Source organism: Acomys russatus, chromosome 28 (genome assembly GCF_903995435.1).
Source record: "Acomys russatus chromosome 28, mAcoRus1.1, whole genome shotgun sequence".
Taxonomy (NCBI): domain Eukaryota; kingdom Metazoa; phylum Chordata; class Mammalia; order Rodentia; family Muridae; genus Acomys; species Acomys russatus.
This window is the reverse complement of record NC_067164.1, coordinates 14,510,285-14,654,463: the sequence shown is the minus strand read 5'-3', so window position 1 is coordinate 14,654,463 and position 144,179 is coordinate 14,510,285. Positions and strand designations below refer to the sequence as shown.

General features: G+C 44.0%; 3 protein-coding genes and 2 pseudogenes across 8 annotated transcripts; 2 read left to right on the top strand and 3 right to left on the bottom strand.

Annotated features, from left to right (window-relative positions):
• Nucleotides 1-925: 925 nt before the first annotated feature.
• Nucleotides 926-1,135, bottom strand: LOC127210987 (40S ribosomal protein S28-like; annotated as a pseudogene).
• A 24,279-nt stretch (nt 1,136-25,414) lies between these two features.
• Grsf1 (G-rich RNA sequence binding factor 1) lies at nt 25,415-36,198 on the top strand. 2 transcript variants are annotated; one of them, XM_051170431.1, is made up of 8 exons: nt 25,415-25,824; nt 27,692-27,848; nt 29,254-29,409; nt 30,285-30,428; nt 31,132-31,267; nt 32,852-33,033; nt 34,743-34,864; nt 35,965-36,198. In XM_051170431.1, the coding sequence occupies exons 1-8, from the start codon at nt 25,468-25,470 to the stop codon at nt 36,181-36,183; spliced, it is 1,473 nt and encodes a 490-aa protein (XP_051026388.1). In that variant the 5' UTR covers nt 25,415-25,467; the 3' UTR covers nt 36,184-36,198. The 2 variants fall into 2 exon arrangements, with proteins under 2 accessions (XP_051026388.1, XP_051026387.1); XM_051170430.1 differs by lacking the exon at nt 25,415-25,824 and adding an exon at nt 25,869-26,066.
• Nucleotides 36,199-50,786: 14,588 nt separating this feature from the next.
• Nucleotides 50,787-131,206, bottom strand: Rufy3 (RUN and FYVE domain containing 3). 5 transcript variants are annotated; one of them, XM_051170809.1, is made up of 18 exons: nt 130,743-131,206; nt 84,606-84,779; nt 82,883-83,000; nt 82,020-82,121; nt 80,606-80,729; nt 77,803-77,864; nt 76,571-76,636; nt 74,033-74,102; nt 72,055-72,147; nt 70,416-70,499; nt 68,334-68,501; nt 65,915-66,012; nt 61,425-61,544; nt 59,503-59,569; nt 57,939-58,003; nt 55,167-55,194; nt 53,745-53,813; nt 50,787-51,334 (listed from the first exon to the last, which is right to left on the bottom strand). In XM_051170809.1, exons 1-18 carry the CDS (start codon nt 131,071-131,073, stop codon nt 51,191-51,193), a joined length of 1,983 nt encoding a protein of 660 aa, XP_051026766.1. In that variant the 5' UTR covers nt 131,074-131,206; the 3' UTR covers nt 50,787-51,190. The 5 variants fall into 5 exon arrangements, with proteins under 5 accessions (XP_051026766.1, XP_051026767.1, XP_051026763.1 ...); XM_051170810.1 differs by lacking the exon at nt 130,743-131,206 and adding an exon at nt 115,037-115,408 and having other exon boundaries at nt 50,788-51,334; XM_051170806.1 differs by lacking the exons at nt 50,787-51,334; nt 53,745-53,813; nt 55,167-55,194; ... (2 more) ...; nt 61,425-61,544; nt 130,743-131,206 and adding exons at nt 63,649-63,939; nt 96,238-96,291; nt 115,037-115,408.
• On the top strand, nt 105,492-106,565 carry LOC127210995 (glyceraldehyde-3-phosphate dehydrogenase-like; annotated as a pseudogene).
• An 8,351-nt stretch (nt 131,207-139,557) lies between the features above and the next one.
• Utp3 (UTP3 small subunit processome component) lies at nt 139,558-141,091 on the bottom strand. Its single transcript, XM_051170349.1, has one exon. The coding sequence runs from the start codon at nt 141,061-141,063 to the stop codon at nt 139,621-139,623; it is 1,443 nt and encodes a 480-aa protein (XP_051026306.1). The 5' UTR covers nt 141,064-141,091; the 3' UTR covers nt 139,558-139,620.
• Nucleotides 141,092-144,179: the final 3,088 nt, after the last annotated feature.

Sequence of the window (144,179 nt, the reverse complement as noted above, 5' to 3'; positions counted from 1 at the left end):
AGATGCTGAGTCATGCTGAGTCATCCCAACACTACGAACAGCAATAGATTCTCCCCAGAACAGGAAAGAGGCAAGAGGCAGTGGACAATGACCAGGCATGACACAAAGCAACCAACACAGCACTTTAAATAGGCAGTGAGAAAGCGTAGCACAGCGTTGGACAGGTGAAACTGGTGATATCATTTCTCCCATCTGAAATAAGAGAGGAATAACAGTCCCTAGCACATGGTAGAAAGAATCAAACTAGATATGGCAAGACTTCTTGGTGCACAGAAGATGGCTATAAAATTGCCAAAATGATATCAGAATTCATTGGAAAAGAATTAACCTAAATTCTTACATTTTCCTTGCTGCAAAATAATTCTCCTGCTTTCTTGCATAACAGAGAATAGACATACTAGTTAGTATTTAGTGCTGTGGTAATAAATGAATGGTATACTGCTTATTTATTTATTTATTTATTGTGTAGCTTTGGCTGTCCTAGACTCACTTTGTAGACCAGGGCTGGCCTCGAACTCACAGCGATCCACCTGCCCCTGCGTCCCGAGTGCTGGGATTACAGGCGTGCGCCACCATGCCCGGCCTTTTTTTTGTTTTTCGAGACAGGGTTTCCTCTGTGTAACAGCCCTGGCTGTACTGGAACTCGCTCTGTAGTCCAGGCTGGCCTCGAACTCATGGAGATCCACCTGCCTCCGCTTCCCAAGTGCTGGGATTGAAGGCGTGTGCCACCGCCCGGCTAAATTAAAATTTTAACTTAACATTGGAGACACACACACACACACACACACACACACACACACGTTTTCTCATTCACCTGATCCCCCACTGTGGTACCGCTTTTTTTTTTTTTTTAAATACAAACGCTTTAACAGTTGCCGGTCATTCCATGGGTTAAGTGGTGGATACCCAGGACCCAGGAGCAGGGTCAGCGCAACCTCTGACCCTCTCTTTCCGACTCCAATAGGATGAGCACATCACCCTCTCAAACGGGGCCTCTGACGTTTCGGATGATAGAGCGGCCGGTGTCATCCATAAATTACACACGCACCTGCGTACACTGTCCCTGCGAACCGGTCCCGCCCAGCACTTTGGTTACCCCAGCCAGCTTTATGGGCTGCTTGCGGCTCGTGCCCATGATGGCGGCAATCTGGTGGAGAGCTACCTCTTTAACCTACAACCATGCCCTCCTTGTTGCTCCCTTCCCTCTCACTAAAACACTCTCCCTTCAAGCCGGACGTGGTGGCACACGCCTTTAATCCCAGCACTCGGGAGGCAGAGGCAGGTGGATCGCTGTGAGTTCGAGGCCAGCCTGGTCTACAAAGTGAGTCCAGGATGGCCAAGGCTACACAGAGTAACCCTGTCTCAAAAAACAAAACAAAACAAAAACAACAACAACAAAAACCACTCTCCCTTCTATTTTCATGGCACATGTCCTTTTTCTCTCCCTTCCCTATTCTTTCAGATCTTTTTATCCTTTTCTCTCCTTCCTTCCTTTCAGGGAAAAAAAAAAAGATTTATGGAAAACAGAACAAGGGGCAGTGGGGGTGGGCAATAACTAGAGTGCCACCTGTCACCCCTTTCTACTTTCATGACCCTTACACACAGAGATGTGTACATATGTGTTAAAATATAGGGTCTACATGTGAGGAAACAGCTGCTGTTTGTTGTCCCAAGTTGGGTTTACGTTGCTTTTTACAGTGATCTCTAGTTTCGGCCACGTTTTTACAAATGTCAACATTTCATTTTCCTTTATCCCTCCATAAAGCTAGTTGTGTCTGAGGCCCACATGTTCTTTTTCTTTTTCTTTTTCTTTTTCTTTTTTTGATTTATTTATTTATCTATTTATTTATTTTGGTTTTTTGAGACAGGGTTTCTCTGTGTAGCCTTGGCCATCCTGGACTCACTTTGTAGACCAGGCTGGCCTCGAACTCACAGCGATCCACCTGCCCCTGCCTCCCGAGTGCTGGGATTAAAGGCGTGCGCCACCACGCCCGGCTGAGGCCCACATTTTCTTTATCCACCCATTTGTTGATGTGCATCTAGGTTGCCTCCGTTTCCCAGCTACTATCATCAGTGCAGCAGGAAGCATCAAGTCGTACATATCTCTGTGGTGTGTTCACTTGGGCCCTAAGCATCTACACAGGAACAGTACAGTTAGGTCATCGAGTAAGTTATATTTTGTTTTGTTTTTTATAAACATTCACACCAATTGCCATAGAGGCTGTAACAGTTTACTTTTCCACCAGTAGTGTATGAGTTCCTTTTTCTCACATCCTTACCAGCATTCTCTTCCTTTAAAAAAAAAAAAAAAAAAAGCCAGACAGTGGTGGCGCATGCCTTTTATCCCAGTACTCAGGAGGCAGAGGCAGGTGGATCTCTGTGAGTTCAAGGTCAGCTTGTTCTACAAAGCAAGACCAGGACATCCAAGGCTACATTAGAGAAACCATGTCTCAAAAAAGAAAAAAAAAATTAGAGGTGAGTTTCATGCATTTATCCACCCTGCAGTTTTAAAGTTTGAATATTTTAGTTTTGATAAGAAACTTTGAGTATATTAATAACCATATACAGAGAGTAAATTCTTAATTTTAGAGTTACTTTTCAAATAACATCTACTTAGAACAAGTTTTCCAGCTTCACATTTTCTCATAATACTTTTTAGGTGTTTATCTTCTCAAAGTAGAATTTTCAGTTAAAATTTTCCTTTAAGTAAGTAGTTCTCCAAATAAGGTGATTTTTTTTTTTCCTCTTAGAGACATTAAAAATATCTAAGAAAATGGGCTGGAGAGATGGCGCAGAGGTTAACAGTACTGGCTGCTCTTCCGAAGGTCCTGAGCTCAATTCCCAGCAACCACATGGTGCCTCACAGCCATCTATAAAGAGATCTGGTGCCCTCTTCTGCCCAGCAGGTGAACATGCAGACAGAGCACTGTATACATAATAAATAATCTTTTAAAAAAACACCTAGGAATACCTTTGTTTTTTAATAGCTGAGGGGTGAGAAAGACATATGCACTAGTTGGATGGAGATCAGAGATGCTGCCAATTAAACCCTTTCTCCTCTAAGTTGCCTTGGTCATGGTATTTTATCACAGTAACTGATAACCTCCCTATCCATGGGCTCAGACTTTCTTTCTACAACCTCTTCTGTGATGGTCCCTGAACCTTGGGGGTGGGGCTGATAAACAGAATCCCCCCTTTTTTTGTTTTGTTTTTAGAGACAGGGTTTCTCTGTGTAGCCTTGGCTGTCCTGGACTCACATTGGCTGGCCTCGAATTCACAGAAATCCACTTGCCTCTGCCTCCCGAGTGCTAGGATTAAAGGCGTGCGCCACCACCACTGCCCATCCCCAGAATCCCATTTAACAAGAACTTTCTTGATATATGACTTATTGTTATATGATACTATTTTTTCCACTTAAAATCCAAATTATTCAATAATAAGACACACTGGGATAGGTATATTCTAAACAGACCTAGACAAACTCTACATCTGCTACTTATCAGATTATACATCAGATATGATTAAATTTTCTTATCATAAAACGGAGACAATATCATCTGAGTCACAAGGTTGTGGTGGGAATTAAATGAGACATAGACAGAGCCTTGTCAGAGTATTGGCAGAAATCACATGCAGAGCAGAAAAACAAATATGAAAATTATTAATCCCTTTCGTTCCCTGATGAATCCGAGGGTTTCTTTCCAATCTTGGCCCATAGTCTCATGTGCTTCCATGATTATGTAAGCTCTCTTTGAGCAGCTGTGGCTAAACAGCCGCAGTTGACCCCAGGATATCACAGGGAACAAAGGGCTACATTCAGCCCTATCCAGAAGAATCACACAGTCCTCCTGGGAGGAACCAGCCTGTGGCCCCAAGAGGGATGTGGAAGATCCAGGGAAGACGTAGGCAAATCACAAGGTGTAACTGTGACCGAGGACACATGTCCCTGGAGGTTGCCAGATAGAATAAAGGGACAGGAAGAATGGGAAAGTAGAATTTCTACCCACGGGCCCCTCCTTTGATTTTAGGCCTGCCATTTGTGCGTGCATTGAGTTTACAACTATCCTTTGGACCCCCTACAGGATTTGGCTGTGTGGTTCTGTGTTATCATTTAAAGATGCATTTACTTTTATTCTACATGTATGAGTATTTGCTTGCATGTATGTATATACATGTGCCACATGCGTACCTGGTGCCAACAGAAGATGGTATCATTCCCCTGGGGAGCTACAGATGATTGGAAGTGGCCATGTGGTTGCTGGGAATTGAACCTAGGTCCTCTGGAAGAGAAGCCAATGCTCCTAACTGCTGAGACTTTTTACAACTAAGACTCAAATTTCCATTTCATAATTGAAGATAATTAAAACGCAAACACATTTAGAAAGTTAAGATATTGTTTAGATTATTAAAAATCTCACTACTAGGGCTCGAGGGATGACTCACAGGTTAAAAGGACTGTCTGTTCTTCCAAAGATCCTGAGTTCAATTCCCAGCAACCACATGGTGGCTCACAACCATCTATAATGCGATCTGGTGCCCTCTTCTGGCGTGCAGGCACATATGTCAGCAGAATACTATGTAAATAAATAAATAAATAAATCTTTAAAAAAAAAATCTTCCTACTAGAACATAAATTTTGCTGGGGACACTTTATTTATACTCTATATCTCCACTGTTTACCTAAGTAACTGTCATATAGTTAATCTTTTAAGAACTATTTCCCAGCACTAAGGAATCAGAGGCAGGCAGAGCTCTCTGAATTTGAGGCCAGCCTGTTTTACACAGTGATATCCAACCCAGCTAGACCTACATAGTGAGAGACCCTCTTGGAGAAAGGGGATGTAAGACAGATTAAATATTTGCTGAGATATGCTTATGAATGCAACACTGCCAATAATGTTATGGGGGTGGGTAACAGCCACTTTTTTTTAAATTTAAGATTTATTTATTATTTATACAGTGCTCTGCCTGCAGATGTAAAGGGCATTAGATCTCATTATAGATGGTTGAGCCAGCATGTGGTTTCTGGTAATCAAACTCAGGACCTCTGGAAGGGCAGTCAGTGCTCTTAACCTCTGAGCCATCTCTCCAGCCCAACAGCCACTTTCTGATTGGACTTTTGGCCCACAACATAGGAACCACATGGGCCAGTACTGTAAATCTGACCTAGAGCCCATGTTTGGGGAGTTCATAGCCTTCAGGAGTTAAACTATTACTACTTCTCTGCTAAGTGAACACAGTATCAAACTGCCTTCTTTTTTGTTGTTGTTGTTGTTTTGTTTTTCGAGACAGGGTTTCTCTGTGTAGCCTTGGCCATCCTGGACTCACTTTGTAGACCAGGCTGGCCTTGAACTCACAGAGATCTGCCTGACTCTCCCTAAAGATGGAATTAAAAGCATGAATCACAACTGCCCTGCTTTAACTTTTCTTAAAAGATGCAGACATACTTTTGTATCAATAAGCCAGGCGTGGTGGTGCACACCTTTAATCCCAGCACTTGGGAGGCAGAGGCAGGCGGATCGCTGTGAGTTCGAGGCCAGCCTGGTCTACAAAGTGAGTCCAGGATGGCCAAGGCTACACAGAAAAATCCTGTCTCGAAAAACCAAAAAAATAAATAAATAAATAAATAAAGGCGTGTGCCACCACGCCCAGTTCAAACTGCCTTCTAAACGTGTATCTCTGTACCCATCCATTAGTGCCGCTCTCAGATGTTATCAGAGAAGTTTCCTTGTGTGTGGATGGTGGCTAATATGGAAACTCACAGCTAGTCAAAGTATAGAGGATGAGTGTCAGTGGAATGCTCAGCCATAAATGTGACATATATACCAACACACACACACACACAGACACACACACACACACACACACAGACACACAGAGACAGAGCTCAGGGGCCATTACAGAGAAGGGAGCAGAAAAATTGTAAGAGCGAGATGATGGGGAGATTGAGCAAAACAGTTTCTTCTGGGCATAGCAGGGCCTCTACGCTTATGATCTCACAAGTGTAGTTGCCGCACAAGACCTGCACAAGATAAAGCCAGTGCTCACTCTGTCCTGGAGGGGAATGGGCTCATGAGCCCTCACCTCTAACTGAGACTCTACTGACAGTTGATGGCTTCCCAGGGAGGAAAAGTTAGTTTTCTTTAAGGTTGTGGCTCTGGAAGGTGAACCACGCTTCTACAGATACTCCCACATTGATGAGTCTATCGGCAGCACAAATTGGATCCAGTGAGTTGTTAAATTTGAAGAGAGGAAGGAAAAGGACACAAACTTAGAAGGTAGTGAGGAAGTGACTAGTGGGTCTGAGAAGAGATAGAAAAAGCACTGGACAATGAATGTGATCAAAATATATTGTATACAATTCTCAAGGAGTTAATAAACATATTGTATTATTGAAAGTTAAAAAGGGGGGTGGACAGCTGGAGAGATGGCTCAGATGTTAAGAGCACTGTCTGCTCTTCCAAAGGTCCTGAGTTCAATCCCCAGCAACCACATGGTGGCTCACAACCATCTTTAATGTGATATGATGCCCTACTCTGGCCTGCAGGTGTACATGTAAGCAGCGTACTGTATACATAATAATAACTAAATAAATCTTTGTTTAAAAAAGGCACTGAAGAGATGGCTCAGCTTTTGTTTTGTTTTTTGTTATTTTGAGATTAGAGTCTCTCTTTGTAGCCTTGGCTATCCCAGACTCGCTTGGTAGACCAGGCTGGCTTTGAACTCATAGAGATCCACCTGCCTCTGCCTCCCAAGTGCTGGAATTAAAGGCATGTGCCACCATGCCCGGTGAGATGGCTCAGCTTTTATGAACACTTGCTGCTCTTCCAGAGGACCTGGGTTCAATTGCCGGAATCCATGTCAGACAACTCAAAAACTGCTTGTCAATCTAGCTCCAAGGCTTCCAATGCCTTTGTAGGCACCTGGTCCGTCGGTCTGTCTGTCTGTCTGTCTGTCTCTCTCATACACACACACACACACACACACACACACACACACACACACACACACACACACACACACACTTTAGGTATCCAAATAAAGTAAAAAGTTTTATTTTAAAATAAGTATCGCCGCCGGGCGTGGTGGCACACGCCTTTAATCCCAGCACTCGGGAGGCAGAGGCAGGCAGATGGATCGCTGTGAGTTCGAGGCCAGCCTGGTCTACAAAGTGAGTCCAGGATGGCCAAGGCTACACAGAGAAACCCTGTCTCGAAAAAACAAAAAAACAAAAACAAAAAAAAGTATGGCCATCTTATGATTTTATGTGTGAAAATATTGCAACACAGAAGTGGCTTACCCTCTACTGAAAAAAGTTTACCACCACAATCAAGCCCAACTATAGTTATGTTTGTGGTGTGTGTGTGTGTGTGTGTGTGTGTGTGTGTGTGTGTAAATAGCTCAATATGGGGCTTGAGAGATGAATCAGTGGCTAAGAGGACTGGCTACTCTTCCAGCACCCATATGGTGCTTCAGAGCTGCTTGTAGGTCCAATTCTAGGGGACCTGATGTCATTTTCTGGCAAAACACCCAAAAGACAAAATAATAAAATAAAATCACCCAATATGCTTTTTTGGATGTAAATAACAAAGTATAAGCAGAACAGTAGTACTAAATTTATTTTCATTTCTGACAAAACTCTCATCAAATTATACATTGAAGGGAGAAAAGCAAATATTTTTGTTTTGTTTTGTTTTTTCAAGACAGGGTTTCTCTTATAGTCCTGGATGTCCTGGACTCACTTTGTAGACCAGGCTGTCCTCAAACTCGCAGAGACCCTCCTGTCTCTGCCTCCCGGGTGCTGGGATTAAAGGCATGTGCCACCACGCCTGGCAGTTTTGTTTTTTTTAATATTTAAAAAAACTTACAAAGTTGGACTGGAGAGATGGCTCAGAGATTAAGCACAGTGTGCTCTTGGTAGAAGTCCTGAGTTCAAGTCTCAGCAACCACATGGTGGCTCATGACCATCTACAGTGAGATCTGGTGCCCTCTTCTGGTAGACAAGCATGCAGGCAGGCAGAACATTGTATATATAATAAATAAATCTTGAAAAATAAAACTTTAAAGCTGGGCATGGTGCCACATGCCTTTAATCCCAGCATTTGGGAAACAGAGGCAGGTAGATTGCTGTGAGTTTGAGCCCAGCCTGGTCTACAAAGCGAATCCAGGACAGCTAAGGCTACATAGAGAAACCCTGTCTCGAAAAACCAAAATCAAACCAAACCAAACCAAACCAAAATCAAACAACAACACGTTAATGTTATGTGTATATATGTGTTTGGGTACCTAAAGTGTGTGTATATGCGTGTGTGTTTGTAGTTGCAGGTGACTATAAGCTACCTGACATGGGTGCTCAGACTTGAACTTGGGTCCTCTGGAAGACCAGCACAGGCTCTTGACCCTGAGCCATCTCCAGTACTATGAAGACTGCTAAAATTGGGCTGAATGTATTATGTATTACAAGATTGCCAAGAGTCTTTAGGGATAGGGTGTGATGTTATGTTTAGAATCTAGAATGTTCCTTGAATGTATATCCTTCTCAACTGGGGAGCTGTTTGGGGAGGCTGCAGGACCTTTCAGAGGTGGAGTCTGGGTGCTGGAAGGAGAGCTTTTGGATGTTAGGCCTAATCCCTGGTTCTGGTACCATTCTTTCTGTCCACAGCCATGTGAAGAATCTTCATCGCATACTCTCATTGCCATGAACGGCACCACGCCTTCCATACTATGAGTCATCGAGACGTTGAAATTTTAGGGTGTAAATGTAATTAATACACAAGATAACTTGAATTACATGTGTGTGTGTGTGCGCGTGTGTGTGCGTGTGTGTGCGTGTGTGTGTGTGTGTGTGTGTGTGTGTGTGTGTGTACGCACGTGCGAGTGCATGCTGGAGCCCAAACCCAGGGCCTTATATAAGCTGATCAAATACTCTCCCTCTGAACTCTCCCTACACCTCTTCCTAGCTCTGATGGACTCTTCTGTGCACATCTAAATTTCTCAAGCACAGGCTTATGGTAATTATATCATCGTTTCATAACAGCATGGGAATTTTTGCTGTGCCACCTAACCAGACTGTTACAGGTATCTGGGGCCATGTGTCTTAAGTTCTGGCCAGTGGAATAAAAGCAGAAATGATCTCTGTCACCATTAGATATTTTCCTTAAAGAAATTAGCATTTATCATGGACTACATAATGAGACTCTGTCTCAAAAAACAAAACAACAAAAACCCCAAACTAACAAACCAAAAACAAACAAAAAATAACAAGACAAAATAAGACATTTTCATTTACTTTTTCTTTCCTTTGCTCTGGCTAGGATGCAAAAGCAAATGAACCCTCAGCCCAGAGACAAGAACTGTATGTTGAAATATGGCGGCATGCTCTTACTAGCTCAGAATTGTGTATCTCTGGCCTATTCAGTGAACTGTCTCTCCTGTTTAAATTACTGTATTTTTCAAAAGATCTTGCTATGACAATTTTACACTGTAAAATAATTAACATATACACAAATGTTAAGAGCGAACCCAAATGATTGGGTGATTTTCTTTGCCTTATTTGCTTTTTCTTTTTCTTCTTATTTTTGTTTTTATTTTGAGACAGGGTTTCTCTGTATAGCCTTGGCTGTCCTAGACTCACTTTGTAGACCAGGCTGGCCTTGAACTCACATTGATCTGCCTGCCTCTGCCTTCCAAAGCATGTACCACCATGCCTGGCCTTATTTGCTTTTTCCAAGAATTTTTATTTACATATGAAGATCTATGATGTCTGAGATCTGCCAGGCCAGAGTTTATACCTGATCATCTCTGGATCACAGAGGATCACAGAAGCAGCCACACATCAAGGGAGTGTTGAGCCTAAATTTCCTGTTCAAAACATTTCATTAGTTTTGTAACTCGGACTCACCCCATGCATACATTATCTCAGAGAGTTGGAGATGGAGATTCCAGTTTCCCAAAGATCCCTTACAAAGAGAGCACCATCCCAAGAAAAACATCTGCTCTGCTACTCATTCCTTTACCATCCACCTGAAAGCCAATGTTTGGAAATTAAAGCTAGCATCACTATCTATCTGGTCATAGGATGCACAGGGAACCATAGTATCTGCCACTCTGTCCCAATGCCTGGTTCCACTCGTCCTTCTGTGTCTTTGTGGCTGCTGAGTTGGTATTGTTAGAAAGGTTATATTTTCTATTTGAAATTTAGTTTTGGCCGCGTGTGGTGATGCACGCCTTTAATCCCAGCACTTGGGAGGCAGAGGTAGGCAGGTTGCTGAGAGTTCAAGGCCACCCTGGTCTACAAAGTGAGTCTAGGACAGTCAAAGCTACACAGAGAAATCATGTCTTGAAAAACCAAATAAATAAATAAAAAAGACCAAGTCATAGTGAGACCTAAGCCCAGCAGGGCAAACCCTGAATTCTGAAGCTCCACATCATGCACCAGATGTGCCTGATGTCATACTGTGCACGTTTGATGGACTTACCCATCCCCCACCCCCAGCACTTACCACCTCTCCCATTTAGTGTCAGTAGCTTTTCTTGGCACACACTCGTGGTCTCTTCAGCTCACCATGGTCCTCTTTACAAGTTAGGCCTCACTTTGCAACTTTACACGTAGGCTGTTCAGGGACTCCTTCAAGGGAAGCTGTGCCCCTAACAGTCTGGCTTCTCGGTTTTTCTTTAAAATCTTCTTGAAAGCCTCAATGATCCTGTTTCCTTCAAAACCAGTGCAACGTGGACAATGTCAGGTTGTGCTGCAGGCCCAGGGTTTAGTGGGCAGCTTTGCACCACGACTGCAGCAGTCTCCCAGTGCTGACACAGCTGAAGCAGGAAAACCTTTTTCCTTAGGTGGCGTTGTTCAAACACGTCATCCCTCTGCTCTCTTTATTTAGAGAAAAATTTTCCACTGAGTTTAGTTTTCCAACTCAGAGCCTTCAGTACATGATGTCTCACCCTCCTGGATACCTTTTCTATTTGTGCCAATGCAAAGAGCAGAGCTTAAAGCTAATGTGTACACACTACTTTTTTTACCACAGGTGACTGATTGCTTGTTCCTCTGGGGCCATCTTCTGGGAGGTTGGATGAATGAACGTTTTAAGGAAACTAGGATGGGAACAAGAAGGAATTTATCTGCTGGTTATTTCCTATTGACCACAGGTTTTTGCCACGAGCAACACTATTTTCTGGGTTTCAAACACATGGGCACCCAGCACCTCATTGCTCCAGGAAAGCCCTGGACAGCCGACAGTCTCAAAAAAACAAAACAAAACAAAACAAACAAACAAACCAAACAAAAACAAAGCACACGCATAAAATGAACTGCTAGATGGTGGCGCACGCCTTTAATCCCTGCACTCAGGAGGCAGAGGCAGGCGGATTGCTGTGAGTTCGAGGCCAGCCTGGTCTACAAAGTGATTCTAGGACAGCCAGTGCTACACAGAGAAACCCTGACTCGAAAAACAAAAACAAAACAACCAATGAACTGCGGGAGGATGGGGCCCATGTGAGACAGTGTTGATGGCTGCTCACTGTTTTCAGTGAGCTTTGCCCTGGTCTGTTCCAGGTGAGAACACGTGGCCTTGGCATTCTCCCAATCTAGACTGCCCACCTCCTACTTCCACTCTTCTCTCCTAACACGGACCCACTGAAGAGTTCAAATACTCTACACCATGTACCCATTCAGACTTTGTCCCGGGCCATCTTCATTAAGTCAGTCAGTTTGCTCTCCTACCCCTATGTTTCCCATAACATAAAGGCTTATAACTAGGTGCCAATGAGAAGGCTTAGTGGCCAAAGGCCGGTATACCCAAGCCTGATGGCCTGAGTTCAACCTTTAGGACAAACACAGTGGAAGGAGAGAAGAAATGCCCACAAATTGTCCTCTTAATCTCTCTCTCTCTCTGTCTCTCTCTCTCTCTCTCTGTCTCTCTCTCTCTCTCTCACAAACACAAATATAAAGAGACTTAAAAGGCTTGCATTGATTTAAGATACACAATCTATCTAGAATACTACTGATAGTCTAAGTTATCTTGTATACAATAGGACGTACATTATCTTGTTCTTTTACTGATGACAAAATTGGGGACTTGATTTTTAATCCTAACCATAAACATACAACATGCTTCTTGTTGTTGGTGGTGGTGGTTAGTTTTTGAGACAGGGTTTCTCTGTGTAGCTCTAGCTTTTCTGGAACTCACTCTGTAGACCGGGCTGGCCTTGAACTCAGAGACTTACCTACCCCTGACTACTCCCAAGTGTTGAAATTCAAGATATATGCCCCCACCGCCTGGCTCATGCAGCATGCTTTAATATAAACTATGAAAAGAATGACTAATTGTAGCAAAGGGCTGCAGCTAAAGCGCTGCAGCGCTGACTTTGAAGACTTAGGCCTCCCTGACCAGAAGAAACTACATGATGCTACACACCTGGCTAGTTGGGACCTTGGGGAAAGGTGGCAGGGATATGACTTGATCATCTTCTTGAATTCATATTTGAACTCTTACATTAAGCATTTTGTAAATTGTGTAATACGGGGGGCTGGAGAGATGGCTCAGTGGTTAAGAGCACTGACTGCTCTTCCAGAGGTCCTGAGTTCAGTTCTCAGCAACCACATGGTGGCTCTCAACCATCTATAATGTGATATAATGTGCACTGTATACATAATAAATAAATAAATTTTAAAAATTATGTAATACTGAAAAGGCAGAAGATGATAGATAGTATTTTATATAAGCAGCAAATTCTACAGCCACTGAATTATTAACAAGCATTTAGTATTTAATTAAAAAATAATTTGATGGTCAGGTGTGGTGGCACACGCCTTTAATCCCAGCAGGCAGGAGGCAGAGGCAGGCTGATCGATGTGAGTTCAAGGCCAGCCTGGTATACAAACCCTGTCTCAAAAAAAAATAATTTTTGGATGGGCATGGTGGCCCACACCATTTGGGGGCCAGCTTGATATGTGTAGGGAACTCTCAGCCAGCCAATGCTATATAGTGAAACCCAGTTTCCAGACAAAACAGCTAAATAAAAAAAAAAAAATCTTACCTTATATGAATGGATGTTTTGCTTGCATGTATGCCTGTGCACCATGTGTGTGCCTGGTGACCTTGGAGGCCACAAAGGACATTGAGTCCCCTGGAACTAGAGGCCATCGTGTGGGTGCTGGGACTTTAACTCAGGTCCCCTTCATGAGCAGACATTGCTCGTAGTCACTGAGCCATCTCTCTAGCCCCTAAAGGTCTTCTATTCACTTAGTTTTCACTTTTATCCCTTGAATTCATCCTGAGTATTTTGAACATTGAACCATCAGGCAACAGAGTCAAGAGCCCCTTCCTAACCCTCAGACTTACTTAAGGATATTCACAAATATCAGCTCCCCTGCAGTTGACTGCTAGACCTGTATATACACACTAAAAAGTACATACACTACATTACACACACACACACACACACACACACACACACACACACACACACTACTGAAGTGTACAAGTGTACTCAGAAACTTTGAATGTCAGCAACACATCTCATCAGGCATCTAATATGTCTTTTTTTGGAGACAGGATTTCTCTGTGTAGCCTTGGCTGCCCTGGACTCACTTGTAGACCAGGCTGGCCTCGAACTCACAAAGATCCACCTGCCTCTGCCTCCTGAGTGCTGGGATTAAAGTTGTGCACCACCACGCCCGGCTCACCTTTTTTTTTTTTAATCATAACATCTCCCTTTAGAGACTTAGCATGAGATTGTTTGGTAATGAACAAAGATGGCTGTGTGCAGCCTGAAGACACTAACTTCCTGTGTGTTTGTGTGAAGTGGGAGTCTTGGTGGTGTTTGTTGATAAGGCATCACAGTTAACAGTTCCTAATATTTAGCTACATGTCAAAAATCTCTCAGTGATCCACTCTGGATTTCCTGAGACAAAATAACACAAGACATCCTGGAAATAGTATTCTGAACAAACTTTGGGTCTTAACGGATTTAGCTAAGGCCCGCTGTGCCAATCACTAGGCATCTGGGTGCTCTGTCTTTTAGGGACCCTTTGCTGGCTGCTAGAGTCCCCTGGGCCAGGATGAAGGCTATCTGAAGGGTCATTAACACCTGAATGTGACTTAATGTGCCATTTCTTCAGAAATGCTAATGGTGGATTTGAGACCCTGTGACAGGCTAGAGCAGGGAGGTGCTGAAGAGAGAAAGGCCTTGCTCCCGGCCAGGCAAACGCCTTAGGGAATAGCTTCCTTTTTCCTATCGTAAAAATCCGTCCTGCATTTACAATCACGCTTCACTATGCAGGCACGAATTTGACGATGAGAGTGAGAATGACATCAATGAAAAAATCTAGGCAGCACCTGAGAGCTGCACCTGCAAGACTTAACGAACTGCTCTCTGTCCTCCCTGCCCCCTCCTCTCCCTCTCCTTCCTTACAGCAAAACTCGAGAATTTTTCTTAAGGAATACAGGTTTGCTCCTATTGATTTTTTTTTTTTTTTTTTTTTTTTTTTTTTTTGGTGGCTGGAGAGACAGCCGTCGGTGCTGGGAACCGAACTCTTACATTTTTGGTTGTGAGGCTAGCCCTTCACGGCTGAGCTATCTCTCCAGCCCTCCTATTGGTTTTGGTCCACATAGACTGGGTCACTATCGGGCAGGGATACTGTACAGGGGGATTAAGCTGGATTAGAATCTTTCAATAATCTTTAATGCTTTTTCCTTTCCAAAGACTTTATTATCCTCTGACTTTGCCAAAAGAACCTTTTTGTTTCTCCCGTTTGTGACATGAAGAATTAAAGCTTTTCCCACTAACACCTCGCCTGGCTGCCTCTGGCAGGTTGCCCAAGGATTTAGAGAAAGCCCTCTTCTCCCGTGGAAGTATGTGTGTGTGTGTGTGAAGTATGTGTGTGTGTGTGTGGGAGGACAGAAGGACATGGCGGGGACAAGAATGCGACAAGACAGAAGCACCAACCAAAGAGCATGCATGGACTGGACCTAGCCCCCAACCCCCATACATACGCAACCAAGAGCAGCTTGATCGTCATGTGGGTCCCCTAGTAAATTGAGCTGTCTATGACATGCCTGCTTTGAGATCACTTCCCCCAGCAGGGCTGCCTTGCCAGGCCACGGTGGATGAGGACGAGCTCAGTCCTGATGGGACTTGATATGCTGGGGTGGCTTGGGAGGGGGTCTCTCCTTTTCTGAGGAGAAGGGAAGGAAAGAAGGTGGGACTGGAAGGAGAGGAGGGAGGGGGCTACAACTGGCATATATAAAGTGAATATATAAATTAAAAATAGGCCAGGTGGTGGTGGTGGCACACACTTTTAATCCCAGCACTCGGGAGGCAGAGGCAGGTGGATTGCTGTGAGTTCGAGGCCAGCCTGGTCTACAAAGCGAGTCTAGGACAGCCAAGGCTACACAGAGAAACACTGTCTTGAAAATAAACAAACAAATTTTTAAACAGAGCTCTATTCAGGGTGCTGATTTTTCAGAGATAGCCCATACAGCTTTTGAAATCCCTCTCCTAGTCCAGCGTCTGCTTTCTCCCTGAGTTATTGCTCAGCCTTCAGCCTTCTAACACCTCTTACAGTAGCTCGTTCCTTCCTTCCTTTTTTTTTTTTTTTTTTTTTTTTTTTTTTTCTTTTGAGACAGGGTTTCTCTTTGCAGTCTTGACTGCCCTGGACTCACTTTGTAGACCAGGCTGGCCTCGAACTCACAGCGATCCGCCTGCCTCTGCCTCCCAAGTGCTGGGATTAAAAGCCTGTGTCACCACCACCGCCCTGCTAGTCCTTCCCTTCTAAAGATATGTTTGTTTCACCTTCTACTTCAATAGGTTGCCCATCTTCTTCTTCCAGATAGAGTTCAAGTGCTTCAAACAGTGAGGCTGAAGATGGCCTTTGTGGCACATCACCCACCCAGTGGGAACAAGGCCCTGGGTGTGATGCCCAAACACCACAAGGAAAACAAACACAGGCCCATGCGTGAGGCCCTTTAATTTTCCTACCTCCTCCAGTCAGCCCCAAGTCCCTGCTATAAACCATTTGAGATTCGTTGGATTTCTCAGGTTCTCTTTCATGGAGGGGAGAAAAAAAAAGAAAAGAAAAGAAAAATCCCGAACTTTGAATAGCCCAGGTCTCGCCTTTATTTTGTTAATTTTTATTTCTTTACAATCCAACTTTGAAGTCAGCCCCTTGTCATCTTCCACTCCATAAGCATGTGGAGTGCCCTGTCTTTAAAGTCCAACGGCATCCCAAGGAAACTTTATTACAGCAGCTGGTTACTAATCGAATTCTTCTGCAGTTGACTTCCTAGCTGATTTCCATACTAGACTGGAAGTCATTGGGAAAGAGAAAAAAAAAGGGGGCTATTTTCATTTACAAGTTTCTCTGGTACAGCGGTTCTCACCCATCCTACACCTGTGACCCTTTAATACGGCTCCTCATGGCGGGGTGACCCCAACCATAAAATTACTTTTGTCGCTGCTTCATAACTGTAGATTTGCTACTGTTATGAACCATAATGTAAATATCCGTGTTTTCCAATGGTCTTAGGTGACCCCTGCGAAAGGGGTCATTCGTCCCTCAAAGGGATGGCGACCCACAGGTTGAGAACTGCTGCTCTAGCACAAAAGGTGTGTGCATTATCATTTGTGTAAGGAATTATCACAGAATAGATAACCCCTGACTCCATATCCTTAAAAAGGATGAGGTCAGATCCACCATCTGTAAAAGGACTTCAGTGACAAGACAACAAAACCCTGAGTTTACTACATGAGGCCAGCTCATATCTCCTCAGGATACACTATTGGCATACTCAGTTAATGGAGAGAGACCTCGCTTCACGTGATATCCACAAAATATAAAAAGGAATGTCACGGTTGGCCATAATGCTGGGGAACACAATTAACTTTCTTGAAAACTTCTGGGGAGAGTTCTTAGGATAACTTAAGCTCCCCACTATTTTATGCTCATAAAAGTAAAACAAACAGGGCTGGAGAGATGGCTCAGTGGTTAAGAGCACTGCCTGCTCTTCCAAAGGACCCAGGTTCAATTCCCAGCACCCACATGGCAGCTCACAAGTGTCTGTAACTCCAAGATCTGACACCAGCACACATAAATTAAATAAAATATTTAAAAGTAAAAACAAAGAAAGACCTAGTCAGGTGTGGTGGCACACCCAGGTTCAATTCCCAGCACCCACATGGCAGCTAACAAGTGTCTGTAACTCCAAGATCTGACACCAGCACATACAAATTAAACAAAAAATATATATATATATTTTAAAGTAAAAACAAACAAAGACCGACCTAGTCAGGTGTGGTGGCACATGTCTCTAATCCCAGCACTCAGAACGCAGAGGCAGGTGGGTCTCTGTGACATCAGGGCCAGCCTGATGGACACAGAGCTAGTTTCAGGCCAGCCAGGGCTACAGAGTTAGACCCTGTCCCAAACCAATCAACTAAACCCATGTAGAAACAATAAACAAACAAAGGACAAAAGCTACAAGTTAGGCCTGTGAATTCCAGTCGACTCCATCCCCAAATCTAGATCAAAGTTATTGTTATTGTAGTAGGTAGGAGGGCTACAGGTGTAGCTCTGTAGTGGAGCATGTGCCTTGTATCTGCCTGAGGTCGGATACCCACATTAGCACCAGCGGCAGCAGCTCCCCTCTCCCTAACGAAGCAGATAGAGTAATGAAGTAGTGTGAAAACAAGCACAACTGAGCAGCATGGAGTTATACACTAGTTGAGTCATTTCACATGCTATCCTATTAAGTAAAGGTATGGCTTTTGTTAAAAGGACAGCATAAATTGTTGTAATTGTACTTCTTCCTGCTTCTAGTTTTTTTTTTTTTTTTTTTTTTTAAATAAAAGGAACTTATGAACACAGTTAAAACTACATGGGGCCAGGACTGGTGGTGAACACCTTGAATCTCAGCACTTGGGAGGCAGAGGCAGGTGGATCTCGGTGGGTTCGAGGCCAGCCTGGTCTAAAAAGTGAGTCCAGGTCAGCCAGGGCTCTTGCTACACAGAGAAAGCCTGTCTCAACAAAACAAAACAAAACAAAACAAAACAACAAAAACTACATGGGAAAATTATTTCACGGCATAGCATAGGTGTTTAGGCTGAAAAGATATTCAGTGGTCAAAAGTTCGGTTTCTTGCACCCATGTCAGATAGTTCACAGCTGTCTGTAATGCCAGCTCCAAGAGATATACAATGCTTTCTTCTGACCTCTGAGAACATTGGCACACACTCACACAGATACACCCATGCAAATGAATAAAAAAATTAGTGTGTATTATGTTTCCATATTCATTAGAAAAATGTCCTATCTATAACCTGTTTTCCCATTGGCAGTTTGCATTTTTTGGCTAGAGATATTATAAATAAACCATCATTCTACTAAGTATGTTGGTGCAGCTCTGTAGTCACAGCACTCAGGAAGCCGAAGTGGGTGGGCAAGAGTGAAATCCTGTCTCAAAAAACCAGATTCAAACCAATTCAACCCTAAAGCCTGCATCCCTCCTATGTCCTGCTGCCCCGTTGGATGTGCTAAACAGGCCTCTTGAAGCATAACTTAAGCCTGACAGTTCCTTTTTCCATAGAATTCGTTTCAAAGATTCCTTTGACGACAGCTGCCTCATACTCCTTCAGAATCAAGATAGAGTATCAATAAGTAAACATGAAAGTACTACCATTATCATTTGGCAGAGGATAAGAACATCCTGAAAGTTATCACTTACAAGGTCTCCCTATGTGTGAGGCACCTCATCACCTTGTGAGGTAGTTAACGCCATCTCAGCTTTTTAATCTAGGAAAACAAAGTTGAGAGAAAGCAATGACTTGATCAAAGTCACAAAGCCAGATGTGACAGCCTTATCATATCTCATATGATATAAAATGTCTGATTTTAAAGTCTTGTGCTTTGTTTTTATGTTTCTTCTTTACAGCTTTGCTGTAATATTCATTTATAATTTAGCTTGGCATAAAAGGATTCATGGTAGCCCCTTTCCTAAAGAATTAAAATTTCCCTTGGAAGCAAATTATTTGGAAAAAGAAAACACAAACCTTAAGGTTAGGTTCTAGGCTATGTTGCTGATGAGGGAGGTCATTCTTCCAGACGTGTTCACAGATTTACTGTGGGCTTTGTTGGAGGTTGGTCTGGTGTATTCTGCTTGCTGTCTCTGCCCCACCTGTACCTTGCCTAACAGCCTAACTTGTTTGACCAATAAAAGGCCATCACACTTGGGCAGGGCAAATGGGACAGGCATGGCTAAGGTTCCAGGTCTTGAGAAGACAGAGAAACTTGGAAGGAAGAGAGACCAGAGGAGAGAGGAAGAGAAGCACCTGGCCGGCGTGGATGAAGACTTGGCCCAGATGATGATAATTAGCAAGTATTTGGGATTATGGATGGGAGGTATCTTGATAGAAATTATTAGAAGCAGATGGCATGGAATTGGGGCAGGTATCCCATACCTGCCCTACTATGGGAAGTAATTTAGGGGATTAATATCTGCCCCAGGCTAACTAAGGCTATTTTAAAAAATAACAGGTGTCTGTGTCTTGATTGACTGCTAGCAGGTTAGAAAATACTGCCACAATCATAATTATAGGCTTAATAATAAACATTGTTAGGCCATACTGATAAATTAAATGCAACAGGTTTTTTTTTTTTTTTTTTTCAGATTTCATCTCTACTTTTTCCTCAGTGACCTCTGTTCCTTATAACACAAGATTCTCTCACTCACCTATTTTGTTTCCCTTTCATTTTCCTCTCAGTTTAGGAGCACAACAGTTTTAGCATGCCCTTCCATATGGTAGGTGCAAAACTTGTCCAAATCTTACTTAGAGGAATCGCCAAGTCTACACCTGAAGAAAAACTGCAAGCCGTTCTGAGAGGGATGCACAGACAGCGGGAACAGCATCTATGGAGGACTGGACAACACCAGCGTTAAGCTGAGGGTAGGCATGAACAGTGTGCGCAAACACTAGCCTGTGTGCAGATGCACTTTGCACAGTTTCACTGTTGTTGTTTGCTTTTTACTGTTTATGTCTTATTAGCGATGATTATTGGTAACGGTGCCCATTGAGCAAGAGTTCACAGTTCTGCTACATTTTGTAACTGGGAGTAGAAGGTTATAAACTACTGTTTGCCATTCTAGAAGCACGAGACATCAGTGCTCAGAAGTGGCACAGCAAACACCTCTCCCTCTGCCTCCATGAACTCGGCTAGATGTCATACCTCATTGCTCTGTTTTCTAAGTATGCACTTCACATAGTAGCAGTGGCCCAGCATTTGCATGATTTTCAGTTTTGGCGACTGCGTAACACGGCAAGTCTCGGTCTCAAGAAGAAAAAAAAAAAAATATGGGGCAGGTGAGATGCCTCCATAGGAAATTGTCTGCTGCCAAGACAGACAACTTGACCCCTGAGATCCACACAGTACAGAAAAGGACCTGACTCTGGCAAGTTGTCTCTCACCTCCACACGCTCCCACGCCTAACCCGGCAATATAAATAGAATGTAAATTGAAAAAATAAACACAAAATATTTTTACTGATATTATTTTTTCTTGACAGAACACTTCATTCAAATAAGTCATCACTTGCTGTTTTTTTCCCAGAGGCCAGGTTCAATTTTAACAAGTAGAGATGTGGCAATATTTGGTTTTGTTTTGGTTTTTTTGTTTTTGTTTTTCGAGACAGGGTTTCTCTGTGTAGCCTTGGCCATCCTGGGCTCACTTTGTAGACCAGGCTGGCCTCGAACTCACAGCTATCCATCTGCCTCTGCCTCCTGAGTGCTGGGATTAAAGGCATGCGCCACCACGTTCAGCCTGATGTGGCAATATTTGGAAATTTATTAGTTTGTCAGAAATCAGTCATTAGTACATTTTATTCCTTCACTGAAAGAATCTGAGAGGCAAAGCGTTTAAGGTAGATTTGTTAATAGTGAATATAACCCGTCTGATGAAGCTGACGTAAGGCACGCCACTGCAACAGAGATGAATCAGGGTTTGTGACTCAAGAGCAGCAGCTCTCAACCTTCCTAATGCTGCGACCGCTGTAACAGTTCCTCCTCGTGTTGTGGTGACCCCTGGCCATAAAATTATTTTCATTGCTACTCCATAACTGTAATTGGCTACTGTTATGAACGGTAATGTAAGTATCTGTTTTCTGGTGGCTTTAGATGACCTCTGTGAAATGGTTGCTCCACCCCCTAAAGGGGTCAAGTCCCACCCGTTGAGAAATGCTGCTCTAGAGGCTCAGGTTTTCTCTCAGATAAAAGAGACCGGGTGGGGTGGGGGCAGTGATAGTAGTGACAAAGACGTTTCTTTATCTTTTCTTGGAAATAACTGGTAGCATCAATTGTCAATTCTTAAAGCTTTCTTGCATCCATTCGACATAATAAACCTCCTTTAATCTTGGCCGTTGACTAGCACCTCCACCCAAGGCTACACAGATGGGCACCATTTCTTTATAGTGCTTGACTTCAACCCTTTTCCTTTTGCCACCCTAGGCTTGTTGACATGTGTGGCTTGGGTATTTTTTTTTAGGTCCTTTCAAATGCAAAGAGAGTTGTGTGTGTGTGTGTGGGGGGGGAGGTCCCTTTGAGCTGAACTCAGCTTCATTACACTTCAGAGGGAAAGCATGCTCACCTCTCGGGGAATGGAAGGGCACAGATAATAAAGTGAACTGTCCCTTAATTAGCAACCAGAGCAATTATCCCCTTCTAGCAGCACCCCCTTTGCCCCCAAGCTCATAATAATGCATTCTACCAAGCTGTGAGGGGCTTGATTGGTTTTCCTTACTCTCCCACAACCAGTGTTTCCATCAACTTAGACTAGCTTTACCTGCAAAGGGGTCAAGGAAGTGGGATGACTACCCGCCAGTGCTAAGCCTACGAGAATGCTACCACAGAGGCAGAAAACAGTGGTGCTCTCTGTTTAAAGATTATCTCTGTGCCCGGAGCTTTGATGCCTGCCTGCCTTATCACCTTCCTAGGGACTCAGCTGACACCAAGCCTACGCAGCTTCTCCAGGTTACTTAGTGTGCATCAGTTAAACCCTTCTCAACCTCACTTCAATAGGATCAAATGTAATCCAAACAGAACTCAAGCCTTTGACCTGTCCTTCCTGGATCGCCTTATCCTGGTCTGTACCTGTAAAGCACCTGTAGGGGGCTTTGATCCTTATTTCTTCATCTCAGCTTTGTTCTGATCTCTGTCATACAAGGAACAATTATGAAAAAAAGAGTACAATGGGCTGGATTAAGAGTGTTTGCTGCACGGATGCACCATTTATAGTGGAGGGTTTTTTTTTTGTTTTGTTTTTTGTTTTGGGTTTCTTTTTTGTTTTGTTTTTGGTTTTTTGAGACAGGGTTTCTCTGTGTTGCCTTGGTTGGTCTGGACTCTCTTTGTAGACCAGGCTGGCATTGAACTCAAGAGAGATCCACCTACCTCTGTCTCCCAAGTGTTGTGCATACACCACCATGCCCAGTCCTATAGTGGAGTTTAAAAAGAACGTATTTCCTTGTTTTCAACACAGCATAGCTCTGTGGTAGTCCAGGCTGGTCTTCAACTCATGAGGATTTCTTGCTTCTGCCCCCGCCCCCCAAAGTGCTAGGATTAAAAGCACGTGCCACAATTTTTAGAGTCTGGTGTTTGAAAACATTATTAATTTCAATTTACAAACTTGCTATTTTCTGTGTGAATCTAGACATAAGCTCATGTAGACATCACTTTGTATTTCACCTGTAAGCCTGTGACATCTCTGAATGTACAAGGCACACAAAGCAGTATACGTGGAACTACCGAGTGAGTTCCAGCACAGCCAGGGCTACATAGTGAGACCCTGTCTGAAAAACAAACATAGAAAATGAATTAAAAAAAAAAAGTTGGCTGGGCGTGGTGGCGCACGCCTTTGATCCCAGCACTCGGGAGGCAGAGGCTGGTGGATCGCTGTGAGTTCGAGGCCAGCCTGATCTACAAAGTGAGGCCAGGAAGCCAAGACTACACAGAGAAACCCTGTCTTGAGGGAAAAAAAAAAGTTGTCTTTCCATGTATTTTTACTAATTTTGATTTATATATTTTGAGTGATTATTACAATTATTTTTTAAAAGAAGGAGTTGGTGTGATAGGTCAGTGGGTAAAATTGCCATGTAAAAATGATGACCTGGGTTCAGATCTCTAGCTCCAGTGTAAAAGCCAGGTATATTAGCATGCATTTATAACTGCAGCGCTGCAAAGGTAGTGACACATCTGGGGAGTCTCGCTGGAGGAAGCTCTAGGGTCAGGAGAGACTCTGTCCAGAGGGAGCCACCTGATGTTGACCTCTAGCCTCCACAGGTGCAAATGTTCGTAGGTACAGAGAGGAGAAAGCACTAGAAACGGAATCCTCAATGACTCTACAGGTCTGTGCTTTGGGATGCTAATCTGCGTGGTGGAAGGATAAGGCATTTTCTCTCTTGAAAGAGAAGTGTAATGGAGGGGTGGCTGTTGAGATGACTCAGTGTATAAAGCACTTGCTGCTAAGCCTGACCACAGAGCTGCACCCTGATGGTCCACATGGAAGAAGGGAACCAACGCCTGAGTTATCGCCCGACTGCCACAGGTGTCATGGCACCTGCCGCCCTTCCCAGGAAGAATTCTTACAAAGGGTTAGGGAGGCATCTCTAGTCTCCTGTCTGACAAATGGAGAAGGAAAGAGAAATAAATAAATAAATAAATAAAAGGCAGACAACCCTCTAGAACAGTGGTTCTCAACCTGTGGGTCAAATGACCTTTTTCACAGGGGTCAACTAAGACCATCAGAAAACACACGTACATTACGATTTATAGCATTAGCAACATAACAATAATGAAGCAGCAATGAAACAATTTTATGGTGTGAGGGTCACCATGACCCCAGGAACTGTGGTTAAGGTGGCGGCATTAGAAGGCTGAGGACCACTGCTCTAGGATTTCTGTCTCACAGATGATACGCGGAGAAGCCTCTTGCCTTCAGAGTTCAGGTACAAAAGGAACAAAGCAATTGGGTTTTCTATTCTTTCCTTCCTGGGCAGAAACATGCTTTCAGCTTTTCTTATCTAAAAGTAGTGTAGGGCAAACAAGCCAAAGTTTCAACACAAAAATCTTAAACATCTCACAGGTAACTTATCAGAATGTTAGCTTTAAAAAGTCTGTACTCAGGGGGCTGGAGAGATGGCTCAGTGGTTAACAGCACTGCCTGCTTTTCCAAAGGTCCTGAGTTCAATTCCCAGCAACCACATGGTGGCTCACAACCATCTATAATGTAACCTGATGCCCTCTTCTGGCCTACAAGCAGACAACACTGTATACATAATAAATAAATCTTAAAAAAAGAAAAGAAAAAGTCTGGCTGGAGAGAGTACTGGCAGCTCTTTCAGAGGACCCAGGTTCGACTCCCAGCACCTGAATGGTGGTTTACAACTAACTGTCTTGAACTCCAGTGCCAGGGGACCGGTGGTGCCCTTGTCTGGTCTCCATGGGCACACATATGCATTTAAATACGAAAAATAAAAAGCCTGTATTGTTTTTAGATGAACACTATAGAATGACTGGCATTACATATTTCACTTTAAAAGAGAATGTTTTAGAGTTGGCACTGGGGCAAAAATCAAACACTGCAAAACGCAGACAAGTCTTTACTTCTGGAAAATGAACAAGAGTTGAATTTTGAAAACAATGTGAAATATGTTAAAATTTTCCATGAGACAGCCCTTTACTGGTCTCTCTACCCTCACAAGGAGATTGGGGTAATCTAGGTGATTACCATGCCACCAAGCTACACGCCAGTCATAGAGATTCTTCCCTATCCCCTCCCCCTGCCGCACCCCGCCACTATCAGCCTCTCTCTCTCTTTTTTTTTTTACTCTAAGAACGCCCATTTGTCTTTATCTTTTTTTGCCTCTGACAGGTCCTGGCCACAGGAGGAAAATCGCACAACCATTCATTATTTATTTATTTGCCAATCTCTGCACGTCCACTTGTGACTATACTGTCTTATTAAGTACAGCTTTATAATATATATACATAATATATAAGCATAATATATTATACATAATATATAATATAAATTTGTGCTTCGGTTCAAGACAAAGTTGGCCTTCCGCACTTATTTCGAGGTTGAGGGTACCAATGTCCCCTGGGCATCGTCCCAACACGTTCTGCGGTTAGGTACCATATCCCTTCCAGAAGCATCCTCCCGCCCCCATGGCCCACAAACTGTGAGCCGCAGGGCCTGGAAGGGCGGGCTTCCACTGCGGAGCCTCTCAGGTCGCACCGTCTACCGGCAAGGCAGCCCCGCCCCCGGGGCGGAGCCGCTCGCTCTCCTCCGCCTCCAAGACTCGTCTCAGCCTCCGGTGCGCGCGGCGCATGTGCTCGGTGCCCCTCCCCCGCCCTGGATTCCACTTCCCCTCGACTCGCGCCACAGCGGCAACCTCCGGGCCCCGCGCCGCCACCGGAGCCCATGGCCGGGACGCGCTGGGTGCTAGGGGCGTTGCTCCGGGGCTGCGGCTGCAACTGCAGCAGCTGTCGGCGTACCGGCGCCGCCTGCCTGCCCTTCTACTCGGCCGCCGGCACCTTCCCGTCGGGCGTCTCTGGTCGCCGCCGCCTGCTGCTGCTCCTCGGGGCCGCCGCGGCCGCCGCTTCCCAGACGCGGGGCCTGCAGCTCGGGTCCCCGGCCGCCGGGAGGCTGGCGGGTCCCATTCCGGCCCGGCCCTCCGCCGCCGCGGCCGCAGCCGCGTCCTACTCGGCCCCGCGCGCCCCGCTGCTGCCGCGATCGCTGGCCGCCGCCGCCGCGGCCCCGGCGCGAGGTTACTGCCAGGTACGTGGCGGCCGCGCGCCCGCGTCCGTCCGCGTGCGCCTCGCGGGCGCGCCCGGGGATCCGCGGCACGCGCCGCACCCCCGCCTCCCTCCCGCTCCGTCCTCCTATTGGGCACGGGAACAAGGGACGCTCTCCCGGGCCCCGGCTTTTCTCCTTGTTTTGTTCCCTCCGAGTCTGGGCGGTTGGGCAGTGTAAGTGTGGCTGGGGTGAATGTTGAGGCCTTGCTTCCCGCCGGGCCCATGGTAGGTTTTGGGGGCCCGCCGAAGTCCCCCACCTCGCATCCCCCCCCAGCTTCTCTGCCCGCTGGAGGTGAAGCCGAGAGGCCCGAGCCCGCGGAGGGTCCCGGCCGGCCCTGCGGTGGGAGCGATAGGCCGGGCGGCTCGGGCCTCCTTGGCTGGCCACCGACGTGCAGCCCCGCTCGCGCGCGGGAGCGTGGGCTAGCCTGGGAACGGACCCCGCGCGCCCCTCTCTCGCATCCGCGGGAAGAGGCGGGCGTCCACCTGACTGAAGGTCACCTCTGCATGTCCACTCGCCTTGACCGAAGGGACCTTTCGGCTGGCGGGTCTCTGCGGACGCGGAGAGCTGTGGGGAGACCGTGGGAAATTGGAAGAGAACATGTGTGGGGCGGGGGCGTCCGTGGGTGAGGATTTGGGGGCCTCAGTTGTGAATCAATGATAATTTTCTCTTCGTTTTTTAAAGAAAGACATGATAAGGTTTCGTATTGCAAATATTGTGCCCTCTGTATGTGAAGCATTTGTCTTTTGGCGTCTTACGTGGAAAAGTGCACGCTTCTGGTCTGTCTACCTGTCCCCTAATGCCACGGGCCGTGTTTTATCTTAATTCAGTTTTGTGCCTCCTTGAATTAGTGCTATCTGGGTGGTTCATCTGCATGGCTGATGTCTGCCAGTAGCTGAGCTAATTGATTTGAATCCCGGCCCAATACTTTTCTGCTGTCCTGTTTTGTAAACGCCTGAGATGTTTATGGGATTCTGGGAAAATAGGGACAGTAGCAGTGTTTGAGGCCCCTGGCGCTCTCACCTTTGCCTTTTATGTTCTTTTCCTAGTCACCTGTTCTTTATTTACGTTGATCTTTTTCATAGGCATTTACCCAGATCCCAATGTCTTTATTCACTTCCTTTGCCTACTAAGTGAAATATCCTTCACTGATCCCAACATACAAAGCCATCGGCTAGTGTGTGGTACCGACTTCCTTTGGCCAGCTGGTGGTTGGCTCTAAATGTTTACTGTCCAGTGTAGACAAATGGGATTGCCACTTTTCAGGTGCCATTACTTCCCCTCACCTCTCATAGTGAAATGTCCTATCTTTTATATCTCCCACAAGGCCACCTCATATCTCTAGTTTTTTTCTGTAGTTTTTAAGATTTACAGTATTTTGATTATAACACTTAAGGCTTCTTGTTCAGGATTTTGCCTTGTTCCAGATCGTCAGTGCTTTGAGATAATGTTTGATGTGGTGTTTTGTGTGTTTGGGGCCCTTAGGTATTGCCAGTTGACAATACTCAATTAATCGATATAATTGTCATTGTATGGCTTTTAATGAAAGCATTCTTACTCCCAGGGCTGCCTTTAGTGCTTTTACTACCACCAGAATATACTGGCATATTGCCTTAGGATAGACACTATAAGCTTGTAGCTAGCACTGGGAGGCTGGGGCAGGAGGATGATGGTGAGTTTGGGGCAGCCTGGGCCATGTGGAGAGACACTCTCAAACCTAAACAAAACCAGAGGTTGGAGAAGTGTGTTTCTCACCCCTGAAATAATATAATACCCATCTGTTTATAGACAGATGTTCATCATTTTCTAAGCAGGCTGTCAAGTGTTTTTACAATTCTTTTTTTCTTGAAAGGAGTCCAAAACTACCTACCTGGAAGACCTCCCACCGCTCCCTGAGTACGAACTGGGCCGGTCCAAGTTAGGAGAGGAGGTGGATGATGTTTATCTCATCCGAGCTCAGGGACTGCCTTGGTCCTGCACTGTGGAAGATGTGCTTAACTTTTTCTCAGGTATAGCTTACATGTGTTTTAGATAAGCAGTGTGGTTGGAGGCAGCTTGGGGTAGGGGGGTGGGGGATTAGGAGGATGGAAGTGAGGAGGGTGGGGGTGAGGAGGGTGGGGTGTTAGGAGGGTAGGGCGTTAGGAGGGTGGGGGGTGAGGAGGGTGGGGTGTTAGGAGGGTGGGGGGTTAGGAGGGTAGGGATGAGGAGGGTGGGGCGTTAGGAGGGTAGGGGTGAGGAGGGTGGGGCATTAGGAGGGTAGAGGGTTAGGAGGGTAGGGGTGACGAGTAATCCCATTCTGGTTGATTATATTTTCATACCATGCGCCATTGTGGGTGCCACATGTAGTGTATATAGATTTAAAGACTGAATATAGCAATATAACAAAGGTAAGGAATGCTAAAATTACAGAGTGTGAAATCACTTGACACTCAAGTTTCACTGCGTGCGTAACTAAAGGTCAGACCTGTCTGTGGGAATTTGTAGAGGAGTAGCTGTTCATGCCATACATTTTGGAGACCAGCTACACTTTCTCTTAATACGCTTGGGAGATTTCCCAGTGTGCGGTCAGTTTTCATTGCCACTGTCTGGTTGTGATTCTAACTCGTCGTCTTAAAACTGAATGTATCAACTACTGTAGGCATGATGGTGCCACGTGAGTCAGACATGCTGGAAAGCACTCACCGCTTTCTCCATGGGTTTGCATGATAGACATGGTCAGTATAGCCGGATGCCTTTAATCCCAGCATTCAAGAGGCAGAGGCAGGCAGATAGTCCAAGTGAGTCCAGGACAGCCAAGGCTACATAAAGAAAAACCAAAAATAGAGTAAAAATAAAAGAAATAAAAATAAAAGAAATGGGCAATATAAAATTGTCTTTTGGTGTAAGGAAAGGGGGCAGAGTTAATTATTGTAAAGATTATTTTTTCAGAAAGTACTTTGGATATATTTTTAAAGGAAGATGATTGAGAATAAACCCGAGTTGCTGTTTGATGGTTGGGAAACACTGAGCCTCTGTGCTTGCTTTGCTTTTCTTCCTTCCTTCCTTCTTTTTTAAAAAATGTGCTCCTCTTTTCCCTGACACAAGATAGAACTTGTGTAACCCTGGCTGTCTTGAAACTCACTATGTAGACCAGGCTGGCCTCAAACTCAGAGATCTGCCTGGCTCTGCTTCCTGAGTGCTGGGATTAAGGACACATGCCACTTTTCTCCTTGGAACATTTTAGATTCCGCCACCTTCATTAGCATTTGGATGATTTCAGTGACAGGGTTTATGTAAAGAAGCTGGGAGGCATTGGGGGAGGGGAAAGAGCATGCTAAAAATGTTTGAGAATATTAGGAATTGCATTGTTGTGTGACGTGTAAAATTGGGTCAAAACCTTGACTTGTTTTTAAGTGACTTTAATCGTGTTTTTAGACTGCAGAATCCGAAACAGTGAAAATGGAATACATTTCCTCTTAAATAGAGATGGGAAACGGAGGGGCGATGCCTTAATTGAGATGGAGTCCGAGCAGGATGTTCAGAAGGCCTTAGAGAAGCACCGCATGTACATGGGGCAGCGGTATGTGGAAGGTGTGTGAGCTCGGGGTCTGACTTCTGGGGGAGGAGGTGGGCTCTTTAGATTTTTTTTAAACTTTCAAGGCAGTTGTCACCTAATCTCTTTACATTGATAGCAATTAAATGTTATACATCTTAAAGACCTTACTAGCTTACTTGTAGAATTAGGTTTCATGGTAGCATTTTTTTTTTTTTTTTCCAAACAAAACGTTAGACATTATTTTACAGGTTGCATGTGTGGAATGTGCATGTGAGTGCAGGTGTCCTGAGGGTGACAGAAAGTGTCACATCCCTTGCAGCTGGAGTTAGTACAAGGCTGTGAGCTACCTCATGTGGTTGCCGGGAACCAAACTTGGGTCCTCTTGGAAGGAGAGTATGAGCCCTTAGCTGGTGAGGCGTCTCTTCAGCTATGCTTTGTTTCTTTTTTCTAAAAAGAAAGGTTTTTCAGTGTGTGTGTGTGTGTGTGTGTGTGTGTGTGTGTGTGTGTTTACATATAATATATAATATATGCTATATGTGGTAAGGTCCACCTGGGGGCACCAGAGGACAACTCTAGGAGGTTGAGTCGCTCCTTCCATTGTGGGTTCCAGAACACTTGGAACTGCTGAACCACCTCCCCGGCTCAGTCTCAGTTTTCACATCTATAGAAGGAAAGTACTGCCCAAGTCTGTCTTAAAGTTGTGAGGATTAAATAGGTTATGCCTGGGGCACTGTAAATATTCAGAAAAGTGTTAGTTGCTACAGTCTTGGCAGAAATTCATAAGGATTAAAACTGTTAATGCTTGAATTCAAGTAGCAGTATTTATTTGATGTTTTTTGTTTTTGTTTTTTTACAGTTGCTTTCCTTTGTGAAATTTTGAGTCCGTTTTTTTTGTGCTTTTTCTTTGTAGTGTATGAGATAAACAATGAAGATGTGGATGCCTTAATGAAGAGCCTACAGGTCAAGTCTTCGCCTGTGGTCAATGACGGCGTGGTGCGTCTGAGGGGACTTCCTTACAGCTGCAATGAAAAGGACATTGTAGACTTCTTTGCAGGTGGTTGGCAGTTATATCGTGTTTGGACTCACAGTCTCTTTTCCATCACACTTTCTTTTGAAGTGTTTGGGACTTACAGGCAGCTCTTCAGGGGATGTCAACTTTCAGAATAGTTTCATGACATCTGTTTAACTGTGAAGAAACTGCTTTCTTAAAATAGTGGTCTCATTTGTCCAAGACAGTAATAATTTACATGACTTAGTCATCTGGGCTGGGGTGTAGTTCAGTTGGTGGAATGCTTGCCCTGTATTAGACCCAGTACCACATAAACTGTGTGTGGTGGTACACACCTATAATCCCAGCACCAGGAGGAAGGAAGAGGAAGACAAAGCATAATCTGTCTTCCAGCTGCAAAGTATGCCTGTGAGTAACTTTGTTTAAATAGTGTCTCCTAAAATATAACCAATGGCTCCACCGCCTGTCAAAAAAAAGACTAAAGAAACACTTAGAGAGCTACAGGTGCATACATTCTCCAGGCTTCACACATACTGTGCACTGACTTTGTGTGTATTTGTGTCTTCCTGCCTTTGTCTGACAGGTGCTGGGATTTTTGCTTACATAATGATAGTTTGTCTTTGAGCATGTACAGCTTTGAAGTTGGCAAACGGTATCTTTAAATTTTATGGTGCACGAGTAAACTTGTTAACTCCAGTGAAGAAAGCTCTTGTTGGCAGCACCAATTTGTAAATGTCTTGTATTCTAGGACTGAACATAGTAGACATCACTTTTGTGATGGACTACAGAGGGAGAAGAAAAACAGGGGAAGCCTACGTACAGTTCGAAGAACCGGAAATGGCCAACCAAGCGCTTTTAAAGCATAGGGAAGAAATTGGCAACCGGTGAGTGAGCAGCGGTTGGTAGTTTTGATTTTGGGTCGTTTTGATGAGTACAGTGTACTGTGGCTGTCAGATTATTCAAATGTAGATGACTCGGGACGTCACAATGAGCCATTAAATGCTCAGTACTCTGTTATTTTTTGTCATATGTTGAGTGAGTTCTAAGTGAAAAGTAGTCGTGTAAAATCCAAGTCTAGCTGTGTTCCTTTTAGTATGTTCTTTAAAGAAATTTTCTTTCATAATCACAGTATTGTCACATCTAACAAAATTAGCACTATTTTATTGTCTAAGAACTGCCCCAATCACGTTTTCCAGCCCGTCACAATAGTATCTCTACTATTGATTTGTGTGAACAGGACCTAAGGGACTCATATGGTCCCTTTGATATGTCTTGTTCAGTCCCTCTGTGTGTTACGTGTATTTGTGGGTGGTGTGTTCATGACACCAAAAGTTAACATTGTGTCTCTCAGTCTCTCCCCACCTTATTTGAGATGGCTCTCAATGACAGGAGCTTGCTGGTTGGCTAGACTGATGGCCATCAAGCCCTTGGGGTTCACGTGCCTCTTTCCGTTCCAGCTCTGAGGTTAAAGATAGGTCACCACCTCTGGCTTTTACATGGATGCTGGGGATCCGAACTCAGACCCTCATACATGTGCAGCGAGCACTTACCCATCTGAACCTTCTCCCTAGCCCCACCCCTCTTCTTTTAATAAAGAAATTAGGTCAATTGTCTTGTTAAGAGTTTCATGTTCATATCATATTAGAGTGTATGGAGTGAGGAAGGTCATGTCATATTAGAGTGTATGGAGTGATGTGGATGTGTCTTTTAGCTTCCGTTTTAGAGACCTAGTAAAAATGCAGTGTGTGTGTGTGTGTGTGTGTGTGTGTGTGTGTGTGTGTGTGTGTGTGTTTTGAGACAGTGTAATAGCTTTGGCTATCCTGGAATTTTTTTATTCCTGGTTTTTCAAGTCAGAGTTACTCTGTGTAGCCTTGGCTGTCCTGAGCTTGCTTTATAGGCCAGGCCGGCCTCAAACTCATAGCAGTCCACCTGCCTCTGCCTCCCAAGTGCTGGGATTAAAGTTGTGTGCCACCACATATATTAGCCCCTAAAACGCATACTTTTAAATCAGGGTTTTGCTATGTTCTTTAAAATTACCCCCCCCCCCCCAAGACAGGGTGTCTCTGTGTAGCCATAACTATCCCACAACTCACTCTGTAGACCAGGCTGGCCTTGAACTTAGATTCACTTATGTTTTGCTCACATACATTATCTGTGCATCACATACATGCCAAGTACCCAGGAAGGTCAAAAGAGCTGTACTCATTCTTTTATTTTTGGTTGCGAGTGTACTTGTGCATGTGCCCTGGTGCTCCAGAAGAGGATGTTTGAGTCTCTTGTGCTGGATGGAGTTAGAGATGGCTGGAGATGCCCCCGTGGGTGCTGGGAAGTGAATGATGCCCTGGGAAAGCAGCAGGTGCTCTTAACTGCTCAGCCGTCTCTTTCATCACACACTAGGTAATTACTATTTTAAGTTTGCTGTGAAGTTACTTTACACCATTTGTGTCTTTATTTTTGCTTTGTTTTAGGTACATAGAAATATTCCCAAGCAGAAGGAATGAAGTCCGGACACATGTGGGATCTCATAAGGGAAAGAAAATGGTGCCTTCTCCTGCTAAATATATAACTGAGCCAGAAGTGGTATTTGAGGAGCATGAAGTCAATGAGGAGACTCGGCCTATGACAGCTTTTGAGAATGATAAAGAGCTAGGTAAGGTCCTGCCTCTTCTGAAGATTGCCTCATGTGCTTAGCTTTGTTACTTCAGGGCTAGCTTATATGAGTTGTGAGATTCAGAATAGGGGGATTGAGTGAACTTTGTTATATGCAAAGGTTTAATTATTGTGTTTTTGAACTAAAAAATTGCATGTATTTTGTGTGTCTATCTCTATGGATCCACGTGGCTGTGCTCTTGTGTGGAGGTCAGAGGTCAACGTCCAGAGTTGGTTCTCTCCTCTGGGTGATGCAGATAGAACCGAGATCATCAGGGTTGGCATGGGTGCCTTTACTCACTGAACAATCTTTTTCTTTTGTTTTTCAAGACAGGGTTTCTCTGTGTAGCCTTGGCTGTTCTGGACTTGCTTTGTAGACCAGGTTGGCCTTGAACTCACAGCGATCTACCTGCCTCTGCCTCTGGAGTGCTGGGATTAAAGGTGTGCACCATCACACCTGGCTTTTTTTTTTTAAGGATTTATTTATTTTTATGTGCGTTGGTGTTTTGCCTGCATGTCTGTGTGAAGGTGCCAGATCCTCTGGAACTGGAGTTACAGACAGTGGTGAGCTGCCATGTGGGTGCTGGGAATTGAACTCAGGTCCTCTGGAAGAGCAGCCAGTGCTCTTAACCCCACTGAGCTGTCTCTCCAGCCCTCACTGAACAATCTTGACTCACAGCTGTTGTTAGTTTGTAAATTACTACTTTTAAATTTTTCAATTGACTACAAAGTGAGTCCAGGATGGCCAAGGCTACACAGAGAAAACCTGTCTCGAGAAACCAAAAAAAAAAAAAAATTTTTTTTTCAATTGACGTATGCATGTGTACACTATGCTAGCACCCATGGAGGCCAAGGGCTTCCCTAGAGCTCGAGTGAGAGGCAGTTGTGAGCTACCTGACATGAGTGCTGGGGACTTAACCCTGGTCCTCCGCTGCTGTAGTACATGCTGACCACTGAGCTGCCTCTCCAGGCCTCCGTAGTAGTTATTATTTATTTATTCGCTTTGTGTGTATGTGTGTCTGTATATCTGTTTCACATGGTACCTTCAGAGGCCAAAAGAGGCCCTGAGATCCCCTGGTCAAGGGGAGATACAGGTGGTTGTGAGCCACCGTGTATGTGGGTGTTGGGAGTGGAAGAGCCTTCAGCACTCTTACCCGCTGAGCAGTCACCCCCGCCCGCACCACTGGTTTCTCTTTATCCTGGCCACTTTGTAGACTGTCTCAAAAGGCTGGGTAGTACAAGGGTAACAAACCAAGGTAAAATGTCAGCGTTTAAGCTAAAGTGGGAAATGATGCGGAGAGAGAATTGGGTCTTGACTAAGGAGTTTTGTTTGCCTCTGGATTTAATTTTTTCTTTCATCTCTAAAGCAGCATTTGGGATCTGTGAAATTTGACAATGCTTAGCCTGCCACCATATTTTCTGTTTCTAGTACCTACAACGGAAACAGTTTCTCCTATTTTACAATTTAATTAATGGCCATTTTATCTTCTTGTCCCATGAGGTGGGACTGGTTTGAGTTTGTAAGTGCTTCTGATGGTTGTTCGGGAGATGGCTGTTAAGGAGCAGAAATTTCAGGTTTTGGCCTTTGAAGCCCATGTGCTCTGGTTGAAGATGAATTGAGGACTTTGATCTAAAGGTCATATCTAATTATAATCTGCTAATAGCTCTGGAAGCTTTTGTGTCCTTGACAGTGTTTTTGTTCTTCCTCAGACTTGCCTAAAGAGATGTCAGAAAAACTGCCAGAGGCTGTTGATTTTGGAACTTCGCCTTCCCTGCATTTTGTCCACATGCGAGGATTGCCTTTCCAAGCCAATGCCCAAGACATTATAAATGTGCGTGGCTTCATCTTGATAGGTTTGAGCAATCTAAAGTAAGACTAGCGTTAATTTAATAAATGTTGGGGAAAGCACTATTTGTGCAGTGTCCTTTGCTTAGCTGGCATCTTCCCTCCTGGAAGAGGCTGGTTCTAGCTTCTGTAACTGCAGGGTATGGCTGACACAGGTCTGGTGCGGAAGCCCAGGAGTTTGAGGCTAGCTTGGGCCAAGGTGTAGTTAGACCTTCTTTCTTCAAAAAAAGCCTGCCTTTGTACTATTATAATTTAAAAATGGAAAAATAACAGGTTTGATGTTGTATTATACTATTTTAAAGAGAAAAACATGAGTTTTATAGAGAAATAATAAGGCAGAGGTTTAGGAATCAAAGTAAGTTGGTTCAGTCCATTTACTTTTAGTTTAGGCGCTGATACTTGGGCTACCAGTTCAGAGCAGCTGTTGCATGTTCCTTGACATTCAGGGTCTTGATTCTTTTATTACAAGTTGAAAGTGCACTGCAGCTGGGCATGGTGATGCACACCTTTAATCCCAGCACTCAGGAGGATCGCTGTGAGTTCGAGGCCAGCCTGGTCTACAAAGCAAGTCCAGGACAGCCAAGGCTACACAGAGAAGCCCTGTCTTGAAAACCTCCCCCCCCCCCCCAAAAAAAAACACCAAAGAAAGTGCACTGCAAACACCTAACTTACTGAGCCAGCTTAGCAAGCTGGCTGTGGAGGGATGACTGGTCTCAAGGCTGACTGGGAAGTTTGGCATGCTGCCATTTGACAATATCTTTTAACTACTGTGTGGAATTTTTTGGGGGTGGGGGAAGCAGGTCGGGTGTGCCATGGCATGTGTATGGAGGTCAGAAGTTACCTAACTGGAAGTCTGACTTCTGCCGTGTGGGTCCTGGGGACTGAGCTCAGGTGTTGTGCTTGGGGGGCAGGGTGGGGGTGGGGGCCCGGTAAGTGCCTTTAATTGAGTCATCCATCTCAGAGGCCATTTTTCCAGCATCTTGCCCCAGTATATCACTGCGTATTACTAGCTAGGGAAAAGGTATAAAACAAAAACAAAAACCTCGGTTCATCCTTCAGCTGTTTGTTTTGGGTGGCCTTGTTTAGTTCTTCGCCCCGCTGAAGCCCGTGAGAATCACCATGGAGTATAGCTCTAGTGGGAAGGCCACCGGAGAAGCTGACGTGCACTTTGATACCCATGAGGACGCTGTTGCAGCTATGCTCAAGGACCGGTCCCATGTTCGTGAGTGTCGCCTGCCGCTTTCCTGCCGCACTGCTTTGGTTTTGCATTTGGGAAATTGCGTTGTTTCAGTACTACTAACTTGAATGTAAAAAGTCAAAATTTGTCTTCTGATTATTTTGCATATTTCTGTCTAGTTAGTTTTCCTTGTTTACTTGTTTTTGTTTTTTTAATTTTATGTTGTGTATTTAGCTTGAGACAGTCTCGCCTTGTAGCCTAGACCAGCGTCAAACTCGGGGTTCTCTTTCCTCAGGCTCCTGCACACCAGGATTATAGGGGTGGGACAGCACAGCAGTTAGTCGTATTTTGAGATGGGGTCTCATGCTGGCTGGGCTATCTCAGACTCACTTCAGCCCCCAGCTAGCTGGGGATGTAGCTGTGTGCCACCATACTGAGCTTTACTATTGCTGTCTAAAGTGTGATAAAAAGGGGTTTAATCTTTTTCAGACTTTGCAAAACTAACCTTATTTTATATTCAGAACATAGGTATATTGAGCTATTCCTAAATTCATGTCCTAAGGGAAAATAAGACGGCAATGGACCCCAGATAATAAGGTAATTAAGCTTGCAGTAATTAATAATTAACTTACTAATTAGTAATATGGTAGTAACCATTCTCTTTTCAGTAAAGCCTGAATTAATGATTATGGTGGTTTTGGGTTTTGTTTTTGTTTTTTTCGAGACAAGAGTTTCTCTGTGTAGCCTAGAGTGTCCTGGACTTATTTTGTAGACCAGGCTGGCCTTGAACTCACAGCGATCCGCCTGCCTCTGCCTCCAGAGTGCTGGGATTAAAGGCGTGTGCCACCACACCCGGCCAATTACTTTTAATATCTGTAATCATAACACAGAAAATGTATTTTACAGTAGCTTTTCATCCCTTTAAAACCTAAGTACATTTCCTCAGTTGTAACACACACACACAATTCTTTTTTGAATTTCATACTTGAGCGCTATATTTACATCTTCTCTACCCCTCCTCCTCCCGTCAGTCCCCCTCATGCCCCCTCTTCTCACATTAATGGCTACTTCACACACACATACCCACATACACATACATACACCACACACACACACACACACACACACACACACACACACAAACTACTGAGTCCCGTTAGTGTTCCTGTGTGTGTATTTGTTTAGAGCTGAGTTTTTGGGATTGGGTATCCTATCCAAGCTCTCATCCTTAAAGAAAACCGAGTCTCGTTGGGCAGCAATTGATTGCCTATAGCTCTTGACCTACGGTGGAGACCTGCTATTAGGCAGGTCTTACATAGGAACCACTTGCTGAGATGTCATTCATGCAGCTTTCCTTCTCATGTCTAGAAGACACTGTTGTAGAAAATGGCTATTATTTTAAATATATATAGAAATCAAATTTCAGTGGTTATTAGCTAACCTGCTATCATATCAATAAAAGACAGAGATACTTTATGGAACTGGCCAGAAACTAACTTCCTAACCTATCTTGTTACTTGCTTTAGTTATTTTTGTCTGGGCTACTCTCCATCCATAATTCCCACAAATGCTTGCACATACTTTTTTTTTTTTTAAATTATGTTTAGAGTGTCCTGCCTGCATGTAACACCTGTATGCCAGAAGAGGGCACCAGATCTCATTATAGATGGTTGTGATTGCTGGGACTTGAACTCAGGACCTTTGAAAAAGCAGCCAGCGCTCTTAACCGCTGAGCCAACTCACCAGCTCCTTGCACGTGCTCTTCATCTGGGCTGCTTCTCTCCATCACCCGTCCTCAGACCAAGTTCCTCCCGGCCACGTGGTTCTTATTTGCTCATGGTGGTCTCTGCTTCCTCTCTCATTCCCCTCCTGTGATCCCTTGGTCTTCCCAGCTGAGAACCTTAGCTTTGCCTACCCTTTTGCCCTACCTAAGTGTAGGCATTTATTTTACTGGCAAGGTTACACAGCACCACTCGGTATGTGAGCATCTTGCTCACAGAAGAGCAAAGATTTCATTGGACAAGCAATTAAATACAAAGCCCCAGACCATGCTGTACTACACTGTTGCAGCAGCAGGCATGCTGAACCTCTCTGGCTCTAGTGTCAGAGATCCACCTGCCTCTGCCTCCCAAGTGCTGGGATTACAGGCTGTGCCACCGTGTCCACTGTTTTGGCTCTTTGAAAAAGAGCTTGTGTTACACAGCTCAAGTTATCCTTGAACTTTTAGTCCTTTCAGCTCAGTGTCCTAAGTGCTGGTGGTTACAGGCATTGTACACTGTACCTGGCTGTAAAATGTTTGTCTTTAAGAAGTGCATGACGCCGGACGTGGTGGTGCACGCCTTTAATTCCAGCACTCGGGAGGCAGAGGTAGGTGATTGCTGTGAGTTCAAGGCTAGCCTGGTCTACAAAAGTGAGTCCAGGACACTCTAGGCTACACAGAGAAACTATGTTTCGCAAAACCAAAAAAAAAAAAAAAAAAAAAAGTACATGACAAAGTGAGTGGTGGTGGTGCATACCTTTAAATCCCAGCAAAGACAGGCAGGTGGATCTCTGAGTTCCAGGCCAGCCAGGGCTACACAGAGAAACTCTGTGAAAAACCAACAACAACAACAAAACAAAACAAAAAACCAGGATGTCATATTTATCATAGGTTAACTTATCCACAACATTTGCTAAATTTCTTGATGTTTGTTTTCGTATATATAAAGTGCTTTTTTATTGTATTTCAATATATTGCATTGTAGTAATTTTTCTTCTACCGTTTCCTTCTCCTCGGTTTTTTCTTTTTTTTTTTTTTGGTTTTTTTTTTTAGGCAGGGTTTCTCTGTGTAGCCTTGGCCATCCTGGACTCACTTTGTAGACCAGGCTGGCCTCGAACTCACAGCGATCCGCCTGCCTCTGCCTCCCGAGTGCTGGGATTAAAGGCGTGCGCCACCACGCCCGGCTTCTCCTCGGTTTTTTCAAGACAGGGTTTTCAGACAGGCCTGAGCTCACAGCAATCTGCCCGCCTCAGTCTCTCGAGTGCTGGGATTAAAGGCATGTGCCACCATGCCTGGCTACTTTATATCTGTTAAACATGTATATGAGCTTAGTTCTGCAAAATATATTTTGTGCTTACTTCTGGATTTATTCCAGGCTGTGTACATACACTAATGCCTAACTTATTTCTCTTACCTAAATTAATTGATCTGTCACAGAATTTGCACTAAATTGGGGAGGAGCTGAATTTGTCATTTTAAGTGATGTGGGAAAACATTAAAGATCTTTTATTGTGAGTAAACACATAATACTCTTTGTTTTTTATTTTCAGGATGAAGCAGGATGCATCTCATTTGCACATCTCTGGGACGTGGGATAAAAAGATCCAGTTGATTGGCAGCAACTGCTGGAGAAAGGATCTGGGCATCTTAGATACTGCTGTGTTTACACTGAGGAAGATTCAGTATAGGATTATGAAATAAGCTACAAATGTAAATTTCTGTTTAAACAGCCAGCGTCTGATTGAGCTTTTTGTCATAGAGGATATACCACAGATGATGTTTTCATTCAGTACCACTCTTTAGATCCTCCCCTCCCCTCCCCACCCTCGCTTGTTTTTGACTATGACTGAGAGCTCTAGATATGAAACTTCTCATGGAATAAATCAGGGGTGTCTTTACCATACACTCACCAAAGTAACCGAAGGTTTCAGAACTTTAATAAGCCAGTCTGATTTGTTCGAATAGTTTTTTAATCTGATCTGTATTTGATTATTTAGGGGTAAAAATAAATACAAACCACAGGTTAGTGAGTGTAAGCGATCACTTGACAGTTGCCGTCTTCAGAAACACTTTGCCTCCCTGAGCCTTGACCCAAAGGCATTTGATGTTGATGCCTGTCTATGTCTCAGGAGATGAGGCTTCGGGCACCTGGTTGTTGGGTTTTGTTTGTTTTTGTTTTTGTTCAAATCTTGAGTCTGTTTGTTAGGTTTGAAATCATAACATGGCATATCAAAGCAGTCCAGACTGGTAAGGACATTAATAGCTTCACTTGAATTAAACCAGCTCTAGATAGGAAAAAACAAAAACAAAAAAACCAATCCAAGTCTCCTCATTGCTTTCCACTGGGGTAGCCATCTCATAATTTAGAACAAGTAGGGGTGCCTTGCTTAATAAAACTAGCATTTAATGTATAATTGTGTGAAGGATTTATGGATAGAGCCGTATTTCTGTCACATTGTGGCAGCACTTTCTGCTTTAATACTAAATAGCTTGTTATTTAAATATTGGACAAAATGGCCGCTTCAAAATAGTCACTAATAAACTTAACTTTATGAATACCTGTGTAGAAGAATCAAAGTTCTGTATATTTTCTTTACCTTGCTCCTATTCTCAGGGTGACAGCTGCCACCAAGAGATAATATGTCTTGTTCTTAAGATTGAATTGTCTGAGCTTTCAGAGGTGATACCCTGGAAGAAATGTGTGTCACTTAGTACATCGCCAGCTTTGATTACCAGCTAAGGGGCAGAGTTACTGTCCCGTAGACAATAAACAAATGTTTGTTTCAAGTTGGAGAGTACCTAAGTGTTTTTTAATAATAGAATGTACAATTCAACTATTTTCTATTTTATCAAGCCCTGATGTATTAATATGAAATGGTTTTCAGGTGTGTAAAAAAAACCAGTAAGAAGATTTTCCCACCTACCTCTAATGTGCTGGGATTAAAAGCTTATATTCTTTTCTTTCTTTCTTTCCTTTTTTCTTTTCTTTTCTGCCGGCAGGCCAGAAGAGGGCACCAGGTCTCGTTATAGATGGCTGTGAGACACCATGTGCTGCTGAGAATTGAACTCAGGACCTCTGGAAGAGCAGTCAGTGCTCCTAACTGCTGAGCCATTTCCCCAGCCCCTAAAAGCTTATATTCTACCACAACCAACTCTAAGCCACTTAATTTGTTTGTTTAAGACAGGATTGCTCTGTGTAATCCTGGCTGTCCTGGACTCACTTTGTAGATCAGTCTGGCCTTGAACTCATGTCTGCCTGCCTCTGCCTCCCAAGTGCTGAGATTACAAGTGTGCGCCACTGCACCCAACTTAACTCATAGTTTTAAATTTTATTTTTTATTTATTCTGTATACAATGCTCTGTCTCCATGTACACCTCCAGGCCACAAGAGGGCATTAGATCACATTATAGGTGGTTGAGTCACCATGTGGTTGCTGGGAACTGAACTCAGGACCTCTGGAAGAGCAGACAGTACTCTTAATCCCTGAGCCATCTCTGTAGTCCCCCATTAACTTTTTTTTAAGAAAGAAAGGAAAAGAAAACAAAACCAACACTGAAGAAGTAGGCTTAGGGTGTTTGGCAGGTGCCTGTGGTTTGCTCTGGCCTAACTAGGGAGTTACAAGGGAGAAAAGCTCTAAGTGATGGAGGACAGTGAGCTGAGTGCTTGTCCTGTGGCTGAGATGCTGAGGGAGGCTTCTGCACCCGGGAAGGGACACAGTCCTGACAGCTGCACTGTGGGCAGAAGGGGAAGATGGATAAGCCACTGCATGTGGGCATTGTGCTAGGACCCTGCTTACTGGTCAGCAGAACGTTGCTGTTAGCATCTGCTCTCAGCAGGTTTCATATGCAGATTTTTATTCTACTTGGTATAATGTCCTATTCAAAGGGAGTCCAGGACAGCCAAGGCTATATAGAGAAACCCTGTCTCAAAAACAAAACAAATCAAAACTCCTATTTACTATAAAACTTAAAACACTGCATTGTGAAAGTAACACTGCATTGTGAAAATAACTGAAAATGGGAAAGGATTTACATTCAGTTGGCGATGGTAGTGTTACATTCAACCAGGTTCGAGTTCCAGAGGCTTTGACCAATAGGTTTTCTCTAATGTATAAATACTTCTTCCTGTCCCCTGATTTTAGATGAAGAGTTATTTTCATAAGCTTCTAGTTGTTATTCTAGGGGATAAAGTGGATAGGAGCTGTAGTGTGGTTTGTTTTTTTTTTTTTTTGGTTTTTTGAGACAGGGTTTCTCTGTGTAGTCTTGGCTGTCCTGGACTCGCTTTGTAGACCAGGCTGGCCTCGAACTCACAGCGATCCGCCTGCCTCTGCCTCCCGAGTGCTGGGATTAAAGGCGTGCGCCACCACGCCCGGCCTGTAGTGTGGTTTGTTGGCACATGTTTTCAGCTTGCAGTGAGTACTATGGGGTGTGCTGGCTTGAAGAGGGTTCTTGTTGAAACCTGGCTTCACTGCTGAGTCCCCACCTTGGTGAATGGGTGGGTGCCCTGAAGCTCTGGTTCCTTGGTGGCTCAGTACGTTACTTTGGGTTTTAAGTTTTCTAATTGGGTGTTCAGTGTCTTTGTCTAAATTCCAGTTCAATAATGGCCTTACACCCACAGTTACTGCTCTTGTGTATCATCTTTGTGGAAGTCTCTGTCTAGGTCTTTTGCCCAAGTTTAAAATAGATTTTTACTGGGGGTTATGAAGATTTCAACCTAAAGTCTTGATATGGCAAGCATGGTGGATTAAGAAAGAAACAAAGAAACAAAGAAAATGGCAGTAAAGGGTATGCACTGAACTTCCCAGTCATATACCAGGCACTTAGGTCTCAGGCTTCCCCACCATCACCTTCTTGGGCAAACAGTGGTTTTTAACTGTATAAGTAAATCCAGGACACATACTTTCACTTAAAATTATAGTATGCACAGTACTGTTATTTTTCCTGACCAACCTAAGGATAGCTATTTGTGTGCGTGCGTGTGTGTGTGTGTGTGTGTGTCACACACACACACACACACACACGCATGTAATCCACATACAATGGTGCATGTAGAAGTCAGAAGACAACTTTCAGGAGTTGTTTTCATCTATGGTGGATCCAGGTATTGAGCTCAGGTGCTCAGTCCTTTTACCTGATGAGCCTTCTCACCAGCCTGGTTATTTTCTATCTATATTAAAAGGAAAATTTCATTTTCTCCAGGCTGTATAACATAGATGTGTGTAACGTAAAATGTCCTCTACTGAAGAACATGTTTAAGTTGCTTCTGGTGCTAAAAATGCTGAACTGAGTCACCTTGTACAAGTGAGTGTCATTTGTATAGACCTAATTTCCTCTGAGGAGTAAGTGGTGAGGTAACTAACGAGCACTTGCAGTGTACACCTATGGATCGCAGCAGATCTGTAAGAACCCTTTCCCCACAGCTTTGTTGATAGGCTGCAATCTCTACAGCTCTGATGTTCAGGAAATCCCGTGTTTCACGATAGCGTTCCTTAACAGCTAAAAATTGGGGTGGGTTGAGACAGGGTTTCTTTGTGTAATAGCCCTGGCTGTCCTGGAACTCTGTAGACCAGGCTGGGCTTGAACTTACAGAGATGTGTTTGCCTCTGCCTCCCTATTGCTGGGATTATAGTTGTGCGCCACCACGCCCAGCTGGTGGTGAACACCTTTAATCCCAGCGGCAAGTGGATCTTTGAGTTCCAGGCCAGCCTGCTCTACAAGGAGAAACTATCTCAAAACATCTAAAAAATGAAAATTTCCATTTCTTTTTAATTGAAATATCTGAATGGTTTTTCCTCATTTTTCTTTCTCTTAAAAACAAATCTTCAGTATAGACAATCACTCTCTATATAGCCATAAATTATCATTTATGATCAACACTGTGTCATATACAGTCCCTGCCTACTATTTTTATTTTATTTTTTTAAGAGATAGGGTCTCAGGGCCAGGTGTGGTGGTGCACATCTTTAATCCCAGCACTTAGGAGGCAGAGGCAGGTGGATTGCTGTGAGTTCCAGGCCAGCCTGGTCTACAAAGTGAGTTTAGGACAGGCAAGGCTACACAGAGAAACCCTGTGAGAGAGAGAGAGAGAGAGAGAGAGAGAGAGAGAGAGAGAGAGAGAGAGAGAGAGAGAGAGAGAGAGAGAGAGAGAGAGAGAGAGAGAGAGAGAGATGGGTGGGGGGAGAAACAGATAGACCAGACAGGGCCTGAGCTACACAGAATGTTTTAGTACAAAACAAGAACTGGAATCTCTGTTGCCCGGGCTGGTCCCAGGCCCCAGAGCTGAAGTGACTGTCTTGTGTCAGACTCTTGAGTTGGGATGTAGGTCTATGTTGCTTGTGTCATCTTTTTTTTTTTACAATTTATTTTCAAGACAGGGTTTCTGTGTGACTCACTTTGTAGACCAGGCTTTTCCTCCCCATTTTAAAGCCCTAGAAAACATTAACTCATACAAATTTCAGTAAACATTTAAGGGACATTTTAAAGTTACTTTCTAAAAGTGCAGTTATCTGAAATGTCAAAGTTTTGAGTCAAGACCAAACAGTCCTTATTGTAGTGAGCACTGTGCCTGTTTTGTCCTGTAACATTTTTTTCTCCCAAGTGAAAAATGAAAGTGTATTTAGCATATGAATTGCCAGTATGCTTTGCACTCAGATGCTACAAGTAACACTCTGCCATGTTGTCATGCCTGCCCATCCATGCTCATCATTCTCCAAGTACACTGGAGATAACTGGTTCCGTAACTTCTCAGCACTTGTGTTTTAACTAGTTTTCTTGAAGGGGAGTTTACAGGCAGCTGGAACATGTCAGTGTAGCCTTTGGGGTTTTGGTTAAAGTGATGCTGGTGTTAGGAGGTGCGGTACGTTTCACACTGCAGCCCAGTTAGGTGTTACATGTATCCCCCCTAACCCCACCATAGTCAACCAGTCAAGTGCAGTCAGGACTTCTCGGATCATACATTAATTACTTTTGCGTATTCTAGAACTTAATCGCAGATTACTCAGTGTGTATTTTTTTTAAGATTTATTTATTATTTATACAGTATTCTGCCCACATGTGTGCTTGCCCATGACAAGAAGGCACCAGATCTCATTACAGGTGGTTGTGAGCCATCATGTGGTTGCTGGGAATCAAACTCGGGACCTTCGGAAGAACAGATGGTGCCCTTAACCTCTGAGCCATCTCGCCAGCCCCTCAGTGTGTATTCTTTTGTAAGTTTTTTTTGTTTTGAGATTCATCTGTTTCAGCTTTGTTCCCTTTCATTGCTGGTGGTTCCACAGTATGACATGCTGGGTTTTCCTTTTCATTTGTTAGTGGAGAGTGGGTATTTGCAATCTGTGGGTGCTTTGAATAAAACTGCTACAAACACAGTGAGGAAGCCTTTTTTGTGTATCTTGAGTTATAAGACCGATTATCTTACACTTTATTTAGGTTATGGTGTACCTTTTTCCGAACCAGCCATTCTGATTTTCTTTTCCTTCTTTCTCTCCTCTTTGGTGTGTGCCAAAGGTCTTTTCTTTTTCCATTATTCTTACCTTCTTTTTCTTTGTTTTTGTTTATTTGAGACAGAGATTTTCTGTAGCTGTCCTGGAACTCACTCTGTAGACTAAGTTGGCCTCAAACTCAGAGATCTGCCCGCCTCCCTCTCCCGAGTGCTGGATTAAAGGTGTGTGCCACCACACCGGCTGAGTCTGGTCTTTAATAATACCTTTTACTCTATTTCATTGTCTGTGATAATCAGAAGAATACATTTTTATGGTGAGTGTTGTTTTTGAGATTATACTGAGCTGGCCTCAGATTCGTTATCCTTCCTTTACCTTCTGAGTGCTAGGATTTCAAGCATGGCACCATCACTGGGGCCACTCAATTTTTTTTTTAATTAAATAGTTTTAATTTTTTACATATACATTTATATCATTACACATATATACAATAAACTACCTACAGCAAGAAGAACCATGACATAATCAGGAATTATATTAATGTTACATTCACAGTGTTTTGGCTATTTGTATTTGGCAGCCTAGAAGAAAACATCTTTCCTATCTTGGTGAGTCTCAAATTTTGAATGTAAATCATTATCTATCATATCTCATCACTATCAACTTAAAACATCTATCTAGACCTAAAAACATCTTAGCTCCTAAACAACTACGCTTAATTGTAAAACTAAACTATCTGGTCTTCAATCCCATCAGAGACTTGAGAAGGAATAAAATTAATTACTTGAATATACAGGGGGACTCAGTTCTTCAATTGCCCCTTTTATTGTTTCCGGGTTTTGTGTCAGCATCAGGGCACCTCCATGAAGTGATTCCAAAGACACTTGGTGGTGAGGCAGGAAGTGTGTGAGCATGGTAAACTCTGGAATACGGGCTGGAGTCAGGGTCACAGAATCACCAAGATAGCCTTAAAAATGTTACTGGACAGACATTTTGCCTAGGAGGTATTAGGTCATCCCTAGCACAAAAAGTAGGTGGGGACAACAATAATAATTTGATGTGTACAGGCAAACTTCAAAAGTATACGAAAAAGCTTGTGACTGCCCAGTGCGGTGGTGGTACACGCCTTTAGACAACCTGGGCTACACAGAGAAACCTTGTCTCAAAAAACAAAAAAACCAAACCAAACAACAACAAAAACCCAAAATCAGAGGAGGAAGGAGGACTCAGAAGACAACACCAAGATGCTAAGAGGATGTTGGGTGAGTGGCATTTTATTGGGGTTTGATTTGCACCTCTGTACCACTGATACTGAGCCTCACATGCTTATTGAACATTTGTGCATCTTCTTGGTGAGAAACATCTTTTCAAGTAGGTTGCTTTGCTTTTTGCATTTTAAAATACGTATTCTGTAGGTCAGTCCTTTACCAGGAGTCTTAGGGTTGCTACTGCTGCGCACCATGACAAAGAGCAGTGTGGGAGAAAAGGGTTTATTCCCTCACACTTTCATGTAACAGGTCAGCACTTGAACAACCACTTTGGAAATCAATCTCAGAAAATTGGCAATAGTTCTTCCTCCTGACCCAGCTATGCCACTCCTGGGCATATACCCAAAAGATGCTCCACCACACCACAAGGACACTTTCTCAGCTGTGTTCATATTAGGAATGGCAAGAAACTGCAAACAACCTAGATGTCCCTCAATCAAAGATGGATAAAGAAACTGTGGTATGGCTGGAGAAATGGCTCAGAGGTTAAGAGCACTGACTGCTCTTCCAAAGGTCATGAGTTCAATTCCCAGCAACCACATGGTAGCTCACAGCCATCTGTAGCAAGAGCTGTTTCTCTCTTTTGGCATGTAGGCAGGATGCTGCACACATAATAAATCTTAAAAAAGAAAAAGAAATTGTAGTACATTTTTACAATGGAATACTACTTAGCTATTAAAAACAAAGAAATCATGCAGCTTGTAGGCAAATGGATGGAACTAGAAACAATCATCCTGAGTGAGGTAATCCAGACTCAGAGAGACATGAATGGTATATATTCACTTATAAGCAGATATCTGCATAAAACAGGATAACCACACGACAATACACAGGCCCAAAGAAACTAAATAACAAGGACCACCCTAGGGAGAATGCTTAATTCTTTCAGAAGGACAAATAGAATAGATACCCAGAAGCAGTTGAAAAGAAGGAACAGAGCCGGCCAGTGGTGGCGCATGCCTTTAATCCCAGCACTCGGGAGGCAGAGGCAGGTGGATCTCTGTAAATTCAAGGCCAACTGGTCTATAAAGCAAGTCCAGGACAGCCAAGGCTGCACAGAGAAACTCTGTCTCGAAAAACCAAAAAAAAAAAAAAAAAAAAAAAAAAAAAAGGAATAGGACAGGGGCCGAACTTGGAGGTCCTCTGAAAGACTCCACCCAGCAGGGGATCTAAAAAGATGCTGAGACTCACAGCCAAATTTTGGGGTGGAATGAAGGCAGACTTATGGAAGAGTTGGGGAACAGAAGACCTGGAGGGGGTCAGGGGCTCTACAAGGAAACAAACAGAGCCAACAAATCCAGGCAGAGGAGGAGGATGCTTCAGAGACTGATACACCAACCAAGAACCATGCATGGTGAGGACCTAGACCCTCTGCTCAGATGCAGTAGATGGGCAGCACAGTCTCGTGGGTTCCATTATATGGGGAGTAGGGACTACGTCTGAGATGGACTCTGGCCTCATACAAGTGATCACTCCCCTCACCTTGGCCTTGTGAGGCCTCAGAGGAAGAGGATGCAGGCAGTCCAGATAAGACTTGATAGGCTGAGGTCAGATGTTAGTGGAGGAGGGCTCCCCTTTCAGAGGACTAGGGGAGGGAAGGAGAGGGTATGACGGAGGGTGGAACCTGGAGACAATGAGGAAGGGGGCAACAATTGGGATGTCAAATGAACAAAGTTTTTAAAAAGTTAACATTAAAAACAAAGTTCATCATTGAAAGTGATGACGGCAGGAACCCTGAGGCAGGAGCTAACACAGAGGCCATGGAAGAGTTAGCTTGCTCAATCTCTTACACCCCTCAGGTCCTCTAGGCCAGGGGTGGCACTTCTCACAACGGAGTGGAGCCTCCTGCACCAAGCACTGAGAAAATGTCCTAGAGAGCAGAGCATTTCCACAGTTCCCTCCTCTCCACTGGGTAACTCGCACAGTTTGTTTTGGGGGGGGGGGTCTCTGTTCACTTTGCTGAGTGTCCCTGGGCTCCCACTAGATTGTTTGCCTTCTCCTGCTCAAGTGCTGGGCTCCCAGGCAGGCACCAAGGCTCACCTGCTGGCTTGGTTTTCTTTCCTTGCTTTTGTGGTACCTAGAGAATCATCGCCCAGGAAGCGTCTCCTCTACAAGTTTAGCTTTATACTTAGGCAGCTTCTGTGACATGAGAGTTCAGTTTTCCCAAGACTGTTGTGATGTGCAGTCCTGGCTCCCTTGTCAGAGGTAATATGAACTTACATCTGGAGGTTTATTTCTAAGTGGTCTGTTTTATGGTAGTATCATTTTGACTTGGTTACTGTGGATTTTGGTGTTGAAATCAGTTATGTGACCTCTGAATTTATACTTTTGTAGAGTTGATGGGGAGTTCCCTGAAATAGTCTGCATAAAATTTTAGGAAATATGTCTTTTGTGGGAATTTCTTTCAAGGATCTTCCTGTGCAGAGCAGGCCCTGAATTGTGATTCCCTTTGCTTCGGCCTTCAGGGCCTGGTGCCTCCAGTGTTTAGGTGCTGATGTTTTCTAGCCCATGAACAGAGGGTATCTTCTAATTCCGTGTGGAACATCTTGTGGTTTTCTGTTTTGTTTTTTGAGACAGGGTTTCTATGTGTAGCCTTGGCTGTCCTGGACTCGCTTTGTAGACCAGGCTGGCTTCGAACTCACGGCGATCCGCCTGCCTCTGCCTCCTGAGTGCTGGGATTAAAGGCATGTGGCACCACTGCCCGGCCATCCTGTGGTTTTACTGTGTAAATTTTTGCCTCTTTTTTGTTGATGTTATTGTTAAATGTTAGGTAGCAATTTTTAAGGAAGATGCCCTAGGGACAACTACATTTGAGTAAAGCCCCTTGCTTTTGGGATGGAGGTGCAATAGCCACAAATTGTTGGTGCTGCTTAAAAAGGCAAAATGACCGCATTCCTAAATATTTACTCTTTCCTATAGTTTGTGCTACGTAGCTGTCTCCTTAATTCAAAACTAATTAGAACTTTTGATAATTTGGCCCCTTATATATAGTGCCTGAAAATGCTGGCTCCTGTTGGTGACCAAAACCAACATGAACAAAGGATCAAAAAGAATTATTCTGAGAGAGAGACAGAGAGACAGAGAGACAGACACAGACATAGAGACAGAAGGAGAAAGTGAAAGATCAGGGCTCAGTGGTTAAGAGCCCTGGTGGGTTGCTCTTTCAGAGGAGTGTGCTTTCGTTCCCAGCCAGCTGTTTCTAACTGGTTGCAGGAGAGCTGACGGCCTCCTCTGACCTAGATAGGCACTGCATGCACATGGCGTCAAACACACACACATACAGGCAGTACACTCATAAAAACATTTTTAAATTTTTTAAGAGAGAAAAGGCAAGCAACACAGTAAATTAGAATTACCAATTTTATTTCCCCTAATACTCCTAAACTTCAGCTTTTTCAGCAGCTCAGACTTCTGAAATGATGCTTTTCCCAGGAGACAGAATTTGTCACCGTCCACTATTTACCCCAGAATCCAAACCTGCATAGAATCATGTTTTCCTAAGTCTTAATTGGAATCAAACAATCCAGATATATAACGTAATCATAGCAATTATGTCTCTCTCTCTTTTTTAGTGTATCCCTGCTTTACCCTGAGGGTTCACTATGAAGAGATGTTTGAATACTGTCCTTTCCAAAAGCCCTCCCTGCCTGGGCTTCTCCTAAGGACTCACAATGGTTCAGAATAAGGACTTCTCATCAAATGAAGAGTTTAGTAAGTGCTGAGCTAACTGTCCTCAGCCGCTAACAAATCAGACTGATGGTATGTGTACCCGATTTGGTGTCCCTTTAATCTACTTGCAAGATAAATCCTGTCTTTGAAATGTTTTATTGCCCTTTATGACTCAAGATGGAGGGACTGGGCAGGAGAAACGCTTGCACTGTGGAAGGGATTCTGAAAGAGCAGATACTTAACTTCTGCAACCATTATGAAGAAAACAACATTCTTGTTCACACACAAAGAAAACTCTAGTAGGTAAGACCACAAACAAAACAAAACAAAACAAAACAAACAAAAAACAGAACAAAAAACAAAAACAAAAAACCAACCAAACAAAACCTAGTCCTGAAGTCATAACACATTATAATATTGTTGTCAATACATTCAGAATTAATATTACTCTTAATTTCTTTCCCTGAGATGGTGTTCACAGTTTGGTAGATTAAAGAGGTAGGCGGTGGAAGCCGAGAGGAAACTTTGTGTCCAGCAGCACCTGGGCAACACTTACTATTTCTGTCTCTATTATCATTCATGGTAGCTCTCACAATGCAAAGGTCAAGTTTCTTTTTGGCAGGGATGCTAGGGCAGGAGGAGGGGCTTCTCACTTGCTAGGCAGTGCTTTTCAACTAAGCTAATATCCAGCTTTATCACTTCATAGAAATAAATAGCCCAAAATAAGCCCAAAGGTACGCTTATAAACTCTCCAGAGTGGGCTTGGGTAGGTGTTGAGGGGAAAGGCTCAGTGACTTTTATTTGTACACTCACTAGAGAAGATGGGCTAAGGTCCAAGCACCTCCAAGCTCTGCCTTCTCCAGGGACACTGACCTGGTTTACTTGCATCTTTCCTACCAACTACAGCTGGCTCTAAGAACCTGGGTTCCAGCGGATCTTGCATCTAACGTGTGGCGAGGCCTGACGTTAGTTAACTCTGGCCTGGTCTTGGCCTCCGGTCTTAGGACGGGCTGGTGGAATACTGTTTCATCAGCTGCTCGTGACAAGGATTACACACTCGTTCAGGTTTGATGCTGGAAGGCAGAGGCAGCTCATTCATCGTGCAGGCATTACAGAAGGTTCCTCTGCAGTTGTTGCACACGCTCTGGAAGAGACCATCAGGAGGGCATTACAAGAACAAGCTGAGGACAGAAAGTGTCAAACGCAGAACTGTTCAGTGCATAGTCAAGCATGGAATGGCTGCTGTGTATCAAATGGCCCTGACCACAGTTCATGAGGGAGCCTGAGGTCAGCTTTCAGATCTAAACGAAGCAGCATGGGTGCCCCAGAATCAAAACACAACAGAGTGATCGATCCCTGGAGCACTCTTCATATTTTTGATCCCTACAGTAGACTAATTCTAAATTCTAGCAAATACCTAAGCATACCGAAACTCTAAATCAGGGAGTAAGCTAGCAATGGTCTGGAGAGGCCGAGGCTTAAAATGTGCTGAATACCAGCTCCGAGGGCCGAGAGCACTGGTGAGCTCTCGATGCTCCATCAGCACACCTTCAGCTGCTACCTGCATCTGTTTCTGAGCCTTCAGCAGCCAAGCAGTGTGCTCCTACAGCGGCGCCACCAGGGCAACTGCCACAGGGCCACACAGGCAGCTCCGCATTAAAGGCTGCAAAGACTAACTTCTGTGAAATGCTTTTATCTAAAGCATGCATGGGATGGTGCTGGGATTTTTGATTTTTGTTGTTGTTTTTGAGGTAGGGTCTCACTATGTAGCCTTTGCTGGCCTTGCCTCACAGAGACCTGCCTGCTTCTGCCTCCAGGAGTGAGGGGATGGAAGGTGTATCATACCTGGCTGCTTTTAAAAAAAGTTTTGTTTATTATTTATACAGTATTCTGCACACATGTGTGCCTGCATGCTAGAAGAAGGCACCAGATCTCATTATATAGATGGTTGTGAGCAACCATGTGGTTGCTGGGAATTGAATTCAGGACCTTTGGAAGAGCAGCCAGTGCTTTTAACCTCTGAGCCATTTCTCCAGGCTGTTTTTTTTTTCTTTTTTTAAACTATTTTTATTTCTTTATTATGTATATTGTGCTCTGCTTGCATGTACACCTGCAGGTCAGAAAGGACATCAGATCATATTATAGATGGCTGTGAACCACCATGTGGTAGCTGGGAATTGAACTCAGGACCTCTGAAAGGGCAGTCAGTGCTCTTAACCTCTGAGCCATCTCTCCAGCCCCTTCAGCCTGCTTTTTAAGACAGGGCTTCACTGTGTAGTACTGAAGTCTTGAACATGGACTCCTCTTGCCTCAGACTTTTAAGTGCTAGGATGTTGGCATAGGTTTGTTTGAAAGTTGGAGAACTTTCCTTTGAAGTTCGTGTGCAGGGATGAGAAGGGGAAAGGTTGATGAAGTTAGCAGTTTCCTCTGCTTTGGAAGATTCATGAATTTCCTACTATATGAGAGCAGTTCATTTGCTGCACGGTTCTGCAGTTCTAAAGCTAGGCCATCCTGTAATTCTGTTAAGATTCAGCATGGCTTAACCCAGAATTTAGGCACATTTCTTAGAATTCTTCAAGTACTCATTTGTAATATTTCTTTGGACACAAAGGCTCTTGAGCATCTCTGGGCACCATACTGATGCTGAGGGACACGACTGTTGACAAGTCCTGGTCCCTGCCATCAGGACATTGGTTCTTTCTGATCTAGTCTTTCACTCTACCTATTCTGACAGCAAACCATCAAAAGCCCTCGGAAAAGGGGCCTTGTGGGAGAGCTCGCCGCTCCTCTTCCAGCCCACAGCAGCTTGGAAGGAACATGAGCCAAAGGTCAGGACTGAGAGCAGCAATCTTCTCCGTCAGCACACTCAAGCTCACGGAGCAGGTGCCGTGTAGTGCGGGGCTGGGACGTGGCTCAGTGTACAGCATTTGCCTCATCTATGCCAGGGGCTGGAATCCAACAACACAAAACAAAACACATGAACTCAGGCCAGATGTGGCACAACTTCAGCAGCTGAGGCACACACAGAAGGAGTAGAAGCCTGGTGATAGGCTAGGCTATACAGCCAGTCCCAGGCTCTCTGGACCACGCAGGAGACCAGGGCTCAAGACTGAAACAAGGCTCCACTGAGATGGCTCTGCAGGGACAGGGGCTTAATGTGAAAAACTAAGGACCTGGCACTCATGGTTGGAGAAAAAAACAGACCCCTCAAAGTTGTCCTCTGACGTCTACAGTTACACTGTGCATGTGACTAAAACCTCTCCCTCCCCACTCTCACACACTGTTATAATAAAAAAAAAGTAAAACCAAAACAACAAAACTACATGATTAACATGTACTGCACTTCAGAGATTAGTATTTCCTTACTACTTTCAATTATGTGTGAGCTGATTTGCATCTCTTCTAAGGAGGAAGTGGCTGGCACATGCTTACCCCTTGGTTTTCTAGCCTCCTCCCGGCACTATGAGAAGCATGCTGCGTTCCACACAGCAAAGTCCTGCTTACCTCTGGCAAGGAGCTGGCAGTGCACGCCATCTCCGTGAAGAGCCACTCACCTTGGTCAGGCTGTCATCTCCCTGGCACAGCTGACACACCTGTGGTTCTTCAGAGACTGTAGGCTGACCCTATGACACACAGTAAGGTGTTAACTCCCCAAGCACAGGAACGTGAATGCTTTTGTAACCTTTTACCTACTAAAACCATACTATACACTGAAGGGGAAGAGACAAATTACGTACGCTATTGCCTGAACTCTGAATTTTATTTATAAGAAAACTCAAGTGTAGCCTTATCCTTGTTCCATTACTCCACTGAGCACCAAAAACATTGACTTCATTTTAAATCTTTCTTTGTTTTTTGAGAGGGTTTCTCTGCGTAGCCTTGGCTGACCTGGACTTACTTTGTAGACCAGGCTGGCCTTGCACGCACAGCGATCTGCCTGCCTCTGCCTCCCAAGCGCTGGGATTAAAGGGGTGCGCCACCACTGCCCGGCTCATTTTTAAATCTTACAAGGTGATCCAGACATAATAGTACATATCTTTCTCATGAGGTTGCAATACTGTAGTTTTGAGGTATTTTATAGTCATTTTTCTAGGTTGAAAGTAAAGAGAAAAAGTTCAAAAGTGACCAGAAATGGGCTACAGAGAATGCTCAGCTGTTAAGCGAGATGGCTGCTCTTTCAGAGAACCCAGGCTTCATTCCCAGCACCCACATGACAGCTTCCAAGTGTCTGTAACTCCAGTTCCAGGGGATCTGATGCCCTTTTCTGGCTCCCACAGGCACCAGGCATGCATATGGTGCACAGACATACACACATAACACCAATACATATTAAATAAATAAATAAAATAAAAAAACTTTTTTTGAAGTGACCAAAAAAAACCAAAAAAAACAAAAAACTTTGTCTTTTCCATTTTATGGAAAGAAAATAAGAGGTGTGGTGAGCGTCTTCGGTTCTAGTTCATTGGAGGTGACGTCATGTAGGAAATGAGAATTGCTGTGGGCTCTGTCAATAAGCCCAGTGCTCTGAGCTACGCCAGGGTCTCTGAATCACGTTATGATTCCCATTTACAAATTAGTAACAACTTACATCTCTTTTTTTTACCACCAAGAAAATAGTATTTTTGTTTTCCAACACATCAAACACACCTATTTTCTGACATATGAGAGTGCATGCTAGATTTTTGTTTGTTTGTTTTGGGTGGGTTCTGAGACACGGTTTCTCTGTGTAGCCCTGGTTGTCCTGGACTCACTTTGTAGACCAGGCTGGCCTCGAACTCACAGAGATCGGCTTGCCTCTGCCTCTCCAGTGCTGGGATTACAGGCGTGTGCCACCACGCCTGGCTTGCATGCTAGATTTTTAAGACTACACAGAGGTCTGTGTCTATCAGTCTTTCTCCCATGGTATGTTGTTCACTGACTAGCCATGGCACAGTAGCAGTGTGCGCAAGACATTTTAAAACAGGAGTCTTCCTCACCTGTTCGTCTGCAGGGTGGGTCAGCCGCCTATAATGGGTAATAAAAAGAGTAACAAGTATCACCTGGCTGTGTTTCCTTTACGCCATCTCAGGACAAATAAACAAGCAGTGCCCCCATCTTTTTACATTGCTCAGAACAGCATAATTATGAATTGACCTTCAAGATTCTGGACATTCTGGCTAAATCTTTTTTGTTTTGTTTTGTTTTCTTCAAGACAAGGTTTCTCTGTGTGGTCTTGGCTGTCCTGGACTTGCTTTTAGACCAGGCTGGCCTTGAACTCATAGAGTCTCACTTGTCTTTGCCTCCTCAAGTGCTGGGATTACAGGCATGCACTGTGCCTGGCTCTGGTTCCATCTTTTGCTAGACTCTATCTGATCCTTGATATACACCACAGTTCTGACTCACAAATATATAGAGAGTTATATTTTATCTCTCCTCTTTATTACCTAGAAAATAGCACTTGTTTTTTAACATGTAAAACTCCAATGGCTCATTAACCATATACTGTTGAAGCTTTATTATATCTGACACTATGGGGATCTACTCATTATTATATGTTATCTATTTGTCTACCTTCCTTAAATACTCTTAAAATGGAAGCTCTAGGAAACTAATCAAGGAAATAAATGAGTCAGTCACGAGACCGCCATGTAAAACCACACAGGGTGAACTTTTTATCAGACTGCAGAGAGCCCATTCTCATTCCGTGAAAATGCAGCACAGCTACAGTGGGTCTTGTGATCTTGGGCTGAGATGCTGAGGACCAAGGCTCCAGATGCTCCCTAACACTCCCGGGCTCTGTGCTGGCAGTTCTGGCTGAGACAGCTCCTTCAAGTTGCCACAATGTCACAGAGATAAAAAAATTAAAAACAACAAGACTGGAGGTGGGAGTGGTGACGCATGCCTTTGATAATCTCCACACTCGGTAGGCAGAGGCAGGGGGATCTCTGAGTTGGAAACCCTGTCTTGAAAAACCAACCCAACTCAACTCAACCCAACCCCCTAAAGTCTACTCCAGTTACCCCAGTGTTCTGCAGTGTTTGGGCTTAGATTAGCAGCACTGTTCTAGCTCACATGACTGTATCATTTATTGAATTTTACTGCCCTATAGAAAATTTTCTATCATCTACCTCCTCACCCTTGTCTTCCAATTCATGGCAAACAGTGATTTTATTTTCTTTCTTTCTTTCTTTCTATCTTTCTTTTTCATGACAATGTTTCTCTATTTTATCCCTGGCTGTCCTGAAACTCTGTAAACCAAGCTGGCCTCAAACTCACAGAGATCCACCTGCCTTGGCCTCTCAAGTGCTGGGATTAAAGGCATGCACCACCATCCCAGCCAAACAGTGATTTTCTATGGCTTTACTTTTCTAGAATGCTAGATAATTAGACTTTCTTTGTTTTGCATGCAGTAGCATAATATTTTATTTCTAAGCTGATAAACTTATTGTTAAAAGTTAGAGCCTATGCTTTTCTTTCTTCCTTTGTTTTTTTCAAGACAGGGTTTCTCTGTGTAGTCTTGGCTGTCCTGGAACTCGCTTTGTAGACCAGGCTGGCCTCGAACTCACAGAGATCTGCCTGCTTTTGCCTCCCAAGTGCTGGGATTAAGGATGTGTGCCACCACTACCTAGGAAGCCTATGGTTTTCATAGTAAGCAGATCAGATGAAAGTTAAAAAAACAGGAACGAAGGCGAGTTGAGACCTTTAAGGGGAAGAAGAAATAAAACAAAAGGAATGAGGATGTTTTTCTCAAACTTGGCAGGTGAGCGGAAACAAGTCAAACTCATGCTCACCTACAAACGTAAGAATTATAGTTTTTATTTTCTTGGGATCCCGATTCAATAAAGATTATATATAAACATATATATATGTGTGTGTAATTTGTGTGTATGTGTGGAGGGTGGGGAACGGGGTATCACAGTACAACCCATGTTGGCCTTGAATTTATAGCACCCTGATTCACTCATCCAAGGGCTGGGACTACAGAGGTCAGGTATTACACTCAGCTGAGAAATAATCTCTTTAACTAATTTAAACTTAGTTAAGGGATTGATTAACGAATGAAGAGCCCATGCACAGGCAGGTTGGCCCTCGTGTGACTTGGCTGGCATGCTACTTACTTCAGCGTCTCCTCGCTTCCCTTTACCTGCCGTCCTACTTCACAAGTCAGTGTCTGTCTACGGGAGCTGCCCTCTCAGTGTCTGTCTACAGGAGCTGCCCTCTCAGTGTCTGTCTACGGGAGCTGCCCTCTCAGTGTCCGTCTACGGGAGCTGCCCTCTCAGTTCCGTCTATAGGAGCTGCCCTCTCAGTGTCCGTCGACAGGAGCTGCCCTCTCAGTGTCCGTCTATAGGAGCTGCCCTCTCAGTGTCCGTCTATAGGAGCTGCCCTCTCAGTGTCCGTCTACAGGAGCTGCCCTCTCAGTGTCCGTCTACAGGAGCTGCCCTCTCAGTGTCTGTCTACAGGAGCTGCCCTCTCAGTGTCCGTCTATAGGAGCTGCCCTCTCAGTGTCCGTCTACAGGAGCTGCCCTCTCAGTGTCCGTCTACAGGAGCTGCCCTCTCAGTGTCCGTCTACAGGAGCTGCCCTCTCAGTGTCCGTCTACAGGAGCTGCCCTCTCAGTGTCCGTCTACAGGAGCTGCCCTCTCAGTGTCCGTCTACAGGAGCTGCCCTCTCAGTGTCCGTCTACAGGAGCTGCCCTCTCAGTGTCTGTCTACAGGAGCTGCCCTCTCCAACCCTAAAATGACTTTAGTAGCTTAACACGCATTACAAACACCTGTGGCTTTCTTCTGGCGGCTTCTTTAGTTTAACATTCTCCTCTTGAATGTTGTGCTTCCCATCCTGCCAAAGAAAACAGCTCAATTAGTTAATTATCCAGAATGCTAAACAGTGAAGACATCATAGGTTTCTTCTGTATGTTTCAGCTTGGGTAGAAAAATAATATCTTGCCTTCTCTCTCTTTTAGAGAAAGGACTGAACTTTCAAACCAGTTTCCGTACACTCTAACCAAGTAGTTATTAAATCATTCTGATAAAGTTTAGAAATAGTTCTTTCTGGAGCATTTTTTTCATTTTCTGAAATTCAAATCCAATCCAAAGGAATGGCTTCCTCTATGGGGTAAAGGAAAGCTGGTTCTTGGGAAAGCTATCTCTATCCTGACTTTTCTCTGAAAAACTGGCTGAAGCCAGCATAGGCTATACACGGGCACATGTGGTCCTCCAGACACGCATGTAGCTGCACCACTGCCAATGACTCCTGGACTCAAGTGAGTTTCCTGCTCGGAACGGCAATGGACCAGGGTCAGGGCAACACTGACCCTCCGAGAAGCGCTAGTCGGGGCAAATCAAGACTGCGCAACTTACAGCCTGCCTGGGAAAGTAAAGCAAGACAGGCAGACCTTCCTATGTCCTTTGGATTTATGTGGGTCTTTGCACATTTCAAAAGGCAATGTGTACTGCCTAACTAACTTCTATTCGTCATTCCTTTGTATTCTGCAGCACATTAGCAGCTTGTTCTGTACAAAATACAAACGTATGCCCTATGGTGTATTACATTGTAATACACATGAAGGTGCTTACTCCTCTGAATAGAACAGAAGTGTCTCCTCTCTTTTAGATTCCATCATTTCTAGAGGCTAGCTCTGTCCTTAGTCCCATAGATGATCTTGTAGAATTGTGGCTTTTTTCTCCTGCAGGTGCTAGAGACCTTTCAAGGCTGTTGTACACAAAGTTCCATATTCTCTCTCTTTCTCTTTCTCTGTCTCTCTGTCTGTCTGTCTATCTGTCTGTCTCTCTCTCTCTGGCTTTTTTGAGATAGGGTTTCTTTGTGTAGCCTTGGCTTTTCTGGGCTTCCTTTGTAGATCAGGCTGTTCTCAAACTCACAGAGATCTGTCTGCCTTTGCGCCCCCCGCCCCCCCGCCGAGTACTGGGATTAAAGAGATGTGCCACTACAGCCAGCTCAGAGTCCCATTCTTTAACCATTATTGTACACTATGCTCCCTTTTGTGATTCTAGTTTCTTCTCTTTCTAAAAGAAGGTCCTAGGCCCCAAAGAAACTAACTGACAGCTGAGGAGAGTCTACTGCAGGGCTTTCTGCACAAGCAGCAGGGCTGTGTTAACTAGGGTGCCCCAGTAGTTTTACTAAACAATCCAAAGGAAAAGATTCGTTTTCTTCCCCAAATGGAGCAAGCTGGAGATCATCTCAGAGGGCAGCTCAGGATCTCACTCGTCCATTCCCGGCAGCCTGCTTAGCATGTGGGCTGCGACAGACCCGAGGGACCCTGCAAGCCAGCCCAGAACGTGCAGGGGGGATAAAGCAAGCGAGCAAAGGACACACGGTACCGTGCGGGGCTCTGGCTTTGGGGTCCTCTTCTCTTTTTCTTGTTTCAGTTCTAATTCAAGCTGAGTCCTGGTTAGGAGAGAGAAGAAAAGGCTGAAAATTCTGATTTCTGTATTCATATATTCAAAATAATGCCAAAGTTTTCCTTCAAGTTTAGCACTTAGTTTTTTGTTTTGGTTTTTTTTTGTTTGTTTGTTTGTTTTTTTGAGACAGGATTTCTCTGTGTAGCCTTGGCTGTCCTGGAGTCACTTTGTAGACCAGGCTGGCCTTGAACTCACAGGGTCTGCGTCTGCCTCTGCCTCCCGAGTGCAGCGATTAAAGGAGTGTTCCACCACTGCCCGGCTAGCAATTAGTTTTTTTTTTTTTTTTTTTTTTAAGATTTATTTATTTATTATGTATAAAGTGTTTTGCTTGCATGTATACCTGCATGCCATAAGAGGGCATGAGATCACACTATAGGTTGTGAGCCACCATGTGGCTGCTGGGAATTGAACTCAGGACCTTCAGAAGAGCAGGCAGTGCTCTTAACCTCTGGGCCATCTCTCCAGGCCCCTAGCAATTAGGTTTTAATGCCTGATAAAGTTACCAGAAATATATGGACAATCAAGCTGTAAAATACCAGAATACAGTCAAACTATTCATGCTAGGACATATAAAATTTGTTTATTCTCTGTCAATTTGGAATCCATGTAAGGCTCACCCAGCTCCATATGAATAAATTTTATTTTATTAATTTATTCATATTATATCTCAATGTTTATGCCCTCCCTTGTATCCTCCCATTCCTCCCTCCCTTCCATTTCCCCCTTACTCCCCTCCTCTATTTTATGCTAATTTTAAATGAACAGTTGCAGTTACCTGACTGACAATATACGTGCTACAATCAAATGGGAGCATTTTCAGGTTTTTAGTAAGACACATCATGAGAGGACAGGCATTATATTTCTGTTTCTTATTATTTGGCTAGTCTCTATAGTTACGTGCTTGGTTCTCACACACCCTATCCCCAAGCCCTTCGGTGGCCTTGGTGGCTTTGTGGTTTACAGCTACACTTCTTTACTTGCAGTCAATGGTCTTAGCACCACAGTGCATCCATGGCTTGAGATGGCCTAAGAGAGGACTTAGGGTTCAGTAGAGAAATAGCCTTCTTTTAAAAATGTTTTTAAAAAAGACTTATTTATTTATTATGATGTATAAAGTGTTCTAGCCATACATGTGCCTGCAGGCCAGAAGAGGGCACCAGATCTCATTATAGACGGTGGTGAGCCACCATGTAGGTGTTGGGAATTGAACTCAGGACCTCTGGAAGAGCAGCCAGTGCTCTTAACTGCTGAGCCATCTCTCCAGCTTGAGAAACAAGTTTTTAAAGGGACAATATAACCACTTACTAGCTTAATAGTGTGAGCTGAGACACCCTGAACCTGAGACACCCTAAGATGTCATTCATCCTCAAAGTAGGAATGACATCATCTAATAAAAGGATTGATGTTAAAACATTAGCAACGACAGTGTGTGACGTGTTCTGAAAAGTATACAACACACTGTAGGAGACATTAACCATTGTCATTAACATTGTATTAGATATTAATTATATATGTTTGGGAACTTGGACTCTAATCCTCTTTTTGTTTTTGTTTTTGAAGACAAGAGTGCCACTATGTACTGCACCAGCTGGCTTTGGGCTCCTCCTGTCTCAGCTGAGACTTTAGGCCTGCGTCACCATGTCCAGCAGCCAGCTCCAGATGATGTAATCACAGAATGCTGTGTGTATTTTGGACTGTACATACATGTCAAGGTTTCCTACTGTTCGTACAGGACACCGGAAAGACCGACCCAGGATGGCTCAAGACCTGACTCCTTCCTTGCTGCTGTGCCTCTGCAGTGCCCACCACCACCACCCCGCTGGCCACGCTGCCCCGGTCACCGCTGCCTGGTGAGCGCATCCACTTCCAGCTGCAGACTGTTGATCTTGTCTCCAAAGTCCCGTTTGAAGAGCCGGTTGTCCGACTCGGCAGCCTGGCGGCCTCTCTCAGCCTGGCGCAATCTGGGTGTGAGCCACATGAACTTGTGATAAAAACAAAAGCCATGGTGGGGAGGAAGACCACGTTCACAAACACAAAAATAAAACAACCCAAGGAAGAAAGTATGGGGAGACGGGGGAAAATATGCAGGACATGGGAGGAAAATATGATGGGGGAAAAAGATGGAGAAGAAACAAACTCTAAAGAAAAGCAAGATGAAGGTGAATCAGGCAGAGGAAAAGCTGATTTTCTATTTTTTTTTTTTTTTATTCTAGTACTACAGTTTACAGCCATTAGATGATCAACAAGACATCACTTTTTGGAATTCCATTTCCAGAGCCACCCTCAAGTACACAGTAATTTACGTTGAAGCCACCGTCTTTCTTTCCTAACACTCTGGTACTTCATCCTTCTGTCTTCCACACATAGCTGGGGCGTGTAGTACCACAACTTCCTGCTCCTTCCTTGGACCACAGGAAGCAGAAGGACATCCTACGGCATCCCTTACCCACAAGGACACGCCTCTGTGAAAGTCTGGCTCTCTTTCCTCTCCATTCCCATGAGGTGGTGTGTGACCAAGCAGACAAAGAACTTGTAAGACTCCTGACTATATTCTCTGGAAGATTCTCATGGATGCTTTCTTCTAAATGCCCTATAACTTTGCACCTATAAAGAGCCATGTCTTAGAAGGCGAGATAGTTGAGGCTTTCTATAATAGAATTTAGAGGCATGCTAAGTGTAAATCTAACTTTTATTGATTTGATTATTCTCTTTAGATGCTCATGTAGAAGGCGACTCACCACCGTAAGAGGCTGGTGAGCAGCAGAGTGCAGCAGGAGCTTTATTTATACAGGTGCAAAATTGTAAGAATTAAAAGGAGGTCAAGGGCACAGGCTCCTCCATGAAGTTGGCTCTAACACAGGCCCTTTGAGGACCCAGAAAAACACATGGACTCTGTTGTACTCATAATTCTAGTGTGCCAAGAAGGTGAAGAATTTGAAGAGCTGGAAGCAAAGGGATTATCTTTGCCTCTTCCTTAGCACAGGCAATGCTATATAGCATGCCAGACAGAGGGACAGAAAACATGGAACAAAACCCTGGGCATTGTACCAAGACAGCTGGATGGAGTAAAGGCTCATGGGTATAAAAGCCTGCCTCCCCAAATCAAAAATAGTTGTTGTTGTTTTTTTAAAAATCAAAGTATTTATAAGATTATTTACAATGTAGAGCCTAGAAAGGGTTAGGTCTGTGGTCACTTAGAAAAAGAAGCCCTGCTAGTATTGCTTGTGGCTATCTATTGAGGACTTTTATTTTGATACTAAACAATAATGCCAGTGTATTATTTATTTCTCATTTGGAAATTTCTTTAGTAACTAGATTAGTCTCCCAGAAACTTTAGCAAATTCCCGTTACAAAAACAGTGAAAGAAGCTCTTGGGCACGTGTTCCAGGGGAGGATGACAGGCGGGAAGTCGTGACTTGTGACTACACTGTGGCCTCACTAGTCCAGTAGGGATGCAGGGAAAATTGGAGAATCGTTATTTGTATTAAATTCTTCTCTTTGAGCTATCTAAGGAGTAAGTCGAATGACAGAGAAGGGCAGAGGTAGAAGATGACACATGTTAAGAAGGGTTTCTCAAGCTTCCACGCGGTGATATTAAGAGCTACCTAAGTACTACTTTCTTTCTAAGTACTTTAAAGAAATGCAAGGGTGCTACTTTTTTTTTTTTTCGTCCAAAATCACAAAGGCAACAGTAAATTGCAAGCAGTCTTGGTTACTGAAAATAGAACTGTAATGAAATACTAAGTACTTGGGCTGGGGATTAAACCTATACAAGGCAAGAGAGGAGGGGTCACGGCCTAAGAGACAGCTATTTTAGAGGAGTCCAAGGTCGTCAGGTGACAGCTGCACGCCGTTACCCTGCAGAGCGCAGGCTGGCCAGTGCGGACACAGGGGCCTACTGAGCACGACCACCATCAAGCACACATGTACAGTGCTTCTGCTCCCAGGCTTCCTAAATATGGTCTTTTGATTTACTGTTCAACTCAGAAATATTTCTCAAAGTTTATTTGGTATTTAATGAGGGACCATACCAAAATTTCTAAGTCTGGGGATCGGGGTCGGGGGGTGGGGTGGGGTAGGTGATAACAACAGCAGCAAGAACAACAAAACCCAGCCTATATATCCAACTATTTTTTTTTTAAGTCCAGCAAATTCAAGGTCAAATTTTGGTGATATTTGATATAGAATCGGAGCTTAAATGTAGGAATCTCAGATTTCTTCCTTTATAGTTAGTTTGTAGCATCAGACTCGTGAGGTGATCACTGCAAAATGCCTAATGATGCTTTGGGATTAGTCTATTTGCTGCACTATTTAAGGTCTTTGCCTGTTTCATCATTCATCACCAAATCTTTTTCACTTAATAAAATAAAAATAAAAAATGAGTTAGAAGGGTAATGAGAAAGTGGATACATAGGAAACAAAGATAGTAAGAAAGTAAGTCAGATAAGTCATTATTGTAGTTCTGTTGGCCTTAAGAGCCAAGTAAAAACTCACCGAGGAACAGTTTCAAACACTTCAAAAGCACAGCATATGGACACGAATATTAGTTTATTAAATGATAATATATCAGTGCTTATCAACAAGCAATTGACTAATCTGCTATATAAATAGATTTGTTGTTCATCTATCAGTCAGAGTAGTATCAATCACTCCAAAGGCTTCAACATCATTTCTAAGTTTACAATTAACTTTAGTATTAACATTAATATGCTCTGCTGTTCAGACACTCCCTCCCTGGTGAAGACTAATTGGAAGGAAGTCATCCATCCCATTCACTCATTCATTCCTATGTCAGCTTATGCCACATACATTCAAGAACTGTGGCAGAGATGGAAAAATTAGTTACTAAGTGCAGGAGCTTACACTCTCAGAAGATAAGACACTTATATAGAGAAACGCCAGGGCGGTATGGATCCACATGGGTATAAAGCATCATTTCTAGCTAAAAAGAGGTAACAGAGGAAGCCAATGTCAGGTGGTGACATTTGAACCTTCATGTAAAAATATGTATTTGAATAAGAGAATGGGAAAGCAATGCTCATGCTTGGTGGAACTCTCCGAACAGTGAGGGATGGAAGAAGGGGAGGAAAGCATGTCCAAGACGGTTTAGTTTTGCTAAAGTATAAGAAGGGTGATGTGTAGGTGTCAGAGAAGTGACAGCAATGTCAGGAGACCTTGGGTGCTACAGCGCATTCATTCACTGTGATGTCTCAAACGTTTCCCCTCTGCGACACACGAAGAAGAAACAGGGTGTCACAACAAGAAGACATAGCTGGGGAGGATGACAAGTACTGTTGGGTAGGATCTAGCAGAAGATGAAAACCCCAGACTCCGAGCTGGGCATGGTGGTGCACACCTTTAATCCCAGCACTTGGAAGGCAAGAGGCAGGCGGATTGCTGTGTTGGAGGCTAGCCTGATCTACAAAGCAAGTCCAGGGCAGCCAAGGCTACACAGAGAAACTCTGTCTTCCAAAACAAACAAACAAACAAACAAACCAAACAACAACAACAACAAGAAAGCCCCAGACTCCATAGGTGGAGATCAGAGGACGGACACACTGGAGGTGCTACTCAGGAGAAAGACAGAGGGAGATGACAGAGGAGAGAGAAAAAGCTAAAGATGAGAGAGAAAGCCATGACTGATTCTTGTACGACATCTGCCTTTCTCAGAATCCCTACCTCACCTAGTATAAAAATTTTTGCTTTACTGACAAACAAAACTATACAGTAACAAACACTATTTAAATAGAGAGAAGGTCTCACTCTTTAACCAAGTCTAGCATAAAATTCACTAAATACAGACCATTTTTTAGCTTAAAAATTAATTAAAATATAATTACGTATTCTTGCCTGTCTTTTCCTCCCTCCAGCCTCTACTGTGTCCCCCTTACTCCCTCTCAAACACACACACACACACACACACACACACACACACACACACACACACACACACTCCCTGCTGAGTCTGTTTTGGATTTTAGAACTGACCGCTTGGCATTTGATACCCAGTTGGGGCTCATCCCTGGGGATGACTATCACGGCCCCTCTCAGTTGTTACTATGTGCCTGCAGTTCTCTGTGGAGGGGTGAAGGGGTGAAGGGGTAGAGGTGTAGAGGGGTGGAAGGGTGGAGGGGTCTGAGATTCTGTCATGTCAGCCTGTTTGTTATATAGACCACTTGTAACAGTGTTTCAGGAACATTGTGGAACACACACAGATAAGATGTAACCAACATATCTGATTTAGGCTGGATAAATGTCCTCTACTTTCCTTTGCTGAACATATTCACAGCTTTTCCAGTACTGAAAGTCATTTCAGAAATAGCACTTTTACCTTTGCTCCAGTTGTTTAATGGTGGCAGCCATCTGATTGGTCTTTTCTTCCAAGCGACTGTTTAATTCACTTTTCTGTTTTACTCCTAGGTCTGAACTCTATTAGTAAAGAATTATAGAGATTTTAGTATACATTTTTAAGTTGTAATGGCAAACAGGAAATAAACGGAAGTGCTCTACATTTGTATATCAGTTAACTTCCAAGTAGAAAAAAAATCCAAGAAGCATTTTTGTTAAAATAAGTATTATTATATGAAGTTTGTTACAGTATCAGAAAGCTCATCAATTTATCATGTCCATTAAAGATCTAATGCAATTTACAATTCAGATGACATGCTACATGGCAGAGGAGAAGTTATAGGATACAAATATTTATATTAAACACATTAAAACATATTTAGCTACACAGATAAACCCTGTCTCAAAAAAACCAAACAAAAATATATTTAAATATTGTATGAAAGAAAAATCCAATATAAAAGTAGGAAGAAAACTAGGTGGGGAGAGGAAGGTAGGAGGAAGTGGGTACAAGAGGAAAGAGGATAATGGGGAGGAAGAAAAAGACAAACATTACATGGCCTCTTATGTGAAACTTAGATTTAAATATATATTACTTATCTAATATATAAGAAGAGGGAATGAGACATGAAGAAAATGAATACAAATTTCAATGATAAATATGCACACAAAAATATCATTAAGATAAACCCCTATTTGGGGTTGGAGAGTTGCCTCAATAGTTAAGAGCACTTGCTGCTCCTGTAGAGCGCTGGGGCTTAACTCCCAGCACCCAGAGAGTAGCTCACAACCATCTGTAACTCCATCTCAGTGGGATCTGATGCCATCGTCTGACCTCTGTCAGCACAGTTAGGTACCCATGTGATGCAACAACCATATACAGAAGATGAAAATAAATAGTATTTTAAAAAATTTTTATTTATTTTTATTTTATGTGCACTTGTGTTTTGTCTGAATGTGTGTCTGTATGAAGGTGTCAGATCTTGAAGTGACGGACAGTTGTGAGCTGCCATGTGGGTGCTAGAATTGAACCCAGGTCCTCTGGAAGAGCAGTCAGTGCTCTTAACCTCTGAGCCATCTCTCCAGGCCCATAAATAGTATTTTTAAACAAAGAAAAAGTAAAACAAACAAACCAACCAACCCTATTTTGAGCTAGAGATATGACTCAGTAAATAAGGGCACATGCTACTCTTGCAGAAGGCCTGAATTTGATTCCTAGCTCATGAACCCTGTACTTCCAGTTCGGGATCTGTCACCTCTGGCCTCTTTGGACACTTGGACTCATATACACAGACCCCCACACAGACATAAAAAAAAAAAAAAATCTTTAAAAAAAAAAAAAAAAAGAGAAACCCGGGGCTGGAGAGATGGCTCAGAGGTTAGGAGCACTATTTGCTCTTCTGAAGGTCCTGAGTTCAATTCCCAGCAACCACATGGTGGCTCACAACCACCTGTAATGAGATCTGGTGCCTTCTTGTGGTGGGCAGGCACATGTATGGACAGAATACTGTATAAATCATAAATAAATCTTAAAAAAAAAAAAAAGAGAAACCCATATTTTGATACTGCCTTAGGGTTTCTATTACTGTTTATCATGGCCCAGAGCAAATTGGGGAGAAAAGGGCTTATTTCACCTTCTCAGTCCATCATTAAGAGAAGTCAGAGCAGGAAGCTGGAGGCAGAAACAGAGGCCATGGAGGAAGGCTGTTCCTCCTGCTTTCTCACAGCCACAGTGGCACCATTCACAGTGAGCCCCCCCCCCCATCCATGAAGAAAATGTACCATGGATTTGACCAATGCCACCTGGCCAATTGCTGGGGGCATTTTCTCATTTGAGGTTTCCTCTTCCAGAATGACATTTATGTCAAGTTGACCTAAAACTATACAGCATAGATGCTTAAAAAATAGAGAGAAGCTGGGCGTGGTGGTGCACACCTTTAATCCCAGCATTTGGGAGACAGAGGTTGGCAGATCTCTGTGAGTTCAAGGCCAGCCTGGTTTACAAAGTGAGTCTAGGATAGCCAAGGCTACACAGAGAAACCTTGTCTCAAAAACAAAGAGAGAGAAGAGAGCGATGAGGAGAGAGAGGAGGAGAGAGAGAGAAGACAGAGGAGAAGAATAAGGGGAGAAGAGACACGAGGGGAAGAAGAAGAAGAAGAAGAAGAAGAAGAAGAAGAAGAAGAAGAAAAAGAAGAAGAAGAAAAGAAAAAGAATTTGATTCTTTCTTTACTATGTGAAAGGTGGCCATGAATTTCAAGAATAACAGCAGAGAATTTTATGACAGTCTGAGTATTTGTTTATGGGCAGCTAGTGCCACAGGAAGATGGACCCTTTCTCCTGGTGTGTGAAGTCAGAGTCTACAGCACCAGAGAGCTTCAGGGCAGCACCAGGAGTTCCCCTACCTGCAGCTTAAAGGCAAGCTCATGCTTGAGAGCCCGCAGGTCATCCAGCTGCTGCCGCAGCGACACCAGGGCATCCTGCTTCTCACAGACATCCTTCTCCAGCATCTTCATAGCCAGCTCCATCTCCTGCCTCATGCTGATCTGGAGCTCCAGCTCCTTCTCAACATCCTGTCCCAAAGGCAATGAAACTGCTTAGACCCTTTCCTCAAGTAAAAAAATACTGCACATTTCACAAGCAAAGGTAGACAAGAACCCTTAATGCTGACTATTTTGGCAGAAGATTCAAAGGGTGTTTCGTTTAAGAGACATCAATAACTAGAGCCGGGTGTGGTGGCACATGCCTTTAATCCCAGCGCTTAGGAGGCAGAGGCAGGTGGATCACTGTGAGTTCGAGGCCAGCCTGGTCTACAAAGCAAATCTAGGACAGCCAAGGCTACACAGAGAAACCCTGTCTCGAACCTCCGGCCCACTCCCAAAGAGAGAGAGAGAGAGAGAGAGAGAGAGAGAGAGAGAGAGAGAGAGAGAGAGAGAGAGAGAGAGAGATCAATAACTATTAGGATTAAGAAGAGGAACATTTGCTTGGGTGTTCTTGATATAGCTGAGATACTCTGTGACCCTGGAATAACAGTTCAGTTCCTGGCACTGGTTGATATGGCTGAGTGAAATTTTATCATTGAAGTTTCTACCATAACCACAGCAGCATTATTTAGCAGGCACGTAGACTGGAGTTCTGCATTTAGGCTGTGCCCAGGCCACACCTTGGGTCATTTTACTTAGCTTCGTATCTCAAGTGTGATCCTACATATGACAACTTTCAAGTTCTGTATCTTGTGTTCACTCTTTAAATAGTTGTGATAAAAATGAATCATGCTACCTCATGCTGACATTATTCCTAGGATACTTCTTATGGGAAGCATTTTAATATCTAATTTACAAATAGACAGTAAATGTTAGTTATTTTAAGCACATTGAGAAGGTTGTATTTTCAGAAAACCTCAATTTCTTCCATGTACTCTTAACTTGGAGTAACTTCTTAGTACAAATTAAAGCACCTCTCATTTTCATATTTCCATATTCTTAGAGATACTGCAGAGCTTATAGTGGGGTTCTGTGGTTTTTTTCATGTTGTCTGACTTTCAGGAGAAGTTAATACATAAATACTAGGGGTTACTAACATACTAATATTAATAATCTGTTATAGAAATAGCATTCCTATATACCTACACATGCATGTATATTTTAATAATAATGGATAATTTTTCCATTTATATCTAAGAGGAAGAATAAACTCAGAAATAAAAGTGAAAACTAAAAGTATAATTCTCCAGGCAGCTGTGGTACACGCCTTTAATCCCAGTACTCAGGAGGCAGAGGCAGGCAGATGTCTTGAGTTTGAGGCCAGTCTGGAACATAGTGATTCCAGGACAGCCAGGGCTGTAAAGAGAAACCTTGTGTCAAAATAGAACAAGAACAGAAAGCATCATTCTCTGACCTTTGATTTGCAAAAAGAAAGGACAGCAGCCTCTGTGGACATGCATTAGAGGGTCTGCAGGGGTGAGGTTTGAGGCAGGGGTAAGTACTGCATAGTTAAGCTCTAGCAGGATACCAGAGCACACACCTGTGGTCCCTGGGGATTATAGGCAGGAGGATTGCAGGCTTGAGGCCAGCAGCCTGGGCTTTGTGAGCTTGTCACAAAAAACCAAAATACACTCACTACACCCAATGTTCCTGTATTCCAAACTGTAAAAGTGAAAGGACGTTGCTGTTGAGAGTACTAGGAAAGCGTTAGCTTTGTGAGGAATATGGGTTAAAAGGAGCTAGCGCAGTGGTGCATGCCTCTAATCCCAGCACCGTAGAGGCAGAGGAAGGTGGATCTCTGTACATTCCCGGCCAGTCAGAGCCACACAGTGAGACCCTGCCTCAAAAAAAAGTGTGTATGGGCAGGGGCAAGAAATTGGTTTTGAGGATTTGTAAAAACATGGGGGAGCATCACTTAAGAGTCCAGCCCTTGCTCTGCAGATGAAGCCTCCCAGGAGGCAGCCTTCCCATGTGGCCTAGCTACTAGAACTTAAGGACGTTTACCAATCGTAACTGTGTCTCCTCCTTTAAGTGTTTTCTTGCTTCACTCAGTGCTTGCCCATCTGCAGTTCTGTCTTGCTTAGGACCCTTGAAAAGAGAAATTAGAGTACATATTTAAGGATTTAAAGACTCTATACCAAATTAGTAAACACAATAAAGAAACTCAAGTTGAGTGTGTTTAAAGGTTTATGTTGAATTGGAAGTTTGCTATTTCTTTACTTAGAACCCTAAAGTAAGTTACCAAACTAGGTGATGGAAGTTCCCCAAATCAGTCTTGGAAGATATAATAGCTATGTGTCGTGGCTCATGACACTTGGAAGCTGAAGTAAAAGACTGCTGAGAGCCTGAGGCCAGCCTGAGTTACAGACTAAGAGACACTGTCTAAAAACAAAAACAAAAACAAAAACAAAAACCCAGCCACTGAAACAAACAGATAAAACAAGGGAATAGGATACAGTGCATGTTGCATGCAGTGGAGCTTGCAGTCAGTCCCTAGCACCTCATAAACCTGGGGACAGTGGCTCCTATCCTTAATCCTGGCACCTGGGAGGCAGAGGCAAGAGTTTGAAGTCAATCTGGGTCACACAGCGAGATTCTGTCACAAAGAAAAACAACAATAAAAATACAAAGTAAGCTGGGCATGGTGGTACATGCCTTTAATCCCAGCACTCAGGAGGCAGAGGCAGGTGGATAGATGTGAGTTCAAGGCCAGCCTGGTCTACAAAGCAAGTCCAGGACAATGACGGTTACACAGAGAAACCCTGTCTCAAACCAAACCAAACAAAACAAAAGTAAGACAGAACTGAGCGATATATATATAGGCTTACAAAACTACACTATGTAAAAAGCTATAAAGAGCTTGGTCTTTGGCTGCGCAGTGATGCTGCGTGACTTTAATCCCATTACTGGCAAGGCAGAGACAAGCAGAACTCTGTGAATTCAAAGCCAGCACGGTCTGCATAGAGAATCTCAGGACAGCCTGTCTTGAAAAAATAGAGCAAAAATAAACCAACAAAATAGCCTGGTCTTTGAAGGTATTAAGTTATCAGGAGAATTCATTTGCATGCTAATTTTTTCCCTGTGACAACAGATAATAAGGCTACTCACCTTTAAGGAGTAGTAAAATGTAAAAATAATGGTTTATTTACTATCATAGTTAAAAATTTTTTTATGTCTATGACTCTTTTGCCTGCATGTATATCTGTGCACGCTTGTGCACCCCATGCCCCTCGAGGGCAGAAGAGGACATTGGATCTCACCTAGAACTGGAGTTAGACACAGGTGTGAGCTGTGGTGTGGGAGCTGAGAATTGAACCCAGGTCCTTTGGAAGAGCAAGAACTTAACCACAGAGCCACCTCTCCAGCTCCATTATTAAGATTTTAATCACTACACACAGTACAAATCATTAGTGCATACAAACAGGAGCTGGAATTAGCCTTTCTAAGTCTCTAAACAAACAGAAGCTGTGCTGAATGCTAAGGAGCTGCTGCAGAGCAAAGGGTACAGGCGTCCGTGAGCTGTAGCCATTCTCGGTTACACACGGAGTCCAGGCATAGCATGCTTGATGTATCAGTGTCCCCAAGACTCCCTGTGACCCACAGAGTCCTCCCCACAACGCGTTAGAACCCACACAGGCTTTACCTTCCGACTGGACTCCAGTAGATAGGAGCTTTCTTCCTTAACTCGCTCCATTTCTTCTTGTAAGGTAATAATTCTGTTGTTGGCAACAGCAAGCTATTGACCAAAATTAAACCAAAACCAAAACCCTTTTATTCTTCTCTTAAATAAAATAATTTATAATCTGTTAAGACATAATTTTTCGGCTTGAATATTCTTACAAATCCACAGCAAAGGAAGCTATCTGAAGGAAGCTGTCTATCACCCACTAAAAGTGGTCTTATAAGCCAGACATGTGGTGCATGCCCGTAATCTCAGCATTCTGAAGGCTGGGGCAAGTAAGTTCTTTCACTTCAGCTACAAAATGAGATTCTGTCTCGGAAAAAGAAATGTTCTAATGAGGAACATATGTGAACTAACTTTCAAGTAAATAAAACAAAAATAAAGCCCACCTGCTATTGATTCTTTAATGTGTACACTTTATTTTAGGTGTGTGCATGGGTGCACATGTTTGTGTGTTGAGCGCACATGTGCACAGGCCAGAGGTTCATATTGGGAGTCTTCCTTTAGAGTTCTCTCCATTATTTTGAGACAAGGACTCTCATTGAAACTGAAGCTCATATTTTGGCTTAGAATGGCTGGCCAGTGAGGTCCCAGGGTTTGCCTGTGTCCAACCCCCAGGGCGAGGGCTACAAACACATGCTGCCGTGCTCACCTTTTATACAGGTGCCGAGCATCCAAACTCAGGACCTCATGCTTGCACAGCAAGTGCTTTACTCACTCAGGCATCGTCCCAGCTCTCTACCCTTCCTAGGCCCCACTCCTAAGAGCATCTCCATGTCACCCTTCTAAATACATTTAGTACGGATGCTTCTAAATGTTCAAAGTGAAGTTCTATTTCAAAAATAAATGAACACAGCACAGTCATATGTTGTCTAAACAAAGGTTTGATAAAGTATTCACTACCTGTCATGGGGTCATGTTATGAAACTCTTCAAAAGGTAATTCCCGCACTTAGGAGGCTAAGGTAGGGGGAGTCTAAGTTTAAGGCCAGAGTGGGCTAAACAAGACCCTGTTTCAAAAAAGACACAAACTATATATTATCTATTTACCTATTTTTCTTTTTTTGATCTGAAGAAAAACTAATCAGCATACTCCTGATTAATGGATGTCACTGTATCTAACAGGACAATTAGGAACAGCAAATGAGCTTTGCAATCTGGGTGGCTGTGCGTAGGATCTTGATGGAAACGTCTACATGGGCTCATCTATAGACAAGTCTACCAATCAGATGTCAAACACAAGGTCACGGCTCTCTTCTTAAGTCTACAGATTTTTCTAAAGTTTTCCTACTTACATTCTTTCCTAATCTCCAGTGCATTTGTGGGGTTGAAAGAGGAAGTATAAGCACCCTCACTTGCCAGTGGGGGAACTGGGCTTTTCCAGAAGTCAAGTGACCAACTTAGTCAGGGGCACATGACAGTACGTATGACAACACAGAAGCAGGTTCACTGGTGTTCTGACCAGTGCTCACGAGCAAACAAAATATAGGGGTCAGGAGCTGGCCTGCTTAGAACACAGACAAGTGTATCAGAAAAATCTATGTCTAAAAGGTGTGTGTGTATGTGTGTGTGTTGTGTATTTGTCTTTGTCTAGTTGTAGCACATCATCAGTGGCCAAAATGCCTCCTGAATTCTGAGTATCATGGTGCATGTTAGATACTTACTCCAGGCTCGTCCAGACAGACTGATCACACAAAGAACACATAATTAGCTATATACTATATATTATAATTGTATATAATTATGTAACAATATAAAGCACAGCTATATAATCCCAGTGAGGAAATGAGGTCCTGACAACACAGCCAGGACAAGAAGTTATTTCTATAGTAGTTCTTATCTGAAAAGCCAACCCTTCATGTCCAAGACAATAGCAGTGTTTGGTTTCACTAATGTACATTATTAAATTTTGTAAGTCAAATAGTTTCCAAAACACTTACCTCCTCTGTCAATTTAGTGTTGGATTTTTCTAATGCATCTACTTTTGCCTGAAGGTTGTTCACAGTAGCACTATTAAGAGAAGAAAAAAAAACTATAATAGTCTCTTTTGAAAAAGAGGATGATAGCCTATTTTTGCCTTCCTAACCCCCATAAATGTATATCAACTCTTTGAAAGTGTAACTAATACATACTAATTACAGAAATGTGTTTGGATCACATCTCTATCCCAATACCTTCTTTAATGCACACAGTTTCTGCCAGACTTGAATGCTCTGGGACAGCATGGAGGAGCTCTGCCCTTAAGCACTGTGTCCTCGGCATGGGAGGCTGGGTCAGCGTTGGCTGAGCGAAGGACAAGAGTGGATGGATGAACCATGAGGCGTTCTAAGCTTTGCTGTATGTCCACCAAGCACTCTTGTAATTGCTTCACTGTACTCAGTCATTACCTGTTTCAGTTTTGTTAGGTACCTTTAACTACAGGTGGAGAGTGAGATACAGAGAGGGTAAGGAAGCATCGTGGTGGCATCTGAGCGTGAAACAACTTTGCTCGGCTGGCACTGTTCTTGTTGCAGATCATTATGGGCTTGCTTACTCCTTGATCCCCACAGAAAACAGACTTAAATTGTTCTTGAATTTGCTAGCTGAGACCAAGACTACTCCAAATTTATATTGACACTGAGAGAGGATGCTAGGCATGAAGAAAGGAAACAAAACAGTCCTTTGTCACTGTCATTTCTCTAGGTACCATTCAGAACATGAATGTCCCTATGCCAGCTTCCTCTGAGACAAATGTTGGCAGTCACTATCATGGTAGAAAACCAAAAATAAGTATACAAATAAAAATAGAATATAAGAAGGCCAACAGTAAGCATTCTTGTGGAAAATCCTCAAGCTGCCCTAATTCAAACTCTAGGCTTCCCAATTAGATTAAAAATAAACCAACCCAGCCTTCCAGGCAGTTGATACAAGTCTAACAGTTGTAACAGACTGCAAGGTTAAAGAGAAACCACTGGCATGGGCGTGGCTTTCACTAGCCCCAAGTTAGAAGTCAAAGGTAAAGGACAGTCACAGCTGCTGGTGGCCATTGCTTCCTGGCTCCAAACTAAGTGCAGAAGAAGGTAAACTGACCATAAACGAGGCTTGTTATTACTCTTCCATCTCAGACACATCCTCATGGCTAGGCTGCCCAGAGCCACTCTTAGTTCACTACAAGGCTAAATAAAACAGCTGCAGTAAGCACTTCTTCCTTGGTTGGCCTATGGGGCACAATACTGCTTTTGCACCCAGGCTCATGGTACAATGGAAAAAGGGCAATATTGCACCTTTCAATAAAATGACCAGGAACTGTCTAGGGACTCAGCTCTTTTCCCCCAGAATGCACAATCTAGCCTCTGGGATGTCTGTTTTTACTTGTATGCTGTTGGAGATGTAGTTTTTCCCTTCTCAGCTCACAGCTGCCACCATCTGTGGCCTGCCCACCTGCTGTTTCCTCTTGAATTCCAACCCACTGTCCCCAGTTCCCTTCTGAGTCGTCATCTTTCCCCCCTGTATGTTTGTCTGTGTACTGGATGTGTGCTTGTGCTTGCAGAATCAAGAAGGCATCAGAGCCTCTGTGACTTGAACTCAGGTGGTTGTGAGTCCTCATTTGGGTGCTGGGAATTGAACCTGGGTGCTCTGGAAGGACGGTCAGAACTCAACTGCTGGGTCATCTCTCCAGCCCCTGGTCCATTTTAAAATTATCTTATCAATGAGACCAAAGACCTGCAAAGCACACTGGACTCTGTCTCTGTGCCCACAGAAACTTATAACTATGTTATAAGTCAGTTGAGAATTAGCTCTTATGCTGAGAATGGTGGCACACACTATAAATCCCAGCATTTGGAGGCAGAGGCATGAGTTCAAAGGCAGCTGCCAGCCTTACACAGCAAGTTCCAGGCCAGCCAAAGCTATATAGTAAAATCTTGGAGGGGGGGGGGTTGTTGGTGTTGGAGAATGGCTTTTATAACAGAACTTGTGAAAGTTCTTTAAGCTACAAACAAGATAATAATTAATGGCCATGTTAATATTAATTATTCTTCTAAAATCATTAAGCCGATTTTAACACAAGAATATCAAAGTAATTCTGGAGAGTCTGAAATACCTATGAGTACTTGGTAAATTAGTGGTGGTGAAAGCAGAGAGAGGGGAAGCTAATGTATCAACTACTGTGTAAGTGAAGAATGCAAGGGAAACAAGAGCAATGGCTAAAATTATGGACGGTTTACCAAAGATAGTAACGCTGAAGGTGGCTTATCCACAGCCAATACCAAACGTGCGCATCGTATGTTTTATAATTCTTAATTGGGTATACTTATTTAATGTCTAGAGTTATAATTTCATGATAATCTTGTCCTCCACTACTTAGTTCTGCACTTGGCAAACAGGAATCTTCTGTGCAGTTAGTAAACATTGACTGAACGGGTCCTTATTGCTCATTGTTTTATGTTTCCTTTCTTTCTCAATAGACCTCCAACAAAAGGATTATATTCGTTCTTTACTTCAGATGTCTGTTGAGTTCTTCTACGTAGTTCTTCTGGTCTAGGATTGCAGTAATCTGTCCGTCCCTGGAGGGAAAAATAATGGGAGGAAACGGAAGTAAGATAAGTGATGGCAAGTGATGGCAAGATAGCATCTCTCATCACAGTGTCTCATGAAGCATGAGGTTACTGGGGCACAGACACGAACCAGAGGTCACACTTGATACATCATCACTTTGACATATCAGCAACAAAATTTCCACAACTTAAAAGCGGGAAAAAGCTGGGCGGTGGTGGCGCACACCTTAAATCCCAGTACTTGGGAGGCAGAGGCAGGTGAGTTCAAGGCCTGCCTGGTCTACAGAGCGAGTTCCAGGACAGCCAAAGCTACCCAGAGAAACCCTATCTCGAAAAACCAAAACCAAAACAAGACAAAAAAAAAAAAAAAGTGGGGAAAACCCCTATATTAATAAGGCTTTCATAAGGGTCAAGATATTTTAAACACCATATTGCATGCAGTGTCCCCAGGTCTCCTGGAACTAGAGTTACAGTTGTGAGCCACCATGTGGATAGTGGCTGGGAAAGGCCAGGTCCTCTGGAAGAGCAGCAGTGTTCTTATCCACTGAGCCATCTCTCCAGCCCCAGTTTGTTTTTTGAAGACAGGTGTCACTACGCAGCCCTGGTTAAACTGGAGCTCATAGAGATCCACCTGTCTCTGCCTCTTGAGTGCTGGGATTGAAGGCAGGCACCACCATCATGCCCAGCTGGCTTCTTTTTGTGACTTTCTGATCTTCCAGGCTCAGCCTCCCAGGGTAGGATGGAGGTGTGGCACAGCAATGCCAGGTAGTATATTATTAGACCTACTTCAAGCTGCGCAGGACTAGCTGGGCGTGGTGATGTCCCACCTTTGTTTCTATAGCTGAGAAGCAGAGTCAGCAGGGAAAGCTCAGGTTCAAGGCCAGCCTGATCTACATATGGAGCCCTAGGACAATCCGGGCTATAGTATGAGACATTACCAGAAAAGCAAAAATAAAACAGTATGGAGAATTGGGTTGACTTTATATATCTTTATACTTAGCAGGAAAATCATCACCTAGAAATCCTTTTAATCACAGGTTGATAATCAGGTATTTTTGTCAAGACTTTATTAAAGCTATATAATCAAAAATTCCTCTTCCTAAGGCAATGTTGTAAATTACCCAAGGAAACATGCTACATCAGAGAAAAAAGAAACTTAATTGCCTCATACATACCCTTCACTGCCTTTACTGCTGTTTCCATCTTTGAGATACATTGAAAAATCTATAACTCCAACCTATGGAGAGAATTTTCAGAAGTTAATAGAAAATTTGATACTTTCCTGAAGACATAAAACAATGTTGCTTTCTAGGCACTGAAACTATAACACACATGACGATCACCAGGAGGTTATGATGAACATCTAGCACTTTCCAATGAATACACTGGTAAGTGAGAAGTAGAAGAGCCAGGGTAAGTTGTAGGGGCTGAGGGTGTGGCTCAATAGCGGAGCATTTCCCTAGCAGGTGCTAGCTCTTCCATGCTCAGCACCACCACCACCATCAACATCAGCACCACCAGCACCACCATCAGCATCAGCACCAGCATCAGCACCACTATCAGCACCACCTCCATCAGCACCACCACCATCATCTGCACCAGCACCAGCAGTACCATCAACAAGAACAACAGCAATGAAAATAACAAGGAAAAGAAAAGAAGATAATTCATCCTAGTCAACAGAATATTGAGCTGAAGATAACAATTTAAATTTCTTTCTCTTTTTCAGGCATTTTAGTACTAACTTTTAATTTTCTTCTAGGAATAACTTTTTAAGAGTTAGCTGGATATTTTAAAAGATATTTTTAAACGTGGTTCATATGAGCTTGCGAAGAATTGGTTTTCACTACATACTTTTCAGTGCCTTGTCCATTTCCCTCCTCCCTCGTGCCCTTCACTCCTGTAGCTTACTTTGCACTTTCATATCACATGTGATCTTTTGCCCTTCCCCCATATTTGTTAGCATGTAATATCCCCATTTGTGCTCTCCTATTTATCAGTTTTAGAGTTTAAAATGGTTTAGTCAGAAGCTACACCCATGAAATCTTACCTACATAATTGCCTAAACCTGAGCTGAAAAAAGACAACCACAAAAGACAGGTCAAAGTGGACAGGGGAAAGGCCAACAGGGCCCAAGCCCACACATGGAACTACAGGTATCTCAAGGAATGCCAAGAGTAGGGGAAACAGTCTTCTCCAGGGACGAGCACGCCAACTGATCATCCATTACTAAGAGGTCTGCCCTGAAAACATACACACCGTACACAGACTGAGTAGGTTATATTTAGGGGTATATATATGTACATGCACACACACACACATATGTACACACACACACACACACACACACACACACACACACACACACGTAACAGCAATTAAAAAGGAGGCTATGAATTTGAAAGAGATCAAGAAGGGGGTTAATAGAAGGTCTGGAGGAAAGAGAAGGGGAAATGATGTCATTGTATTATAATCTCAAAAAACAATAAAAAGTTATAGTTCTATTTCAAAAACAAGACCTATTCCCTTGTGTTATTTCACAGAATCAGAGAAACAGAAGCACCTTAACACCCACATGCTAACCCCACCCCGCAAAGGCCGCTGCTAACATTCGGTGTGTTTCAACTTTCATTGAGGAACATTTTCATTTTTCAGAGCAGCCACTTTATTACACATCTTACTGCTTTTTTAAAATGCAAGTCAAAAAACACTTCCTGTCCTATTTTCCCTGAGTAAAGTGGAACAAACTAGTCAGGTGACTTCCTTCATAAGGGGTGAGGCACAGTCTAAGGGAAAAGAGCTTTATTACTGGGCAATTAACTCAAGTGTGGCCCTGATCGAAGGGACTGCATTTCAAACTCCTTTACTGCTCACAATAACCCTATTAACTACTTTTTAAAAAATCTATACATATCAAGAGAGGGGAAGCACCAAAAAAAACTAACTACAGGATATTTTCAGCTAGAAAACAAGAAAGACAGGCTTTGAAACTAAGTAGCTGGGTCTCAGGGCCGTGCTACCCTGGCTATTAATACACAGCCTTATACCAAAGGAAGTACAGCCAGGGCAAGAACATGGAGAAGACAAAAATCTATCTGACTTTTTTAGGTTCACACTGAGATGCAGGAGGAACTTAAATCAGTAAAACTGATGTTATGAAGTATTTATTAATAAACTTGCTTAGGAAATTTTAATTTATAGAAAGTAGAATTTATCTAAAGTTGTGCTGCCTCCAATATGACTGGAAGATAGTTATGTACTAACAAGGCTTGTTAGAAACTTAGAGAAAGAAAATTTTGTACCATAATTAAAGGTTAAAGTTGATGAGAAAGTTTCTACTAATGTTTGTTTACCAAGATTGATCTCCAATCAGGCTCCATTTCCACCACAAAAGGAGACAACCTTGATTTACATCCATTAGGCCATTCCACATCAAAGACCATGCCTCTAAGGGTCACAACCACCATTAAGTCCTGGTCAGCCATTAAGTCCCCTGTGCTCTTATCAGGTAAAGCACAAGTCTGACAGGTGGACAAGATGAACCTGGGTACCAGTGTTGAATATAACAACACCGTTGTAGTTAAGTAACTCAGGCAATATCTGAGTTATCCCATCTGGCCAGGGGGCAAGACTTGCAACCTCCTAGCTCTGTTTAAATTGTTGCAAGTGTAACCTAGGGCTGGACCTGAAGGTGTCCTGAACACATGTAAACTGAATAAGCCTGGGGCTCACATCTCTAAACTGGAACAACTGTCTATTCAAGGCTGCCCCCCTTATGTGCTTCATCAGAACCAGTCACACACTATTAAAGCCTTTTCCTTGATTAATGTCGAAATGTGCAAAGTGGGAGGGCATATTGATCCTGTGACGTGACAACGAAAGGCAATCCTGTTTATGGTGCTCACAGCGTCTTCTAACTTCATGGCTGTGATCTAACAGGACCCAGAGTGACCCCCTGAGTAGTGAGTTTCCCCACACCTGCGAGTCCAGGTCTTCTCCTTTCATGCAGAAGTTGGCATCAATTACGTTCAGCCCCACCAGCAGACCAGCGATAATAGCTCCTTCTTCTTCCATCATGAGGGCATTGGCTTCATAGAACTCACTGCAGCAGAAACCCACAGAGCATTTTTAAGTAAACCTCAACACTCCAGGGAGACTCAAGGCAAGGAGAAAACCTCCCACCTCATCGCCGAGCACGGGCCTCTCTGAGAGTACTCTCATAAGCAGACATTTCAGGTAACAGGCACAGTAGGTACTAGGAGCTACCGTGGCTGAGGTGAGTGTACAGACCCCACTGACTGGTCTGTGTTCATGATGCACATGGGACAGGGCGGCAAGTTTTCGTGCATCTTTTCTTTCTTCCTCCCCCCCTCATCCCCCCAGCACCTCGAGACAAGGTTTCTCTGTGTGTAGCCTTGGCTGTTCATGTACGCACTCTGTAGACTTTACCCACTGCACCATCATGCTGACCCTCACACCTTGTTTTAATATGTACTTTTATGATGGCTGGTGAAGTCACATGTCATTTTCTATGTTTTCTAGTTAAAATTTTCCTCTTTGAATCTTAAGTTTTTGTCTATCATCATGTTTGTTTGAATTTAATAATAATAATAATAATAATAATAATAATAATAGATATTATTATTATTTTGAGAGAGGGTCTCTCTACCTAGTCTTGGTTGTCTTGGAGATTGATATGTAGAGCAGGCTAGCCTTGAACTCACAGACATCCTCCTTTCTCTACCAACCAAGTGCTGGGATTAAAGGCTTGCACCACTAAGCTTGCCAGCAGAATATATATATTTGAGCAGGTATATAAGATACTTTTGTAATAATTATTATTACAAACATCTCCTTTGCCATGTGGTGATGGGCATACCTTTAATCCCAGCATTTGGGAGGCAGAGGCAGGTGGGTCTCTGAGTTCGAGGCCAGCTTGCTCTACAGTGTGAGTTCTAGGACAGCCAGGGCTACATAGAGAAACCCTGTCTTGAAAAACCCAAAACCAAAAGCAAACATCATCTTCACTCTATGGACTGCATTTTATTTTTAATGTTATAGCTGTTTGTTTTTGTGGACAAGGCTTTGCTATGTAGCCCTGGCAACTCATGATCCATATGAATTTTTCCTAATGGTACATACAAAATGAACGCCAACCTCTTGTCCTGTTGTACCTGCACAAGGCTGTGGGGGATCCCTTGTTTCCCGACGGCGCTACAAAGGACCACACGTGGCCACAGCCACAGAGAACACACACTGTATAAAAGCCCTTTGGGGATGGGGAGTGCGTGTGTGAGGTGTGCTCTGACGGCCACCAATGGCAAGCTTCTATGGTTTGACTTTGTATTGGGTCAGCAGAACGTATCGAGAAGAAAGTCCACCGGTGTCATACCTGAGAAGTTCCTTCTTATTGATCAAGGCTTTCATATACTCAGAGAGCTTCTTCTGCATTAATGCCAAACGAAGCCAGGCTCTTCCTCGGCCAACAGGTGTCCTACAAGAACAGGGAAAGCAGATGCGTAAGGACCCAAGTGAAGGCGGCATGGCTGGGCCGGCAGGGACGAACTCTCGCACTCCTGCCAACGGTGCTCCAGCAGGACCACAAAGGCCCTTCCCGAGACCCCCCACCTATTCTTGCATAAGTTGGGGGGCAATAAGACTTGGATATTTGGGACAAATACTCTTGCATTTCCATCAGCAAATAATGTGCTCTAGTCTGAAGACCAGAACATTCTCTAGCCCACCTGGAAATCTCCCAGAGGTTTAGTATTTGATGAAGCCCAAGTTGAGAGTGGACTATGTAAGAAACTGGACACTCTTAAGGACACAGGCAATGCAAGCTTTCGTTCGGTTAGCATTTCACCAGTTTCCCACGCAAGGCCAGTCTCTCCTTTCTTTCAAGTTTAAATGCAGGCCACAGGTTTCTGAGGCTCACATAATCTTGGCTCTACAACCCTATGGAATACAGTTGTTTTCCCCAAATCAAGCCAGGTATAACATCTCCCTAGGTCAAATTTCTTAAGGCTTGTAGATTATGACCTGAATTTGTAATCAAAAGGAGATGTCTGGTATTTTTTAACACAAAGACAACCTCTCTTCCAACTCCTCATCAAGAGCACACTTCTTAAAATTATACAAGCTAGTTCCTTGGTGTCTACCCGTAACAACGTTACAGCTCTGGATCATTATCAAAATGTGCATATTATCGTGAGCACTGTTCGTCACAGAGAGAAAGAGAACTTAGCCTAGACTCACTTGAGTCCTGGGAGATCTTTGACACTCGCTGTGATCTCTGCAGCTTCGGGAACAAGCTTTTCTACCAGCTCCAGAGGCCCCCAGAAGGACTTATTTTGTCCAAGAAAAGTTTTCTTGGCTAAGGCAACAACAAGAAAAGAGTATTTTAATTTTCTTCACAACATAAATACTCCCCTACTATATACACATAAAAGTGTTTGTATATCTGTGCTTCTACATGTATTCAAATGTTCTCTCTGTCTCCGGCTCTCTGTCTCTCGCTCTCTGACTCTCTCATTAAAATTAAAAAGCCAGGTGGGTGTGGTGGCTGGCCCATGATCCCAGTGCAAGAAGGACTGAGACAGGGAATCCTTGGGCAAGCTGCCTAGTACTCACACTAGCCAAAGACCTTTTGCTAATAATTAAAATGAAGAAAGAAAAAGATACTCAATATCAGTCTCTGGCCTTCACACACATTCACACATGTGTGTACCCAGATATACGCATAATACACACACATACCACATAATATAAACACATGTAAAAATTATGGCTTCATAATAGATAAAGTTTTTATTTAAAACAATCTGTACTTCCAAGACTCAGTTCTTCGTTTTTTTTTTTTTTTTTTTTTTAAAGAGGAATTTTGATCAGGACTAGAGAGATGGATGGCTCAGTAGCTAAAAGTTTTGGCTGCTCTTCTAGAAGACTCAGGTTCAATTCCCAGCACCCACAGGGCAGCCTGTAACTACAGTTCTAGGGCATCTGATGGCTTTTTCTGGCCTCCATAGGTACCAGGCACAAACATGGTGCACAGGCATACATGCAGGCAGAACATCCATGTCTATAAAAATAAAATAAAAAATTAAAAAGAATTTGTGATCTAACACTATAATAATATTTAGTGAGTTAGTACTTAAAACCATGTAGTATTAGTGAAGAAAAGAGCCCAATAAAAACTGAATACTGGCCAGGCACGGTGGGGCACGCCTTTAATCTCAGCACTCCAGAGGCTGAGGCAGGTGGATTTCTGTGAGTTGAAGGTCAGCCTGGTCTAGGATAGCTAGGGCTTTCTCAAAAAACAACACAAAACAAACAAACAAAAAAAGCAAGCAAAAAAAAAAAAAAAAAAAAAAAAAAGCAAGCAAAAAACAAAAACAAAATAAAACAAAAAAGCCTGAGCACTGAAAGGCAGGCAGGAAGGAAAGGTGCAGTAGACCAGGGCCTACCCCAAAGCTGGCTAAGTAGGAAGAGCCAGGAAACCTGAGTACAGCGTCTGCTCTGCCGCCACCTGTGACCTGGGCAGGTAACTGGCTCATTCTAGGCAGGTCTACTTCCCTGTCAACTGGATGGAGTGGCCATCTCGATTTGCTTATTTATGACTCTACCATCAAATGATAATTGTACTTTTATGTAGTATAAATCCTTAAAGTCAGTTAAAATTCTACTTCTATATGGGTTGCGTTCCACCATTTTTTTTTTTAATTCTTTTTTATACATGATCTCTTACTATGTAACCCTTGTTGGCATGGAGCTTGCTCTATAAGCAGACTAGTCCTGAACTCATAGCAATCTGCCTACCTTTGAGTCCTGAGTGCTGAGATTGAAGGTGTGAGCCACCATGCCAAGCCCACTAATACTTTCTACCCAAGATTTTTATCCTTTGCTTCCATGGAAAAGGCTTTCTTTCCTGCTAGGCATTGCTAAGGAGCAGCTGCACATGTGCACTGGTGCCACAGCTCACCTTTTAAGCCATGTTTCAGGCAGTGCTCCATCACCACGAAGAACTGCTGAAGAGGTGCGTAGTCAGAGTCCAGGGTCCGCCCCAGGTTCAGAGCTGACTCAATCAAGCCCTTGATGCTCAGCTTTGCCATGTTCATGAGGTTCATACGCTCGTTAGCCATGAGATAGTTAGGGTCTGCGAGGAAGAAATGCACTTTCTTAGTGGGAGAGGACACCATAAGACAGTAGAATTTCACCATACTGATGTCTGCACTGACGGCATGAAAGTGATGGTGGGTACGACTGCTGGTGACTGTCATGAACGGAGGAAGTGACATCAAACTGTTATTTTTGGTTGTATTCTTCCTGGCCATGTACTTTCTGTAGAAAAAGATGTTAGTTTCCCTGTTTAATCCTTTTAAAAGCAAAATTTAATTATTTTATCAGCTCTGAAGTCTCAAGTATCCCTCTGGTACCTACCTCTGTGGGCACTTGCCACAGTGCTTTTTTATACTGGCACCTGGCTCAGCTGCTATTCTCTCTGCACCTCTGTTTGATAACGCTCGGAATGCTCAAGAGAGAACCAAGGAGGGGGGCAGATACAGTGTTTATGCAAACTACTCAAGGTCTACTGTTTACTTTATTGGTATTAATACCCATCACTACTGTGCCTGCTAGTTTTTATGTCAATTTGACATAAGCTGGAGTTGGCTCAGAGGAGAGAACTTCTGTTGAGAAACTGCTCCATAAGACTGGGCCATAGGCAGCCTGGGAGGGTATTAGTGACTGACTGGAGGCTGTAAGAAAGCAGGCCAAGCACCCGATGAGGAGCAGGCCAGTAACAAACATTCCTGCATGGCCTCTGCATCAGCACCTGCTTGCCTGTTTTGAGTTCCTGCCTTGGCTTCCCTCAATGGACTCTGACTCAGGATATGTAAGCTAAATAAACCTTTTCCTCTACAAGTTGCTTTGGTCAATGTGTTTCACCACAGCAATATTAACTAAGACATTCACTATTAGTTTGTTAAGTGTTACAAGCTACTGGTATAATATGGTAGAAGAGACTAACACCCAAGTTTTCAACAGTAAGCACACAGTGTCTGGCTCTCAGTACCAGAGACAAGCTATTTGGGAACAGGGGCCCAGGGTCATATTGTATTTGACCGAACACAGAAGATCCAGGAACTGTGTGCATCTTACAAGTGTGACACTTTTTTCCCCCTCTCTCTGGGACAAGGCTTCACCAGAACCAGTAACCACCATTCGCCTCAGCCTCCAGTGCTGGGATTAGTTATGACGGGTACATAGATCCAACTGTGGGCACAACTTCTTCTTGTGATGAGCTATGGATCTCGTCCACAGCACAGTGACCATGAAGAACAGAATGCCTCCATTCAATTCCAGCCCTGAATTCTTCCCCACCCTCAATCTACTCACAAAGGAACTGCTTGGTGCAGATGGTGTTGATCCTCCAGTCCTAACACACCATCTATGTGCTTGCTCACTGTCTCATTACTGCTGTTGAAGTACATTTCCTTCTTCTGTAGACCTATTTCTGTTTATGTGAATGTGTGTTTTGCCTGCATGTGAGTGGAGGTTGGAACAGTGTCAGAACCTGGAATGGTAGTTACTATGAGTCACCACGTGTGTACTGGGAACAGAGCGCAGGTGCTCTGAGAGAAGCCAGTGCTCTTAACTGGTGCCGGCCCAGTTCCTCTTGTGTTTAGGTAACAGAGCAGAGACACAGCAGTGCTGTGGCCTGAGGTTCCACAATCTATAAAGGAAGTATTTGGACGTGGATTTGACACATGAAAGCTGTGTGTATGCACTGTGTATTTGTATGTCCCAGGTATCAGCACATATCAGATTTGTGTAAATAAAGTAAAAGCTGCCCAGAGCTCTATGAAACATTTTACCTCTGCCCTGGAAGACCAAAGCCCTGCTAAAACTACACTTAACTTTAGAGACTGACAGACTTGCAGCCCATAGCTATGACAGTCCTATTTGTTGTGGTGCTCACTTAGGTAATACTGTAATTACCTGATGAATTTTTAAAGACATAGAATCTCATTATGCACCCCAGGCTAGTCTTGAATTCACAGTTCTTATGTCTCTGCTTCCTGAACAGCCGAGACGAAAGATGCACAACTCTGCACCTGCTTTAGGTAATATTTTAGAGAAAAACCTGTTTGGGAAAGTCAAAATTGGCCTTTACCGCTGTTACTTATTTCTTGCACACTGACAAATGTTTTAAGGTTACGTTCAGACACCTTCCTTTTTTATGTATAGAGGTGTTCTATACACATATGTGTCGGTGTACCATATGGTTTGTGTGTGCCTGGTGCCCACGGAGGCCAGAAGAGGGCATAGGATCCCTTAGAACTGGAGTTACAGATGCTTGTGAGCTGCCTTGTAGGTTCTGGGAATTGAACCTGAGTCCCCTGGAAGAGCAATCAGTGCTATTGACTGCTCAGCCAAGATCTCTCTTGGTTCACTGTAGATCCGCTTGTCAGGGACATCTACACATCTATGGTCATTGCTGCTCTATTTACAATGCCAAGGAAACGCAACCGGTCTACATGCCCATCAATTCATACATGGGTAATGAAAATGTACATATACACAATGTCATTTTATTGAGCCATAAAAAGAGATGGGGTTGTTAAATGTGCAGGATAATGGATGGAACTAGAAAATATTAAATTAAGGGAAGTAACTCAGGCTCTGAAAGACAAACACGTTCTCTCTCAAATGTAGACCTAAGCTATTAATTTCTATGTATGTGCACTTATGTGTAGGTGAGTACACATACAGACCAGAAAACTAGAAGGAGTCCCATTAAAGAGAGAAAATTCTTTAAGCTGGGGAGAGCAGTAGAATGCTTGTGATATCAAAGCAGAGAAGGATACTCGAGGTGGAAAGGCGTAAGGGAGGGCGGGGGCAGGGAGTTGAGGGACAGGAAGGAATCGGAGAGGGTAAACTGAAACTAGTGATGTGTAAGAAAGCCACATGGAAATCAGACACTTGATAGCCTAATAAAAGCAAATGAACACCACCCACCACGGCTCAGGGCAACATCTCGGAAGAGGAGGTAAAATGTCAGCACCGGAGGAGAGAGAGGAGCGCTGTGCGGCTGTCTTCTCAACATGACCTGGCATGCCACTCATGAACTCACGGCAGCTGAGATCACTTGCCTGAGACCTGAGCAACATCAAGCCAGGCAAGACTCTGGAACACACAGACAGGTGATCTCCCGATCCCTACTGAGGCTCTGGAACACACGGACAGGTGATCTCCTGATCCCTACTGAGGCTCTGGAACACACGGACAGGTGATCTCCCGATCCCTACTGAGGCTCTGGAACACACGGACAGGTGATCTCCCGATCCCTACTGAGGCTCTGGAACACACAGACAGGTGATCTCCCGATCCCTACTGAGGCTCTGGAACACACGGACAGGTGATCTCCCGATCCCTACTGAGGCTCTGGAACACACGGACAGGTGATCTCCTGATCCCTACTGAGGCCGGCTGGCAGCTGAGAACTGCTTTGGGGATGAAGGGAAATCACTCTTTTGTGAAGATGTGAGCACTAGTAGGATTCCCATGTTCCCATGGATGGTCCCATGTCCTACGAATACAGGTGGCATTAACTGTTCTTACTGGGTTATAGGAATAATAACGCTATAACAAAATCAAACAGGCTAGGGGTGGTGTGGTACACACCTTTAGTCTCAGCACTTAGGAGGCACAGGCAGATACATCTGAGTCTGAGGCCACTCTGGTCTACATAGTAAATGCTAGGTTAATCGAGACTACATAGTAAGACCCTGTCTGGAAAGGGAAAAAAAAAAAAAAAAAAAAAACAACAACAACAACAACAAAAAACAACAAAAAAAACCGAACCAGGCATTGTGGTATATGCCTTTAGTGCCAGCATTTGGGAGGCAGAGGCCGGAAGATGTCTGAGTTCAAAGCCAGCTTGGTCTATAGAGCTGGTTCCACAACAGCCTGGGCTACAATAGAAAAACCCTGTGCTAATCCTTTCAATTTAAGGACAGGTGTATGCCTATAAGCTCTCAGAAGACTAGACTTGTGAGTTCAACCCTGAAAACAGTGACTCTGAAAGACAAAACACTGGACCAGGAATTTATGGTGTGAACCTTAGACAGTAGCAATTTATGTCTATACAGCAAAACCTTGAAGTGATTATTCATAATCACCGAATAATAACTACAGGAAATACAAGAGATATTTGATGTATATTACTATAGTATGTTAACTGAAACCTCCTTCCCTGTAAAGGTGAACTAATTCATGTTTAACAATAGTTACTCAAGATTTTCTCTCTCTCTCTCTGTTTCTTTCTTTCTCTCTCTCTCTGTTTCTTTCTTTCTTTTTCTTTTAGGTTTTTTGAGACAGGGTTTTTCTGTCTAACAGTCCTGGCTGTCCTGGATGTGCTTTTGTAGACCAGATTGGATTCGAACTCACAGAGATCTGCCTGTCTCTGCTCCCAGGAGTGCTGGGATTAAAGGCGTACACCACCACGCCCAGCTAAGATTTTCTAATTATTTGGAAGATCAGAGCTTTATCTTGGTGAGCTAGCAGTACAGGCCTGTAATCCAAGATTCTCAGGAGGCTAAAATGGTGAGTCATAAATTCAAGGTCTCCCTGGGCTACAGAGTAGATTCAAGGCCAGCCTGGGTGACTTATCATCAAGACTCTGTGTCAAAATAAAAACAAATGATTTTAAAAATTAAAACGGGCTGGGGGTGTAGCTCAGTTCTCAAGGACTTGCTTAGCATCTGTGGGGGCCTAGACTTAATTACTGGTACTAAGGAGTAAAGGTGCACCCCACCGCTGGCCAGCACAAAAGCATTTAAGACGCAAAGCACTTGTGGAGACTTTCCAGGGGCACTAGGAGCTCAGAGAGGACATCAAAACAAACTAGCAGGAAGAGATGGGGAGGAAAGGGATGCTTACTCCGCTGGGAGGAACTGAGATCAGTAAGTCCTGAGAAACTCTCTTTTGGACTCTGGCTATAATTGCCTTGGAATATAAAACTAGGCATTAAGTGAGTTGCTTTTTATAGTGAAAGAAATAACTGAATGCACAAAAACCCCTTACAATACATTTAACAAGCATAAGAGTCTTATTTATGAGACCATTGTATCTATCTTCATCACTAAAAAAGGAAAGAAAGAAAGAAAGAAAAAAGTCACAGTTTTGTGCTCCATACATAACCAGATATCTACAGTCCTACCTGTATACTCTCCGTGATATTATGTAGATATCACGTATGTTTCTTTTCTTACTTTTTTTTCTTTTTTAAAAAAAGATTTATTATTCTGTATACAATGCTCTGTCTACATGTACACCGGCAGGCCAGAAGAGGGCATCAGATTACATCATAGATGGTTGTGAACCACCATGTGGTTGCTGGGAATTGAACTCATGACCTTTGGAAGAGCAGTCAGTGCTCTTAACCACTGAGCCATCTCTCCAGACCTCTTACTTTATTTTTTTCCTCTCTCTCTCTCTCTCTTTTTTTTTTTTTTTTTTATTTTTTGAGACAAGTTTTCTCTGTGTAGCCTGGCTGCCTGGACTCACTTTGTGGACCAGGCTGGCCTCAAACTCATGAAGATCCGCCTGCCTGCCTCCCAAGTGCTGGGATTAAAGAGCTGTGCCACCATGCCTGGCCTGTGCATGTTTCTGCGGCAGGAATGAGGAGGATGCTACCTGAACAGCAGTCTCTCTCAGGTGCACTCGGCTACGGCACTGTTTGAAAACACTTCATCGTAAGTCTATCATCTTTACTGCTTCTTTCTTGTTCGCAGCATGATCCACAGATGGGACGATGCTGAAACTTGGCTCTTTCAGAAAGTTTCTATCCACTGTTAGTCTTTGGTATCGACTATTTACCTGTGTAAATTAACATCTGACTTTATGTAAGGAACATTGCCTCTTTGGGGCTCAAATTTCCCTGTGGTGAGATGACAGTGAGAGGGCTGGACTAGCTTTGTGAGTCTTTTATTTTGTGAAAACAACACAAGGTGGACACAGCATCTTCAGGGACTGGCCCAGAAAGATCCATGGAATAGAGAGAAATGGCCATTCAGAAAACCCTGCCCCTTCCTCTGACAGCAAAGGCCATGCACTCTGTGCTTCTGGAGAATCAGCGTCAGATCACAGAAAAGCTGTTAGGAGCTGCAGCTGAGACCCAGTGGGTCTAGTGAATCAGGGTGTGCACTTTCACCCAGAAGTGAAATGCCTAGCAATCTGCTTATGTAGTAAGGTTTCAGAGACACTGACCTAGAAGACTCTTCTGTCTCTAGTATATCAAAACCTCATGATTCCAGAAAGGCAAATAATATGAACATAATTAATAGACATATAGATATATATCACCAGAAAGCAGAATGAATGAAATTAACCAGAGAAGAAATAACTAAATAGTGGGGACGGGGAACAAAAGCCAAAACTTAAAAGAAAAAAAAAAAAAATCAATGAAACTCAAAGCTGAATCTTTGATAAAGATCAACAGCATTAAAGCCAGGCACAGAGACCTATGCCTGTGACCCTAGCACAAAGGAGGCCGAGGCAAGAAGACCATGCATCTGAGGTCAGCCTGGGCTACCTGAGGTCAGCCTGGGCTACCTGAGGTCAGCCTGGGCTACCTGGCAAATACCCTGACCCACAGCGATAGGCTAATGTGACTGACTGCCTTACACTCGAGCTGCCTTCAGAGCCCCGATGAGTTCCATCCCTTATCACACTGTGATCCCAAATAATCCTCTCTTCCTCTAAAATGACAATAAGAAGAAACACTGACAAATATTTATGCGTTGACCAACACAAGAGTGAAATGACTGAAACCGAACAAAGGGGAGATCAGACACTGGGCTCGCTGTCCTTATATAAAGGAAAATGTATGCTGATGCATTAGATAACAGGTGAGGCAGGTGATTTCCTAGAGAAATACAAACCATTAAAACTAACAATCAGGAAAGCCGAGTAGATATGTAGCAAGCAAAGATACTGAATCATTAATAAAAGCAAAAACAAACTCCCACACAGAAGAGACCAGAACAATGGCCTCACTGTTGAAGTTAATCAGTCATTTAAAGGACTGATAGCAATCTTTCACAGACCATTCCAAAAATAGAAGGTGAACATTCCAATTTACCATACCTGCCTTTCCTTGAGAAAAGAAAAGAAAGACCTACACTATAATATTCCTTATGAATGCAGACATAAAAGCCTCAACATAATACTGGCAACATATAGAAATGATCATAAAGACAACTAGGTACAGGCAGCCGTGGTGGCGCACACCTTTAATCCCAGCACTCAGGAGGCAGAGGCAGGCGGATCCCTGTGAGTTCGAGGCCAGCCTGGTCTACAGAGAGTGTCCAGGACAGCCAAGGCTACACAGAGAAACCTGTCTTGAAAAACAAACAAACAAACAAACAAACAAACAAACAAAAGACAACTAGGTACGATTTATACCAGAATGCAAAATTTATTCAACACACACAAATCAATTAATGCTATACACCAAATTAATTTGGTTATGATTTCAATAGATGCAGTCAAAGCAGCTGACATATCCAACATTTAATTTATTTGTAACAAACTGGGAAAGAAGAGAATTTAACCTGGTAAAAGGCAACCAGGAAAAACTATCTGGCCGGATGTGGTGGTACATGCCTTTAATCCCAGCACTCAGGAGGCAGAGGCAGGAGGATCGCTATGAGTTGGAGGCCAGCTTGGTCTACAAAGCGAGTCCACTCTAGAGTTAGACCACTCTAACTTGCAGAAAGCAATACTCTTGTTTGTTTATGGATTCTTTGTGTGTCTTGTTCCTGATCTCTAGAGAAGCCTTCGGTCTTTCCCTCTTAGGTGTTGTATTAAATCGTTTTTCCTTTCCTTTCCTTTCTTTTTTTTTTTTTTTTTTTTTTTTTGGCTTTTTTTGTTTGTTTGTTTTTGCTTTTGCTTTTGAGACAGGGTTTCTCTGTGTATCCTTGGCTGTCCTAGACTCACTTTGTAGACCAGGCTGGCCTCAAACTCACAGTGATCAATCTGCCTCTGCCTCCCAAGTGCTGGGATTAAAGGTGTACACCACCACCGCCTGGCGACTAATCAGTTTTAAACTGCATGTTTTTCTATGCATGGAAACGTATTCCTTTCTTCCCCCCAATGGAAAAATGAATCACTCCTTTGTCCAGGCATTTCTACACCACATAAGCTACATGCCTGTCAGTCACTCAGAAGCCACCTTAGCTGTAGCCTCACAGTGTGTCTATTATTTATTAATGGCCATTATTTAATGGTAGCCTAAAGATGCAAGGGTAGTGACGCTGGAAATTTAGATCTGCTAAGAGACATTCTACTGTAAAGTGTTTCTGTCATGTGAAAAGATGAACATTCTTGTTACTAAATTATATTGTTACACTTGTTATTATTAGTTATTGTTAATCTTCCATTCTGTCTAATAATGATCTGAATATTTTCCTTGAAGTGTATATAGAAAAAACATACTGCATCTAGCTTTATTCTGCTATAATTTCAAGAATCAACTGTGGGCCTCAGGTAAATTCCCTGTAGATAAGAAGGGACCAAATTAGCAATGAAGAGCTTAAAAATGACATTAAAAAGGCAATTTCACTTATATGATGCCAAAAAGAGTATACTTAAAGAAGGTGCAAGTTTTGCTACTGAAAACAAAATGTGGAATTGAAATTTTAAAGCATTGCTGGGTGGGGTGGTACACACCTGCGATCCTAGCATTCAGGGAGGCAGAGGCAGGTGGATTTATGTGAGTTCAAGGCCAGCCTGGTATACAAAGTGAGTCCAGGACAGCTAAGGCTTCAGCCTGCCTCCAAAAATCAAAAACCAACACCATCACCAACAACAACCAAAAAAAAAAAAAAAAAAAAAGGAAGAAAGAAAATTTAAAGCATCAAAAATAAATAGACATCCTGTGTCAATGGATTACAAGATTTAAGAGTTAATACAGGTTCAAAGGAATTCCCACCAAAATCCCAGTGGTCTCGTTAACAGAAATTGGCAAACTTATTCTAAAATACCTATAGAGGAATACAAGGGACTCACATGAGTCAAAACAATCCTGAAAAAGAAAAGCAATGAGCTGGGCGTGGTGGCACATGCCTTTAATTCCAGCACTGTGGAGGCAGAGGCAGGCGGATTGCTGTGACTTAGAGGCCAGCCTGGTCTACAAAGTGAGTCTAGGACAGCCAAGGCTACACAAAGAAACCCTGTCTCGAAAAACCAAACCAACCAACCAAACAAACAAACTCAACAAACAAACAAACAAACAAAAAAACCCAACAAAACAAAACAAACAAAAAGAAAAAAAAAGTAGTGTTGGAGAACTCATACTTTCAGTTCAAAACTAATTACAGGGCCATGGATATCAAGATGGTGAGGAACTGTCTCTAAATGACATAAGTGTAGATTCACGAAATGGAACCCAAAGTCAGAAATAATGGGACACTAGTGAGCAAATGGTTCTAAGATGTCTACATGCAGAAGAATTCTAAAACACAACGCCCTATGGGGCTGGAGAGATGTCTCGGTGGGTAAGAGTGCATTTTGCTCTTGCAGAGGGCCCAAGTTTGATTTCCAGTGCCCACAGCAAGTACCCTACGACCACCTACTACTCTAACTCCAGAGAACCTGACACACCCAGCCTCTGCAAATGTGTGTGCACACATTCATACCTAATTAAAAAAATAATTTTTGACTAAAAAGGACTAGAGAGCAAAATTCAAGAGCTAAACCTGAAAAACTCATCATAGAAAACAAAGATCCAAATTTTTGTAACCTTGGGCCAGGCAAGGTTTTCTTAGATATGAGACCCAAAGCATATGCAACAAAAGAAAGAATAGAGGAGCTATCTTTCAACACATTAAAATCATTTATGCTTCAAAGAACACAATCAAGAGGATTAAAAAGATACATGCCTTGATTCCAGCACTCAGGAGCCAGGGGCAGGCAGACCTCTGTGAGTTCGAGGCCAGCCTGGTTTATACAGAGTTCCAGGCCAGCAAAAAATACATAGTAAGAGATGTTGCTTAAAACAAAACAAAACAAAACAAAAAGGAAGGGAAAAAGGAGGGATGGAAAAAAGGAAGACAGAGGGCTAGAGAGACGCCGCAGACATTAGCACCCTCAAACCGGCTTATAGCCGTCTGTAACTCCAGTCCCAGGGGACCCGGTGCTCTCCTTGAGCTTCTGTGGGCAACTGAACACACAGCGCACATACATACACACAGACAAAGCAACTGAACACACAGCGCACATACATACACACAGACAAAGCACTCACACTGACAAACCAATAACAAGTTTTTGGAAAAAGAAAAAGGAAACTAGCAACTGCTAATCAAGGATTTAAAGAAATTACTACCTTGTGCACTGCTGGTAGGAATGTAAAATGGTACCGGTGCTTTAGACAAGTCTGACATTTAAAAAAAATGTTAGATCTGGGCTGGAGTCATGGCTCACTGGTTAAGAGCCCTGACTGGTCTTCCAGAGGACCTGGGTTAGCACCCCAGCACCCACGTGGTGTCACCGGGTATACTTTTGCTGTAAAGACACACCTCCAGGCAACACACTCATACACACAAGATCAAAATAAATTAAAACTGCGGAACCACCATTTCATCTAGAGTGCTACTTCAAGGTACTTTCCCAATATGAAACAGTACGGACACATTTGGGTTTTCACACAATCATTCCTTACAATCAGCCCCAAAGTGGTAACATGTCAAATATCCATCAACATAATGGTCAGACAAAATATGGTATGTTCATACAGTAGAGTGTGTTCCAGCCAAGACATCGACAGACCCTGAAAACATGCTGAGAGAAGAAGGCATGAACGGACACATGTATTTCACGAGCGTGTTTACGTGGAGTATCCAGAGAGACACAAAGGAGACTGGGAGACTGGGCGGCAGAAGACACAGCGAGCGGTTGATATCGAGTAGAGGGTCCCTTTTGAGGGAGATGACAACACAGAATTGGATGGCGGTAATGGAATCACACAGTGTTGTGACTGCGCTAACAACCACTCTGTGTACTGTAGAATGGCAGTCTTGGTGTGTGAATTTCACCTCAATAAAGCTGTCGTTAAGGAAAAAAAAACTAGAGATTCAATAGGCAGGGATGTGTGATTTGTATCATCTTGATGCAGACCATTAAAATAAAGACACCAGAGATCCAACACTCTGAAAAAACCGGGCTGGCCTCTTAATAATTTTCAGAAATTGCTGTTAATTTTGACTGTTGTGAAATTCACAAATATGTAGGTAAATTTAAAGATAAGTTATAGAAGAACTTGATGTAATCTTACAATGTTACCCTTTTTGTGTTAAAAAGAAATAATGTCCCTTTTAGGTGTTGTGAGGAACATCTAAGGAACACGGAAAACACACAGGAGCACTGCACAACTTGCAATTGGGCACAGGGACTTCTCAGTTATCGCTATGGCACATAACCCACATCTGACACTCCTTCTCATGGAAAACAATTGAAAGGTGGTTAGAAAATTTAAAAAGAAAAAAAAAAAAAGTAAAAGAAAGGGAAAGAGAAAAGAAAGAGCTGAAAGATGCTGGTGTGGCACGCACCTTCTGTATCATCACGTACTTGCTCCACCAAATCTGTCAAATCCTCCCAAGAGTCTTTGCAAACGGCAAAAAGAAAGGAAAAGAAAGATAAAATGTCATGCAAGCCAAGAAAGGAAAGTGCTATTTAAAATAAGGTTTCCCAGGGGGCAGCTGAAAGGGAAGCGGCCTGGGACTCTTTCATTTAACACACAGCTTAACAGTGCACAGGGCTGGGAACATGACCAAGGAGGCAGAGGTATTACTGTGACTACTGAGTGTTTCAAAGTCAGTTAGTCAAAGTTCCCAATGGAAAGAAACACGAATGCTTACATCGTAAACAAGCAGCACAGATTTTCTTCTATTAAAAACCAAATTAGACTCTGCAGCCTCAGTGTAAGCCACGTTACCGCCACTCAGCACTTACTTTGATCTTCAAGCATGTGGAATTTTTTTTAGAGTCAGGACAAATCTCGTGATGAAAATGATTGATTTTTTTCTAAAAGCTACGAAGTCAAGTGACCTTGATCATGAAGGATTAGGAAGATGTTGGACAGCATGCCACAACAAATATTAATGTTTCTGCAGGACATGAGTGGATATTCAGATTGATTAAACAATGAAATCTAACACCTCAAGTAGATACAAGGCATGACTTATTACCAAACCAGTTCAGTAAAATGGATGAAAATTACTTCAGGCTTCCAGGAGTTTGTACTCTCTATATAGGAAGATTTTTATTTTTATTTATTTGTATGTGTCTGTGTCTCCTTGTGTTTATGCCACATGTACTGGTGCCCACAGAGGCCTGAATAGGGTGTTACCTCAAGTGGCCAGATGTGGGTGTTGGGCGCCAATCAGGTCCTCGGGAAGAGCAGCAAGTGCTCTTAACCCCCGAGATATCTCTCTAGTCCCCAGAGACTTTTAAAAAGTGTGCCTTTGTACATGCAAAGATCTCCTAGAAAGTACCTCACCCAGAAAAAACAAACAAGCAAGCAAGCAAACAAACAAACAACACCATTCAAGCAAATGTGCTTTCAACCATCTGCTCACATTACTGTTGTGCACACTCACTACGGTGTCCTGCCGGTCAACAGGGTGACCATCCTGTCTTACCGTTTAGTCACCAAACTATACCTGTCACCTAATAAACAAAAGCTCTCCTTAGGAAGGCAGAACCGTAAGGCTCCTCCAGGCTTCTCCAAGCTGTGCAGAAGACCTGGAAAGCAAATTTCTAGGCAGACACGTGTACTGTCCTCTAGGAGTCTGTCTGATGTCTCCTTCAGCGTGTCCTATGCAGAGCAGTTTCTGCCAGCTCCACCCATCCCAGGCTGGCCCCAACTCTCTCTGTCGCTCAGGCTGGCCTTGCACTCAGGGCAATCTTTCTGCCTCAGTTTTTTGAGTGCTGGGATTATAGTGTGAGACTTCAGAAATACACCATCATGCTCAGTTCCTTTTTTTTTTTTTTTTCTTTAAAAAAAATGTATGTGAGTAATTCACCCCAGCAAGAAGTGTCTTCTCTCACAGAAGCCAGGCGCTGCCTCACTTTTACTTCTCTTTACTCAGAATAGATAATGGGCTGGGTGTGGTTAGCATGGACTCCACCCCAAAATAAAAACTGATATGCTATTCTTTTATATCCCAAACTATAAGAGTTTTATGAAATAGTTTGGTTCTGGGGACAGGATCTCACTCTGTAGACCAGGCTGGTCTCAAACTCACAGAGATCTACCTGTTTCTTCCTCCCCAGCTAAGGGATTAAAGGTGTGAGCTACCATGCTTAGCCTAAAATATTTTGAGGTGTACCTTCTAGAACATGTTCACATTATTAAAACAGCAATAACATTGTTTCATTCATTAATTCAACAAGTGGACAGCTGCCTCTTTCCTAACACTGGATTTTTCTTAAGATAGTACAGTTTTGCCTCAAGCTTGTTTCACGTGCTCTAAACAACCATATTGACAACATGTAGTGAGAAAAATGCACATTTACAAACTAGAGAGAGCAACAGTCTCAGCGCCTGTGTGTGTTAGTTTCTGTCAAGTTGACACAAACTAGAGTAACTTGGAAAGAGGCAGCATCAGTTGAAGAGGGCTCCCCACTAGGCTGGCTTTTAGGCATTGTCTGGAGGCTTTATCTTGATTACTGATTGCTGTGGGCGGCCTCAACCCATGTGGGAGGTGCCACTTCTGGGCAGGTGGCCCTGAGTTATGAATGAAAGTAGGCTAAGCAAGCCAAGGGGCAGAGGCCTTTAAGCACGACTCCTCCAAGGCCTCTGAGCTCCTTTTCCCTAGGTTCCTGCTTGAACCAATTACACTGCCTTGACCTCGCTCCCTCATGTATGATGTTATAAACCTTTGCCTACCCAAAGTTGGTCCTGGATATTGTCTTTTCACAGCAATAGAAAACAAACTGGAATGACCTGCTAGTTAACACTGTAGACAGGTCTAGCTTAAACATTTACTACAGGTCAGGTCTGGTGGTGCATGCCTTTAATCCCAGCACAGAGGCCTTTGGATCTCTGTGAGCTCAAGGCTGGTCTAGTCTACACAGTGAGTTTCAGGATAGCCAAGGCTTCATAGAGAGACTCAGTCTCAACAAAACAAACAAACAAACAAACAAACAAACAAACAGGAATTTGCTATAGATGCGTAACTGTGCCATGTGTGTACCGTGAAAATACTGAAGCGTGGCCAGGGAAGCTTCTGAAACTTCTTTGGCTAAACAGCTTCAGTTCCACTCTAATGCTGACCCAGAAGGAAGCCTAGTGCTCTCACGGCCTGTGTGGTGCTACGTGACTGAGATCAAACGCTTTGCAGTATGGTTAACACTTAACGCAACTGAGTAATCTCATTTAAAAATCATTATGATTCATAACTGTTTGTGTGTGTGTGGTCTATGTGTGTGTGTGTGTATATGAACACTGTAGTCAGGGGCCACTCTGTGGAGTCTGTTCTTGCTTTCTAGGCATTGAACTCAGGTCTCCAGACCTTCTTGGCCACTGCTTCTGCCTACTGAGCCTCTTGCCAACCCCGTAATATTCTTATTAATTTATTTGTGTGTGCGCTCTGTGAGTGCCTGTGTCATGGCATACATGCAGAAGTCAGAGGCCAACTTGCTGGAATCAGTTCTCCCTCCCAATGTGTGGGTCATGAACACAGGCTGTCAGGCTTGGGGACAAGGGCCTCTATCTGTGGAGCCATCTTACTGGCCTGTAATAACACTTTTAACATGTGGATGAACAAAGACTGTTTTAGTCGAGAAGTAAGGCTACAACTGTACAAGGACCCTGAATTAGGAAGTACAGCTGACTGAACTTCTCTCTTGGCTACTTCTTTCATGAATGAGGACCAAAAGGCTACAGCCTTGGGAGTATTTAATCAGGTAGCACGGTGAGCTGCTTATCCCTGAGCTACGCAGTGACAGCAGCAGCAGCAGCAGCAGCATGGGCTGACACAGGAATTCAAGCCCAAGAAGGAGAGAACCAACTCCCAAAAGCTATCCAGGCTGTATGTAAGCTGTGTGTGTGTGTGTGTGTGCTATGCTTACATGCACATACACATAAACAAAATGACTCTTACTGTGCAATTTGCCATAGTTTAAGTAATGGTAAAGCTCTTGTACTTGAGGCACTGTTGGCATTTAAGGACGAAAAACAAAGGAGAAAAGTATTATCATGTGGTTTACAGACACTAAACAACTCTGGTGGTTTGAATGGCATGTTCCCCAATAGTCTCTGGCATTTGCATACTTGGTCCCCAGTTGTTACCATTGTTTGGGGGAGGCTTAGGAGGTGTGGCCTTGCTGGAGAAAGTGTGGGAGGCTGTGGGCCATCCGATTTGCTTTCTCTGCTTCCTGCTTGAGCTCTCAGCTGCCACGCCAGCTCCTGCCTGCCTGCCCGCTGCCCAGTCCCTCCATGATGCGGATGGACTCTTATCCTATCACAACTGTAGCCCCAAACACACCCTTCCTTCTATAAGTTACCTTGGTCATGGTGTTTGTTCACAGCAACAGAAAAGACAACAACCTAGCTTCTATCATTTGCAAAGTCCTTTCTTTTAACACAATGAGAAAACGCAAGCAATTATGACAATATAACATAATAACAAAACCAAGTTACAAAGAAGCAGCCCATACAAAAGCTCACTACAGCATATGTTAAAGATCTGAAATGCACTTCATTGTTTTTAAAGGCGGGTCTTACAAGCTGTACATGGCAGTCCGCATCTATCAGAGCAGTACCCAGGAGGCAGAGGCAGGGAGATAAGGAATTGAAAACATCCCCCACTACATAGTGAGCTTGAGGTCAGTCTGGGCTGCTTAATACTCTCTCTCTCTCTAAATATGTTATATATTAAGGCAGGAGCTGTAACCTATGTTCCTCCTGCTTCAACCTCCCCAGTGCTTGGATTATAAGGAATGCGCTGCTATGCTCAGTTTAAAATAAAGGTTTAAATGTTTAAAGCATCCTGATAATGTATTTCGAAAGATTCAAACATTCCTGGATGACTCAGAAAATTTTACTTCTAAAAATGAAAACCGGCAAAATGTTCACGCTGTACTGACAGACACTCAACTACGTTAGAACACTGAGAACAACTCAATTATCTGCAACACAGCAATGGTCAAACAGCTTTGGCATACACACTCTACTACAGATACTAAAAGAGCGGTTCAGTTGTCAGTCACCTATCATTAGCCATACTAGGGACTAAGCCCAGGGCCTTGCATGTGACAGGCAAGGGCTTTACACTTGGCCATACCTCCCTCCCGCTTAAAATTTTGTGCTTTTAAATTTGGAGACAGGAATCCATTCAATTGCCAAGGCTGGCCTCTGTGTGCATGTGTGCTTGCGTGCATGCGCGCGTGTGTGTGTATACTAAAAGCATTTCAATTCTTAAAATTTCATTACTTTTAACATATTGACACAGAAACTTCTATTTTTGGAATTATTTAATTGTGGTGAAAAATAAACATTGCTTAGGAGCCGTTTCAGTCATCTACACAAATGTTTCTAGCTCACAGAACCCTGTTTGTTCTCTAGAACAGTAACCAACAGAAACTGGGGGTTGGGCAGATGGTTCATTGGACAAAATACTTGGTATACAAGTGTAAGGTACAGACCCCTCATACTCACGGTCATCTATGTCTGTAAGCCTAGTTTTGGGGTGAAGCCTGGTGGCCAGCCAGTCCAGCCAATCACTGAGTGCCTGGTTCAATTAGAGAACTTGTCTCTCAAAAGGAAAGGTGGAGAGAAGATAGAGGATGACAAGTGAGGTACCCCTCTGGCCTCGTTATGTGTACACACACCTACACATACTGTGCACGTGTGCACACACACACACACACACACGAGAAATTACTCCTCTGAAACTTACTCAGAAGGCTGAGACCAGAGTATGCCAAGTTCAAGGTTAACCCTTGAGCATCCGAGATTCCCCAGCACTTCCTCACAGTCACAGCTACTGGTAGGGCTGAGTAAACCACAAGAGAAAAGCTCCCTGCTGGAACTGCAGCTCGGTGGTGGAGTGCCTGCTGATGGACTGGGGCCCTTGGTTTGATCTTTCAGCACCACAGACACAGAACAATTCTGCCCCTGTCAAACAGAAATGAAACTGAAAGGCAGAGTGCACAGTGGGCACTCACAGCACTGTTCTTTACCAGCCAATACGTGGGGCTCTGGCAATCTGGATAACACTAAGCTTCATCTAAGCCCCATCACTGCTAGAAAAACTTACAAAGGATTCATATTTCAGACATTAGAATGATGACCAGATATTTGTGACACTGAAGCTGACAATCTGAAGAAGAGCTCACGTGAGCTCTTCCATTCCATTACACGGGCACAGCAGTGTGGGCGGGGGTGAGTGAGATGGCTCCATAGTTCAGACAAGCATGAAGACTAGACTTCAGATCCCAACACCATGCAATCAGCCTGATGGCCTCTAATGTCGCTAACTCCTGCTCTGAGAGCGCTGGTGTCCTCTTCTGTCCTCTGTGCATGCCCAGACACATTACATACACACTCACACAGACACACAGACGGGCAGTCAGACAGGCATGCGCATGCGCGCGCGCGCGCGCACACACACACACACACACAAAATAATATTTTTTAAAGACCCAAGGGGAGCAAACATCATAGTACACAGACACACCTGTAATCCCTGGCTTTTGGTACGTGGAAGTAGGAGAACATGGCCAGACACTATCACAAAACAACCAACTAAACAAAACAAACAACCCAGACACTCTGTTTTTTAAGGTCTGAATTTAAAAATTAACACAGAAGGTCTGTCCATGGAGAGTAAAACTGTGAGGCTCTGGAAGGAGCCACAGGAGAAGACAGCAGTGCAGGTACACCACCGGAAGAACAGGACACCCCTCAGAGAGGGCCGGCACCATCTCCCCACAGCGGCGGCACTACAGGCTCCATCCTAGAGCAATCCAGGGTGCGGCTATGGGACTGTGGCACAAGTAAAAGCCACTAACATTTCTCTAACAGACTTAGGATTTTACAGAATCCCAGCAGCTGGGACGGTAAAACTTACCTAGGACGGTGACCTGCACACTGCTCTCCTGGCAGAGCAACAAGAGAAGATGAACCTTGTCCAGAAAGTACTTTGCCCCTGGCCTTCTTGCATGGCGTTCACAAAGACTGCCTTATGCACACATAATCACGACTCTGAGAACCTGACAGTACAATCTGTGACTAACTGCCACTGGGGCTGACTGCAAATGCTGTGTGTGTGTGTGTGTGTGTGTGTGTGTGTGTGTGTGTGTGTATGTGTATGTGTGCGCACGTGCATGTGGGTATGTTACTGCTAAAGTAAAGAACATAGATCTGTAAAAATGGACCTCACTGACTAAGGTTTTATTTTTGTTCCTGTGAGCGTGCACGTGTGTGTGTGCGCGCATGTGTGTGAGTGGTGTGTGTGTGTGTGTGTGTGAGTGGGGTGTGTGTGTGTGGTGTGTGTGTGGTGTGTAGTGTGTGTGTGTGTGTGTGTGGTGTGTAGTGTGTGTGTAGGACAGAGGGCGATGTCCTCTATGGCTTTCCACCTGCTTTTCTGAAACAAGGAGCTCCCTGTCTCCACCAGAATGACTGCCGTGAGCTCCAGCCATCTATGCCCACCTTGACTCTGGCAGTGCTTGCATTAGATGCCTTGTACCCAGACTGAATACAAACTGGTCCCCAGGCTCGGAAAGCAAGCACCTCATTCACTGAGCCATCTCCCTGCCCCCAGGTTTTATCTTCTGATCACTCAGGAAAGCAGTGAACCCAGCATGGAGGCCTCCCTCTCTAGTTGCCAGCACTTGGGATGGAGAGGAGGGAAATCAAGAGAGAAAGGTCCTGCCCTGCCGACACTTTGAGGCTGGTCTGAGCTACATTAGACACCACGCCCCAAAGTTAAGGGAATGAAGAACATGCTGTGCTGAGTGCATTTAGGCCTGGACATCCTGGGTCACTGCATGCTTGGCACGCAGAATGGCAGTGACATGCTCACGGACACAACAGCCAATAAGCACATCACTGTGACTTTTACAGAAACGTGGAAAAAATAGTAGACATTTGAGGAAGGAGAGATGACTTCATGGTTAGGAGCCCTGGCTGCTTCTCTGGAGAACCAGAGTTCACAGCCAGCACCATATGGTGGCTCACAACTGTCTATAATTCCAGTTCTAGGGTATGTGCTGTCCTCGTCTGGCCGCCATGCGCACATTGCACCCATGGGGTGCAAAGACATACATGCCGGCTAAACGCTCACACACACATACATAAAGAATGAAAAAGATCTGAAAACAATAAGATAGGCAGATTTGGGCCCAGGGGTCCCGCTCAAACTAAGGCACCAGCCAAGGACAATACAGGAGGTAAACTTTAAACCCCTTCCCAGATCTAGCCAATGGTCAGAATATTCTCCACAGTTGAGTGGAGAGTGTGATACGACTTTCTCACGTACTCTGGTGCCTCACATTTGACCATGTCCCCTGGAGGGGGAGACCCGGTGGCACTCAGAGGAAGGACAGCAAGTAGCCAAGAAGAGACTTGATACCCTATGAGAATATATAGGGGGACGTAATCCCCCTCAGGAACAGTCATAGGGGAGGGGAATAATGGGAAAATTGGGGGGGGGAGGAATGGGAGGATACAAGGGATGGGATAAACATTGAGATGTAACAAGAATAAATTAATAAAAAAAAAAAAAAGAAAAAGATCTGAAAATGGATCAAAAGTGATGCTTCTGCTTTGGGGCTACAGTTCCTGCTTGTGTACACATGAAACTTCTCCCACAGGAAGTACTGGGGTACAGGTGAGATGAATGCATGAAGAGTACCCACATTTTCATAAATATTTTGTGGGGGCAAAAGTCATTTTCTGGGGTTAGAGATATGCCTTGGAGGTGAAGAGCAGGTATTACTGTGTAGAGAAATTGAGCTCCATCCCCAGGCCCCATACGAGGTGGCTCAAAGCTGCCTACATCTCCAGTTATAGATTTGACACCCTCCTCTGAATTCCATGAGCAACCGCACTCATACGCACATGCACCTGTAAATATATATTTATTTAAAATATATTTTAAAATAATAAAAAAGACCTTTAAAAAAAAGTGATATCTAGGCCTGGCACTGTGGCTCACACCTTTAATTCCAGTACTGGAGGCAGAGGCAGGTGGATCTCTGTGAGTTCCAGCCTGGTCTACAAAGTGAGTCCAGGACAGCCAGAGCTACACAGAGAAATTCTGTCTTAAAAAACAAAACAAAACAAACAAACAACAACAAGAAAAAGATTTCTGGGTTAGAAGACTACACCTATTGTTGACTATACGGAAGGTATAAAGAAGTAGAAAAGGTATTGAAATCTCTTGCATTTCACTACCTAGAGAAAATCAATTTTTATATTCTTTTGCATGTTTATATATATTTTTGTATTAAAATTGTTGCGATGGCACCGGTGTCTATGGCACATGAAGGGCTATAGCCTACATGAGCTCTTGCACAGTCATATTCTTGAAGTCACAGGTGTGCAACTACACCCAACTTTCTTGCTACTGTTTGAAAATGCTTCCGTAATTTTCTTTCTTTTTTTTTTTTTTTTTGAGACAAGGTTTCTCTATGTTATCTTGGCCACCCTGGACTCCCTTTGTAAATCAGGCTGGCCTTGAACTCACAGCGATTTGCCTGCCTCTGCCTCTGCCTCCCAAGTACTGCGATTAAAGGCGTGCGCCACCACACCTGGCAAAATGTTTATGTAAAAATTTAAAAGAACTTTCTTCTTTGTAAATACAAGTACTTAAACCTATAAATTTCTAATTCTGAGCTCTCTGCTTCCTGTTCCAGAGACAGCTGTATCTCTCATGCAGGGCCAGTCTAGTCTCTTGACTCAATGGTGAAGGTCAGAGTAAATGGATTTGGCCATATGGGGCGCGTGGTTGCCAGGGCTAGCTTCTTATCTGGCAAAGTGGAGATTGTTGCCATTAACGACCTTTTCATCGACCTCCATGGTCTATATGTTCCAGGTTGACTCTACCCATGGCAAGTTCTGCGGCACAGTCAAGGCTGAGAACAGGAAGCCCAGCAGCATCTTCCAGGACCAAGATCCCGCAAACATCAAATGGGGTGATGCTGGTGCCGAGTATGTTGTGTCTTCACCACCACGGAGAAGGCTGGGGACCACTTGAAGGGTGGGGCCAAAAGGGTCATCATCTCTGCCCCTTCTGCTGACGCCCCCATGTTTGTGATGGGCGTGAGCCAGGAGAAGTATGACAGCTCACTCAGGATTGTCAGCAATGCTTCCTGCACCACCAAGGGCTCAGCGCCCCTGGCCAAGGTCATCCATGACAACTTTGGCATCATGGAAGGACTCATGACCACCGTCCATGCCATCACTGCTACCCAGAAGACTGTGGATGGCCCCTCTGGAAAGTTGTGGTGTGATAGCTGTGGGGCTGCCCAGAACATCATCCCTGCATCCCCTGGTGCTGCCAAGGCTGTGGGCAAAGTCATCCCAGAGCTGAACGGGAAGCTCACTGGCATAGCCTTCCATGTTCCTACCCCTAACATGTCCATGGTGGATCTGACATGCCGACTGGAGAAACCTGCCAAGTATGATGACATTAAAAATGTGGTAAAGCAGGCATCTGAGGGCCCACGAAAGGGCATCCTGGGCTACACTGAGGACCAGGTTGGTTGTCTCCTCTGACTTTAACACCAACTCCTACTCTTCCACCTTTGATGTTGGGGCTGGCATTGCCCTCAATGACACCTTTGTAAAGCTCATTTCCTGGTACGACAATGAATTTGACTACAGCAACAGGTGGACCTCATGGCCTACGTGGCCTCTAAGGAGTAAGAAGCCCTGGATCACCCACTGCAGCAAGGACACAAGAGCAAGAGAGAGGCCCTCGGCTGCTGAGGAGTCCCTGTCCCAACTCAGCCCCTGACACTGAGCATCTCCCCGCACAGTTTCCATCCTAGGCCCCACAATAATGAGAGGGGCCCAGAGAGCCCTGCTCTCTTGATACCATCAATAAAGTTCACTGCATCTAAATTTATTTTCCTAATTCTGAAAAATGTGCCTTCATGCTCGTTCAGCTTGAGATATTTTTGCTTGTGACCCCTTTAACTAACGAATACTGGGAAACCTATATTTTAGCTTCCAAATGTGTATTTTTAATATTTATTTGATTATAAATTAAGCATTTTATCAAAAAACAATATACTTTGTATTATTTTAAGATTTGACTGTTCCCTGATATTTTGTGATAAGTTAAAAATAAGGCTCCCAAAAGATATTCATGTCCTTCTCTCTGGAACTTACAAATGCTATTTTACTGAGAGTAGTTTCTATAGATAGAGTTAAATGGAGGAGTCTGTGATTTCCTTGAAAAAATGCAAGCATATATGACCTTTTAACAGAAAGTACCAAGATGGAAAAAAAGCGATGTGAACACGAGGTAGGCATTCAGTTGATGAACCCACAAGCCAAGGGATGCTGTCAGCCACAGGTGCTAGAAGTGATGAACCGTAAGCCAAGGGGTGTTGCTAGTCAAAGGTATTGGTGCACAAGAAACAGACTCTTTCAAGCATTTTGGAAAGAGCAGCCTCCATCTTAGCTTTAGAAACAAAATAAAAGTTTCTGCCATCTGCCATGCATAAACTGGTACAGAATAAATTTCTGTTGTATTAGGGTACTAGCTCTGTGGCAGTTTGTTTAATACACACAGGAAATGAATGTAATTTGTTTTAAGGCCTAGACCAGGGTCTAGTCTCCAGACTGTTCCTTAAAGCCTTCGAAAGAGTATGCATGCTGCTGTTTGGGAGGGAGAGTGCTTTACATACATTGGTCCCTCATTTCCATAGGAGAGCTATTTTTTTTTTTCGAGACAGGGTTTCTCTGTGTAGCCTTGGCTGTCCTGGACTCCCTTTGTAGACCAGGCTGGCTTTGAACTCACAGCGATCTGCCTGCCTCTGCCTCCCGAGTGCTGGGATTAAAGGCGTGTGCCACCACCACCCGCCTGAGAGCTATTTTGATACCCCAGTGGATGCTCAAATTTGTAATCAACCCACTCTGAGTATTACGCTTTCCTCTCTAAATACTGTGCCCTTTCCTATACATACACAACTACAATAAAGGTTAATTTAATTAGCAAGAGAACTATAATAATGTACTAAAATATATACTATAGTATAATAGAATAATTTGTGATTATATTATCAAAAAGTGTGGAGCTACAGGTTATATTCTCAGCATTTTCCTACTAAATATTCTTTTACAACAGTGGTTAGTGCTCTTTATATAGATGTTGTACACATTTACATCATTTTTCTCTTACACTATGTTAAGTGCCTCTTAAGGTTCTGCCACCGCAGGCCAGAATATTGTAATGTACATGTGATGTAATTTATTTTTTTTTTTGGCCTGGGGGCTGAGAAGATGGCTAAACAGGAGCATTTACTGCTCTTGCAGAGGACCCGGGTCTGCTTCTCAGCAGCCACATGGCCTCTCACAGGTACCTGTACCTCTAGTTCCCGGATGTGACTCTCTCTCTTTCACCCTCTGTGGGCTCCTGCATGCACACACAGTGCACATAAAGTTACGCAGGTTCACATACACACACTTAAGTACATAAATACGTCTTTAAAAATATTCTTTGCCTGTATTTTTGATTAATTTTTAAAGGTCTGGTATGGCTGCTGGGACTAATTTCTCAGTTCTGTGCTTTATATTGGAAGAGTGATTTTCAAAAGGTCTGCTCCTGGGCTGGAAAGACAGCTCAGCAGGCAAAGGCATTTGCTTAGCCTGGAGACCTGAGACTTGAGTTGGATTCCAGAACCCAACATAAAGGAGGAAGGAGAAAATTGACCCCACAGAAAACTGACTCCTTTGATCTCCACATATGTGCTGTGGCAGGCAGACAATCCCATATAACATGAGTGTGTGTGTGTGTGCGCGCGCGCGCGTGCGTGGGTGCATGCATGCACATATGCACATACACACAATAATAGTTTATTTAAAAGGCTGTTTCAACAAATGCTTCTGGCCAAGCCCATGTCTTCTTCCCATATTTCTATCAGTCCTGAATCCCCATTACCCACGAGCACTAATATCTTTACACAAAACCATTTTTGCAATAGGATAGGTAAAGTGGATGTGAGCTAAGTAGTTGTTAAACACCAGAAACAATCAGAGGAAAGGTATTCTAGTAATAGTTTTTCATAAGAGTAGCAGGGCTGACGGGATGGTCCCATGGCTGGAGAAGTGGCTGTTCTTGCAGGGGACCCAGTTCCCAGAACCTATATGGTGGCTTACAATCACCTGTAACTCCAGTCGTAGAGGATCCGATGCCTCCTTCTGACTTCTAGTACTCCTCCTGTAAAATGTGCACTGGGATATGTACTTTTTCAATAAAAAACATATGTGATTCCCTGACAAGAGGGGGCTACACTTACATACAGGGAACAGTAACAGGTAGAAGTATCTAATGTTGCCGCATGGTGGAGGATTGCTCTGACTTCAAGGCCAGCCTGGTCTACAGAGTGAGTTCCAGGACAGCCAGGACTACACAGAGAAACCCTGTCTAGGAAAAAACAAAACAAAACAAATCAAGAAGTACACAATGTCATCAGGGGATCTTGGCACCTCTCTAACAGTCCTTGGATGACAAACCCTTCTCTCTCACCTTGAGAACGTCAGCTCAGTAGGATGTTCCCGCTGGCAGAGACACCTTATCCCAGATCTGCATGATACTATCTTTTGGGAAATGTCATCAGTGGTAAGGGCTGTCTGGGTATGAATGCCACATTCCAGTGTCTAAGAAACCAGGATTGTCCTTTGACAAGCCAGCAGCTGACACTTGCTTCTCGGGAGCCTCTGCTGTCTTCCATGCATCTCCACCTTCACTGTGGCTATGAGGTCTGGGAGAACATGGCGACGCTTCTCCCCAAGGACTAAACGCTGCCTCAGGGGATGGCCAGTACTCATAACAACCTAACAGACAAAAACACACACTCTGGTCTGAAGTTCCATGCTCACTGGTATTTCCTACAACTCCCTCTCACTACCCAGTACAGATCTGGACCGCAAGGCCAAGGCACCTGCTGGAGGGACCCCTGGTTCTGAGTGTCAGCCTCTGCATGTTCTACCATCACACACAGCTCTGTGCAACAACCCTAAGTCAGAGGCTCCTTTCTCAACATGTCCTAAAAATCCAATTCTCCCCATGCTGGCTAGGGCTACACAGTGAGACCCTATGCCTCGAAATAAAAAGTAAACGAATAAATAAATAAATAATCCCTTCAAGGTATGTTTCTTGCTATCTGTATCTGAAAAGAATGTTTTAAGTCATTAATTCTGCAGTCCCGGTGCTCAGAAGGTTGGGGCCAGGGTAGGCTTCATAGTGAGAACCCGGGTAGCCCAAGCTACACAGTGAGATCCATCCTTAAACAAACAAACAAACAAACAAACAACCTTCAAATTTAGAGTTTAAGCAAAAAAAATTTTTCTTCTTCTTTTTGTTGTTGTTTCTTTTTAAACTACAGTAAACTGCCAACTTATTCATCCCCTCACTGCTGGATTCCCCATCTCTGAGGGGGTTAACAGACTCCTAGACACTTCCTGATAACAGGTCCGCTTACCTACCATTTAATATTTGTGAGCCAGGGACCTGAAATGCAGCCAGGATGAATCTAGGTTTTATCATCTTGCCTCAGACTCCCATGTAGCTGACATTTCAGATGTGTGCCACCGCACCTGGCCCTTAAAGGTCTCTGTGTGTGTGTGTGTGTGCATGCCATTACGCGTGTGGTTTACATATGTATGTGCACATATGTGCACGTGTGAGCATGGAGCATGGAGCATGAAGCATTATCCTCAGTAGCTCTCCACTTTATTATTCACTGAACCCTGGCGCTGACTGGTAAGGCTAGACCAGCTGGCCAGAGAGCCCCTAGATGCTCTCCTCTCCTCTTGCTGGGGTCCTGTGTCTGAGCCACCACACCCTTCTTACGCGGGTGCTGGCGTCTGAACCCAGGTCCTCAAGCGTGTGTAGCAAGCACTGTACTCACTGGTCCCCTCTCCTGCTCTAAACTGAGGAATTAAAAAAAAATTAGTTAGCCACTCAAACCATACAAATATCTCTAAAACACTAGAGGGTAGGAATGTGGAAGAACAGGGAACACGAGCTCAAAAAGCTGGATATTTAGTTTAAGAACGATTTGCAGGTTTTGTTGGGATCAAGTATCTATCCACAACTCAGCACATTGCAGAGGAAAGGCAACGGCCCTAAGCATATTGTTTTCTCTCTTGAAATAGAACACTACTTCTCATCTTCTTCCTTCCTTCCTTCCTTCCTTTCTTTCTTTCTTTTTCTGTTTTAGACAGGGTCTCTCTGTGTGGCCTTGGATGTCCTGCACTTGCTTCTCGCTTTGTAGGCCAAGCTGGGCTCAAACTCACAGTGATCCGCCTGCCTCTGCCTCCCCCAAGTGCTGGGATGAAAGGTGTGCACCACCACGCCCAGCTCTACCTCACACTTCTAAAATTAATTTAATCCCATAACTGATAAAATACAAAGGCTCAGGACTTTACTCTTTAAAGATTCTCTTTAAGTAAGATATCAAGCGATTGCCAGCTAGGTAGCCAGTGTGGTAACCAATGGGGTCACAACCATAGCCAAGTTGTTGTTAACGCTTGGAAGTCTGACAGCAATAACCTACCCTGTCCTCCATGCATGTCATTTACTAGAGTTCCTGAAAACAGTTTTGTTTCTTGTTTTCCTGATTCTGAAGCAAGTACACCCAGACACCCAAATGCAAAGGAGCACAAATAATTACAAAATGCTCCGTGCCATCTCAGAAACAGCACAATTCCTAAGTTACTATAATCATGCATGAAGATTGTTTTCACTTCCATTCCTGAGAAACCCAAGGGCATGGTCTCTAAGTCCCCACAGCTCCTCATGGAAGGGCCAAGAAAGCCCTGAGTCGACGTGTGTTGTCTGGTACAAGTGAGTTTTTACTGACCAGTGTGTGCAAAAACTAGCAACTGTAGCTTCTTGCTCTGGGATGTTTATAGCCCGAGACTGCTCACCTGCAGACACCTCCTGTGGAGACTAGCTCACTCTTTTTCTCTATGTTGTCTGTACACAATAAACAAGACGGTTCCGGGCTGCCAGTAGTTGGTGCCACTCTACCAGAGTGCCCGCGCACAGCACTGAGCCTGGCTTTTGTGTATGCTGTGTCTGTCCTTTCATTTCCTCACTGCCCCAGTCGGGTTTCCAGACCCACTATGTGTAGGGCACAGATAGTTTTAAAAGTCCTTTACTTTGAATTTCTTATATATAATTTATTTTTATTATATATTCATCGGTGTTTTGTCTGTATGTATGTCTGTGTGTGGGTGCTGGATCCCCTGGAACTGGAGTTACAGACAGGTGTGAGCTGTCATGTGGGTGCTGGGAAGTGAACTGGGATCCTCTGGAGAGCACCCGGTGCTCTTAACCACTAAGCCATCTCTCCAGCCCTACTGTGAACTTCTACTATGCTTCCAGAAACCTAAAAAACAAACAAACAAAAAGCAACAAAGAATATTTCTGATAGTTCTGTTCAATGGCAGTGTGGCATGCCTCTAAATCAGCATGCGTGCAATTGAAACACTTGAGAAGTGGAGGCAGGAGGATTAATGCCCAGCAAAGAGTCAACTATAGCCACTGTTGTGTGGGGTTGGCTGCAAGGTTAAATTGATGGCATGATAATGCTTCCTTTGTTAGCCAGTCTATTAGCACCAGAGGTCAAACCTTGTCTGTCTTTTGCATTCTTTACTAGTGAAAGTAACTCAAGACCTGAAGACAAAACCTTGGCAGTCACTGTGTCATTCTCATCCCCCAGCCCCAGAGGCCACTTAGTCATCAAGTAACCTCTGCTTCTCAGGTGGCTGTCCCTCCCTGTCACTAGTTTAGACTGGAGCTGTTATCTCTCACCTGGACCATTTTAATTGTCATGGCTAGGGTCCCTGGGGAGCTTTTAACTTCCTGATCCACAGCGTTCCACAGCATTGCTACAAGAGCGCTCGCTTGCTCACTCTGTATTTTCTCCCTAGGTATAAAGCCACAGCAGCATTCACTAGAGTCAAGCTCAGGATGCCTCCTGCTAGTGTGTTATTGGTCCAGCCTCACAGCCTGCTGTGCCTCCCACACCTAAGGGCTGCAGTGGGCAGAAAGGCATTTCTACATGGTGGCCTCACAGTGATGTACAGGACTGTTTTCAGAAAATCAGACTTGGAGACCAAGAGAGAACAGTTTTGCCCGTTTTCTTTGTGAAATTGAAGGTTCACTAGGATACAAATGGTCAGACCTTTTCTGTATAAACCAACTAGAAAACAGTCTAGGCATTAGTTACTCATATAGTCACTGACCACACAGTTAAATCTAACTGTTGTTGAGGGTTTTCGGATTAAAAAGGGTATTTCTGGGGTCCAATGGCTGTGTGTAGACACAGTCTGTGGAACAAAGAAACAAATCTCCATGGAGACCTCCTGGATTCTACAGCACCAGACCTCATAATTCCTTGGCCTTGTATTAAAAAAAAAAAAAAAAAAAGTCATGTGAAATAATTGTTTCTCTCACCTAATTAAGGCAAAATACCCCAATATACTGTTAGGGTCTTATTAAGTTCCACAGCCTTTATAAGTGACTAAGGGCCTGACTTCCTGTACCAAAGAGTGTGCCACTAGTAGTCTGCACCTCTCACACTCTCCCTCCTTACCATGCTCCCGTCTGCAGCACCACACTTCTCAAGAAGAATACAAATGGCACTATTACGAATGTTTACATGAGCTAACAGCAGGTTTGTGCTCACCATGGAGCTCTTACACAGGAAGCAAACACATACTCAAAGCACTAAAGGTATTAAAGGTTATTTTTAGGAAACTGGGGAAATAGACTTTATAACTAAGGTCATATTTTATAGTATGACTTTCAAAATGAATGGGGATTCTCTTTCAGGCAAAATATGCCAAGAGCACTAGCTAAGAGACTTTGTGGTAGCCTTTTCCAACTGTAATTTTCTTCCCTAAGGATTGCTAAAGCTTTGGAGATTGTGTAAACAATGCTGGCATTGTACAGAATTTCAGCTAACGGCCTCCAACCTTTGTGCACAATCTAAATGTAGTTCAAGTGACACAGTCAACTGAACAGATGCCAATCTTCTTTAAAACTACTAAAGCAGTGTTGGGAAAAAACATACAAGATGATTGCTTTTCTTTTGTGATGTCAAAGCGCTCGAAAACTTTCTGAAGGCTAAATCTGACTGGAAAGAAGAAAGCCTCATCACACACAGTGGGGTAAATCCGAGTCATGACATGATTGTGACACAAGGTCAAGGGCCTAACGATTCACCTGCCCTGCAGATGTGCCTAAGTACCAGGCAGATGCTCATAAAGGATTTCTTTTCTCATGCTAGTGTTTTAATCTTTGTTTTTTGAAGAAGTAGAATAAACTTAAGCTGAGAAGCCATTATATTTGCAGCTTGGAATCAGGGAAATTAATGAGTATAAGGTAAAAAAAAAAAACACCTTGTAACTTAGGGTTTGTTCTTAGAAAAAGCTGAGAGAACACAAAGATTAGTTGCAACTGTAAACACAAGTATATAAGTATGTGTGTGTGTGCATGTGTGTGTGTGTGTGTATGTGTGTGTGTGTAGTATATAGTATATATTTATAAGAATAGCTCTAGATCCCTTGCACAGGAACGACCATACTTATAATGTTTAAACTCTATAAGACATGCATTTTTAAAAGTCCAAATTTCTTAGGTACCAAATTTAAACCAGATTTTCCACTTAATAGTATTTAAAAAGAGTAACTTCAAATATTTTCTGGGTACCGTAGCCTGTTTAGCGATATTCAGTTGACAGGACACTTCTCTCTCTTTTCTACTGTATTTGTTATATACCACAACTGTAGAGTTACGTTTCTTAATTGACTGTCAGCAATCATTACAACTTCTATACTATTTTCAAATAGAAACACAATCGATAGCTCTTTCCCTATCTGTTAGGAACTGATGTTTAAATGACCTCAAATGTTCCCTTTGAAGGGCTTTGAGACAAAGAACTGAAACAAAACACAAGCATCTTGAGCAAGGAGACTTCAGGGTGTAGGGAAACATCTTCTCCTCAGGAGGCAGAGACAAGGGGCGGGGTGCAGGGAAGCTGCCCACACACAATAGTAAAAGCCAGGAGGGTCTGCCCACCTCCTCTGACCCTCCCAGTCCCTCTAACAATGAGGCGGCTGCTGAGAGCGGGCCAGCAGCTGTGCTCTGACCATACCTTCATGGGTAGGCTCTGGGTCAGGTGTCAGGGAGATGTCATCCAGCTCCCGAAGGCAGAGCCACTCTCCATCCATAGATACTCGGAACTTGCAAAGGTAGATGGTCTCCATAGCAGCCTGTGTGATCTTGTCAGTGGTGGGGGTTGGCATATCAGTCGGAGGCGTCAGGGCAGACATGATGACTCAGCTGGGACCACACCACACGACAGACAGACAGACAGACACACACACACACACACACACACACACACACACACACACACACACACAGATAAATAAGACCTCTGCACCAAAAAACCCAAATCCCAAGCTCTTAAATAAAGCTTTAGAAAATGGGATTCAAGAAGTTAAAAAGAAAGAAAGAAAGAAAAAAAAAAAAAAAAAAAAAACCCCTTATAGAACAAACTGCTCAAAATAAGCAATTCTGCACTATCTTTTCTTACTGGCAATTCCTAATAGCAAAATTAGACGGTGTTGTCCTCTCCCAGCGTCCTCTCCTTTTATCTTCCGATTCCTTTATTCCAGCCAGGCTATCTATAGGCTTAAATCCTACACACCCAATGCTGCCTTAGCTGGCTTTCAAAAATTGTTCTTGGCATGAATAGTGGGGAAAAAAAATCCTCCTTTGTTAAGAAAAAAATACAAAAGAAAAAATAGAAATGAAAAAAAAATCAGGCTATATTTTCAATTTATCTTAAAAATATTTGAACAGCAGAAATCACCACAGGACCTGCTCTGAGGAGCCGGGATGCTGAGTTCTAACAGGATTGGTTGTGCGCAGTAAGCAGGGTGTTGACCAAAATGGCTGACTAATGAACTGAACTGAAAATCCAGGCTCATGTGACCAGCTGCTCTGAGCACGGGGCAGGCAATTCCCAGGATGCTTTATAGATGCTGCTGATGCAGGAAGAACAATTAGGCTGCTCTCTCTCTTTCTGTACAACCCACTTTCAGACTGTGCTAGTCAAACTGTGATCAGACCTAACACAATGCACAGATCCTCATCAATTCTCGACACTCTGGGACGGAAAGGGCGGAACAACAAGGCAACACTGGATAATACTCTGTGATAAAAAGCAATTAGAATAATTTACTAGGCACACAGTTCACTTACATCCTTGTACAGTTAGCTGTTGAAATTCTTTGCTATACAAAAAGTGACATTTTAAGAAAAGCTGAAGCAGGCTTTTAAGTGTCTTATTCTCAGGCATTTATAATTTGCCTTTTCAAAATACTAACTTTGAAAGTCAGGACAGGAAAAAACAAATAGACAAACAAAAATACCTTAAAGCTTTCCTGAACAAAGGCCATCCTTTCCCTTTTGAGATTACTATGTTTACCAAACCTTCTGCCACAACACAAAATATATTTCCAAAGAGAAGTTAAAACCATGTTATATTAAAAAAACAAAAACCCAAAATCGAAAACTTCCTGTCCTTGAATGTACTGAAGACATATTACTAAATGCTCTTAATTCAGGCAATGTGTGTGCACATGTGTGCAATCCAATGTGTGTTAATATTTATGCTCTCACCACACAAAGCCAGGAAGTAGCTTTCTGAGCTACCTAAGTGGAGAGTTTAGGATTTCAGTTTAAAAGAGAAATATATCTCTTTATAAGATCTAACCCAGACAGCTAGGGCTATGTATAGAGAGGGACCCTGTCCAAAATAAAGCCTAATTCAGGCAGACGTGGTGAGTGATGCATGCCTGTAATTCAGGGACTCAATAAATGTAAGGGTTTCCTCGGCTACATAGCAAGTTTGAAACCATCAGCCCAGGCTAGGCTACGTGAGACCCTGCCTTAAAGAGAGTGATGTGTGAGGAGGAGGGTGAAGAGGAGAAAAGGCTCTCTGTCAATAATGCAGTTGAAAGAGATAGAAAAGACAAATACAAATTTGGATGCTCTGTGCTTATCTAGGGCTCAATACCGAGTCTCTTATTATCTGTGGGGAATGCATTCCATGTCTTCCAGTAGCTGTCTGAAACCAAGGGTAGTTGCTTCTTTACACTGTACATATGTAGGATAGCTTAATGTATAAAGCAGGCACAGTGAGACATCAGTATCTGGTGGTACGTGTGTGATGTGGTGGCCTTTAATCCCAGCACTCAGGACACAGAGACAAGGTGGATCCCTGAGTTGGAGGCCAACCTTATCTGTAGAGCAAATTCCACAACAGAAATGGATATAAAGAGAAACCCAGGCTTGAAAAACAAATGAACAACAAAAAGGAGACCAAAAGCTACTATAAAATAGAATCATTATGATATATTGTAATAAGGGTTAAATCAATGTGGTCTGGCCAGGTATGGTGGTGCACGCCTTTATCCCAGCACTCAGGAGTTCAAGGCCCGCCTGGTCTATAAAGTGAGTCTAGGACAGCCAAGCCTACACAGAGCAACTCTGTCTCAATAAAACAAAACAAAACAAAACAAAACAAGAATGTGGCCTGTTATTTTTTTTTTTTTTTTTTGAGACTGGTCTTTGTATAGCACAGGCTGGCCTTGGCCGCCTACAAAGCCGAGGATGACTTTAAGCTGTTGATCTTCTTGCCCACCCCCCACCCCCACCCCCAAGTACTAATATGATAGGCTTTGCCACTTCACCTGGTTTATATTTTTCGGGAGAGGAAGTCCTGACTGTGCGCAATGCAAGGCAAGCATTCTACCTACTGAACTCCATCCCCAGCCCCTCGAACATCTGGGGGTGCTGTGGAGATGAGTTGGCCAGGAAAGTGCTTGTCTTGCAAGCACAAGGGACCAGAATTCAGTCCTCAGGACACAAGAAAAACAGCTGGGCCTGGGGCGCATCTGTAGGGAGACAGAGACAGGGCCAAGTCCTGGGACTTGCTGGGCAGTCAATCTAGCTTCAATGGTGAACTCCACGCCAAATGAGAAAAGAGTCTCAAAATCCAAAGCGGGCCACCTCAGAGGAACAACATCTCCTGTGGCCTCTACACGCTCAAGTGTGTGCCTGTGCAGACACAACACGCCTTAACTTCCCTGAACTCACATCTCTTCTCACCGTGACTAGGAGGTGGTACAGTGGCTGCTGAGGTGATTATGGAGGCATTGTGACACAGTATTAGATGACACCATAATGAGAACTTAACACCGGGCGGCTGCCCTGATAATGGGAGGCTAGCCCCCACAGTGTGCATATGCTAGATGCAGAGATCCACGGGCTGAGCTCAGGAGCAGACAGTTTCATAATACTATTTAGAATGGTGAACAGTTGAAACGTAATGAACTGCTGCTTACTTCTGGAATTTTCAACTCAATGTTTTCACACACCACATTTGGCCTCAGATAAGTGAATGCCAAAAGAGAAATCATGGCAAAGGGACAAATACTGAACCTTTGTTCAGACTGGCCACAAACTGTGGTGTGCTATCTTTTTACTAACTAGTCAGCCTTTACTAAACACAGGAGATCAGGCCCTGATGACAACAAGAAGCTAAGATCCCTTCCGGTCCCCTCCCAGGCCCGTTCTGTTCAGCCAGAGGTCACAGAGAAGGAGCAGAATGCAACCACAGCTTTTGGCAGGAGGAATCTGTTTGCCTTACCTACCAGTCTGTGGCAGGATGGGTGTGATTTAAAGAACAAGAGCTGCAGCTGGATGAGAGCACCTTTACGCTCAGCATGAGTCACACCTGCCCATTAGATAAACACCACCGAGTCATCTCGTCACAATTGCTCATTGTTCATAAGCAATGAAGTTACTACAAAACAGCACTACTTACAGTTCATAAAAACACTTCTAACCGGGCACGGCGGTGTACTGTAATCCCAGCACTTGGGGAGGCAGAGGCAGAGTTCGAGGCCAGCCTAGTCTACAAAGTGAGTCCAGGACAGCCAAGGCTATACAGAGAAACACTGTCTCAAAAAACCAAACCAAACAACCAACAAAAATAAAAGACTTCTAATATTTCAAGGTGCTACTTTATATTTGGCCTTTAAGAATAAGTAAATATATTAGCTTCGCATAAAAAGAAAACACTAACCATCTGTAAGACATAACAAATCTTGACTTTTGAACGGATTTAACAATGGTAGAATAATTGCACGCACAAGGTACTAAGTTCAGTCCTCCAATCACAAAAGAAAGAAAAGTGACATGTACACAATAATTACAAGTGATGATTAAACTATTTTTTCTCATTTGAACCTATTGTCAATGACTGCATATATTGGTAGGGTGGCTGTGAGAAAGGCGGAGTGGGTGGGTCTCAAAACACTCGAGTGTATTCCACCTGACTACACAGCTTGGATTTTCTACACTGAGAGACTCAAAGCAGACATGATGCACATCTCAGTTGGAAGTTACATTTCTCTTAAAGTAGACTGTGGTTCACACTCGGACGTGGATAAAGTCTGACTCGTTAGGTCCAATGCCCCTGTTGTGCGGTATGGGAAAAACACTCAATGTAATGATGTCATTCTCTGCATTTCTGTTTTCTGTTAGGGACTTACCAAATGCCACATGGAACCATCCTAAGCACACTGCAAAGATGACACTATTATCTCCTCATACAAGGAATTGGCCCAGGAGCATGCAGTGGCCAGATGGCTGATTGGCTACTCTGCACTGCTATGTCTATGTGACACCCCCAAGCTGTGATCTTTTTAACACTGCAACTTCAAACTTCAGTACTCAGGTAAGACCTTTTGAAGGACCCTAAAAGCGAGTGCTTCAGTTCCCTTACCCAAAGAGGACTTTTAAAAAAATCAACCTTTTCAGTTTATGCTTAATGTCTCACAAACCATTTCTTTTGCCTGACCACCTTGTCCCCTGAACTTACACTCTTAGCTCAGGTTTTTCATAAATGGAATTTTTTTGAGAATGAGAGAATTCAGGGTACATCTTCCTGTTATATGGTGTCAAGGGTTAACCCAAATGCCCCAGGCACCATGGTGGGTGCACCGCTTGGTTCCCTCTGCTTTCACCCTGGAGAGAAGGCTGGAAACCACGTTACTGCGTCACCTTTACTTAGCTAGATGCCTAGGTTAAGAACAGAAGATACATCCAGAACTAGGAAAAAGGTAAATGGAAAATCATCTTCCAAAGTGACACACCGCAGACTTTTAAAGAACCACTTCATGAACCAGGAGGTGGTGGTGCACACCTTTATTTTTTTTTTCCTTTTTAAAAATTAATTCATTCATATTACATCTCAATACTTATCCCATCTCTTGTATCCTCCCATTCCTCCCTCCCTCCTATTTTCCCCTTACTCCCTTTCCCTATGACTGTGCCTGAGGGGGACCTCCTCCCCCTGTATATGCTCATAGGGTATCAAGTCTCTTCTTGGTAGCCTGCTATCCTTCCTCTGAGTGCTACCAGGCCTCCCTACCAAGGGGACATGGTCAAATATGGGGCACCAGAGTACGTGTGAAAGTCAGTCACCACTCTCCACTCAACTGTGGAGAATGTCCTGTCCATTGGCTAGATCTGGGTCGGGGTTTGATGTTTACTGCATGTATAGTCCTTGGCTGGTGCCATAGTTTGGACCCCTGGGCCCAGATCCGCCCACCATAATGTTATTCTTGTAGGTTTCTAGGACCCTCTGGATCCTTCTATTTCCCCATTCTCCCATGCGTCTCTTACCTAAAGTCCCAATAGGGTGTCCTCCCCTCTGTCCCACTTTCCTGGTAAGTGAAGACTTTCATGGGACATGCCCCTTGGGATAGTGTCCAGATATAAGTGAGTATATACCATGTGAGTCTTTCTGCTTCTGGGTTAACTCACTCATTATGATCATTTCTAGTTCAATCCACTTGTCCACAAATTTTGGAAATTCCTTGTTTTTAATAGCTGAGTAGTATTCCATAGTGTAAATGTACCACAGTGTCTTTATCCATTCTTCTACTGAGGGACACTTAGGCTGCTTCCATGGTCTGGCTATTATGAATAAGGCTGCTATGAACACGGTTGAGCATGTGTCCCTGTTGTGGGTGCACATCTTTAATCTCAGCACTTGGGAGGCAGAAGCAGGCAGATCTCTGTGAGTTCGAGGCCAGCCAGGTCTACAGGGTGAGTCCAGGACAACCAAAGCTACACAGAGAAACCCTGTCTCAAAAAACTGAGGGAAAAAAAAAAAAAGCCACTCCACTGTAGAATTTTAATTCTGCAAAGAATTAACCAGTACCTATGAAACCATTGCTCAACTGGGGAAATGAACTGGTAACTTAGAAGGATTTATGCACGCAGTCCCTGTTGCTTCTGAACTGCCTTTGCTTTTCAAAAGCATCTACAGCAACAACAGCTCCCAAACTTTCCTTTTCAGATGTTTGTGTGTCTTGTTTGCATCTATGCTATGTGTGCATTTGTGGCATCAGATGTTAGGAACTGGAGTTTCTGATGGTTGTGAGCTGGCATGTGGGTGCTGGGAACCAAACCCAGGTGCTGGGCAAGAGCAGCAAGTGCTCTTATCAGCTGAGCCATCTCTCTAGTCCTTGCTTGCCTTCCATTTGAGACACCTCTTCTGAATTTTGTGTACTATTACATTGGAGCCAGGTGTGGTAGCACATACATGTAATCCCAAGCAGGAAGACCAAAATATATACAGTGAATTTGAGGTCAGCTTGAGCTACATTATTAAGATGATGATTTTTATTGTTGTTGTTTGTTTTTTGTTTGTTTGTTTTGGTTTTTTTTTTTTGTTTTTGTTTTTTTTTGTTTTTTGAAACAGGGTTTCTCTGTGTAGCCTCAGCTGTTTTGGACTCACTTTGTAGACCAGGCTGGATTCAGACTCAGAGAGATCCAGCTGCCCCTGTCTCTCCAAGTGCTGGGATTACAGGTGTACATCACCACCCCTGGCTATTATTACATTACATTATATTTTGTTTTTTTGAGACAGGGCTTCTCTGTGTAGTCCTGGCTGTCCTGAAACTCACTCTGGAGAACAGGCTGGCCTCAAACTCTGAGATCCAAGTGCCTCTGCCTCTCAAGTGCTGGTATTAAAAGAATAATTTTATTTTCTTACCTTTTTTGTTGTTTTTTGAGACAACATTTCTTTGTGTAGCTCTGGCTGTCATGGAACTCGATCTGTAGTCCAGGCTGGCCTTGAACTCACAGAGATTCGCTTGCCTCTGCTTCCCAAGTGTGCTGGGATTAAAGGTGTGTGCTACCACTGTCTGTGTGTATGTGTATACACACATACACACACTTTTTTTTTTAATAAAGAAAGAAAGTATTACCTTACTTTAAAAATAGGATTACAAGCTGGGTGTGGTGGCACATGCCTGGGATCTTAGCACTCGGGAGACAGAGGCAGGTGGATCTCTGTGACTTCAAGGCCAGCCTGGTCTACAAAGTGAGTCCAGGACCACCAAGGATACACAGAGAAACACTGTCTAGAAAAACCAAAAAGAAAAAAGAAAAAAAACAGGACCACAAATATATAAATAACTAAATAATATATTAATATTATTTAGTTTTGGTCCTGATGAACTTTGTAAAAAGGGTTTTATGATATTGTTCCTATGCTTTTCACTCAATACTGTATTTTTACTGTTTGTGTGATTGGCTTCGAGTTTACAAATTAAGCTAGGCTGGCTTGCTAGCAAGCTCCAGGAATTCACTTGTCTCAATCTCCCTGCCAGACCCAGCTGTTTCACATGGGCCCTGGGAATTGAACTTAGGTCCTTGTCCTTGTAAGAGATCTTTACTGACTCATCTCCGCAGTTCAACAACATGAATGTGTGGAGGCCCAAGGTCAACCTTAGGCGTCATTCCCAAGGTGCCATCCATCTTGTTTGCCACAGGGTCTCTCATTTGGTCTGAAGCTTACCAAACAGGCTAGGCTGGCTAGACAGAAGCCCCAGGGATCCACTTATCTCTCTCCAGCATGCATTACCCACACCCAGTCCCCCCCCTTCCCCGCTCCCCCCGCCCCCACTTTCTCCTCACACGTGAGTGGCCAGCACTTCACCACTGCACCGTATCCCTGTGCTTCTCTTCTTGCAGGTTTTGGTGATGGGGGTCTCATGCATTTCAAGGTGGCCTTGAACTCACTCTGTAGCTGAGAATGGCCCTGAACTTCTAACCCTCTGGCCACCACCTGCTATGTTTGAGTCTAGGTATGCAATTCCATGGCTGCCTTATGCTGTGCTGGGGATGGTCACGGGCGTTGTGCCCATGAGCCCTGCCCTCCCAAATGAGCTGCTTTCTCCCTTGTCCTTTACTCAAGCTAGCCGGCTCCTGTTTTCCCTGGGTTCCTAACCTGCACACAATAGCTTCTTTACAAATTGTCAACTTGTGCAACTGAGTCAATCTGCAGATTCTCATAAAGCTCTGTTTCCTAACACTTCTTTTAGGGCTTATGGTATGTTATCTTATTTCACCCTCGACTACTGGCACGAAACGGTATCTTTAGCTGGCTGTCTTGATGCCAACATTGGCAGAAGGGCCAAGGTCATGATTATTTCACATGGCCCACTTCCTCCCAGTATCTTTCTTCCCACAACCAAAATCTACTAGGTTCGCCTAGTGGTGTCAGATTTCTCCAATCTGAGATTTATACCCTTGGCTGACTATCAGTTTATAGCTATTAACCAAGATGACAGTAAGTAGCTACAAAATGAATATGCCCAGGAAGCTGAGTTATCATTATGTTTTCAGCAAATGCCACGAGATAACTGCAACGCCTCCTCTTTATTTATTAAAATCAGCCGGCTTCAGAACAGAAATACTTCTGCCTTGAGATGTAGAAGTGATGTCACGGCTTGGTGGCAGCCAGCAACGGCTTGCACATACAGTCCTCTCAACAGCTCATGACTTTGGGAAATGTGTCCTCCCCTCACCTCAATTTGCTCAGCTGTAAAATGAAACTAAATTACCAGCCTTGCGGAGAGCACAGCCCCTAGAGAAGAAGTTCACCTGTTTTGCATATTATTTATAATGTTGCTCAAAATAGTACTGACTGAATACCAATCTCAAGAAATGCTAACTGATAGAGAAACGTAATGCCAAAGCTCTCGCTATACATAAAGTGGTACTTTTCCACTGTTTTAGAACTTCAACTTGATTTTTTTTCAGTTCCACAAAATCAAACTATATCTATATATTAAAAAACAAGATTTTGGGCTGGAGAGATGGCTCAGAGGTTAAGGGCACCGACTGCTCCTCCAGAGGTCCTGAGTTCAATTCCCAGCAACCACATGGTGGCTCACAACCATCTCTAATGTGATCTGATGTCCTTGTCTGGCCTGTAGGTGTACATGCAAGCAGAGCACTGTATGCATAATAATGAATAAATAAGTATTTAAAACAACAACAACAACAACAACAACAACAAAAAAAAAAAAAAAAAAAAAAAAAAAAAAACCCCAAGATTTTACACTGGGTATGGTGGCACATGCCTTTAATCCCAGCACTCGGGAGGCAGAGCCAGGCGGACTGCTGTGGAGGTCAGCCTGGTCTACAAAGCGAGTCCAGGACAGCTAATGCTACACAGAGAGACCCCCCAAAAAAGGAACAAGATTCTAACATGCTTCCCCCTTCTTCCTTTCCTTCTTAAAGGGGTCTTGCTATGTGGCCTAGGCTGGCCTCCTCTTAGGATCCTCCCACCACAGCTTCCCAAAGTACTTTTTCCAGTATATATAAGATTCGGATGCGTGACATGTACAGGGAAAATACAGGGTGTGTTTACTGGAGATACTGAAGAAATAACAAGGAATACAAGAAAGACCACATGTGCTCAACAAGTTCCAAAGACCCTGTCACATGTGGACTACTCAGTATTGTTCACATACCACAAATTCTATCAAATTTATGACTTATGAAATTCACTCACTCATTCATTCATTCTTAGCAGAGAAAAAACTCTGGAGGAAAAGGCAGGCCCAGCCTAGGCCATGATTGTGGGTGCAGAGGGAAGGAAGGGTTCATGGTAGACCATGCCACACTGGCAGCAGAATGTCCCCAGGGAGCCCTATGTCCACCACACAGAGAATGAACAATTTTGTTCCAGTAACTGCTCTGTTCATCTCTCTCCCTTCCCTCTCGTTTTTGAGACAGTCTCACTATCCAGCCTGGGTGGCTTGGAACTCTCCATAGATCAGGTTGGCCTTGAGCTCCCAGCGACCCATCTGCCTCTGCCTTTGTCCATTTCTTCACTAACAAAGGGGAAACAAGGTTAGCTACTTCAGAATTAAATAAAGAGACGGGTAACTAAAGTGCCAGCGCGGCCCTTGGCACAGAGCAAGCAGAGAGTAGTGTCAGCCATCGCTATTACAGTAAGTGCTTCTGCTTTTGAGAATGCTCGGAACACAAAACACGACTCTGTTCATGATGCTAGATTTATAAGATATATGCTTGAGAGTGACCCAGAAGAAAGCTCAAAGAAGACGTGAATGAAAAGGCCTCCTGTGATTGTTTTCAAGTTGTGAGGAAGAAGAGTGATGGGTGAGAATTTTACCAAGTATTAACAGCAGAAGCAGAGAGACATCTGTGGAGAGTCCCTAAAACATTCTAAAGTTAGAAGAATCGCATTCTAAACAACTTCTGCTTTCCCAGGCCTCTTGTCCCACCAATCTCTACTGTACTTGTACATTTGAAAGGATCCCACGCAATTCTAACAATCCCATGTCTGCCCCATCTCCAACATATGCTGAGTGTGTCCAGTTCACTTGGTACCAAACAAGATTTGAGCCAGAGAGTTGCTAATAGGCTTGACCAAGAGGAATGCCATCCTGTCTAGTAGCCCACAGGGAAGTTTTAGAAAGACTCTGGACCTTTCCACAACTATTCCGAAACAGTGGTAGTCAGCTGGGCGTGGTGGCACACATGGGTACCCAGCACTGAGAAGGATGAAACAAGAGGAATGTGATAAAGCTTCTTTGTACAGGGTCCTTTTCTGTGTCTATGTACTTGAAGGCAGCTGTGACGCACAGCAGGCTCCTGCCTTACGACACAGCACGGCCATACTAAACACTCTCTATATCACTGCATTGTAACTCTGAAAACATTTCCTTACTGAGAAGCATAAGATCAGAGTAGGGAGAGGATGAGGAGGGAGGCGGAAGAGAGGGGGAGGGGCTGTCTGGGAAGACAGACTGCTGCAATTTAGAGAACTATAGAGACACGTGCAACACCAGAGGGCAAGAAGCAGTGCAGTGGACAGGAAGGAATTATGGATCCGGTTTAGCTACCTGCACCTCAGAAGTCTAGGATATCCCAAGTTACTTCTGCTGTATGTGGAAAGGGGTCACCTGCACTCTACTCTCCTAAGGGCTGAACCCCAGGTCTCTAGTGGACTCAGTTTCCCTCTTTGGTATGGGTGCATTTATACGCCGTGTGACCAAATGGCATTTAATGGTGTGGAAAACAGTTTTGCTTTGTTAACACAGTTGAGAAGCAATGAAATAAGGCATCACAGGACTCTGCCCCCCGGGATGTGGATCCCAGCCAGGAATGGAAGCACATGCCTGTGGCCCACACCAGCGTTCAACACATACAGACAGGAACGGGACAAGTTCAAACCGGGTGGGCTCCATGGACCCTGTCCAAAAAAAGTCAACAGAACAAGATAGGTCACGAGTCAACCTGTTTCCAAAAAATGAGCAGGAGGACACATGCTCTGATGATTTGACTGTTCCTCTAAGACCCCCTGCTGTAGGCAGATGATTCTGTAGTTACAAAACAAAGCAGGAAATGTGTACAGCAGATTTGAATTATAGCCAATTAACACACACTCAACTCCTAATTAGGTATGTTTTTTAGAAGACTATGAACAATTAAAAAACAAGAAATGGGGGGTAGAGAGATGGCGCACTAATTTAGCACACTGGGTGCTCTCGCAGAGGACTCACGTTTGAGCCGTAGCACGCACATGCCAGTTCACAACTGTTGGTAACCCCAGTTCCAGAGGACTGGATGTCCTTTTCTGGACTGTTTGGGTACCAGACATGCATATGGTGCAGACATACATGCAGGCGGGACACCCATACACTAAAAATAAAAGGAAATAATTCTTAAAAGTAAAAAAAGAGAGGGCAAGATACTAACATATACTCATGGAAGACAGACAGACACACACACACACACACACACACACACACACACACACACACGATCTGTATGCACACATGAAACCGTAAACATGACATTCATTGGTTTGCTGCACATAAACATTCATTCCTGAACATATTTGCAGACATAGACGTTCTTTGCACATATAATGGATTTGCAAGTGCATTCAGGAGAATCAAGCTCCTCTCCATGTCTCGTCAGCAGCACATCAGGAAGCAACCATGGTCCTCGCTCACTATTGGGTATTCTCTGACATGAGTACTCAGAGCGACACTGTCTTTTTTGAGATTCTTCACTCTACCCCCTTTTATTCCTCTTGCAGATCTTTTTCAACCTCAAACAGGCACACACAAATACAGGGTAAAAGCGCCTTCCTTGTGAGTAGGATATACTTTGCATACTGCTAGAATTGGAAGAAAAATCACAAGAGATACGGGCTCTTTGTCTGGCATCCAATTAAACATAATTTATTTGTTTCGAGATAGGGTTTCTCTGTGTAGCTCTGACTGTCCTGCGACTTACTCTGTAGACCAGGCTGGCCTCCAATTCACAGAGATCTGCCTGCCTCTGCATCCCTAAGGGCGTGCACCACCACACAGGCCCCAAAATGCATTCTTTTTTAAAAGTTTGTGTATTATTTTTATTTTCATTAACTTCCTTATTTAAACTCTTTACAGCCTGATCGCAGGCCCCTCCCTCCTTTCCTCCCAGTTCCACCCTCGCACCCCCTCCACCCATTCCCCCCTCCACTTTTGTCAGAGGAGAGTGCCCCCACCCCCATGAGTACCAAGCCACCCTAGTGCATCATGTCACAGCAGGACTAAGAGCATCCTCTCCCACTCTATTACACTCATAGAGCCATGATAACCATGGCACATGTATACACACAGGAGACATAGGTGGTCAGATAAGGCAGCCCAGCTAGTGGAAAGGGATCCAAAGGCAGGCAATAGAGTCAGAGATGTCCCCTACTCCAACTGTTAAAGGACCCACCTACATCAGGCAGATCATATCTGTCTGTAACTCCAGTGGGATCTAACGCCTCTGGCCTCTGTGGGAACTGGCATTAGCCTACACACACATACACGTAATTAAAAATAAATCTTCTTAAAAGTATGGTGCACAAGCCGGGCAGGGTGGCACATGCCTTTAATCCCAGCACTGGGGAGGCAGAGGCACATGGATCGCTGTGAGTTTGAGGCCAGACTGGACTACAGAGCGAGTCCAGGACAGCCAAGGCTACACAGAGAAACCCTGTCTCGAAAAACTAAAACAACAAAACAAAACAAAAAAGTATGGTGCACACTTTTAATCCCACTTGGGAGGCAGAGGTAGGCAGATCTCTGTGAGCTCTAGGTCAGAGAGTTCCAGGAAAACCGTAGCTACCAAACTACACAGTGAGACACTCTAAAGATTAAAAAAAGATGTAGCTGGGATGTTTTTGCTAGAATGCAGTAACTAGACTGCAAAAACAGGGAAAGAGGGCATCACATGTTTTATACCTTCAACTATTTCGGAAATAAGTTAATGCTAAGATGTTTGTGTGCTAACAAGTCACTCCATATACTTGCTAGTATGGTAAGGTCACAGAATAACACCTCACTCATGAGGCAGAGTAGCTTGCCCAGTATGTGCAAGGTTCAGTCCCAGGAACTGAAGTCTTTTTTTCACTCCTATCATGATCATACTTAGCTTCCAATTTATAATAATAATAATAATAATAATAATAATAATAATAATAATAATAATAATAATAATGATAATAATAATAATAATAATAATGAATTTTTCTAAGAGTTATTTATTTATTATATATACAATGTTCTGCCTGCACATATACTTGCAGGCCGGAAGAGGGAACTGGATCTCATTGTAGATGGTTCTGAGCCACCACGTGGTTGCTGGGAATTGAACTCAGGACCTTTGGAACAGCAGTCAGTGCTCTAAACCTCTGAGCCATCTCTCCAGCCCTCTAATAATAATTAAAAGAATAAATAGAGTCAATCTTTACTGAGCATAGAGAATCAAACAAATCAAATAGAGTTCAAGTAATCCCTACAATTGATAGTAGCCAACAGATGGGGGGAAAAAATCTATGTCAAATCATGTACAGTTGTTGCATGGAGAACTGTTAAAGAGTGTTGTCTCCTTTCTCCTCCAGCGATGTGATTGGTTATAACAAGCAGAATACATAGACATAGGAAAGGAACAGAAAAGGAGGACGCTGTACAAAGAAACCTTATTCCTTTGGAAGTGAAAAGTATTCAGCATGGAGAATATTCTTATCTTTACTCCCTCTGCCGTACAAAAGGACTCATATTGGAACTCTCCCATCTGGAGATTAGAGCACACGGCTCAAACAAAACGTTGTTTTTCTAAGACTCAGCCAGGTCAATCTAGGACCACTTTTTAAGTTAGAAGAGAGGTAACAACACTGGGCTGGCACTGGCGGGATCCAGCCGTTCCTTCCTGCTGACCTGACATACACCATCTCAGCTTTGGACCTCTGATGTTTGATTAAAGAGCACCATCATGGACGACAAGGAATCTGGGTCATGTTCCCTTCTCTTAAACTGTTGCTGAAAGCTAATAATGTTATTAGTCTAAGGTTCAGCTTCCTCATCTGAAAAGCGGGTATTCCATTACGCTCACAGAGACTTTATAGCTGTGATAACCATGGCGAACATATACATAGGAGACAGTCAACAAATGTTTATCTTTTCCACAGGGTTGGATGGGGAGGCAGAAATAGCCAAGTCAGCTCCTGGCAGCAGAGAGCTGTCAAATCAAGATCTGCACTGGTGAGCTTTAAAAAATTGGGAGGGAGGGGAGCATCACTCACCCCAGGCAACTTTCCCTCCCTTTCACAATTCCTACCTATATAGCAAGGCGTTTGGTATCTACAGCATCCTTCGAGTTGTCAGCGACATTTTCATATTGTAAGGTTTTGTCTTTTTAAACCATCCAGAGACCCCAGTCCTCTCATTATTTACTCTAATAGACTGGCTCATGGCCAGCAGCAATAAACATTCGTTGCCTAAAACAGCACCAATTGAGGGTTCGCTGTATTTAGGGGGCTGGAGTGTGGCCATGGCTTTAAGGCACAGAAGCATCTTCCTGACAAAAGACACAACACTGGGAGGTGCCCTTCGCAAAATCACACTTTGCTTCTCTTTCCTCTCGTGCACCTAGGGACCATTTCTTTTCTCACTTTGGGGCTGGGGTGGGTGGGGTCACTTATGGGATTCTCCGTTGTGGGTTTGGGGAATGCTCTTAGAAATTTCCCAGGCCCGGCTGAGGCCGCAGGGCGGCGACGCGGCAGCCACACCTACTTGGCCACGGAGGCTGGGAACCGGTGGGGGCGCGTCAGCGGGTCCCGGACGCCAGCTCCGCGGTTCCTCCGGGAAGGGAGCCAGTGCGAGGCGCCGCCGGCCGGCGCCACGGGACGCCTGGGCGCCAGCACGTGGAGGCCGAAGGGGAGCCAGCTGGCGGGGCCGCGGCCTGGGGCGGCAGAGAAGTGGACGCCACCGAGGGGCATTGTCACCGCCCACATCCCAGCGCGCGGACCCCACCCCCGGCCCGCGCGGCTTCTAAGCCGGGAGAGAGGCGGGGCCTCGCAGAGCCGGTCTTGGCGCCGCGTCCCCATCCCGGTCCCGGTCCCCAACACTTACGATGTTTGCCGCCGCCGCCACCGCCGCCGCCGCTCGGGTAGCTCAACAGCAGGAAGGGCAGCGGGGAGCCGGGTGACGGTGGGGTCCTCCAGGAGCGCTGCGGCGGCGGGCGCGCCGCGAAGCCCGCGCCTCCATCCCCCGGGTACAGCAGGAAGAAGGGGGCGGCCACCGGCGACTCCGGCTCCTCGGGCCCCGCCTCGTTCTCCCGATCTCCGCCGCGGGCCGCAGCACCGCGCGGCTCCTCCGGCTCCTCGGCTCGCCTCTCCCCGCCCCTCTCCGGGTCCCCGCCGCAACTTTCAGCGGCCACGCCGGGCGGCGGCGACTCTGCCATCTCTCTCGTGGCTTCGCGGTGCCGCCGCCTCTCCAGACCCGTGCCTGAAGCTCCCGGCGATGATCCGGTGCCCCGTCGTGCCGGCACCGCCTCCGCCGCTCTGCGCTCGGTGTTCCGCCCGCCCCGCCGGGGCCCGGCCAGCTGAGGACCGCCCCGCCCGACGGCGCGGCCTGCCCACCTCCGCCTCCGGCCTCCGCCCCTCTTGCTGCTGCCCGCCGCGGCTCGGCTCCCCTAGGGGGCAGCGTCTTCCACGGTCGCTCCGCACCTTCCACTCGCCGCCGTCGCGCGGATCCCTCCGGACCCCGGGGCGGACGGTGTGCGGGGTCTGCTCCACCGCCTCCCAGCTCGACCCTGCGAGTCAAGTGCGGCGCTTGAAGCCGGCGGCGTTTTCCGTGCGTAACCGCCAACTTGGCCGGTCCAGTGAGAGGCACAAAGATCCGGGCTGGAGAGGCCGACGCTCGTTTTTTAAAGGACACCCTACCCGCTAGGTATTAAACTCCAATTGGCTGTTCACACACAAGATCTCCAATCGTTGACTCATGGTTTTGATTCGGGAACTTTATGCCCCGATAAACTAGGGGAGATGACATTCTTCCCACCGGGTTTTGTTCCATTTCACGATGGCGATTTAGAAAGTGTATTTGCTCTTACTTTGTTCCAGGTTTTTCCAGAACTCTAGGTACGCGTGAGTGGATTAAACCAGCTAATTCTAGTGCAAGACAGTCGTCTATTACAGATTGATAGTTTTCCATTTCGTAGTGTTTGTGTTTTGTTAGTAAATTAATCCCTCTTATTTTATTTCAGATATATTTGAATCAGTAAGGGCCCAAAGCAAACATTACCTCCCCAAAGAAAATTGCTTGTTTTTGCTTTGAATCGAGGGGTTGGGTGGTCTCACGTAAAGCCCAGACAAGGCTCGCTTTAAAGTTTCTGCCTCAACTTCCAAAGGGTTTGATTTACAGGTTAGACTCACTATTCCTATTTATTGTGGATTGCTGGCTGATAAGCCTTGAGTCGCAAAATGCCGACTTAATTAGACACCACTGTCACAACATTTAGTACACTTGCTTGCATCTTCTTTAAGTCCCCGCCCCCTTCCCCCTAGAGAAAGTTAAACCTTTCAGAAAGAAAATGTTTTTTGTTGTTTTCTGTAAATTGACCTTGAATTAATACTAGAGTTCTAATGCCAGTCTTCAAGTGTGTGTTAACACTAGAGTTCTAATGCCGGTATTCAAATTTTTATAACAAGGAACATTAAAAAAGGAAGTGTTTATAAGAAGCTAACGCTAAACACCCTTAGAAAATTAACTGTTAGCTTTGAGTTTCTGGTATTTCCTTGACACAATGATCTTAATATTAGTCCTTCTGCCTAAGTTATGACAAATAACTTCTATAAAATGATGCACAGAGATGTTGTAAAGCTAAAGGAACCTAAGGAGACCTTTACAACATGGTCCAGCGCAAGACAGAATAGTTACTACTACCTATGTCATCATTTTGACAAAATAGTACGTTTCTTTGTTTGTATTGAGGCGGGTCTCATCTTAGACCAGGCTGAACTTGAACTCACAGACATCTGCCTACCTCCAGAGTGCTCAGATCACAGGTGTTGCCCAAGCCTAGCTGACAACATGTAACTTTTAATTTTTATTTTTATTTGGTTTTTTTGAGACAGGGTTTCTCAGTGTAATAGCCCTGGCTGTCCTGGAACTCCCAGCAATCCACCTGCTTCTGCCTTGAGAGTTCTGGGTTTAAAGGAGTGCACCACCATGCCTTGCTGTAACTTTTTAAAAAATCAAATAAAAGCAAGTTGAGTTGGAGAATTAATATCACATCTTTGGTCATCTTGGGAGTTTTTCTTTTTTTTTTTTAAGATGCATTATTTACTTAATTTTTGTGTGTGTCTGTGCTGTGTTTGTGTATGTTCTATATGTCCAGGAGGCCACAGGACAGTGTCAGATCCCCTGGAGCCAGAGTCTCGGGCTGGTGTGACCTCCCCCATGGGAGTGTGGGAGAACTCCAGTCCTCAGTAAGGGCAGCAAGCACTTTTAACTGATGATCCATCTCTCCAGACCCTTGTGATGGTGTTTGTTATTGTTTGGTGTTTTTTTTTTTTTTTTTTTTTGAGACAAGGTTTCTCTGTGTGTAGCCTTGGCTGCCCTGGAATTACGCTGTAGACCAGGCCTGCCTCAGCCTCTGAGTGTTGAAATTAACGGCATGTGCCGCCACCGCACAGCTCCTTGTTGAGTTTTTGTTGTTTGTTGTTGTTGTTTTTAATTTAAAGGAAGGCTGAGGGGTGGTGGGGGTGAGCACAGGGTTGGTTGGTCACAAACTCATAGTCATCTTGACCAGGGCCTGGGATTTCAGCACTAGGAAGCCTGAAACGGGGAGGGTGGTGGTGATGGTGGTGGATCATGATGGATTGAGACCCACTTTAACCACACAGGGAGCTCCTGTCAGAAGAAAGCAAGCAAGCAAACAAATAGGTATGTAGGTCTTGAGGTAGAAGACCAGAATTTCACAAGTCATACTTAAGAAGAGGCATAATCAACCAGGGAAGTCACCAAAGTCAAGTATGAAATACCATCTAGCATTGTCTGCTAAGTGAGGGAAAGGCAGATACAGCCCTGTGAGAAATGTGTCATGTTTATAACCCCCCCCACCCCCCATAAGGAAAGACAGTGTTGTCTAGTTTACATGGCGTCTTTCTCTTTGTGGAGCCAAGCTATCACAGGTATAGAAATAGTGACATGTTGTGGAGCCCAGCATGGAATTGGTTTTTGTGATCTCTCTACTTTTAATATCGACTCCCATGTTTTGGCTCCCACAAATTAAATGACAGCATAATGAATACAAGGAATCAGCTGAAATATGAGTTTTTTAAGATGTATAGGCAAGGCTATTTATGGACTTTGTCTCAAGGTGGACGGTACTCCAAGTCCCCAGTTTTCATAGGCTTTTATGTTTTTGATCAATAATATAATCATAGCTACGCATTAGCGGTAGTTATCCACGTAATGGGCTGATTCAGCTGCTACACACAATTACAGAGGCCAAGATTATAAAAACAAGCTTGAACACGTTCCTTCTAGAAAGTGTGCAGAACACCTCCCTGCACTTTAGAAAAGTCACAAGGTCCAGTCTTGGGCCTCTGTAATTAGGAATCTAGCTCTGTTTTCTTGTGAAATAAGCAGAAGGTGCCTTTCGATTTTTATCTGCTGTTTTAGTCCATGTTTCAGTTTCAAATACTCTGATGATCTTAAGGATAGATATGCATAATAGTGCATATAAAGCATTTTACAGATTAACGCCATGGATGATAATGTATTTTTAGTATAAGCTTTTTACTTTGAAAGTCAGAAAAGCCAGCACTTGAGGAGAGTTGATAATCTTCAGCATAATACATACATTATTCCATTTTTATGTTTAAAATCAAAGAGATTTTTTAAAAAGCAAATTCCAGCCCTCAAGTTAATAACATTTTGGGTTAACTATATCCATTATTATTTTACAGCTCTCTGTATTGCATACTGTTGTATATTATTATTTTATTTTATTTTTTGAGACAGGGTCTCTATTATATAATCCTGCCTGTCCTGGAACTTGATACATAGACCAGACCTTGAATTCAGAGCTCCACCTGCCTCAGCTTCTTCAATACTGGGATTAAAGGTGTGAACTTCAACACCATGCTAGGGTGTCTGTTTGACATTATGTGATAGCTTGAGAAGGTCTTATTTGAAAACAGTACAGTCAACATGATACTTTATGTTAATCTTATTTTAATGCAGAAATTTGTGTCAGTTAATATGCCTCAAATTTAAATGCTCCAGAGAACCCAGTCCTTACTAATGTACAGGCCTGTAATCCCAGCACTCAGGAGGTAGACAAAGGAAAGCTAGCTCAAGGCCAGCTAAACTGCTTAGAGAGTTTGAAACTGGCCAGGGCTGCATGAGGCCTTATCTGAAAATAACTAATAAATCTGGTTCTTTCCTTCTGAATTACTAGATTTTGATGGCTTCCGTTAACTTTATTCTTCTCAAACACTGTAAAAATATTAGACGATTGTGCCTTCTGTTGCTTACCATTATTTTTTCTTTAATAGAAATGGTATTTTTTTGGGACGGGGGTGTAAGCATGGTTATTTCTTTCTGTTTTTCTGTATTTGCAGTTTAAAATTGTTTTTAAAGGTATGTTACTTTTTAACGATTTTTGCTAAAACTTCGTGAGAAATGGCCTCACTATGTAACCCTGGCTGGCCTGGAACTCACTGTTTTGTTCTGTCTACTCTTCTTTCCCAGAATCCAAGCGCTGGAATTATAGATGTGCCCATGACCAGTCAACATTAATTTTATAATAAAAACAAAGCATATTGAATTGTTATTTTGATTAAGTTAGTATGTTTCTTATTCTTTTTTTTTTGTTTTTTTTTTTGTTTGTTTCTTTGTTTTTTGAGACAGGGTTTCTCTGTGTAGCCTTGGCTGTCCTGGACTCGCTTTGTAGACCAGGCTGGCCTCGAACTCACAGCGATCCGCCTGCCTCTGCCTCCCAAGTGCTGGGATTAAAGGCGTGCGCCACCACGCCCGGTTCTCTTTTGGTTTTTTGAGACAGGGTTTCTCCGTGTAGCCCTGGCTGTCCCAGTAGTCACTCTGTAGGCCAGGTTGGCCTTGAACTTGGGATCCTTCTGCCTCTGCCTCCTGAGTGCTGGGATTAAAAGCACATGCCACCACTGCCCCACTCAAATCTTTCTTTATGAAGATCATTATTGACAGCATACTTGCCTTCCTTGGGTACTCTCTGGAGAACAGAATTCTGTGGAACTCAGAGCTTTGCCCTCTATATTTTGTGCACAATGTATAGTATCAGTTTTGGGGTGGTGGTGGTTGTGGTAGCATCTTACTCTATATAGCCCAGGCTGACTTGGAACTGTGTACAGGCCAGGCTGGAATTCGCGGCAGCCCTCCTGTCTCAGCCTCCCATCTTTTTTTTTTTTTAATATTTTAATTTTAATTTATGTGTGTTAGTGTGAGGGTGTCAGATCTTGGAGTTACAGACAGTTGTGAGCTGCCATGTGGGTGCTGGGAATTGAATCTGGGTCCTTTGGAAGAGCAGGCAGTGCTCTTAACCACTGAGCCATCTCTCCAGCCCTCAGCCTCCCATCTTAATATTGCTGAGGCTGCATGGTTGGTTGGTAACTTCATCCTGTTTTAATTCTCATGCTATTCATTTTCTCTTTTGAATTTCTCCCTTCTGGTTTCTGGGCTGTAGTTTAAATCTTTACATGCCAGCATTACTGTGAAGGACTCATACAGCTGTTTTCCCTGCCTCTGGCTTTACTCCATCCTAGTCCTGTGTTCCACAGGGCCAGTTTACCTTTCCAGAGATTCTGGTTGCCCTCTCCCCATCAGGAACATAAGCAGCCAGACAAGGCGGCGCCCGCACGTCTCTCTCTCTCTCTCTGTGTGTGTGTGTGTGTGTGATTTAACCCCTCCTTACCTTTCCATTGCCTCCCACTGTTCCTTTTGGCCTCTATTACTCTAACTCCCCATCAGCATTTTGCTCCAAACGACACGCTTTTCCTCCTATTCCAAGGTTTATGGCCCCCCTTTTTTCTTTTGAGGCCCAACAAAATCTTTTATAAGCAGTTAAATTATTATAGTCATGTTTGCTCTCAAAATTGTCATCTTTTTATTTTTCCACTTTGTAATGCACAAAGGAGTTTTTAAGTTTCCAGACCCCTTTTCTTCTAAAAATATATCAAAATTCTTGAGGTTTAAAGACTAAGTTGGCTTCTATTCCCATTGTTAATGTATACTCAGCACAACAGAAATAAAAATGTCTACAGTGATTTCATATAAAACAATTCTCAGCACTAATATTAATACCTTTGCTGTTAATTTGAGCAATCCCCTCATCTACCCAAAGCACAAGAGAATGGCTCTCTGGAACTCTCCAGACCGGGCTGGCCTTGAACTCAAGAGAACCACTTGCCTCTGCATCCCCAGTGCTGGGATTAAAGGTCTACACCACCACCAAGGCCTTCAATAGAATGTCTGGTTTCATGGCCAATACTGGTCTTGAGCTAATGGCAACCCTCCTGCCTCAGACTCCCATCCCTTCATGTTTTATGGTGCAGTCCTTAGTTGACACACTTTTAGATAAGCACTCTACCACTGAGCTAGCTACAGCTTAGCACCCCCTCCTCACCATTCAGACCAAACTGCATGGGCTTCTGGTTCCATGGAGCTGAACTACTTACCAACAAGGTATAAACCGTGATTACTTCTATCTTATGGTTCTAGAGGGAAAACACTCCATTGCTTGAAACATTTTCCCTAAGACTATCCAGTTTTATAGTTTCTTGCCTCCTTCCTGTAGTTAAACATCTACTTAATGTTACAGCTGGGAGAAACTTAATGCAGAGCGCTCAGCCTAGGATCGTGCAGTGTCCCACCTGAATCAGTCTCCTTGAATGCCTGTTAAAATCAGAACACATGGGGCTCACAGGTGCTGGCTGAATAAGAATACACATTGTAAACTTACCAATGAACTCTTAGGCATTTTAGTTCAAGAAACTTTATGGGCCAGGGATGCTGATACACTGTCATCTACATAGCAAGTCCCTGACCTTAAACTAAACTTAAACTAAACTTTAAACACCTTAAACTAAAAGGTGAAATAGATCAGACACATGCTCAGTTGTGAAAGTGGAGAAAACAAACTTCATCTAAACTGAAGCAAAACCCAGAATTGTGTTTGACCATGTACTTATGTATAATCCATTCATTTCTAAATTATTATAATTCATTCTTAAACATACAGCCTAGCTAGCCTTGAACCATTTTGTGAAGACAGGGCTCCATGCAGGCTGTTAACTTGCTGATGACCGACACTCATCAGGTGACACCTCTGTAAGAGATATTCTAAATAGTTCATGGATTAGTTCACTTGATCCTCATGCTAGCCCTCCGAGTAGGCACTGCTCTTAGCCAACGGTGTTTTGTTTCAGGCAGACTGAACTTGGACTGCCAAATCCCCCTGAACAACTTCTGATCTTGGCACTTGCATCTCCAGTGTTGAGATTGTATAGGCGCCCCACCACAGCCAGCTTAGAAGGTACCCAAAACTGAAGCCAAGGCCTCCCTGCAACCTAGGCACCATACACAACCCCATCCTCAGACCTCACTACCCAGGTTTTACACAAAATAACAACAAAACTCAGGTACAAAGACATCAAGTAATTTGTCTACAGTCATAGCTACTAAGTAAGAATTTGGTTTGGAATCCAAGTTCAGTCTGCTCTTAAACACGGTTATCCTAAGAGATGAAGAAAATGAAACAATTAATTTACTTAAAACTTGCTTTTCTACTTTATCTGCAAGGAAGGAGTTAAGCTATGAAGCCAACAAGGCTGGGTTGAAATCCTGCCTGTGATGTGTAAGAGCTTTGTGATTTTGAAAGTTAATTCTCTTTGTTCCAAATAACCATAGTGTGAATAACAGGGCCAGTGAATGCATGCATGAGGAGGCCAGAGCAGGTACCTTGGAGCCTCCCTTTATCCCTTTCTGCCTTATTGCCTTGATAGGTTGGTCCCTAGGCTTGCTTTTGCCTAGACTGGCTGGCCAGTGAATTACAGGGATCTGTCTACCTGTCTCCACTTCCCAAAACTGGGGTTCAGGCACAAATAGCCGGGTTTTTGTTGCTGCTGGGATTCAAAATCAGGTTTACACGCTTGCAGAACAAGAGTTCTAGCCCACTGAGTCAGCTCTTCACCCAAGAACTGCAGCCTCTTCATCCATAAGATAACCACACAATCTGTTACTGTAAGGATGGCGGACAACTGCATGTGGTTAAGTGTACCCTTAAATTCTCAGCAAATTGACAATCAGCACAAACAGCACCCAGTGACTCACCAGCAGGGGAATATGGAGTTTCTACCTCACTTACCATAAAGAGGACTATTAAAAAATACAATTGGTGTAATTATGGCATCTTTCCTTTTTGTCACACCACAGATGTATGGACTCCGTTGTTAACACCAAACCCACATAATATACATATCCTGCCTCAAGAATTACAATTGTAATTGGAACCTGTCAGGGCCCTTCTGCAGGCTATCTGACAAAAACCAGGACTGCCACAGCTACTCTTTTCACGCTAACATGGCACAACTAGCTGGGAAATTTTCTTAGGCTAGCATTTGCTGAATTATTGGAATACTTTAACACAGTATTTTTTATCGCTTAAAATAACAATTCCCACAATTCTTAGTAGGACTTTAAAGGGCAGTAACCCAGGGCTGGAGACAGAGCTCACCGGTGAGAGTGCTTGACGAGTTATGCACAGGGCCCCCAAGTTCAAATTCTCAGCACCCAGTACCGAAGACCCACAAACCCAAAGCAACAACCCCCTTTCCCTATTGACAACAAAATTTAAACCTAAAAACAAAAAACCAAAATTAGGCATTACATACAAACACAATCACTTTAGTTCAAAACCCTTTTATTGATCTAAAATAACTGCCAAAAAGTAGGCCAAAGAGCAGCTTTACTTAAGCTTAATGCTCTTTTTAACTCCAGCACGAATGCCAGAGAGTTCCCCACTATAGCGCTGCTCTTCTCTTCGAACCTCGCGAACCTGACCTCGCCTTCGAATTTTGGCTCGTCTGAACTTTTCCCTGTGTTTTACTCTGGGATTTCTATCAATCTTCTTCCTCCTAGGAGTAAGTCCCCTATTTTTAGCAATCTGGTAGGTAATGGCTCTCTTTGCATTTTGATCTTCTGGAGCCTGCTCTTCAGCACTGTTTTCTTCCTTCTTTCTTTTCAACTTTTGCCTGTCTTCCACTTCCTTATCGTATTTTAGTCCAGCATCATCAAAACCAGGATCAGCAGACAGATCGGCAGCAGCGGCGGCAGCGGCAGACTCTTTTACAGGTTTTTGCTTGGTTTTGGTTACTTTTGCTTTTGGCTTCAGTTCTTTCTTTACAGCGCCACCCTTGGCTGTGAGCAGGTGACGGATTTCGGAGGACAGTTTCTGATCCACAACAGACAACTCGTTGATGAGATTCCTGTAGGTGACAAGCCTGTCTATAACAGGATGTCCATGCGCAGGGACTCTTCTGGCTTTTAAGATCAAGTAAAAACTAATGTTGGCGCAATAGTTCAAGTAGAGGTTGTACTTAGTCTTCAGGTATTCGCTTCCTTTTCCAGGTGGGATGACGCCTTTCTCCACCAACTGTAACAATGGCTCCAACTCACCTTTCACTTCAGTCAACTTGAGTTTGAGGTCTTCGATCAGTTCCAAGAGCTCTGGGGATTCCTTCCTCAGCATTTTCAGCTTCTCTTTCACCGAGATCTTTGCCAAGTCCTTCACGACCTGGGTCTCAGCTTCTTCTAGCTGGGGCTCCGGTTTTGCGAAGGCCTCCACCCAAGCGACTCCGAAATCATCCTCTTGCAGGGCTTGGGCCAGGCGCCGCTGAATTACCTGTGCCTCCTCCTCTTCCTCTCTTTCCTCCTCTTCTACTTCCTGCTGACTCTGACGGCCTCGGGATTTGGAACCGTAGTCTGTATCGTAATACAGTTTTTTCCTCTGACCCCAGGACAAGCTAGGATCCACAGAGGCCTCAGCGTCACTCTGCACGGAGCTCCCACCATCATCAGCAGCATCATCGTCGTCCTCCACATCCTCCAGCTCTTCCTCCTCCGCACTCTCTCCATCCTCGTCGTTTTCATCATCAATATCTAGGGCTAGCACCTCTTCCTCCTCCTCCTCCTCCTCCTCCCCACTCTCGACTTCGTTCCAGCCCTTAGCTAGTGCTGCCCGAGACCGCGCTTCATGGAACTCATCTACCTGATCTTGGTAATAGCTGGAGTCCCCGGGAGAGGGCGGCAGCCCTAAATCGTCCTCATTTTCGTCCGTGGCGGTGCGACCGGCCTTGGCCCGCACGGCTGCCCACTGGGCCGCTCCACGTTGCCGGGATCTCTTCCCCATGGCTCACCAGGCGTTCTCCAGCGACACCGCGACTTCCGCCACTCTCGACCTTCTCGCAGAAACGACAATCCCAGCAACCAGACGCTTTCCACACCAGCACGCTCCGCGCCACACGAGCCGGTGGCTACCAGACGCCTGTCTGAAAGGTCAGCTTCCTTCCGCTCCCAGGGTGCTCTGCGCAAAGCACAGCGTGCGAGCCTGAACTTCCGCTTTGCCTTTCCCCGCCCTCGCCCCGCCCCGCCCCCTTCAAGCCTAGTGCCTCCGTTCCTATTTTAAAGCTAGTCGGTTCCGGCGAATGAAAATATTTCCGGGTAGGAACGCTAGGCTGAGGACATTGCGTTCCGCTGAGCCTTGAGCGGTTACTTCCGCGCGCGCTCTCTCGCGAGCACGGGCGTGGAGCCGGAGTCCGGTCAGCGCCGCGAGGCAGCCGTCCGCCGGCAGAGGGCGCTGAGCCCCTACGTCCCTGCTGGCTGCGACAGAGAGCTTCCCACCTTACGGTCTCCGCTCCTCAGGATGGAAGGCAGTCAGGTTTTTTTCCTTTTTCTTTTCTGTTTTGACTTTTGAAGCTGGGTTTCGCCGGGTTACCCAGGCTAGCCTCAGCATCCCGAGGTGGGTGGGGTGGTGGTGGTACCGCGGCTTGATTCCTCTCTGTTTTTGCCCGGCTGTTGCTACCGTAGACACCGCATTTCTGGTCCCCCGCGCGGTCCAGGGACCGCCCGACGGTAGTAGTCTGCGCATCCTTGCGACCTGAGCGCTGTGGCGGCGGCCAGAGCCCGAAGGCGGACCCGGGGGCGATTCTGGGGGGCGATGCTCCAGGGAAGAGAAAAAATGCCGCGGTTTCCTTCTGCTGGAAAAATTTCGCTTTTCTAGACATACTGGAAAACACACTTTAAAGCTGTAAAGGGGGCGGACCCCGGTTAAGAGACTGGCCCCAGTCTGTAGAGTTGGTTTGCAGTATTTAGTGACGACTATTCAGTGTTGTGTGTTCTTCAACGTTGATCAAGCACCAAACATGCCGGGCAGCGTGTTAGGCTTAGAGGGAGAGATAGTGGCCAAAATAGATGATTTTCCCGTTTGGAGACCTTGTCTCCAGGTGTACAGGTGTCTAGGAGGTACACCAAACAGAACTTGGGAGAAGTGACTGCTCACACTGTCATTGTTAGCTAGCGTTTAGTACTGGAAACCCAACGTGGGTTTTACATCTATCTTTAAGATTATGGCGGGCAGTAGTCAGGCTCCTTGCACCTTGCAGGTCTCCGGGGATAGAACTCCTGTCAGGAATAGCAGAAAGCTCCTTTACCGACAAAGCCATCTCAAATGTCTGTCCTTTTATGTGTCAGCTTCTATATTTAAAAGGATATACAGAGTCCTCGTGATTATACACACAGCATGAGGCCTTGGCTTTTAAGATAAAACAGCAACAACAAACGCAACTCTCTTTAAACCAAACCCAAACGCACACATGGTTGTAGAGGGCTTCAGAACATGTGGCAAGAGATCATATCCAAAGATCTCGAGGTCTATGTGATCCGGCTGGCAAGAAATCACATCCAAAGAAAATCTAGGCCTGTGTGATCCGGCTGGAATACAAACACGGCTTTAATCCAGGAGGCAGAGGCAAACAGACCCGAGTTCAAGGCCAGCCTGGTATAGTGCAAGTATCTGGTAAAGAAAAGCTTCGGTCCAGGCGTAGTGATAAATGCCTTTAATCCCAAGGGAAGGTAAAGTTAGTTTGTAGAAGGAAGTGGTCATGTTGAAAATGGTGTTAAATTGAGTGACAGAAAAGGTGAAAGAAGATTTGACAGACTAGGATACGCCCAACTCTCACGAGAAGAGGGAAGCTACTTATGAGATGGTTTTACAGAGAGAGGAGGCAGTTTTACCAGGACAGTAATAGAGAGATGGGCTGCAGAGAGAGAGAACGCAGGTGAGGGCAAAATGAACCAGAGAACAAGAAGAAGGCAGAAGATAGAGCAGATTGCTGAGTTAGTTTGAGGCCAGCCAAAGCAATTCCTGTCTGAGAGAGAAGCCATATTAAATTAGTCAATTGGGCTGGGCGTGGTGGTGCACGCCTTTAATCCCAGCGCTTGGGAGGCAGAGGCAGGTGGATTGCTGTGAGTTTGAGGCCAGCCTGGTCTACAAAGTGAGTCTAGGACAGCCAAGGCTACACAGAGAAACTCTGTCTCAAAAAAAGTAAATTAGTCAGCTGAGAGAAGAATTTGATTCAGAACAGCAGAGTTAAACCCTCCATCCCAATGCTCAGAAAGAACAAAAAAGAGTGAACTTATTAAGCACTAAGTCTAAGAAAGGCTGAAAACATTCTAGGCCTACGTTACATTGAACAGAGGCTAGAAGCTTCAAGGACTAGGCCTGGGTTAGCAGAAGGAGGCAGTAAGCCTCCCAGACAACGACAGACAGTAGAATAAAAGTTGCTTTTATGGGCTGGAGAGATGGCTCAGAGGTTAAGAGCACTGACTGCTCTTCCAAAGGTCCTGAGTTTAATTCCCAGCAACCACATGGTGGCTCACAACCATCTATAATGATATCTGGTGCCCTCTTCTGGTGTACAGGTGTGCATGCAGACATAGCTATTGTACACATAATAAATAAATAAATAAAAATCTTTTTAAAAAGTTGCTTTTACACATGGTCACGAAAGTATTTAAGGATCTGAGGGTTATCCGCCTTTTCCTGTCACTCCATTCGCCTTAGTTGATTCCACTTACCAGGCTGGCTAGGTCCATGTCACTTCCTCTGCTCCACTAGCATCTGTCCTTGAAGCAGGGTACCACACCAGGTTAAAGGAGACGGCCTCCCTAGATGGAAAAGGGTGGTCTTCATTCTTTGGTCGAGGGTAGATGAGTAAAAGTATTTTCAACCACGTCTTAGGTGCTATATAAAACTTAGTGAATGATGTGTACACGTACAAACATCTCCGAGACATAAACTGAACTAGAATGGAGACAGAATCTTGTGCAACCCTGGCTGGTCTTGAACTTGCTGTGGATCCTGGACTGGCTTTGGACCCTTGGCTCTTCAGACTCTACCTCCTGAGTGCTGAAATTACGGGCGTCTGACACCACATTCATAGTTTTTTGAGATTATGTCATTATGTA

Excerpts from the sequence above, each read along its gene's own strand:
- Grsf1 (XM_051170431.1), top strand. The coding sequence starts at position 25,468 with ATGGCCGGGACGCGCTGGGTGCTAGGGGCGTTGCTCCGGGGCTGCGGC. Across the intron at positions 27,849-29,253 it reads TGTGCTTAACTTTTTCTCAG|ACTGCAGAATCCGAAACAGT; the intron begins GTATAGCTTACA and ends TCGTGTTTTTAG. Across the intron at positions 34,865-35,964 it reads ATGCCCAAGACATTATAAAT|TTCTTCGCCCCGCTGAAGCC; the intron begins GTGCGTGGCTTC and ends GGCCTTGTTTAG.
- Rufy3 (XM_051170809.1), bottom strand. The coding sequence starts at position 131,073 with ATGGCAGAGTCGCCGCCGCCCGGCGTGGCCGCTGAAAGTTGCGGCGGG. Across the intron at positions 74,103-76,570 it reads GAACTCAACAGACATCTGAA|TGCTACTGTGAACAACCTTC; the intron begins GTAAAGAACGAA and ends TTCTCTTAATAG. Across the intron at positions 53,814-55,166 it reads CCCACCCTGCAGACGAACAG|GGTCAGCCTACAGTCTCTGA; the intron begins GTGAGGAAGACT and ends TGTGTGTCATAG.
- Utp3 (XM_051170349.1), bottom strand. The coding sequence starts at position 141,063 with ATGGGGAAGAGATCCCGGCAACGTGGAGCGGCCCAGTGGGCAGCCGTG.